The 120,448-nt window shown below is 43.5% G+C and overlaps 5 protein-coding genes across 7 annotated transcripts in view; 2 read left to right on the top strand and 3 right to left on the bottom strand.

The window, feature by feature from the left end:
- Positions 1 to 50,056: 50,056 nt before the first annotated feature.
- Positions 50,057 to 57,986, bottom strand: ppcdc (phosphopantothenoylcysteine decarboxylase). The gene is made up of 5 exons (XM_036535342.1): positions 57,778 to 57,986; positions 55,037 to 55,132; positions 54,507 to 54,635; positions 54,145 to 54,313; positions 50,057 to 50,333 (listed from the first exon to the last, which is right to left on the bottom strand). Exons 1-5 carry the CDS (start codon positions 57,922 to 57,924, stop codon positions 50,254 to 50,256), a joined length of 621 nt encoding a protein of 206 aa, XP_036391235.1. The 5' UTR covers positions 57,925 to 57,986; the 3' UTR covers positions 50,057 to 50,253.
- A 1,166-nt stretch (positions 57,987 to 59,152) lies between these two features.
- Positions 59,153 to 68,786, top strand: hacd3 (3-hydroxyacyl-CoA dehydratase 3). Its single transcript, XM_036535475.1, has 11 exons — positions 59,153 to 59,385; positions 62,646 to 62,688; positions 62,830 to 62,903; positions 63,457 to 63,621; positions 64,396 to 64,441; positions 64,712 to 64,822; positions 65,310 to 65,437; positions 66,040 to 66,152; positions 67,644 to 67,750; positions 68,200 to 68,331; positions 68,549 to 68,786. Exons 1-11 carry the CDS (start codon positions 59,305 to 59,307, stop codon positions 68,623 to 68,625), a joined length of 1,077 nt encoding a protein of 358 aa, XP_036391368.1. The 5' UTR covers positions 59,153 to 59,304; the 3' UTR covers positions 68,626 to 68,786.
- A 2,354-nt stretch (positions 68,787 to 71,140) lies between these two features.
- ints14 (integrator complex subunit 14) lies at positions 71,141 to 77,389 on the bottom strand. The gene is made up of 12 exons (XM_036535413.1): positions 77,356 to 77,389; positions 76,331 to 76,610; positions 75,983 to 76,090; positions 75,709 to 75,864; positions 75,240 to 75,358; positions 74,824 to 74,966; positions 74,633 to 74,725; positions 74,353 to 74,497; positions 73,880 to 74,013; positions 72,808 to 72,926; positions 72,620 to 72,685; positions 71,141 to 71,418 (listed from the first exon to the last, which is right to left on the bottom strand). The coding sequence occupies exons 2-12, from the start codon at positions 76,550 to 76,552 to the stop codon at positions 71,167 to 71,169; spliced, it is 1,557 nt and encodes a 518-aa protein (XP_036391306.1). The 5' UTR covers positions 76,553 to 76,610; positions 77,356 to 77,389; the 3' UTR covers positions 71,141 to 71,166.
- Positions 77,390 to 79,500: 2,111 nt separating this feature from the next.
- Positions 79,501 to 94,116, top strand: slc24a1 (solute carrier family 24 member 1). The gene is made up of 10 exons (XM_036535401.1): positions 79,501 to 80,475; positions 85,206 to 85,271; positions 86,169 to 86,277; positions 88,776 to 88,826; positions 89,323 to 89,403; positions 91,470 to 91,534; positions 91,779 to 92,033; positions 92,535 to 92,624; positions 93,322 to 93,488; positions 93,867 to 94,116. Exons 1-10 carry the CDS (start codon positions 79,501 to 79,503, stop codon positions 94,114 to 94,116), a joined length of 2,109 nt encoding a protein of 702 aa, XP_036391294.1.
- Positions 94,117 to 100,012: 5,896 nt separating this feature from the next.
- dennd4a (DENN/MADD domain containing 4A) overlaps positions 100,013 to 120,448 on the bottom strand; it is a 55,479-nt gene continuing 35,043 nt past the window's right edge. The window contains exons 14-34 of one of the 3 annotated variants that reach the window (XM_036535821.1): positions 120,118 to 120,156; positions 117,206 to 117,339; positions 116,763 to 116,895; positions 116,182 to 116,388; positions 115,597 to 115,725; positions 114,527 to 114,671; positions 113,011 to 113,139; positions 111,665 to 111,787; positions 110,443 to 110,595; positions 109,107 to 110,188; positions 108,422 to 108,632; positions 107,502 to 107,605; positions 106,930 to 107,105; positions 106,559 to 106,726; positions 105,810 to 105,987; positions 104,617 to 104,871; positions 103,270 to 103,387; positions 102,825 to 102,851; positions 101,724 to 101,886; positions 101,065 to 101,129; positions 100,013 to 100,583 (exon numbers count right to left, since the gene is read on the bottom strand). In XM_036535821.1, the coding sequence (XP_036391714.1) occupies positions 100,447 to 100,583; positions 101,065 to 101,129; positions 101,724 to 101,886; positions 102,825 to 102,851; positions 103,270 to 103,387; positions 104,617 to 104,871; positions 105,810 to 105,987; positions 106,559 to 106,726; positions 106,930 to 107,105; positions 107,502 to 107,605; positions 108,422 to 108,632; positions 109,107 to 110,188; positions 110,443 to 110,595; positions 111,665 to 111,787; positions 113,011 to 113,139; positions 114,527 to 114,671; positions 115,597 to 115,725; positions 116,182 to 116,388; positions 116,763 to 116,895; positions 117,206 to 117,339; positions 120,118 to 120,156 (3,876 nt within the window). In that variant the 3' untranslated portion in view covers positions 100,013 to 100,446. The remainder of the gene's footprint in view (positions 100,584 to 101,064; positions 101,130 to 101,723; positions 101,887 to 102,824; positions 102,852 to 103,269; positions 103,388 to 104,616; positions 104,872 to 105,809; positions 105,988 to 106,558; positions 106,727 to 106,929; positions 107,106 to 107,501; positions 107,606 to 108,421; positions 108,633 to 109,106; positions 110,189 to 110,442; positions 110,596 to 111,664; positions 111,788 to 113,010; positions 113,140 to 114,526; positions 114,672 to 115,596; positions 115,726 to 116,181; positions 116,389 to 116,762; positions 116,896 to 117,205; positions 117,340 to 120,117; positions 120,157 to 120,448) is intronic. The other 2 variants (XM_036535822.1, XM_036535823.1) reach the window with 2 other exon arrangements.

Raw genomic sequence — 120,448 nt, 5'->3', positions numbered from 1 at the left:
TCTTTCTTTCTTTCTTTTTTTTAAAGGGCACCTTGCATAGAGAGATTGTTATACATGCTCCAACGCTTCTGCATTTGATATGTGAGCTGTGTTTGCACGGGAATGTTCAAAATGACAACAACATGCCATCTACCATGTGAATGCTTTTTTCCCCCCACTACTTTTATTTGTATGGGTTCACAAAGTCTCCCTCCCCCCCCCCCACATAAGAGCCCCGCATGAAAGCAGCTGTAGTGGGCTTGTCTTTCTCAACAGGCTGGCAAACTTTACTAAATGCCCTGCAGCATGCAGCACATGCAGTGGGGGTGGGGGTGGGGGTGGGGGTGGGGCATACTGCAAAATGCTGGTGCTGCTGGCAACCAAGTTTAAAAAAAAAAAAGATTTCTTTCACCAAAGTGTGAACCATCCTCTGGTCAATTCCCCCCCTTTCTGTTTCTGATGCTGTAGGAGATGAGAATTTGGAACCAGTTGCTTTTTAATGTGTTATAACCGTTCTTACAAACAACAGACTTTTTAAGAAAAAAAAAAAACCTTGACTGTACTATTTAAATAAATGTCATGAAAAGAAAAATCTTGTAACTGGGAGTATTGTGTGAATCATTAGAATAGACTAGCTCTAAATACCATTTTCATTATTAGAAAATATATTTGCATATATTAATATCCTTTAAATGAATTTCAAAGGTGGTGTACCTCTATTCATAATGTATCAGACAAGCTAAATCTGACCGAACAGTAGAAGAACGTAGTTGTGATCTATGGCTTCTCTCATACGTTCAAAACGTTTTTACTGAAGCGGGTCAGCAAAATTAACACCCTTAACTGGGCCAAGTTACAAATGCATCATAAGTAAAGTTGACACAGCTTGACTATCTCAGCAAGGCTTGAGTTTGTGAATGCAATGAGCTGTGCGCTTCAGTCCTTTGTGACTTGTATGGTATTATGTTTTGAATACAGGTAATGTAGAATATTCCCAGTTGAAGTATCCGTCTTGAATGATAGGAGGTCAGTGGACTTTACCCAGATGTTATTTTATTCATGCTGTCTTCACACTACAGTGCTAGCTGGAGTCACTACAGTGAGGCCAGTGTGGTGTTTAGGGGTCCCTTCTGTCTGTTCTGATTGTTTGCTACTTACGTAAGAACATGTCAATTTAACGTTCACAGTAACAGACGCAGCTACATACATTTGTCTGAAACATCCAAACAGTTTGAATACTTTTTCTACATATATATATTTTTTTCTTTAAGCTATTAAATTTTGTTTTATTTCTTATTCACATAGTGTAAAAAAAAAAACTGTGGAAAAAATTGAGTTTGTCTGTTTTAGAGAAAACTAATATTAAAGTGCAAAATGTTGCAAATGTCCCTGTGGGTGTTTTTGTGTGTTGTTGGCTGGTCTCCTCACCAGTGCACGTCCACCACCTTCTTCCTGGTTAACTCCAAATGCACCAAACTCACCATATTTCTTTGGAACTTTGCTGTCAAGTAAATTACTTCATATAATATTATATTAATAATATAATATTACTAAATATAGAGAATATTGCATTACAGCCCTGCTGTTTGTACACATTGGAGTGGAGCACAAAACTATTAAGAGAGCATATGAAATAACAGAAGCCAGTCACCCACCTACCACCGTCTACATAAACCACACAACACATTACAGTGGAGCCCAATCTGATCAGTGTTTTATATTTAAGCATTAATTCATAACCAAAAGTCCATCCATCTGCAGCTGTCCACCATTCCCCAGCCTGAGGGAAGCAAAGCAGGGTGGGAGTTGGGATGGGGAGGGCGGACGAACTTTGGAAACCGTGTTGCTCCTGGAGGTGATGTTAGTAAAGCCAGTAAGGGGCAACTGTCCCTCTAGGCCAAGAAATAAAATCAATATGCAGTGAAATGGATCCTGCCGTAGGAGACAATCTTTCTGATGGGTTGACAAGCAAACCCAGCCCATGCTGCAGTGGTGATGGGTGGGATATCGCATCCCTTCACTGTAAACCTGGTATGTAAATACAAGAGATCGTGTTTATTTGGAGTTATGCAGTATACATACTCGATTCTCGGTTTGATCTGGTAGATATCCTCAGTATTCGTCAATGTTAGAAAATGCATTGCAACATTCGAACCAGTGTGTCTTTTTTACCTTTTGCCACTAGAGGGAGCCAGACACTATTGAGATATTGAGATTGAGGCAATGTCGGTAACGGGTTTTGAACGTTTTGGCAAGGCGACCTGAATAGGTGCGGTATATTCGTTTTTACGTTGTATAATTGCAATGAAGTCCACTAAGTTGCTCAAAAATAAATGTGTGAACACGCTACCTTCATTGTTATTTCTCAGAATATTTACGTACTCTTTAAAATACTTGAAAGGCACAATGTTGCAACATAGATTTGCTTGCTAATTGTCGAAGAGTTGGCACTGTAGACTGTAACGGTCGTGCTTCGTTAGGGGTTTGTGTCGTTTATTATTTCGTGTGCGGTAGTATAGAATGTTGTGGGTTTTTTTTTTTTCTTTTTAAAAAATCAAGTCCCAAAGCTGTGCTGCTCACAGTTGTGAAAAAGACAACTATTCACTCCTTAATGAACATTCAGCTATGCAGGCGTACTTGGGGAAAAACTGATGTTATTCATTTTTTCCAGTTTATATTATGCACACAGACATACACACACAACGCATTTTGCACAATCCGCCGCAGACTGAAAACTCATCTGTTCAAACAGCGTCTTGGTTCAATTAACATTGGACTCTAAACATGCGTGCAACATCCTCAAACACAGTTACTCCTCAAACTCCCTCTTCCACTTTGTCTGTAGTGCTTATTACTATGACACGTGATGTGATGTGACACTTGATTTAGCATCGGTATTGCTTTTAGCCAAACCTGCGTGTGTGCACTTTTGTGAGTTGCTCTGGGTAACAGCTTCTGCTAAATGACTAAAAAACAAATGTTGGATAAATATTTCTATTTCTATTTAAAAATTCTGCGTGAGAACAATACAACCTTTCTATATGATAGGATAAGCATAATGACGTCTACAGTAGCATAATGACGTCAACAGTAACTGTCGACAGGCCAACTCTGAAGGAAGAACGTCCAAATTACCCAAGGATGATGACAGATTAAAGAACGTCAGGAGTCAAAGACTTGAAAATCACAGCTTCACTTCCGAAAGCATTGACGGCACATTAAAGATAGACTGATATTTTGAATGACCTTCCTTGCATAGCCGACAACGAAAAATATTGTCTACGCACATAAAAACAAAAAAGGCAAATAAATATGCAGTAACGGGGATGGGCACTCACTCCCGAACAGGCTACATATTGAAGGAATATGCGCTGTGATTTGCAAATGTGATGTTGCCCATCTGAAAATTAAACATTTCAACAGGACTCAGTTACTTGTTGTAAAATCTCTGAACTGACGTGCGGATACGAGACATCCGAAATCCAAACCCTCATTTTCCATTTCACCGATTTCCGTCATGCTATCGTTGGCCAAGCTGTAGCGATGTCTGTCCTATGTAAGTCAACCCAAATATGATCATATGCTCAAGGTGTTACTTACACCTGTAGTGGTCAAAAAATTAATTTAACATTTATTATTGTTATTTTGAATATTTTTTTAAATGACCAAATAGATTTAGTCTGGTAAAAATACATTTTCATATTTCAATTGCGTTTTCAAAGCGATAATAATGGTTTTGTGCAGCACACATGTAATTAAACACCTGCAATGGAAAAAAATGTACTAAGACACCTGTCCTGATAGTAATCAATTTATAATGAAATAAAAAAAGTTTAGTAAATCAATTATCATATTGTTGATGGCTCCCATTAACTGGGAGTTTGCACACTAAGATAACAGTTTATTCTTCAATTCTTTCTTCCCACTTTATCCAGTCTACACTGTATACCCATCAGAGACTGCAGCAGGACACTTTACATCCAGGCCCGGCACTATGGGGGGTTCTTAGGATCCGACAGACCTCAGTGCACGCCCAGTTGTCTCCTTATATCCCAATATCTGCATATTATTTATGCTTTATTATTTCAGCTGCAGTCTCAACAGATGTCCCTTTCCCAGGGGGTGAAAAAAATAGTTCAGAACAGGCAAAAAAAAAAAAATCAAAAAATGTTGAGTTGTCATCTCCAGCAGAAATTGGTAGTACTCTTTTTTTCCTTCCCACAGTGACTCACTTCTTCACATCTATAACCACAATGTTTGAGACTGAGTTTATGCTATGCTTTGGAGAGGTATTTTTAAAAAGGAAGTCAAGAGACCCAAGTGTGGACGATGCCCCATGAGCAAATGCTACACTAAGAAAAAACAGAGCAGCAAGAAATTCAAACATTCCAATATAATGCTGTGAAAATGTTCAATAAAGCAAGTATGTGAAGCCAACATCAACACACAACTGGCTAATGGGGTTAATGCTATGTTATACATCCACTGTGTGTGTAAAGATTTTAATACCACCCTAATCTGGTCTAAGAGATCTGGCTCAGACATACCAAAAAATCATTAGTGCAAGTGTGTGTAACAACAGAAAAGACCAATGCAAATGAATGTACACATAAATCAGCTTATGTTCCACAAACGTTTATTGTTCTGAAACACATCATGTTGGACAACTACGAAATCAACAAAAATCCTGACACCAAACACACCGGTCCTTTTTCAGACATTTAAGTGAATCAGACATTTCTCAAAAAATAAATTACTAACCATTTTTAGAAGTAAAGGCACATTTCTTGAAAAAAAAGGGCTTCCATCTCCAGTGCTTTCTTCAGCAGCAGAATTTATTTGCACATCTACATCACTGATGACAATCTCAGGTACCCCACAAGCCAACAGTTACTTTTAGTCTCATAGTTCCGAGGCCTCTCAAACATGTGGCCCGACGACCTCCCTCCTTGTCACCCAGCATCAGCTGGCAAAGAGCCAGACGCGCGGCTCACAACGCCTACCCTTCATCCCCTGCTTACAGTTTCGGACAAATCTTTCAGATCTCACACACCGCATTCACCATGTACCCTGTCAGCCTGGTGGGAAAGAGCCACAGTAGCTGCCCTCTCCTGCTGTTCTCCTTTCCAGATCCCGCACAAATCAAGTCAGTGTCCGTTTTTGTCCATGTCACCCGTTGCACCCTGGCCGGTGGCCTACAGCCGGGAGGAGTGAATGGGTTACTGTATATGCGTGGTCTCAGAACCTGATCAGCCTACAGAACTGTGTGCATTAGGAATGAGGATGGTGCACCCCCCCCCCCCCCCCCCCCTTCTGTATGGTCACAAAAGCTCTGACATTTTCTCATGTGGCTATGACACCCAAATGTATGTGTGGTAGCAAAATGACTTTCAATGACCATCAGATTGTGTCAAAGATAAGATTATTCTCGATTCCTTTGAACACACCTTCACAGTGTTCTTCGCATTAGCATTCTTCTGCAGATTTTTTTTTTTTTTTGTACTGAATAGATTGCGGTACATCACAGAGCTACAGGTGTGCACAAAAAGAATACTCCTCCTGTCGATGAGATGTAGGAGTGAAAACTGCCCCTACACGGGACATGCTTTTCCTTCCATGCTTTCAAACGGTATGCAAGATGTCCAGTGCAAATTATTTCAGGGATGTTATTCTTAGGCCATATTCACAGTCACATCTTGGTTAACATCATTGAAGGGCCTGATTGTTTTCACTGTTTTCAGTGGAGATGACTTTATCTCCTCCCAGCTCTCTCAAGAGACAGAAGAAGACAGTCATGACTGTATTCTATGTGTTACACCAGGGTTGTATTTGCAATCAACGCCAGACTGCACTCCTAACATACTGTGAAAATACCCAGCTACACTGTTGCATTGGGCTGACTATTTTAATGAAAGGTAGGAGGCAATTCAGTCCAGCACAAAGAAAATGCAACTTTTTCCAGTAATTACACATTTTCAGCTCAATTAAGTGCAAAATGACACAAAATTGCAGAGGTCGTGCATATATAATTGCCTTACTAAAACTCAAAACACTGCACTTGGACTGTACTTAACCCTTCCATTGTTATTCTGCTGCCAAAAACATATAAGTACAGGTACTACAGTACACAGGAGATGCAAGGTGAGCAGGGTAATATAACTGGGTGCTGAGGCTTTTTGTCCATGATTTCCCCCCCATACGTCTCATGAGAAATGGCTCCACATCAAAGTTTCAAAACTGTGCCTCACAGCACAAAAGGAAACACAAAAGATCAAGAATAAACAAAGGTTCCATAGGAGGTCAAACTGACATACAACACACACACACACACACACACACACACACACACACACACACACACACACACACAGATACACACACATACACAGACCTCTCAGTCCTCTACTTTGAGCCAGCCCTTCTTGTAGTCCATCAGCAGTTCCAGGTAGTACTGCCACTCGGGTTCGCTGTCGTACTTCACCTCGAACACAGTCTTGAGGGGATTTAGGTGCGGCTCGTGCACGCGCACCACCACGCCGCGGTACCACACCTCGGACTTGTCGTTCTCCTCGTACAGGTGCCGGATCCTCTTGCCCACCAGCTCGGGGTACTGGTTCTTCATGGCCCGCCTGGCCGTCTGCATGGCAGAGCGCAGGGCCCACCTCCTGCGCTGGCTGGCATGGCAGGGCGAGAGGTGGGGACAGTATTTGAGCTGCATTAGGGGGCTGCGCAGGCGCAACACCTTGGAGGAGCTCCGGGTGGACCGCAAGGCCTCAGAGAAGCCCCCCACTCTCCTCCTCCTGCAGGCCATCCTAGGGCGCATCCTCCTGGCGGTAACTGCCTGGTCCTCCCCACCCTTCTCCTCCCCCCCCTCCCCCGCTTCTTCACTCCCCCCCGGAACCCCTAAGTGGACAGGCTGGCTGTTGTCTGGGACGGGCTGGTAACCGGACTCTCTTCTGAAGGGGCCCTTGTTGAACAGGACCTTCCTCAGCTTGAGGATCATCCCAGAGTGGCTCTTGGGAATTACCTGGGACTTTGTGACATCGGGCGGCTGGCTTTGATACAGAGGCAGGGAGGCCCGCTCCGTTTCTGTGTCGCTGTTTCCCGAGGTGAGGTCGTCTGATGTCACTGGCCCCCAGGTGCTCTCCGGCTCATCCTTACACTGGGTCACCTCGTCGCAGCTCTGCTCCTCCATCTTGATGTTCAGGGTTTCAAAGTGTTCCCTGCAGGGGCTTTGAGACCTCTCCTGGTCCTGATCAAAAGGGGTTACAATGCTCCAGCTTTCAGACTCGGCGGAATATCCCGAATTCTCCCCTTCTCTCAATTTTTCCTTCCCTAAAAACCTGCTCTTTGAGCCACTTCTTCTGCCTTTCCTCTTGTGTTTTTTGAGGCGTGATCTTTGCTGCAAGTCCTTCAGACGTCTTGGGGGATCTGTGGGGTGTGGCCTGGAGGCTGTGCTTTCTGTACACACCCCCCTGTTTGAATCTTCAGCCTCCTCGGAATATTCTGGTCTTTCTGTCTTCACTGTGGGGTTGGCCATTAAATCTGGAAGACACAACAACCATTCCCTTAAAGAAGACTTTATCAGCCCAACAACACTGAAACACACGCATGTGTTGCTTTCTAGAGTGCCGCCAGTTTGTGTACTATCCCACCAGACATTGTTGCGCAGTTCCTTTAACCTGCATGTATACCTTCTGCAACCAACTTCCACCAAACAACCACCTTCTATGTACCAACTATAGCTATATCTTCTGCAAACAGGCAAGACAGTTTGCACAGATGACATGTTCATTTAAATGAAAGCCTTACAGGGGACCAGTGTACCATAGTGGTTAAGGAACAGGACTTGTAACTGAGAGGTAATCGGTCTGATTCCCCACTGGGCCACTGCTGCTGTACCTTTGGGCAAGGTACTTAACCCGCAGTTTCCTCAGTAAATATCCTGCTGTATAAATGGCTAACATTGTAAAAAAAAAAAAAAAACTAATGATGTAAGTCACTCTGGATAAGAGCGTCTACTAAATGACAGTAATGTAATGTGTCCACAGTATGGCAATTGGTATGGGTGTAGATTGTTTTGCATCATCATAAATGTCAAATTTTACAGAAAGTGGTTCAGTCACTGGTTTAGTTTCATACTGTTGTGGCAACCTGGCCAGACTAAATGTTAACTTTGTATGTATGTTAGCCAGCCATGGTCTTATTTGTTACCAGTTGTCAGCAGTCAGCAAACTAACATCCACAATCTACAATCTAGCTGGATGATAAAATGAACAATTGTACCAGTATTTTCATAATGACACACTGTTATTACAAATTAGTCACCTGACACCGAGTAAGAAGAACCACTACCAAACTACATATCCCTTGCAACTCGTGGACAGGCACATGTTTGTGACATCACAAAAGAACAACTCACTAAATTACAGCTTGTTAGCTTTACCAGCTCACACTCGTTAGCTTTACCAGCTAGTTTGTACCTTGCCTGGCCAACCACTGAAACCTGGTTATGCAGTGCTTCTAATATTGTTGACTCCTTATGGTTTTTCACGGGTGTTGTATTGTACCTCACTTGAAAGTCGCTTTTGATAAAAGTGTCTGCCAAATGAATAAATGTAAATGCAAATGTACACCTATTATAATGACAGGACAAATTTGAGAGACCAGCTGCAGAAAAAGCATTGATCTATTTTTTCACAAGCTAACAGCAAGAATAAGAGCAGATGATTTATTTTTGCACTCAGCTAATTCATACGATCATGTATATTCAGCACAAATTAGGAGAAGAGTAAATTATGTAAACATTGCCAACCTGACGCTTGGATTCACAGTGACACATCTCTGTTTAAAGCTAATCAAATATTTCTCTGTCTGTTACAAGTTTTTCATTCACACCGGCGATGTTGTGTAACAAATAGAAAAACAAACACTTGCTGCATTTCATCACACAAAGTTGTACAAAGGGCACTGCAGCTTGACTGAATATGGGTCAGATAATCATGTGATCTGATGAGGAAAAAAAGTTATCTTTTTTAGCTTTCACTTATCTTTACTTCCCTCAGCTTACACAGTTATTGAGTCTGTTGCAGTCCTGCTCAAAGCATTAACACAGAAATCGGATCACTAGAGGTAGTACGCCCATGACTGGCTGTTGACGTAGGTTGATGTAGACTCCCTGGTCTACATCAGCCAGTGTCCACACAACCAAAACTATGAAATATGCACTTGATAACAAGAAGCAGATGATGGTGCAATGCATGGAGATAACAAGAGGCAGATGATAGAGCAGCAGAGCGACAGAGATGATTTAATAGATTTTGCGGTTTCACTTGTTAATAACTAAAAGCGCAGGATAGCCCAGACCTGAAGGCCGCACAGCCCAGACAGACACGCTACCAGCCGCTTCGAATAATGTGATCTAGCCAAGGGGAAAGGAAAATAAACAGAACAAGCAACACAAGGGAGAGAGGTTAAAGAACCCCGGCGAGAGCTGCAGGACAGGACAGGCCATCCAAGAGTTATGGACTGTGGTGACGTCAATGAAACGAAACACCAATCTGATAATGCCATGTTAGTTACCCCCAATCAGACACAGAAATACTGAGTGATATTAAATCAACTGTAGAATAAATACTCCAATGGGCTCGCTAAGTGATGGGTGTATTCAATCAGCTGTTTGAAAAGGATTGCCTTATCTAGTGAGTGAGCATGATAGATTCAACTAGTTTAACCCCCAATGACTTTTCCTAGGGTTGCTCACATGAACTGCACTGTTACATAACTGAAAAGCTGGAATTTTGGGCAGACAAATAACTGAATTCAACATTAAGTAAAAGCCTCACGTACATCTGAGAGCAGAGAGAGGCAGAGAGTTTCTCTTCCTATATATAGCTTGATCTTCACACATGAAACTACCCAGGCCTGCGGTTAGGTCAGCATACTGCAGGCCCCTTTCAGGGACCCCCTCGGAAGGGTTACACGCTTCCTGCATGTATAGGAAGTGATCTTTTATTGCTTGTATCCTCCAGAAATGTCCAAGTTGTGTCTTTGTCCTACTGCTATGAACTAAAATGCACTACACTTCTCTTTGTTAGTATGAATTTCCACTCTAAGCTACCATCTTAAAAATTAAAATTAAAAATTAAAAATTTAAAATGATGTTCAGCCAACACTAAGTCAAGAAGTTGCCCAGTTTAAACAAGAACATCATTATTACTGCATCTACACTTCACGCAAAATAGACCTAAATTCCCCAATATTAAAATTTCACGTTCACCTCCTGCCACTCAACACTTCCTCTCACTGAGTATCCTTTGGAGAAATAAAACACCTTACTGAAGGACCAGAAACAGTAGTTAGTACAAGCGACAAAACAAGAAACAGATACCTGGGCTGTCTTTTGGGCACCAGCAGGTGAAGTGGAATCTGTAAGAAATAAATGGAATTTAAAATAAAAGAACCGTTCCAGAACAGCTCTGTGATTTTGGAACAAATATAAAAGCATCAGATGTGCATTCAAGAGGAGGAAAAAAGTATATTAGACGGTTGTTTCTTGCTTTGGTGTTGCTTATTGCTTCCTCCTGCCCAAATTCAGGTTTGGCATTTTGCCAGAGTGCACGTCAGATGGGGAGAAAAGAGATCAAATTGAAGTCAGTCCACTGTAGGTTAAAATGTTGTTTACAGGGATTTCCAGGATTGACTGATTTTGTTTTGACAAAAAAGGCAGAAAACATGAATGACTAGCCCATGAGAAACAAAAGAGGGTTTTCACAATGTTGTGATTATCATGCTGACACTCAGAGGACAAAAAAATATGGGCATGCCTCCAGCACAACAAAGCTCCTATTTCTGTGGGGCCCTGATAGCATCTGTATCCAATCAGGATTTCAATGCTATCCATTTCCGATGTAAACTTAAAAGCAAATAACAGTCAACATATTGGCCAGCACACTTTTACAACAGGTCATCAAAAAGGAAAGATCCAGTCCTATCCAACCTAATCCTCTGGAACAACCTTACCAGATGGATGAGCTCATGTTTTTGTATTTCCAGAGCATCAAGATTTAAGCCTTTAATTTCATAACACAAGATCCTCTATTCAACATGTAGATCACTTACTGACAACCCATAAACTTTCATCAGAATACATATTACTGTATTTCTGAGTGTATTAAATATACCTCTGTTTAGTTTGTTCTCCACAGTTCTTGAGAGACCTTGAACTTTGCTGTCTGTGAAAACAGCTCTACAGAAAGAATGAGTAAACAGCAGCTGATCAGGAGACAGGGACACACACACACACACACACACACACACACACACACATCATCTGAAAAGTTAGCAGGCTTTTATCAGGTAATTTTTGAGATAGGAGACCAGTTTTTCTTGGTGGTTACAGAACAAGCTCATACCATGCCAAAGCGTTAATCTTGCATTTGGTCTCGATTAAAAAAAAAAAAGAATGCAAAAACCCTTTTCTTTCCCTTGACCTGTTTTTGATTATGAAATATTTGAACAGGAGCGGTGAACTACTGACCTCAGAATGCCAGAAATAACTTGATATGACAGTCCCTACATACCAGCACACAGCATCAAACCTTCCCCTTCCCTCCACAGCAAAATTTAGCCCATGGTGTACCTAGAGGGGACTCCTATAGCTCCCCAGAAACCATGCAGCCCAACATGTCTCCACCAAAGGGGGCTAGGGGGGCGGGGGGTGGGGGGCAGGGGGGGGGGTTGCCTTGCCTCATGAAAATAACCCAACACATATTCAGTTCTGCTTTCACACTTACTACCAAAATGACTAACCAGTAACCATGGAACTAAAGGTCAGCTCTGCTGCACGTCTGCTCTCTGTCCAGCCAAATATTTACGGGAACTGAACTTGCAATTTTTTTTTTTTTTTTTTTTTTACAAACAATACCATGAACCTTATGGGCTATCCAAGAAATATTTGATTCATCTTCCATCAGGACTTTTTTGTCTACACGTACAAATTCAAACACTGTGATGCAACTTATCCATTCCATTGCACACATGCTGGACTATATAGGATATGGTAATAGAGACTAAAATGGCAGTGACAAAATGTGAATGACAAAAATCTCCCAATGACAGGCATTTACAAAATGTCTGCATCTGTGATGTGTGTAGCATTTCATTTTCCTATAAAACCACTTCTGTGTAGGCCACAGACAGGTGTTATCCTGTTGTGCACCTATGTGAGCTCACCTAAACGCTTGCTGACACAGGTGTGGTAGAATAAGTTGAGCAAGTCAGGGTAAATGTTTGGCAGGTGCTTGAGGGACAGAAGTTTCCTCATTTTGGAGGAGCAGGTCCGTCTTTGCAGCTGCGTCAGGTGTCTCTCCTCGGACAGAGTGGTGGGCCGCAGCTCCAGGTGGTGCTCCTGCAGAACCTGGTCGATGAGGGAGCCAGGCACCTGCGGGAACAGGTTCTCTTTCACCACCAGCATGGGGATGAAGACCGCCCCCGCCCGGATGACATGCGGGAAGGGGCACTGGCGGCTCGAGGCGAAGTCCTCCAGCCGGCTGATGATCTGTGCAAGCATGGAGGATGTGTCCCTGCACCTCAGCCACGCCTCCCTTGCACCCGCAGCCAACAGGCCTGAAACCCGCGGCACCTTAGCAGGAGGAGAGACGGGTTCATGTGGCTGCCATTTTGCTAGCCAGGCCCTCAGCTCCTGCTCTGGGGTGCTGGAGACAGAGCCGGAGATCAGTCTGAAGAGGGACTGGTGCATCTCCATGAAGCGATGCCGGGCCAGCCTAGAAGTATCTGTACTCTTCGGCTCAGGTATGACAAGGGGAAATCGCGGGACGGAAGAAAGAGGCGGTCTAAGAACATCCGGCAGGATGACCTTGAAAGGAGACACTTTGAGACACTGGGGAGGGACCTGCTGAAAGAACACTTTGGTTTCCGGAGATCTAAGTGTTGGTGTTAGAGGTTTTGGAGGGGTTGGAACATGGGCATGGTGTTCCCGACGGATATTCAAAGGGATACCACCCACAGTCCCATGTCTGACCGAGGTGTCCGCCTGATACTCTGATGAGGTCAGGATGTTTGTGGTTGTCTGGATCTCAGAAGCCAACATGTCAAATTCGGCTTTTTTCACACTCAGGTCGAGCACGCTGTCAGATGAACTGCTCACTTCGTTAGCTTCCTCTTCCTTGACCACAGTCCCTTTGGGTGCCTGGTGTCCTGCTTCATGTTTCTTCTCATCAGGATTTAAACAACAGTGTAAATCTCTCGACGTGCTTTTCTCCAGTTTAACCTTTTGAGGCTCCACCGTGTTGACCGAATCCTTTGCATCAGACGACTGTGTACAGTCTGCAGGTGTTAACCTGTGCGAGGGCACATCATAATTTTGCTTTTGGTCCTTCACGTTACATTGGGTGTCCGGTTTTGCATGGTTATAATTACTGCACATCTCACCATTCTGAAGCCCGTTCTGCAGCGGCAGCATTCCAGACGCTTCCAAGTAGGCTTTGTAAGGAGCCAGGCTGAAAACTTTGTTGATAACTGGCATGGGAGGTGATATGGGAGAGTGCAGCCCCTCCATCTGCTGGTGGTCCAATCCCACCTTCTCTTGCTGTTTACCGGGAACCTCCATTTCGGACAGATCATGACTGCGCTCCATTTGTCTGAGAGAGGCCAGTTCTACGGCAGGCGGATTATCAGAACCGTTTGCTTGGTGTTTTCTGTTGGCTGCTACTTCCACGCACAGAGAAGAGGGACGTTCTGCACTGCTCAACCCAGTAACATGAACAGCCCCTCTCTGATGGTGGCCCACGACACCATGAGGAATCCCATCTTTCGGTGTCGTGTGCATATCTTCAGACCTGAGACCCGCCTGCATTTTGCAGCTTGCAACGGACATGTAATCTGAGCTCCTGTAGCTGGAGTGCGGCTGCACGGGGAGGAAGGCACCTGGGCTGAGCGGCCTTCCGCAGACCTCGTCGGACGGGGACGTCACCTGCGCTCCTTGCGAGGAGTAATCCACAGGCCGGTCGGCGTGGGGAGCCAGCTGTGGAGTGCCAGGCCCTTTGGCGAAAGTCCTCTTTTGCCCCGCAAGCAGGTGCGCTCTGTAAACCTGAAAGGGTGAAAGTTCACAGTGCCTGTGAAACGGATTGTTTGCCGCAGCCACGGGACCAGGGGGCGGAAAGTCTCTCAGAACAGGCTGGGGTGCCAGGCAGAGTCCGGGGGGATTTGGAGGGCTCTGCTTGTTTGCATTGGACGAGGGGTCTGGCGCAAGCTCCCTGCCAATACCTTTGTATGCTGTCGTGTTCTCAACCTCTGCGTGTCCTTGAGGGTAGTAGAACACAGGACGCTGGGGAAATTGGGTGTACCTGGGCATGGGTGGGCAGTCTGGGTACATTTTGGGTGGAATCCCAGGGTGCGGGAGGGTCATGTGCTGCATCTCCTCATAAGAGCAGGAGGGAGAGGGAGGCAGTCCCTGGTGCACTTTGGAAGGAATCTGTAAACGATGAAACAGGTCAGAGTGGGAGCTTACAGGCAAGCGGGTGGGGCTGGCGTACGGGAAACCACTATAGTTTGCGTCAGTGAAGAGAGGTAACCTCAGGGGTCCAGCTGGCCGCATGCCATGGTACCCTTCCGACCTGTTCTCTCTTAGAGGGAATCGCACGCCGTTCTGCTCCAGCTGCAGGAGTCGCTGCTGAAGCAACGCTTCACGCTCTTTCCTCTGCAGGAGAGACAGGTGACCATAGTGCAACATCCACTCCTCGTCATAGACATTCGGGTGGATCCTCGGCAGCCCGCGTTCTATGCCATAGCACGGTCCAGATGCACAGCCATGCTCAGTGCAGCAGGGGTTGTGCCCATATATAGGCCTCGGGATGGCTAAAGCAACAGAGCTCTCAGTTTGCGGGGACATCCCAGCCCCTCCCACAGCGAACTTTCTCACAGCTGGCGGAGCGTGGATCCCAGACATGCTAGGGCTTAGCTTCTCTGGAACTCTGTCGTAATGCGCTGGCTTCTGATTCGCTGTGAGGTTTTGCGCAGCCTGGGGAGAACCCCTCTCCACACAGCGGGCTGTGTTCTCTGGCTTGTGGGTGAGCTGGTTGGGCAACGACCTACCAGGGCCTGGGGGATGAGCAATGGAGTTCTTGCTACTTTGTAGACAGGTGCCGGATGGGCTCCAGTGTGGTGGGAGGTCTGACCCCTCTTTTCCGCTGAGGCAGTAGGAGAAGTAGCTGCTGCTGAAGTTCACAGGTTCTTCGTGGATGTATCTAGACAGGTCCCCTGGTTTGGAAGGCCCCACAGGAAGCGCAGTGCCCACGGTCCTCGAGTCCACAAAGCTCTGTGTTTGGTTGCTGCTCATCATCATTTCCTGACTTTGTGGGGGTCAGATCAGACAACAAATGATCTGAAACAACAAAAAGGCACATGTTAAACATAGGAAATTCAGAGCAACTGACAATAAAGAAACAGTGCTCCAATCTGACCAAGTAACATTGACATGAGAGAAGATCATAGGACCTCCTGGAGTCATAGTCTAGAATCTTATAGTTTAGAAATTATAAACTTGGAGGACACACTTTTGAAAGTGACCAAAATCCCAGACCTGTATTCGCATGTTACCTGTATTACATTAAGAACTGTCAGCTAAAGAACAAACACAACCATCTGGAAAGCAATATCCACCACTGGTGCTTTAGTACTGTAAATGATGTTATGTATTTAGGAATGTAAGAAACCAACTTAATATCCCCATACCAGGTAAATATGTGTGCAGTTTTTGAGCAATTGGAGAAAGCTCCATGAACACCAAAATTATGTCGACTACATCACTTTAATATGTCTTTTTTAGGCCGGTTATTACTTAGCTGGTGCACAGCAGAATTAAGGCTTTTTGGTATGACCCGACCCCCCCGATTAACTATCCAAACCTCCAATGACATCATCTATTTTTAAAAATCGCTTTCATACAGTGAAATGCCAGAGAAAAAAGTGGTTAGGATATCAAGTGATTATACAGCAGGCAACATGAAACCAGGTTCTGAGTAAATGATTTGCCCTTAGCGTCACATACTGTTTTTGCACGTAACAGAATTGTCTGGCAGTATTGTTTCTGTAAATTTGAGACGCCATTTTCTCTTATGGATTTTTGTTTAAAGATCCTCAAGAAACTTAAAACAATCAATAGAGAAGACTTTCTTTCTCACAGCTCCCACTCAGCCAGCTCAGACAATACACACACACACACACACACACACACACACACACACACAAGCATACACACACCAAACTATCATAAATGACAATAATCATCACACCGGAGTCCTGTGAAAGCTTGTGACTTCTCCCTTATGACTGCTTATAATGAAAACACGTCCAGGGGTTCAGCTGGTTCAAACTCAGAACACTAACACAGTTATATTTCTCTGGATTAGATCTGAATTAGCAAGTCCTACTTCATAACTACCTTTTCCAACACCACCTCATCCGTTCTTCCATTTGGTTATACACAATAAGTAAAACAGTCGTGCCATACCCATGCATACATTCAATGAATCCCTTCGCATTTGTTTGGTTGAATGAATTGTTTTCAATGTCATATAACAAAAAAAAAATCCAAGCCATAAGTAAATCCTATGACTCAATGATTCACAAAAAAGCATGTGTGGACAGTCATATTCAAACCAACCAACAAGATGGCAGGGATGGAAAAAAGACAATCCAGGTCTTACTAGAGGCAAGTAAATAAGCTATGGAAGTTTCAGGCAGGCTGCTTCTGGTAAAACCCTAAAAGGTTCAAATGCACCGAGGCTGTCATTTCCACCTCTGACATGGGGCTATTACAAGAGAGACCCACGCTGGTTGCAGTGTACATTCTTCAGTTCTTGAAAACCCACAGCATGTTACAGATAACACACATATGCTAGTGGTGTAAATAAACATAAAAAAATGATTTTGAACATCAAAGGTGAACCAGTAATATTTACAGTAATTATTACAACTTATTGAAGGGAGCAACTTTTTTCTATATATATGTTCAGTGTTATGCATAAATTTGAGGTAAGCTGGCTGCAATAATTTTGGAACCTAGCGAAAGAGGTACGGAAACAGTGCCAGTCTCAGGGATGTCTCCAACAATGCAGGAAAAAAAATGAGAAAAGGCTATTGCTAAGACTGTTCAGGGGTGTGGGCTTCGTACATTCATTTTCTGTGTATATTACACTTTGACATTGCAATTGTAATGGACCTATCTGGCCTATCTTGCAGCTGAGACAGTCTCCTCTGTACTGCACTGGTGAATATACTTTGTCTTTGAAGGAACAACCCTAGGCTGGGGGATGGTTAAAAAAAAAATCTGGCTTCAGGCTGTAACATTATTGCTGCCTGTGTAAGTACAAATGACCATTGACAGTGAAAAATAATGGTAATTGTTTAGTGATTATTCACCATAGTTAGTAAGCACTGTAGTATAATGACTAGTCTAGTATAATTACTCTAAACAGTATAATGGTAACTGTGTTTAGGTAGCTTTTAGGGTGATCACTTAATCAGGTTATGAGACACTATCCAGGGTACCAACGTGATGCTGCTATAGTGAACTAAACACACACACCCATGCACACTGTGATAGTGTGTATGTGGTGAAGGCCTACCAACTGAGAGGCCCATGATTTGATGCACTTGTTTTCATTTCAATCACTCCATGTTTAATCACTTAAGGGTGCTGAGAACACAACTGTGATCTTTGATATACTGGTTCTTTACCCCATACCTTGGGCTCAGGTTCACTCTCTGCGTGTGACCTCTGGTCTTTTACCTAGTATTTTAGGCTTTGGTCCGCTCTTTGTGTGTGACCTATGGCCTGTCCTGGGTGAAACAGGTGCACACCACTTGGTTGTACCCCACAAGCTGTTCTCCCATGTCTGCCCCACCTGTCATTGTCTGTGACAGAGAGGAGTCAGGTCAGCATGTACTCACTATCAATCCAAGGATACCTTTCAGGGAGTTTTTTTCCAATCAGCTGCCAGCGCCCATGCCACGGCAAGATCAAGCAAACCAAAACACCCTGCCAGGCTTATGTAAACACTTCTAACTACTTAGGTTGCTGTAGGATTGCCCTCGAGGGGAAACGGGACCACGAGAGGGTTGAGGAGTGTGTAAGGTGTGAGACTGTGAGCGCAAGACTTTGTGAGTGTAACATCTGAAACTCTGCCGACCATCGCCTGTGAAGCCTTGCTGTATTGAAGTCCATCAATAAACAGTCTTTTCACTCTTATTCAAGTGAGACTAAAGTTCTTTGTGTTAACAGTTTTATTAGTTAGCTTGCAAGTACATTAATTTTGAAGCAATTTCACCGAATTCCAACAACAGCAAGAAGCTTATCAGGTAGCATGTAATGACTATAAATTTCTAAACGTTACAGCTAATATTACAGTTAAAGTATAAACAGCAATCGGTCTCTGACACATATAAAACAGGAATAAAAAAAAAAGATATGGCGTGAGTTACACACAGCGTGTTGTCCATTTAGAAGTATAATTTAAGAATAAGTAATTTACTTAATAAAAAAATAAGCAAACTTATTTCTATGGCCACCATCACAAGTATAAGGACACAACCCTCTTCAGTGGACATATATCCATGTCCAGCATCCAATGAAGAGAAAAGCTGCATATTGCAAGCTGTATATTGCATATGCATGGCAATTTGAATACTTGGTAAAATTAACTTTAAATGTCTCTGGCTTGGATGCAGACATTGCTCATGTACAGATGTGTACAGATACACAGTTCGATGTACACTATGTACATATAGTTTATCTTGTTCATCATTAAGATTTATGATATTAATATCAAATATATTTGAACACAGTCCAAAGTAATATATATATATATATATATATATATATATATATATATATACACACACACTCATACATATACTATATATGTGTATATATATATATATATATATATATATATATATATATATGTGTGTGTATATATAATTGTGTGTGTGTGTGCGTGGTTTGGGAACAAAACTATTAAAATCTGAATTTCCTGTGAGAAAGTTGCATCCCCTTTGACAGAGGTCATGAGGTCTAAGTGCACACCATGGTGGTTTCACAGGCCTTGATTTTCGTTTGCCCTCGAGTTCCTTCTTGACGTTTCATTACCGCTGTGCGACATCTGTGAAAGCTCGCCTACACTGTCATCCCCCTCCAGAGGAAAAAAAAAAAATAGGCTGGGGGGCACGCACGCACACACACACACAAACACATATCCATACACAAACTTTTCTGTTCTACCAAAAATTTAATACTTTGTATCTGTGGACAGCCAACAATGCTCTGACAGATAAAAAAATATCTAACATCTACTGTGGGCCATGTTTTTACAGCACCTCTGATTAGCAGCAATGGGTGGCCTTGCATTTGGGCATCAATTCTCACACCAGCTAAAACTATCTCCAACAATATGGGTGGTGCAACTCTGCAAGGAACAAAAAGGCCTTTAGAAGGCCTTTTGTGGTTTGCTGTTGGTGCATTGGGACACCATCCTCATCCCTTCCACATAAATCCCTGCATTACTGGTCATCTGAGTGCAGTCTAGCATTCATTTCCAGCCTGCTGCTCTTCAAGTTCATATAAAGAGGCGTCTTTCAAAAATCAGACACACCCCCCACTACACATGAAAAACTCAATCTGAGACAATGCAATCACTGAGGAACCACAAGCATTCTGCTCGATTCCCTGCTAAATTTCTCCACCCAAACACCCAAAATAAAATAACAATAAACGGATACTTCTCTCTCTTGTGATATGGTGCTAGTCTGGTTAACCACATTTTGTGTCTCCCACTAAAATGTTCCATCTCATATTTGCAGTTTCGAAGTTTCATTTTCGGTGAGTTCAGTTCATGAGACAAATCCTGTGGAGACTACCCTTTGTGCAATCTTTTTGCATTGTCTGCACATCACAAAACGCACCACATCACATCTCAAAAGAACACCACATCTACATGAAGCCACGATGCCCCTTGCATTTAACATTTGTGAAAATAAACCCATGCAAAAAAAAAAGACCCAGCTGACCAGCCATACCTGGAAGGATCTGATAACACAAGGTCCAGGAGTTCTCTCCACTGCAGTGTGTTAAAGGATACAAAGTGTGCTCATGTCCGCTGCAACCTCTGCTACCTGCATACGCACATACAAATAGATCTTATTATTGAATATCCTGTTGACACTGTGTGGGGGCAAAAAAAAAAAAAAAAATACCTATAAAGCGACATGATCTGTTTTCCTGTGGGCCGGAAGACAGGGTGCAGCTTGCGAGTGGTTGCACGTGACAGTCTCAGAGCAGCTACAGTACCACAGAACAGCAAGAGACCAACATGTGACCACTCAGGTGTCTGTGGTGCTTCAACAGCGCAACGAATCATCTACATACAAGCGCTGCTTTGTTCACACTAATAAGTGCCATTTTTCACACATCCTGTGCGGTTCTCAAGAAATAGTCTGCCCATGCCAAAGGACATTTTCACATTCAGCATTCTGATAGCCTTTCGCCTTCTTCTTATGCATCACCTAGACCTGTGCAAAACAAGGCCAGAAATTAATTTGTGCACTGTCTGAAGAATTTGCGATGCAGTTTCCTTCTGCATCCCAGACATGCATAAAACATTTTTTTACGTTGTTTTATTTTAGTCTTTGTGCCAAAACTCTGATGACTCGGCCAAGTGAGGAAACTCAATATTTCACTTCGTACATAATTCTGCCCCATGTGTCTCTGCAAGGATGATACTGTCTGGTCACACTACAACTTTGCATAGTAACTTGGCAATTACTAAATAAATTATATATTGTTTCATTAATCAAACCATCCATCCCCGCCTCATCTACAGAATGTAAGCAATCAGATGCCGCCAATTCACCTAGATTTCACATTAGCCTCCATATTCATAGAGAAGCACAACCATTTTACTGTACTCACATGTTTACATGTTGAAGCGCTATGCCATTTATGCATAGGTCCCAGGAGAAAACTAAACTGGCTTGTTAATTAACCAAAAATCCATGTAAACTGTGTCCACAGACAAGCAAATTTATCATTTACAACACGTGTAAGCACTGCAGAACATGTTTTTCCAACAGCAGTACTTAAGTTACGTTATTGACATTTATTGGATCATACCATGTACTCAAGATTCAGCTCTCTTTCAGTCATTGCTTCGGGTAAACGTTTGTCTGAATGTAGCCACAATGCACAATTCTGAAATTAAACTTTGGTTTTTAGCACACCTCAGGGCTGGCCTGTTTTTCTCTCTTTTCTTCCTCTGGCCCCTCTTATTGAGAGGAGAGCGACAGCGAGGTACAAACCACAACGCTGGCTGTAATGCACCAAACACGCAGAGCTATGTGCCATTTCCTGCCGACCTTTCTGACCTTTTCGTCATCACAGGTCGGTTGGCAGTTTCCATGCAGGGCCTGTTTGTGCACCAGCTGTTGATACTGAAGTTTCTGAGATCAAGACAAAAAAAAGGAAAATAAACAATTTCAAAATGTGCCCCTTAGGACTCATTGCCCATTTAGCTAGGACTGCATAAGACTACAATATGCCATTTGGAAGAATAATAATGAAAATAAAAATAGTATATTTTGTTTGCTACAGCCATCTACTGTTATTTCATTTCAGTTTGATAGCTAATTCAAGACTACAGCTATTCAAATATGTTGTTGCATTCACATATTTACAATATATTCTATTTATATATTTACTTTAAATTATAAACGTATATACTTATCAATCCACGCATACTAGCTAATACAACATTAATCTAGCTACGTCCAGCTAACATTCAGATAACCTATTTTTGTTGAACTAAGATGCACTTGACAAGTCATTTAACTCACACACAAACACTTCTGCCTTTCCTTGGAGTGGTAATGTTGATATGTCCTCCACACCAGCATGTGCTGAATTTTAAATACAATCACACCCCATTAGAATAATTGGTACCATCAGCACTACCCTGCCCCATGCCCCACTACCCCCCCCCCCCCCCCCCCCCCCCCCCCCTGCCCCACACCAGTTAGCGAGTTTGTATCCATCTGCTCTATCGCCCATCTTGTTGCGATTTCTGTTACGCCAGAGTAAAATCCTTAAATAATCTCACAAAATATCCCGAAGATCTGCACCCTCATCACCTGCTCCAAGCAATTCTGCCACAGAAACTCAATGCAACATTCTGGCCATCATGATAACCAGTCAGTGGCCAACTCTGGTCTGAGAGACAGTTATCCAGTGAAAAATCTGAACCTGGATAGCAATCAGGTAAACAGGCACAGGTGGCTACCCCACCCAGTTTTAACACTAGAACACCCTTACAACTGATTGATAAACGATAACGGCTTAAATAAAAAGGGGTGTGGTCATAAACTGGCACGTTTTTTTAGGTTGTTTCATATGATGGGTCTGTCTACCAGCAGAAAAGAGGAATATCAAAATGGCACCATGTTGATATTGACAAAAGCTGTTGGTAGATTTCAAAACTAAACCGAAATTTTTTGACCTTACAGAGCTCGAAATATAAAAGCTAGAGGCGAGACGGTAAATTCGGATCACGATACGATTCACTAACTGGTTGACGAGACGAAATTATGACGAAACAGTATTCTCCAGAGAAACTGTGCTAATATGAAAACAACAATGCAACATGACTGAACACGTTACATGTTTTCTTTCCTTTATTCATATGACAAATCCCTAGCCGTACTAATATTGATGACACACAACGGGTCTGAAAGTCATCGCTTTTTTAAACACATTTCATAATGGAGTAGGCTACCAAGCTTAATGCGATACCGTTGCTCTAGTACCTTCCTAACGTCTAAATAGTGCTGCTGGATTCGATAGCTAGAAAGTGAGTGGACTAAATTAGCTACCGATCTGTCTTCTGAAACTCCTGGTTATTTCAAATTAACATTACACAGTACACGACAATAGTTAATGTAGGTAAACCCTCTTCAGTAACTTAACTCTTAATGCATCAATTAGCTTACAATATTTAAAAATTAAAATCCCGATTACACGTGGAATTTCACTTAATATTTTCACTTCTGGCAGGCAAACTGAGAAGTAACGACAGACGGGAACCAACCGTTTTATACATTTACTTAGGCTAAACAGTTCAATTGGTCAATTTTTTTTCTAGCCATGAAAACATTCCTTGATGTGGGCCTAGCCTAGGTTGAATATAAAATATTAATAATAGCCTATAACCTAATTATATGCAGGCTATTAGACTACTTTATAATTAATTATATTGGATAGTATTATAATTTATGGCCTACTATTATATTATAGATTAATATAGGCTACCCATATTCGACCAAGGATATACTACTGGTAAGAGAAATTTTAGTAGCCTACATTGTTTTCATTGTGTATTAAGTTCTTGCCGCTTCTATCAAACATAGCCATTGTTGGATGAACTTCATTATAGCAATTTAGCTAGTCCAACTACATAACGTAAGAGGAGAGACCGTACGTTGCATTTTAGTCCGTTTTAATCCAAGTCATCAGGTGTTTTATTTAGCGGGATGTTCTCAGGGTCAAACTTCATTTTCTCATTTTGTGAAATACGATAATATGATAGGCCTATTTCGTTTCACGCCCAATAAAAATCGTCTTCAACACTTTTAAAAACGTTTCAGTCTGTGTGATTTGAAAACGTTTCCTATTCGGAATACGTTAACAATTTCAGTGCAAGAGCAGCACTGCAATGCCTAAATATTTAAGAAGTATCAACAGAATTACATATTCACATAAGTAGTTCATCCGAAAGCCGACAACCCCGCAATGCAAGCATTTGTGTTTCATAAAGTGTAAACGAAAGTTAGATGTTACGTGCACGCTCCCGCGTTTGTATGAAGAATTGCACTACAATAGCTGTTCATCATCATGCCGTAAACTCCACAGAGGAAGAACGGTGACTCGTTTCACATGGTCACATGACCCAAGCACTGAGAAGTGACTACAATATTCTTGCCCCTCCAGCAAGTCAGTCTGCTTCACTATATCACACTATGTCTGTTCTGATGTTAAAGGACCAAACCACTTTACTGCAGAGATGAATTCTGCACACCCAGAAGTCACCTGCTCTTCACATTATACAGAGAAATTACGTTATAGCACATTTCTACTCTTACAGTTGAGTCCTACAAAAACTCAAATCTGTCAACACAAAGGCCAGCATTCCCAACCATAACTAAATACCCAGCTGAAATTCCCACACAAAATGACAGAATGAAAATGTGATTCCAATAATCTGCATGGGAAAATGTCTTTACCAGCGGATCAGTTTTTCTTGTCTTAAGTCTGTTTGCATTCCATTTCATCTGTGGTTTAAAAGACCACAGCGGCAAACAAGCTGAAACACGTGGTTTTGCCTTGATTTCCATCATTATCAAATCATCCAATCATCCATTATCCATCCACCCATGTCCAGCGACCACATTATCCTTGTAGGGGATCATGGTGAACCAGAGCCAAACACTGCTAACACACAGTGAAAGATGGGACCACACCCTGGATAGGACTCTATTCCGCCACCGCACACATGCACACAGCATGTCTTTGGATTGTGGGAGGAAACCTGAAGACCGACAGGAAACCTACGCCGATACCTGGACAATATGCAGAACACAACAGACAGAGCCAGATCCTAACCCCAAAGTCCTAGAAATTTGACCCCAAGTACTGCACCTACGATTTATTTTGTCCATGCATGTCTTACCTGTAAAGCTTATGGAAATCCTAATGTAGAGACAGCTTTCATTTTATACTTAAACTTTTATTGCACATAGGATGCCACTTTAATGTAACATTTCATTGATGAATAGTTCACAGTGTGTACCAATACATCTTAACTTTAGTATAAAATAGTATGATCTTATCCTTCTACAGGTATATGATACCATTAGTATCAAATATTAATATATTCTGAAATTGGCAGCACGCTGTTTCTGCATGACTTTTCATCATCTACTTGTTCCTCACAAAGAAGACCTGAAATCATTTTAATTGAATAAGAAATGTTTACATGAAACCATGAAAAATAGATGAGGTAGAACTTAAAGTTGGACCTTCTAAAGTAACTGTTAAGTTATGAACAAGAATTTTATTTATATTAACCTGAAGTAGCTACAAACATCATTTGTTAACTGAAAGACTGGTTGAATTAACAACTTTTATAATATTAGTTATAAAGTATAGGGAAATGTGGGTAAGAAAAAAGAAAAAAATCCTTTCAAAGCTGCCTGGGTGGTGTAATTTTGAATGCCTATTTTCAATTAAATGTCATTTAAGAGGACGCTTGTAAGTAGAAAGCTGATAAAACTTTCATTGTAATGATACAATCTACCTCAAACATATAATTTAACCGAAAGAATAGCGATTTAATTTGCTTGCAAATAAGTAGCTGGTAAACTACTTTGAACATAGACTACGTGATCATTTTTGCATGAACACTCTCTAAACAGTCGCATGCAAAGTGTAGTATGTAAACTATATGCACAGGTGTTTATCCTAGGTAATTCAGAAATATAGCAAGCAAGTTAGCCAAATAATGCAACGTCCCATTAATTTAAGGAAAATGGTTTGTCATATAGGACTCCAGTTCCAAATGAACTCAAGGAGGTAGCTGGTAGCTTTTCTAACCTCGCGAACGACCTCGCCACCACGATAAAAAGTCATAACCTTATATCTGATCGTCGTATTGCAGACAGCTACAGTCAATGCGGCTATGGAAAGGTTGAAACGCTAAACTAAATTGAGCAGATAGCAATTTAGCGTTAGTGATGCTTCTCATCACAACCGGTTTTCTTAATTACCTATAGACAACCGGCTGGCTAGCTTTGGATAAGTTCAGAAAATAACCCTCCCAAGTCTATAACTAGACAAGTGCATGCCACAATTTGGCTAATTGCCTGAACCAGTAGCCACTTCGCTAAAATTCTTCATTCATGTCTACCTTCACACGTGGTCGTAAAAAGTAAATTACAAACTTGCAAAGCTATGAGCGCATATGGCTATCTATATCATATAGTCTACACTGAAAAAAATGCATTTGCTGTCGGAAGACAGCTATGCTTTTTGTTACTGTCCTTGCTGTACAGATACGTTTGTAGCATGCAGAACACGCCAAAAAAAAGAGAGAAAACGTACCTTCGTGCTGTCGTCGATCCTGAGTCGTCCTGTCTAATGTTAATCGTATCCATCACATACATCCTCTAGTTAATTTTCCGCTGCAGTTTGCTATCTACAAACTTCGAGGGCAATGACTAGCGTCTACTGTCGACCTGTAGTTGCACATTGCACACCGCCGACATTCCACATCGGCGCGTACAACAGTGTGGTCAAACCTCTCGCTCAGGGAGTTACTTTCAACCCGTGAGAAAACCCGTACAAAGTTAATTTAAGATCAGCCAATTAGAGGAAGACTGGAGAAAAAGGAAAACCTCTTTTCATCAATCAAGAGGCGGAGACTAACTGACAATTCATAATATGAATTTTGTTTTGAAGTTTTCCCAGCGCGTGTCGGCGTGTTGTCATACCGCTGATCGCTCCGTAGTCACATATTTACAACATTTTATACATCTCATCCACTTATAGTGTATGCCACATCTTCAGAGAAGTTTCCGTTTAGACGGTACATATTGTAAATGCCAGTGTATAAGCGAATACATTTACGCGCGAGTAGCCACAATGATTTTACCTGCTGCTACAACAGAAACCGTATATAAGAGCAGGTTTACTCTCGGAGACAATAAAGTTTTGCACACGGTCTTATTTAGTTGAAGACTGTCATTTCAGTATTTAAATGAAAGCAACCGCAGAATTTGAAACAAAAATTCATTACCACGTCCATTCTTTTACCCACTTTATGGATTTTTACATTCAATGTAAAACATATTACGAAATATATGGGCGACAGTGTAGCATAGTGGTTAAGGAGGACTCGTAACTGAGAAGTTGCCGGTTCGATTCCCTGTTGGGGCATTGCGGCTGTACCCTTGGGAAAGTTACTTAACCCACAATTGCCTCAGTAAATATCCAGCTGTATCAATGGATATCATTGTAAAAAAAAAAAAAAAAGTAACTGATCTAAGTTGCTCTGGATATGAGTGTCTGCTAAATACCCACAATATTAAATGTTAAATGTTGCCAAATGGACAGCATAAAATAGCCATATACAGACTCAAAGGGCCCTTGTGCATAGGTCTATTTATCTCTTGGTCATCTGCACCGATTCTCAAGCATTTGTCTAGTTAATTCCATTTCTGTGCTTCTGTTATACACACACACACGCACACACACACTCATAAATGCGCATACACACTCACGCACGCATCTCTGGGGCACAGCATGTCTCCATCTCCATACGGGAGCAGGATGGTCACAATTTCTTCTACTTCCCTGTTTTGCCGATCTGTTGCGAATATTTCACTCCACTTATTAATTTGTCTAATTAAACTCCCCCATTTACCTGCCAAGCACGTAACCGATCTTCCTCACTAATCCTCACTAACTTCCCTGCATATCAAACATAAAACCTACCTTCTCACAAATCATACCTACAGTTCCCTATGTATACTCATTGTTTTTATGTTTTCGTCCCTTTGTGGGTGCAGATGACATGCACGGTCAAAGAGGGGTCGTGTTGTAGGTGCAGATAGGTGCAGATAGGTACAAGAGTCAAAACATCACACAGACTAACTATGTCTTATCATGAGGGCATTAGGAGTAGCTTTAACCCTAACATTGGATTTTGCATCACATTACCTGATTATGTGATCACCCTACAAACTACATAAACACAGTAATATTATACTGTGTACACTGATTATACCAGACTAACCATTATACTGCTTACCAGCTACGATAAATGATCATTAAATAATCACCATTATTCTTCAGGTGTTTGGAAGAAGCATACTAGATGTCAGATCTGTCCCTCATAAGCTAACAATAAAACCAGCATGACCTGCGTCAAACAGAGAAAATACATCTGCAGAAAGCACACACTTATGTTCCGCACACTTTAACCCTCCTATCATGTTGCATGTTAATTTGACACATTTCAGTTTTTAATGTACAAGAAAATGAGTAACTTCTCTTTTTCTCAGTGAATTTTTTTTTTTTTTTTTACTTTTACTCCTTTGTGAACTTATATGCAGTGATTTGCCCCACAGATGTGTTATGGAATGTCTCTGCAAACTTTGTGAAAAGAAATAATGTTGCAGGTCATTTTGACCCGTGGCCTTTATGTGTATAGATATTTTTACAGACACAGATAAATATGTCTCTTTGACGCATTTTATTGGTGTTACTTTATTTATATTTTGACTAATTCTGGTTGCATTTTTTTTAACTGTCTGAATATGAATAAAAGCTTTCCCACGTTATCTCCCCTGAGTGCAACCACAGCATATTTCCAGCACAGACACTCAAAATGAACCCCAGAAGAATGTTTTATCATGGGTTCCAGACTGTGATGGTGACATAGAGGAGGTAGTTTCAGAGACCAAGGTTTATTCAGAGGCAGAGGAAAATGCTGCTAATGATCCTGATTATGAAATTTAATCTGATTATGATTCAGAGGAGGAGGAACCAGCCATAGCGCTACCGTCACATGCAAACAAGGTGTGGAAGAAATTCCTGTAGACCCATTAAATACGTTCAATCTGATATAGGCTAGCCTTCTGTTGTTTTAGGCATATATCACTAATATGGCTCCTGCTCACTCCCCTTAACAGCTAATCAACTTTGCCATCAAGGATGACACCGTGTGCGCTATATTTCTAGCTTATTTATGGGGCGCTGTTATCTTATTCTTGTGATATTGGGTATCTAGTTTTTCTTCTTTTGACAGGATGTTCCCAACATATGTATCCTGTCATGATTACTTTACTCACAGTCTTTTTATTTTTTTAAACTCTAGGACAAAATATATATTCAGCCTTGTCTATGCTTGAGTTAGAGAACTGCAGCGCTCTGTACTTCTCTCCATGATATCATGCAATAAAGCTTCATCCTGACCGAAGTCTCTGGTTGTCTGAGAATTATTCACACAGCCCCAAGTCCTCAAGAGAAGAGATACAGAAATATAAAGAACATAATACAGAGTAGTCCACAACACTACATTAAAATCAAAGGAGACTGTCAGTTTACAATGTAATGTAAAAGCATCCCAGGCCCTACAACATTTGCAGCAACTCAGATCCATGACATGCAATAGAGCATTTGAACTCTGTATACCTAAGTCAATTGAGCACATTTCATTGAGAGGATAAAGGTGTGTTGGATTTCGGTGAAATTGATGTGCTTACAAGCTAACTAATAAAACTGCTACACAAAGAACTTTAGTCTGGACCGTGGTTGAAGGAGAGGTAAAAATGTTTATTGATGATCTTCAATACAGCAAGGTTTCACTGGCAATGGTCAGCTCAGCAGAGTTTCAGATGTTACACGCACAAAGTCTCATGCTTACAATCTTACACGCTCCTCAACCTCTTGTGGTCCCAGCTTTCTCCGCTTTCTGCTGTCTAGTGTCTGCTCCCGGGGGGGCAACTCTGCAGAGAAAATAGTTAGAAGAGCTTACACAAGCCTGGTAAGATGTTTAGGTTTGCTCGACCTTGTCATGGCCTGGGCACTGGCGCCCAATTGGAAAAACACTGTTTCAAAAGGCATCCTTGGATTGATAATGAGAACACATTGACGCGGCTCCTCTCTGCCGCAGACCTTGACAGGGAAGGCAGAGTGGATAGAGTCGATTGAGGGGTACAACTGAATAGTACCACCAAGCAACATGCCGTCACATCATCCAAGGCACATCATCAAGAGTGGGCTCAGAACTTTAGCTATGAGGTAGAAGACCACAGGTCACACGAAAGAGTGCGACCGAACCTGGGAGCCCAAGCCTTAGAATATACAAAGAGTAGGCCCGGGCCTGGGATAGGAGGTACAGAACTAATATATCAAAACAGAACCTGTGAGTTATCATACATAACAACTTCATGGAAATCAGGGGCCTCTCTGTCGGAGGGCGTGCAGCACATGCACACAGACTACATGTGAGCGTGATTCGTTCAATAGCAGCATCACATTGGATTTTGCATCACATTACCTGATTATGTGATCACCCTACAAACTACATAAACACAGTAATATTATACTGTGTACACTGATTATACCAGACTAACCATTATACTGCTTACCAGCTACGATAAATGATCATTAAATAATCACCATTATTCTTCAGGTGTTTGGAAGAAGCATACTAGATGTCAGATCTGTCCCTCATAAGCTAACAATAAAACCAGCATGACCTGCGTCAAACAGAGAAAATACATCTGCAGAAAGCACACACTTATGTTCCGCACATCATGTGTGGTGTAAAATCTGAAATGATGGTTTTGGCAGCAAGGAAGGGTTCAAGTCAAGGGTTCAAGTACTTTAGCGTTTTGTAGTTACCTTTACGAAGTGCAAAAATGTACACTGAAAATGGGTATTTCAAGATGACTGAACACTTTTATCAAAATCTGACTTTGTTATTAAGGGGAATATAATCAATAAATTGTTATTAAATATAGTGTTTTAATGAAAAATGTTATTGTGATAGCTCTTAGTCAATGACCAGGTCAGACAAAATAAAAAAGATTTCATTTTAATTGATGTAACTAATTTTTCAACATAATACAACGATTACGATAACCTGACTGATTTTTGTACCTACACTGCAATAAAAGTGACAGTTGGATTAAGCATCAAGGTCACAGCTGTGTCTTCCCCCAGTGGGAGAAGAGGGACAGAGGGAGAGTGTTGGGCAGTAAGTGCGCTTCAAGAATCATGTACATTAGGCAACCACTGACAGTTGCTTTGAGCGTGTTGCGGTTTCTCCATATGCTTATGTTAAATTAAGCTGCATCAATGTATTTTGAAAAATTTACACTGCATGAGTCCTTGACTTTTCTCATTCACTGACACTCCCAGAAAGTTTTATCCTATCACATATATAAATATTTCTGGAATGGATTCAATGATTGTACTATTTTAAACCGGGGGGGGGGGGGGGGGGGGTTTACTTCTCTGCAGTGTGAAAAAAACAATAAATAAAAAAAAATTGCAGATTGTATTCAAGAAGCATGGAGTCCAACACAAAGAACCAGAGATTGCAGATGAGGTAATGACATAACACATTTGTCTCTGCTGTGGATCTTACCTGAGATGAGTTTAGTGATTGTCGCATTCCTTAGACTGATTTACATTACATTACATTATTGGCATTTAACAAACATGTTTACCCAGTGCAATTGGGGGTCGCCCAAGGGCACAGCAGCAGTGGCCCAGTGGGGAAATCGAACCAGCAACCTTTTGGTAACGAGTCCCGCTCCTTAGGTGGCAACAATCACAGCAAAGACCCCTTACATGGATGAGTTTCTATGTCAGTGTTGATCATGCTGACCAGGTGCATGATTTTTTTTCACACAGCAGGGTTCCCACATCCATAGAGACAATCCACAACCAAAGAGATTACCAAAACCTTGGAAAAACAGCACAAAAAGCAAGACCAGAAAATTGCAGTAAATATGCAGGAGAGGGTTAACATGAGTAACAATCTGCACCTCCATCATGTCCCAGCTTCAGTATAACCTGAAAGATAACCAGAGAGGGAACAAAGACTAAAAAGAGAAATATTATTCTCGATCTACCCTGTGAAGAATTCTAGAAATGCTGTCAGAGCGTATTTAAGGTAATTCATTAAGCACCTGGTCTGGGAGTGGTAAACCAGGAAATCTGATAATAAACTGCTGATCTGGAATGTAAACTGTTAGGGAGTCTGCAAAGGACACCATGAGTCACAATAAAGTAATAAAAGTAACATCAGGTTCCAGTATCCAGAGAAGGAGAAAACAGCAGGGTTTGTGTGTGTATGTGGAAATGGTTTAAGACACCGACATCACCGTGACCCAAAATCCCTTCCAGCCACACAAAAACCCTAGACCACAGATATGAACAAAAATAGGCAAAACATTTCAAATTGTTTTGAAGTGATTAATTTCATATTCTGACTATTGTGACAAAAGGCATTTTTCAGTTGTGTGTTGTAAAAAAAGAAGCAGGACATAACAAAAAACAGTTTCCATACACTGTATATAGTTTAAAAAAAAAAGCCAAAGCACAAGATGTCCTAACAAAATATCCCGAGGTAACAAAACATCCAATTACCACAGTGGAACAAGGCAGAGATAAACAGCTTTTCCTCACTGATCCAGGGGCCCAGGTTCAGATAGAAACACGTAATGAAGGTAAATAACTAACTCAGTTCCCTGATCACACATGCTTGAATGAAACCTATCATTTTACGGTGTACTAAGCGGGTTGATACTCCGTATACCATGAATGGATTCTTAACATGGATAATCTAGCTGAAGTCTATAGCATCACTGGGAAAATGATTCACAGATGATGCACTTTGTCTGCTTTGGCTATATGGAATAAACAAGCTGAGGCGCGCCTGTGATAACACTGCAAACCACTGAGTGTGTTTAGAAGACCAGACCCGCCATTGTGTCTTTATATTAACCCTAACAATAAAAACCCCTTGTCTAATGACCTTCTTCTCTTGTTTTGGGGACACAGCAGTTTTTAATGAAGTAAATCGAAGATTTTTAAAAAAATTAATTTTGTTGATAGCTCCGGGACTTGGTGGTCATTGTCCATTATTATTTTGATGTATGAACAGACAGCAGTTTTCAATACAGTAGTAGACAGTTTGTGGATTAGAGACTGCCCTGACAAGTTGGAGTGCCTTTCATGTGGTGTGTAATAATAGTGATAATAAAAGTGATAATGGCTAGGCCTGGTCCTTAATAGTTAGCCACTGAACCCTGGTGTTACAAGAGGTTCAGCAGTAGCATCATATATGAGGCCTATCCTCTTTACATCAGTTCTGATCGAGGCTGGTTTTCCATTTACGAGAATCACTGGTGTTTTGAACAAGGTGTCAGGCCTGTTGGAGGACGATGTGGTCCATGGCAGGTTGGTTGCCGTGGATTTGCATCCCAGACTAACATCTAATGATGATGGGTGATTACTTAAAACAAGTGACAGGGACAGGAAGTGTGTCAGGAACAGAAGCACCCCTTCAGAGGCTCCTCAGGCCCCTTTTCCACCAAGGCAGCTCGAGGGCCGGTTTGGAGTGCCTAATCTCGAACCAGTTATTTGCATTTCGGCTTCAGATGTTACATGCATTAAGTCTCACTTAGAGTCTCACGCCTTACACACTCATCCTCACACTCCAGTCTGTCTCTGCTGTGGCTAGGTGACTCTTGCACCCGCAACTGAATACACGTACACGACTCTGCTCCGCGCTGCGTTGTGCTGTGCCGTGCAGAACAAAGAACATCTTATACCATCCCTGAGCTGTCAAGAGTGGTTAATTATAACTGTCCTTGCATCGCCTAGAGTCTGGCGCCTAATTGGAAAAACATTGCTTCAAAAGGTATCTCTAGATTGATAAGGAGTACACACTGACCCAACTCCCCTTTGTCACAGACACTGACAAGGGAGGCAGAGTGGGAGAAAGTTCAGCCGGGTAGAGAACCCCTATATCACCTAAGAACAAAACCTTTATTATAAAAGAAGCTTCTAAGAACTGAGGTACCTTGGTTGTGCTGATCATCCCAAATGGTTAAATATGGCGTGACTAACCTAATACTGAACTACAGCTAAATGAGTGCTCGAAATCATAGGCCTCACCGTTGGGACGGCCTTGTGCCACGTACACACTTTCAGTATGCCTGTGTGCATGATTAGTTCAACATAGGAGCATCTCTTGGAATGTAGGCCACAGGTCACAACTCTGTGAGCAGCCTAAAAACTACACAGTCACATTATACACTGTGCATACTACTTCTATCAAACTACTCAGTCTACTGATATAATGAGCACTAAATAATCACCACTATTCTTCAATGGTTAGCTAGTTAGCTGTTGGTCAGCTAACATTACCCAAGCAAGCATAGCTACTAATTTCTGACATCAATGTTACGTTCAACGTTCGTAACATCGATGTGAGAAATTACTAGGTATGCTTGCTTGGGTAATGTTAGCTGACAGACAGCTAGCTAGCCAGCTGCTGTAACCTTGGTAACAGTAGCTAATGTTAGCAGGCTACTTTCTAACATTGCCATTGACTCACCTACCAACGTCACTTAACATTTGGATTCACAAAAGGCTAACATTGTATAAAGTGTAGTGGAAAAGTTTGTTTTTTAAAGCACTGTTCTCTTGTTTTTGTTGTTGTTGTTTGTTCCTGCTAGCTTGGTGCTAGCGGGAAAGTGGAGACATATACAGAGTCTGTACACAGATTGTTTACAGGTGTATACAGTACGTGACGTAATGACGTGGCTCTATGGTGTCTCTCTATCCCATGGAAAAGCAAACCGGTTCTTAGGCGTTCGCAAGTTGAACCAACTCCAAACCGGCACTAGTACCAGCCCAGAACTAGCACCTAGTTCGCGTTGGTGGAAAGGGGGCACCAGCGAACCTCCAGAGCCACTAACTCCTGCAGGTCTTGTTAGTGGAGCGCGATTCAGATAACCCAATGGAGGATGGTGGGGAGATGGAATGCCGACCCCCCACCACCCCCAAGGATAAATTACAACCTCTAGACAAACAATGAAAAGATGTAAATGTGCCTACAAGGCCATTAGAGCCATGGGTTGGGACTGAACACTTAACAACAAACAAGATGTCCGCATTTACGAGGACTCATATATCTTTCTTATCGCTCATGATAGGGAAGATGTCCTGTTTTCCGTCTCTGCTGCCGCTGTGTCCTCCATCTCAGATACAATAAGAGAACTTCAACATTTCTCTGTAGCATTGGTAATTATTATGAGTTCCATGTATTCTTTTCCATAGGAGAGGCACAAACAAGGGGACAAACTTGGGGTATGACTGAGAGAAGACAGTTTTTAGGACTTTGGGGCCAAGGACATGCCATGCTCACTGTGTGTTTTTGTTTTACAGAGGTAGAGACAGAAAAGTTTGTAACATATTGTAAGTAATCTAAATTGGATATATATCTGGGTGCCAAGTTAGTTTGCGTGTTTTTAACAGAATACGTCAATTCGTAATAAATCTTTTCATGACACTTCTTTTCAGCTTTCTGGTGGTTAGTTTGCTTAGATTTTACACATCTGTTGGTGCTTGTTGCTTGCAAAGTAATTAACCGATTGCTAAGGATAAGTGCTTTTCACACTGGGGCATGGCCTTAGTGTTTTACATGCCACGTAGGTTGAACAGAATGTAAGCACACAAAGTAAACTCAGGTGGATGTTAAATCGTGATCATAAGCCCTCTGATGAGGCACCAGGGTACTATTTCCTCACTCCCTTCGACAACACCAGGCTGCTAGGAAACATCAAATCAATTTCTACCACGGGCATGTGGCTCAGGATGAGAGGGCCACAAACACTACCTAATATGTGAATGTCTTATAATATTACAGATAATCAAGTATATATGTATATATAATTATGAAATAAATAGGCATTAAACAAAAATGAATGAGTCTGAGACATTAAACAAACACCATCTGTTGGGCTAACTACTACATAACTGTCCCCACAAGCACTATATTCTGGGTTTCAGTGACAATAAGGGCAGAGATTAGAGGTGAATGAGGAAATCCCCATAGCTTGTGAAATTGTGAAAGCCATTACCCACAACCTCAGAGTAAAGCAGATGAAGTTCTACCGCTGTGATGTTTGTCCACAGTAACCAAAAGGGTGTGTTATTGCAGTAGAAAGATTCAGTGTGATTCAGATTTCCCTGTGGCTCATGTATTACAAAATCTTTCATATATGAGCAGCCCATGTTAAATCTACAGTCTTTGGAGATTTATGCTGGTCCCTGGGGCAGTATCTGTCACTAATACATGGTAGCTGGGGAGAACAGAAGGTTGGATCTGATGTGTCTCACATAAGCTTAGCCTGGGAGAGCAGCCCTGTAGAGAAATGGTATTCCTTTTCAAGGCCATTGAACAACAGATCACCAATGGCCTCACCTATTGATCCTGTAGCAGCTGTTACTCTATTACTTACTATTTATGCTGTGACAGGTGTTACTCACCTCATGGGCTGTGTAACTTCTGACACTTCCAAAGTCAGGTTTTCATACATTTTCATTACCCCTTCAATAACATGTCGCTTCTGTATTATACCCCCAAACCAGAGTTTAACTTGCTTCTTTCCTGATTTGCGGTGGAAGTGTTGTTGATACTTTGACGCAATCTGTTTTCTCACTGCTAAACAAAGAAGCATAACTGGCATAATTACCAACTGGCTCCCCACATTGACAGTGACAGTGATATAAGTAAAATTTTAGACCCTTTAATAGACTTTGAGCGAAAAATCCATGACACAAACTATATAATGATCTAAACTTTTTATATATATATATGTATATATATATATATATATATATATATATATATATATATATATATGTATGTATGTATGTATAAAAAATCATATGCGTTTAGGCAATTTTTTTATTTTATGGACCTGAACTGAAGTGAAGGTTTATGGAAAGAAAGTTTTGTAAAAACAGGCAAGCACTCAGCTGGAGCTTCTTGTTTTTTGCTGAGAGGAGTCAAACAAGGTACAATGAGTTGTGCGTTATGATATGCCTCTTTTGGCATGATTACTGTACTCAGCTGTTACTTAGCTGTGACTGTAGTCTGTCTGTCGCTCTGCACAAATTGTGTCGGCCTCTTTCAGCCTCTTTCATCAACGGTCTGTTTCTGACCACAGGTGGGGGGGGACGATTCTCAATACACCCATGACACTGTCACATATGAAAACCCCAGCAAGGAGGATGTTTCTGACGTACTTACACAGGTACATCTGGCACCCACTACCATGCCACAATTAAAGACAAATCTTTTGTTTTGCCCATCTGCTGAACTGTATGCACACACAGTTTGTAGGTACCTGCCCACCCGCCGAGGCATAGACTCTACAAGACCCCTGAACCTGGCACCAAAACATTAGCAGCGGATGGAGCCGCTGTGGATCGGACTTGTCGATCCAGCACATCCCACAGATACTCAATTGGATTGAGATCTGGAGAATTTGGAGGCCAGGGCAACACTTTGAACACTTCATCATGTTCCTCAAACTATTCCTGAACAATGTGTGCAGTGTGGCAGGGTGCATTATCCTGCTGAAAGCGAAAAGTTACAACGAAAGTTACAACGTGAGATTGTTTAATTAACAAGGATGGCATTTATTGATTTAAATTACATTAAATTCTCATGACACATCACAGCTTTTGTGAGGTCTGTGTTCTAAACGTTATTGTTCATTGCACTCAACCTAACCTAAAAGTTTATTCTCAGTAATTTAAATTGATCTAACTAAATTTAGCTCGTTTTGTAATCTGAATTTTGTAAGACAAGAAAACTATAATGTGAAACATTTAAGAGAAAGCTTTGGGATTACTTGCCATTTAATTGTTCAAATTGCCATCCTTGTTAATTAAACAACCTCATGCTGTAGCTTTCGTAATAGTGTACAAACTACAGACAATCTGCGCTGTTTCATGAGCATAATCATTTACTCTATTTACACATTGATGTCAATTATTCTGTGAATTATTTTTTTTTATCATGACCATAATGACAACCCCTGAACCCAGTCAGTCAGGGCTGCATGTAGTCCTGACCTACAACAATTCTTTTCCATACTACAAGTCCCATGATACACCAGCAGTCCCACAATGCACATCCTCCTGATGCTATCTGACCCTGGCTGACCTACATAGCCCTATGCCCAGTGGAACAATGCCAATTTGTTCCACTAATGAAGGCTTCCAGTTCATGTCAACAAATGACAAAGCCAGTTTCAAACCCAGGCCATAGGGCTCAGCCTTCCCTTGGAATAAACACTTTTATCATTTGGGAGTCTGCAAACACATCCTAAAGTACTGGGGTGTATAGTAGACTTTGTTTAAATGTTCATCAAAGCAAACAGGCTTAGTTGTTTTTGGTGTGCCTTTCAGAAATGCATGGCTAATTTAATACTGTAATACTTCTGTACTTTATTGACATTATCCACACAATGCATCAAGGAACAAGGAGTTCAAATATTTGAAGGTTTAGAGGCCACGCCATGGCTAATCTTTTATATATGTCAGGAGAAATTCATGCTATACTTTTGTCCTTGTGTTTTTTTTTTTCTCCTGTAGATGCTTTCATTGTAAATTATATACTTCACAAACAGTCAGAAACGTCATGAAAAGACAGAAGATCATATATATGTGTACATAAAAGTCTGTATTATAGCCTGTATTATAACCAGACAGTACTGCATCATGAACAGCTCTGTCTCTGGGAATACACGCAACAGCAACACTGATCCCCTAAAAGTCTCTTCAGACACATTTACATTTTTGTCATCTAGCAGACGCTCTTATCTAGAGGAACTTACAGACACGCCATCAGCATGTGTAAAGATCTAAATGCAGAAAAACAGACGCAAGGCCATAAGCTCAGATATATCATCCTTTACTCGTGCTTTAATTGGTTTAATATGAGTTATACTGTTTCTTTGTTAATTAATATCCGCAAGTTTTGCAGAGAAAATTTTGACTTTTCTGAACTCACACACACAACTACGCTCTTAAAAGATCAGAATGCATTTGCCCACTGCATACAAGGAGAAGGAAAGGCTATATACGAATGCCTTCATTTCTAGCAGTTGTTGCATCATGACAGCCTCTTTGCACCTGTACGCAGTGGCTAATTGTCCAACCCAGGGGAGTGTAGTGGCATAGTCTAGACAAGCTGTTGGCTTTGGCAGTCCAGGCAGGCCTCTTGGGTCACGATCTGTTCCTGTGTGGCTTAGACTGTGGAGCTGTGTTCTGAAGAGCGCTCCCCAAAGCCTCTTCCATTTCCAGATACCATGGCAACAAAGCTTGAGGTCTACTCACCAGAGGAGCTGAGAGACTCACAATACAAGCCCTACAATTAAAACACTGTCCCAAGTCGCCTTCAGGATAAAGAAAAAAAAAACAATGTTAGCATTTATTTGGGCATCCTCAAAATAGTCCTAACATTGTAATTGCTGCCATGATAGGCTATGAACTTTATTGACAAATAAAATACTTTCATTGCAATTTGCAGAACTATATGATGATAATGAATGTTCCATGCATTATCCTTGCATGTAACCACAATGTATGGATTTTAATCAAATAAATCTGAGAGACGTTTTCTGCTTCAAAACTTTGTTATGTGCCACATTAATATTCAGATGTTTCCACACAGACAAAGACACTGCAGCTCAGATGATACACAGCATATGAGGAAGTAGTACTGGCTTTGCTGAAAGCAGGAGACCATGTTTGCTATGCAAAATGTGGTTATGTGTTTAGAGACATTAGCCCTTGTGGATAGTCCAGAGTACACCTGTCTGTGGCACAATCACCTCTCTGAATAAAGCTGCTCTGTAAATGTGCAATCAACAGCAAAGGCTTTCCACCCGTCTCTTTTACAATTTAACATGTTGGTCTTTGAAAACCTTATGGAGAGAAAATCTATGAGAACATAAAAGAGTCCACAGAGGTGGAGATCCAGGTGAGTCCATAAAAAAGGCTAAATAGAGGGCATCATGTCTCTCTTGAAGTAGCAGATAGGTGAGTGCTCATTGACTGAGTACAGACTGAACAAGGAGACCCAGAATGCCCCCCCCCCCCCCCCCCCAACACAATTCAAGAAAATAACACTGTCCTCAGACAAGTTTACATTTCCTAGGAAGGTGAGTCACCCACTTATCTGTCATTCTTCAAACGAACAAAAGAATTCAGAGATACCGTTACAAAGTTTCACTGAGCAGCGGACTTAACTTATCAGTGGTTTTCAACACTGTTGGTGCATGTTTCTGCCCCCAAATCTGGATTACAAATTCCTGAACATTTGCTAAGAACATTAACATTTGTGATATAAACTAATGTTTGTGATATAACGCATCTGCTATATAAGGTTTGAAGGTTATACAAAGCCCACTTTTATCTACATCATATAGCCAAGTAATTAAACAAAAGTCAATCACACACCTAAAGTGGTAGTATAAACACTTATATTTCACTGAAAAATGGAACACACAGCTATGTGATGATAAAATGAAAATCTTTCAAATTATTTTGTTTGCAGGATTATATGACTGAACTTCATATTTAATGACATTATTACAAAATAATTAATTTAGAAAGACTATTTGCATTTGCTTCTAAGGAACAATACACCCTCTGATATAAAGTGTTTATTCACAAGACTTGGGTGTGGGGAGGGATAATACAGTGATACCCCACATCATCTCTAATGCATTCAGCATTAATTTATTGATGATAACAGTGGAACATAAACAGTTAAAGTAGTTTAAGGAGGACATGTATATGGTCTTTTCCAGAGGCCACAAACAGTGAACACTGAAGAAGCTACTTGATGTGAACATGATTGTCTCCTTGACGCCAGAAACACTGTCTCACTAGGTCATGACGGGCCCACTAGCTGGCCAAACACCCACAACCTGTCCTCAATACCACGTTGATTTATTTCTTCATGTGAAAATTAAAACAGACAAGCTTCTGTCCAATCAAGGTACATTCTAATCAAGTTACCACATGTTGCAGATAATGAAAATGTTTCAAAATGATCGTGCACCACAGAAAGAGAAGAAAAGAATAAGACAGAGATGAAGGCCAGTGAGACTTTTCCAGAGTGAGACGAGTGTCCTGAAACTGCTGTGTCAAAGATCGGCAGATATTGGTCACACATCTCTAAAAGGCACCAAATGCAGTGGACACTATGCCCACCACATGCACCACATTGACTTGTGACTTTTGTCACAAGTGCACAAGTTAACTTGTTGCAGGGCTTGAATAGCATTATTCTCACACTCACTGCTCTGGCAGTGTTGTTAGCCCGGTCTGACACTGTTGCTCATTTAAATTGAATGGTTACACTTGTGTCCTATTGTGACGGAAGTTGCTCTGGATAAGAGCATCTGCTAAATGCTTTTGTAACGTAATGAAATGAATAGCCTTTGTGAGTCTGAAAGTTAACGCTGAAAGTTCTGTTCTGCTCACTTTTACTGTGATCAAAGATCCATCACAGTAAAAGTAGATTAAAAGTAGATTCCACAGTGTGGAATAATGACAAAATCTCCTTAGCGGTGCCAGGAAGCAAAACCTGCGGCATTGTCCCCCACAATAATAAATGGTCTCCTGCTCATTTTAATGCATTTATCTTTAATTAAACCATTAAACAGGCCGTGTGTGGACAGGCAGCCAAACAGAGCATCCATTCAAATCTTGTTGACCATTAGTGAAATAAATTAACACATGGAAACATATGACATGACAATAATCACCAGAAAAAGACACCATTAATGTGTTGCTCAATGTGAAAAACTCCCATCACACTGTTCTTAGTTGTTGATACCAGGGCCAGCTTGAACTGGTATTACAACAGGGACAGCATTATGGAGTCAACAGCTCCCAATTCTTTTGGTCTCCACAGAGAAAGAAAAGTAACGGTTTCCTGCTCCCTGATCTATGCACTAACAATAAGTGTCCCCTCTATGTAGATTAAGTGCAAAAGGCAACTATGTTGATTCAGATTTTACTTCTTTATGTATCACGGTATTGGAAGCGTACTTTAACACATTACATTCAAACTCTATCTTCTTGGTCCAAAATAAACAGCATGGGAGACCAACTGCATGCATCTTTGTTTTAACAGGATAACTTTGTTTGTTCTTCCCAGTACTGATCAGGATAGTTCTCAGAGGTGGAAAAGACAAATACATCTGCACACATTTCCTAGTACTCTCCCGTGAAGGCAAACACAGGCTCTCTTCTACTATATCACTTGGGCCTGTCAGGTTAGTGATGTACAGCAACTGACTGTATCTTTGTTTATTTTTTTTATAGTTCCACCTTGATATATCTCTCACCATGGGAGCACACATCTCTCCAGGCTACCAGGTGTCTAATGAATCCTTTCCTTCCCTGTGTTTTGTTTGATTAATCTGCACTACCTACAGCTGGTGAGCTCTTAGTGAGGGAAGCTAGAGGATGTTTTTGACAGAGCACAGATGTGACAGAGGGATCAAGTAAGAAAAAAAAATGTTTTCCATTTTAAAATACTCCCTCATTGAACACTTTTGCTTTTAGAACTTGAAAATACCAGCTGTAAGAATTACTCTTCCAGAAAACTTTTGAGGTCGCTTCTCGAGAGAAGAAGTATGCTAAACGTCCCCATTTTCATGCATAACGCTATATTAAATTCAATTCAATTCAATTCAATTCATTTTTATTTGTATAGCACTTTTTACAACACAAGTTGTCACAAAGCAGCTTTACATTGTTCCCAGGCCTGAGACCCCCTGAGAGCAAGCCAACAAGGCAACAGTGGCAAGGAAAAACTCCCTATCAGGAAGAAATCTTGAGCAGAACCGGGCTCATGGGGGGGCCCATCTGCTTCTGGCCGGCACTGGGCAGATAGAGTTAGACACAAAATAAATTGAAGCATGTTTGTGTTTACAGGTTTTTTTTTTTTAAATGTCACAGCAATACTTCACAGACACCCCATGAAAGGGCAACCTGTTCTGATGCTCATGTAACAAGGTGCAAAATGATGCTTAATTAGATGACTCACAGCCAGAGTCAGGGGAATGGGGAAAGAGAGTTTCAGTTATTAGCGGCACCAAGTCCTTTCTGATTCCTTGGCCATGGCAACACCGCATTACCATGGCGTTAGTTATAAAAACTGACGCAACCGAAATTATTTCTGTTTATTTTGCTTTACCTCCAGTCAAAGACTATAACTCCACTGAGCTGTGAAAGTGTCAGAGGCTGAAATTCCTTGTCTCTACCTAGTTTCACAAAGATTATACCATGATTTAGAAATGCTGCAACATACTTTTATGCAACAGCTACATATTAAATGTTGCCAAGCACCATGAACATTATTTTCCAGGGGACCTATGCCACTGGCACTGTACACTCTACAGCTGAATTACATTGCCAAGGAGATATTCTTCTGTCATGTCCAATTGGGTCACCGTAGCTCTGTGAAAGGCCAACTAAGGTAAACTCACAGGCCACACTGGAACAGAAACAAAATGCATTAAAGTGTGTCATCTTAGGCCACAACCTTGAAATCCAGATAACTTCCAACGGTCTTTGTACTCTGTTAATGGAGCGGGCAGGAAGTGTCCAGTACGAAAGCACATCTTTTCAGACACTGCAATAAATACTCTGATTACAACTGCAAAGGAGAAAAATTGTGATTGAGACAAAACTTCAATTGGGCTGTTAACAATTACGACTAGAGTAAAAACACACCTTCTTAGTGCTATAACGACATGCAGTTCTATTTTATTGCCCTGAGAGATTGAGTTTTAGTTAGGATTTAGTTACGCTCACGAACGGAGGGATGTTCTTCTCACCGAGCTGTGCAAACACAGACCTTTTGGTTCTGTTTTGGTGCGTTCGAAGAATAACAACACTTGTTAAGAAAAGCCCTTATCACTTTCCCATGACTTTAAAAATCAGCTTGTGCTGAATTTCCAAAGGGGAGTTAAACATTGCTTCTCTTCGCGATAAACTCTATCATCAACGCTCACTGCATTCCATTTGTCAGCACATTTGCTGTCTTGATTGTGTGAAAGGTGCATATGTCTTCTGAAATACTGTGGATTAAAGAACGAGCAAAGAGATAGCCCTTGTTTTTGAAACTAAAGAGGGATTCAAGAAGCAATCTGCGTAGTTTAGACGTTATCTCCACCAAGACGAGGTGGGAAAAATTCACAGACCTGCACCTGACTAAGGCACAGTCTTGAAAACAAAGCGAAAATAATACCCTCCCAACTAGCAAGCTGAAGCCACTGTGGTTTCATTTGCACCTTCCTTGTTTAATTAAAGGTTTGATGGCATTTGATTACAGAATCACAAGGATAAGACTGACAGGAGTGTAAATAAGAACATAAAAATGTGTTATTAAGAGGTATTTGTTTTTACAAATCAAATATTTACTCAGCTTTTCCTAACACGGTGCTCTAGGGGTTTCCTCAGGGAGTTCTGCTTGGTGAGAACTAAAAACCTAAAAACCCAGGGAAAGTGATTGCTTAGACATAGATTGCATCAGTTTAGTAGGGCCATGGGCTTGGTATGTCCGACTAAACACATTCCGTTTTCTAAACACATTCAAGTAATACATACTGGGTTTTTTTTTTTCCAGAATCCTTCAAATTTATTTCAAGATCCAATTACACATGTACATGAAACATGAGTGTGAGCATGCATGAGTATGTGCATATAATCTCTTTTCATGCACCATAAATGAAAAATGGAGGGTAAACTAGTGATCTTTTTTTTTCCAGTGTGCGTCCCCAGGCGCCCTTCAAAGGTGTGCACAAGGGTTGTGAGATAAGAGCAGAGATAACCCTCATGTTGATTGTATGAGCAGAGCAGGGGCTCTCTTGGCAGGGCAGGGATATGATGAAACCCATCCTCAGCTTTCCCCCTGGTGCCAGTGTGATCCTCCATGAGTTCACTCCGCCGCGGTGTTACATCAGCAGCCGCCTCTGCCTGCCCTCCACCCGCCACCTGAGACAGGCGGCTGGGGACTAGGGACAGGCCCAACCTTGTGGGGGGAGGTGGTGGGGGGGGGGGGGGGGTGAAGGGTTGGGGGGATAAGATGAGGCAGAGGAAGTGAATCAAACATGAACGCTTCATTTTCTGCAGGGCTCTCAGACGAGACGTGCCTCCTCAGACTCCATGTTGTTTATGCCCCTCCGTTCAATGTCGTTTATTTTATGTGGGTTCATGCATTGCTTTTGTATGTTGTGTCCTCCTCTACATGATCATTAACAACCCCCCCCCCCCATCCCCGCGCTCCCCCCCCCGTCCGTGGATGCCAAGCCCTTCCACAGAACAGCTGGCTATGGCAGTATTTCCCAAACAGCCACACCTTCCGTGCAGGGAACACCTTCGCTGTATTATTTGACCGCTGATGTCATTACTTTCCACTGTCTCCCTGATGTAATACTCCTCTCTCCTTACAGCATGAGCAGCCAATAGCAAGAGGACAAGGCAGCAGACAGCAGCCAACTGTGCAACAGCAGATCCAAACAGAGGATGCCACACAGAGCAACCACCTCTGCAGTAACACCTGAGGAGCTTTGCAAACCAAATTCGATATTATACAGCAGTGGCTACTGCAAGCCACGTAAAGCAAATGACTAGATATCTGTGTCGAGACAAAAGGCACAGAATTTATTTATTGTGGTTGTTGTTAATATTGTTGCTGCTATTACCAACAACCACTTTTTTTGTTGTGTACTCTTCATGAGAAAATACTGAAAATTCTCTGTGAGAAATGCAGGATACTGCATATTAAGCTCCATGTTGTTTAATTTTCAGCTCAGCTGTAGAAAGAAATATTCGATCCATTTCAAAAGGCAATTCAATACATTTTACAACATAAAGCAATCCCTTCTGTATCTGTTTATCTGAAAATGTCTCCATTCATATGCCATTTTACATGTATTCAAAGAAACAGGAAAGTATGTCTTTTGTGTTGGCTTTCGGTGAATTGATGCTCTCGCAGGCTAACTAATAAACTGTTACACAAAGAACTTCAGTCTGGACCGTGGTTGAAGGAGAGGTAGAAACAGGTTTATTGATGGTCTTCAATAGAGCAAGGCTTCACACGCGATGGTCGGTACACGCACTAAGTCTCACTTAGAGTCTTACGCCTTACACACTCATCCTCACGATCCAGTCTGCTGCAGGTGGATGACGCAGACACACGAACACACGCACTCGACTCGGACACGCACTGGAACTCTGCTGCACAAAGAATATCTTATACCATCCTAAAGAGAGGGAAACTGATGACCTAAGCTGATTATACCTGACCTTGTATCATCTAGAGTCTGGCGCCTAATTGGAAAAACATTGCTTCAAAGGGTGTCCTCGATGGATAAGGGAGTACACACTGACCCAACTCCTCTTTGTCACAAACATTGACATGGGAGCCAGAGTGGGAGAAAGTCCCACCGGGTAGAGAATCCCTATATCACCCAAGAATAAAACTTTTAATATAAGAAGCTTCAAGATCTAAGATATCTTGGTTGTGTTGTAACATATGCATTCCCACATGGTTAAATATGGAGTGACTAACCTAGTACTGAACTACAGTTATATGAGTGCTCAAAATCATAGGCCTTTCCGTTGGGACGGCCTTGTGCCACGTACTCACTGTCTGTATGCCTGTGTGCATGATTAGTTCAACATAGCAGCATCTCTTGGAATGTTGGCCACAGGTCACAACTCTGTGAGCAGCCTAAAAACTACACAGTCACATTATACACTGTGCATACTACTTCTACCAAACTAATCAGTCTATTAATATAATGATCACTAAATAATCACCACTATTCTTCATTTGTATTTAAGACTCAGACTTTGACAGATAAAATATCCATCAGTCAGAGCGCATGCAGGTTTCTGAAGCTTCAGCACAGCGATAACAGGCCAAGGTATCTGGGCAGCCATGACAGGGCAGTCATAACCAGGAAAGCGCGTGAGTGTGGGGGTAAAAAAAACAAATATTTTTGCTATTCAGAGGTTTTTGCACCAGGGGCTTCTACAGCCTGTTAACCTGTCACTTGACCTGTTCAATCTTAGCAGCTGTGTGAAGGCTGTGGGGAGGTGTAAAAAGAGCCCATTTGTGCTCTTTTTGTCCCCCTGGAAAGCTCTATGGAGATTATTTTGTTAGGCAACGCTGATATCAATATCAAAATATGTGAAAGCAAAAAAAAACACAATGCATTATTAAACTGACGTCATTCTTTGGTCAGGAGACTCTGCATAGCTTTAAGGCATCCTCGACAATAAAAAACACACCACAGACAGTTCAGCTCTCATGATTGTCACCATACCCCCGTGGTACTTTGAGGTACTTGATCATGCGGAAAAGTTTTGTGTTATTTTTAAGCAAATTAGGTTTGAGGAGATCTCTCTGACAGTAGTTCTGTCCGTTTTGATGAAGGGGGGGGGGGGGGGGGGGGGGGGATAAAATCTTAAGGTTTTGAACTATCAGATTTAAAATCAGCCACAACAAATAAACTTAACCTTACATCCATACAGAAACACCAGGAAGCCCCAGGAAACACCCTAGTTCCCAGTAGAAATGCTGCTCCTGCTGTAACAGATGGCTTGCACCCAGGGGCCTCCCCTTCTTGCTGGGTTTATCTGTGTTGCCCCTGCTGCTGCCTGTTGATAAACACCGACAGAGAGGCTGTGCTTCACTCCCTGTCGCACCATTCACAGGCTTCTGACCCTAAGCCACACAATGCAGCAGATTCCAAGATAAACTGAAAACAGAAAAGAGAAATCCACAGCAAACAAAACAGGCTGTGGGTTTTCAGCAGCATGGGTGGCTCATGCGGTCACGATCAGCTTGGCTTTATTTTAACTCGGTCACACTGGACCGTTTTCCCTTAGCACTAACCGCATACAAGCCTATTCGTGACAAGCTTGACATTTTCACAGTGTGTTGCCCAATAAATACAATATATTGGCAACCCTGTAACTTGATGTCACCTTTATTATCATGTCCCCCTGATTTCCTGTCTGAGAGGGAACAGCACAGCTTCCATGATAACTAAAACTTGTGGTAAAAACATAGGTCAGCAAGTAATAGAAGTTTGTTATTACTTCTCTGCATGACTTTGGAAAGCAGCTGATGCATCTTTGAAGCCACAGGCATAATTTCTGACAGCCTCATCTGACAGCCGGACCATCAAACATTTGCAACACCAATCAAAAGGTTTACATACTTCCACCGTAAGTTGTGTGACATGATATCCCAAAATATGTAATTGTAAACTACTCTGATGGTTTTGCCAGGTTCTTGTGGTTTAGGGATACCATGCACCACGCACTCTGAATCTGATACCCGACAAAAGCACCGACTGTATTAGCATTATTTCCTCCTCTCATTTAGGAAATTCTGCTCAACAATGACACGAGGCAGAGTCCCGTCACACAACATTTATTTCTCTGATTGGAAGGAGCACTCCAAGCACACACCGTGCAGCTGCAAGCAATAACATGCAGTCAGCCGTGAGCTTATATGTGCTGCGTATCTATCCTATGCAGCTTTCACACGGCAACACTATCCGGTCCTGTTTTACATGACATTGTCCTAATGACCCACTTAATGACACTGTGACTAAACATAAGTTCATGCCTCAAAGGGTGTGAGCACTTTATGGGTGGGCACTCACACATGGACTCACCCCAAAGGTCACAAACACTTCATAAGTAAACTAAGGACACTCTTCAAGAAAACATTATTATTATAAGCACACTTATATTATGAAATTCATCCAGGCCTAGCATCTCAAATCATTCGTAGTTTTGGTTTCTAATCAGACTAGTGGAAAGTGTAGCATAGTGGCATAGAGCAGGACTAGTAACTGAAAGACTGCCAGTTCAATTCCCTACTGGGGCACTACTGCTATACCCTTGGGTAAGGTATTTAACCCAGAATTGCCTCAGTAAATATACATATTGTATAAAAGGATAACATGTTAAAAAACTGTAACCTATGAAAATGCCCCGGATAAGAGCATCTCCTAAATGACAGTAATTTAAATTCTACAGACTGCCACTTGATTCTAAAACCGCCACCGTTTAAGTGGCAGGCTGTAGAATTTAGATTGAAGACAAAACACCTAAGTGCATTTCCCTTCAAAGGAAATGTGTACATGTGAACATGACCTAATTGAGTGAATAATCAAGTTAAGAGAGCTGGGATATTAAGTATGACTATCCATTGCTCATGCATGTAATATCCAATAATGAAACCTGATGTGCAATGTAATATTTGACGTGCGTTAATGCACTAGTATAAATTTGGTTTTTGGAGGTTCCCTCTGAAGTTTAATGCTCATGGTATGCCAAAGTTCAAATGTTTCAGCGATTTGGGCAATAAAAATGTTTTATAATTTAACCTTGACTCTCTTATTCATTTGACCATTAAAAGTGCAATTAGCATAGTGTCATTCTGATTAATTTGGTAACTACATTTTTGCTTTACCGGGATGCATCAGATGCTCTGTGCGCTCTTTTGTAGTTGGGCAGTGTGGCATAGTGGTTACTTACTATCAAAATGTATGACGGACGTCAGTATGAGATAGAATACACATTTGAGAATGTGACTTTAAGTCGACGCATATTCCCTACTGTGCATTTTCAAAAATATTTCATTTTCATGTATATGTCGTATTTCCCTACAGCTCTTTCTGCTCGTAGACCATTTGTGCTCTCATGAGGAAGTGCGTGCAGGACACGTACACGCATCCTTAGACGTTAGAGCTGCACCAGAGAGAATGTATTTTTTTTTTAACATGCTCTAAAAGGTGCGCAGGTGAGGGTGGAGACCGTACTTGGAAGAAGGCGCGACAGATACGCCAGTTACGACAGTAAAAGTGGAATCTTTGAGCGGTACCCGACAGAGTTGAAGAGCCCTACACGTGACGGGCTTGAACGCCGCTGTGGGGCACTGCTGTAGACTTCAGCAAGACACTTAACCTGAAATCATTTAGTAAATGTGTGTGTTTGAATGTATAGCAAGTCGCTAACGTTGAGGGAGCTGGTAAGCAAACAATGTAATGTAGCTTCATTAGATCCCTTAACTATTGTACATGAAAACAATGCATCAAACGAAACGTGTTGTGCAGTAAAGCAAATCGTGAAGCTGTTTGTTACTGATAAAATTATTTATAAACAATAATACTCATTATAATAATCACCACCACAGTAACTAATATTTAGATCAAATTAATTAGATCAAATAGTGCGCAAAACATCACTTTGAGCCACAACACAATGAAAACAGATCAGCACAACTGCTGTAAAAATCGTGGGTTGAATAGGTTTAATTGAACAACTGACAAAAGACATTTCTGAAAACATCAACCAGGAAATCCAGCACAACAGATCACCCGAAGGACAAAGTCTGCCATTACAACCACTTCCTCAAACACAGTTACTTGCTGAAAAGGTCAATGTCCTCCCACACCAGGTCATGCAGTCCACAGCCCACTTTCCTTCATGCCTTTATTCTATGATGTCACAGAGGGCTTTGGAAGGTATTCTCTCACAATGTCTACAATTGTCGAGACCTCTGCCATGGCACCTTTACCTGTGAGGAGACAAAGGGCCGAGTTGAGACGCACCTTTATGGCAAGGAGACAGGCAGGAGACATCAACTGACCTTTCACACCCGTGAAATTCTGAACAAGGACCGGTGCTGGTTTTGAATAAACTGAACACAGTCAAATCTGGAAGTTAACACACAGTGTTTCCAGACATTTGCCTGGATTTAACGAACTTGTCCTCAATTTTAAATCAACAGTTTCAGCAGCTGACACATTTCATTGCACTTCACACATTTTTAAATTAAGCAACAGGACCACTAAACCCTTTGTAAGGATTTTAAAAAATAACACTTCTTTTAACACTCTTACTCATTCTGGGCCTTGTTCATATTAGAAGACCAAAAAATTAAGGCTGGTTTGCCTTGCTGTACTTTAGCAAACACCTGAAGGAGCTTTTACCTTAAGATAAACAAAATGTGGACATTCAATCAATAAATACAAAAATCCAAATTTCACCATTAAATAATGTTTTTGGTTTCCAAGCGCGCCCCTTCTAAAATATAACAGGCTGATAATTAATTGATAACCGCTTACATGGAGGAATCAACCTACATGCACCTTGTTGTTAAGGCTTGACGTCATCTGCTATGGCCACTCACTTCACTGAGCAATTAAATGATAAGATTTCCCCCGGTATCATTTTACCAGATGGAACAGGGAGGAACGAGACTCTACAAGTCAAACATCACTCTTAAAGCCCTTGGGTTTTCCGTAGACTCCCTCAGGAGAGTGGGCGCTTACTTCCCCGATAAGACCATCTCTTCATCAACCAATTAAACATGCACTGAAATATGGTTCATATTACACGGTACTGGCATTAAGTCTTGCAATATCGATGACTAGGACTAGGCTGTGTGGACCTAACTTAATTAATGAAATGTAACATTATTGCTGCGTCTGAACACCTGCTCACACTTGACAGAGTGGCCCTTATCAGATGAAAGCCTGTAACAGGAAGGGTTAAACAATTTTAAAAATGACTAAGATGTCAAAAGTGACAAATACATTAAAAAGGAATAGATAGTTTACGTCTTGGGTGATATGCCAGAAATTATCTTAACGTCCTTGCCATAACATGTCCTGGGTCTATTAAACGTCAAGCGTACTCCTCCTTTTTCACACTTTTGAGATTTCCGTTTATGAATTTACAGCATACTAAGGAAGTACATTTCGAATGAAGAGAAACAAATACATCATAACACCAAAGTTACACCAAAAACATATTTACTGATAATTCTGACAGACAAACAGTAAAGGGAGGGTCTACTATAGGATTTAAAAAGCTATTAATTTCTACTGTGAAGGAGGTCAATGAAGCCTTTCTTCCCACCTGGCGGGACAAGGTTTTTAATTTTCATACTCCTAATAAATTCAGGACCGTATCTGTGACATAGTAAAATTTCCACCCCCCCCTACATAGCACCAGTTCTACTTTTAGACATTGCAATGAAGAGCAGGAGGGAGAGCACCAGTATATGCGACATAGGAAGTGATTTGTTTTCAATAGTGAGTTAAAATATTAGCACATTTTAAATGCTCACGTGCAAACACTTTTATCTCAACTATCTGAAGGGTAACCACGACAGTTTCACAAGATTACCACAATACAGTCCATCTCCTGACTGGGACACCATTATAAAACTAAACAAAAAAAAAAAAAAAAAACAGCACCTGTCATCAAAGGAAGGACTCTGGAACACATTTTATGAAATATATGTACCATTTATTAGAATAAAACTACAATCTAAAAATGCATAAAATTTATTTTGACCTTTCAACACCCACCTACCCATTGTTTGGATTCTATTGGAATTCTATTGGAATGTTGTAAAAACGAACCAAATCAGCTGATAGGAAGAACAATATTGTGCTTGGAGGAAAAAATGTCCTAATGCTGGAATTGGCTGATGGAAGTGAAGAGGATGTGTGGGGGCTAGGTGAGGCCAGCGTGCCCGACCCGTGCCTGGGACACGTTGGAATGAACCTGGGCCTCGACCATCCACAGCAGGGGCAGAGCTGAATGCATGGCATGCTCCTGTACCAGCTGCCTCAGCTGTGCCACCATCTGCACCTGCTTTGGGAGAGTGAGCGGCTCCGGGGCCACGTCATCCTCGCTGTCCTCGTCCGACGCTTCGACTTTGACCACCTGGAGCCCACGTACGCTCTCCGCCTGCCTCTGCTGGCTGACGGAGCCAACGGCGTCCAACGCCACGTCCACGTCAACGTACCGCTCAAATTCTTCGGCAGTCAGCCCTTCAGGAACCGGCACCCCTGCCAGCGACTCGGTGTCCTCGGACACCTCCGCCGCCTCGTCTCTGCAGAACACGCCCTGGTGGAAGCAGTCGGCGACAGTCACAGAGCCGACCGAGTTCCACGCCTCGTCGGCCAGGTAAAGGGCATCGAGCAGCGACACGTTCCTGGCTACGTCCTCGGCTGTCCGCCCCGGTTCCACCTGCAGGGCGGCGGCGACGCGACTGTACAGCCGGCTGCGATAGTGCGCCTTCCAGATCCTGGACACGCCCATCGCCATGGGCTGCATCACGGTGGACGAGCTGGAGGGCAGGAAGCGGATCTGAATGTTCGACAGCGGAATGCCGGACTGGTGGGCGGGGGAGTGGCTAACGAGAAGACACACCCGCCGCTCGCTGCAGCGGAGAGACCTGTCCCACCTCTGCAGCCACTGCTGGAAGATCTGGGAGGTCATCGCTGACGAGGTGTCGCTGGCGTACCTGACGGGAAGATGCTCGTGGTTCCTGGGGAAGCAGCGAGGGTGCCTGTTGTTGCCGACGATTAACAGCGGCTGTCTCTCGGTGCCTGCCATGTTGGCGCACAGCAGAGCGGTGATTCTGTTGCTGGGGGTCCGGCTGGTCGGCTCCTGGCCTGTACAGTGCTTCTCGGGGACTGCCCTAAACCACAGCCCGCATTCGTGCGCGCTGAAGATGTCCCTCGGAGCAAAGGACTCGAGGATGTGCCGCAGGACGGTGCCCTTCCAGTCCACGGGCGCCGGGGAATTCGCGCGCCCGGGGTCCTTGGCCTTCCTCCTTCTGTTGGTGATGTTGTGCCGGTCCCGCCACCGAGTGATCCAGCTGTCGGAGGGTGTGAAGGCGGTTCCCTCCGCCTCCGCCAGCTCTGTAGCCCTCTGCTTCAGCGTAGCGCACGAGACACGGATACCCTCGGCTAGCTGCTGCCGTGCCCACAGGAGGAGCTTGTGGTCGATGTGCTTCTCTTTGGCGAATCTCTGACGCTTTCGATGCTGGTTGTAGTTCCTCTCTCTCTGCAGCAGGAGTCTGGCTTTGTCCCTCATGATACGCGACACCTGCGAGGTCGACACGCCGAACTTCTTGGCCACGATAGTCTGAGAGACGCCGGTGGATTCCAGCTCCTCCACAATCTGAACTTTCTCCCCGAGGGGCAACGACACCCGTTTTACCTTCTCTGTCATGACTCAGGAATTGACTGGAGAAGGACAAAACACTAAAAAGCTGAGATAAATCAGTCAACTGATCCCAGTTTTGTCCCTTCCAGTTTCAACTGACATAAAGTACTCTGCCCTTCCTCATGTGTTCCTCTGTTTTTAACAACGCTCCTCACCAAACAAATAAAAACCACTTGAGAAAGCTGTCTCCAACTGGAGGTCAATTTATTGCTATGGGTGTCCCAGTTAGGTGGTGGCTGCTGTAAAAATATCTTCCTCTTTTTTTTTTTTTTTTTTACAAAAAAAAAAAAATTGTGCTCATTCAGAGAGCACTAAGCAATACTTTCTGACTACAGTGGCTGTAGGCCGTCACCACACACCTTCATCTCCACAGACTAACTTCTTGGCGATGCAGGGGACCTCGATGTAGCCAAACTCCTTGAGGATGGCCACTTGCTTGGCAGTGATAGGGTGTTGCCACATGGCCGTGTTCATTGCGGGACAGAAGAGCAGGGGGCGATTCTGTTCCCAGGCGCGCACCACGCAAGTCTGTTGACAGCAGACAGGGGAAAGGCAAGAAACGCCAGTGCAGGACATGCTAATATACAAAAAGCACACCGCAGTACGAGAACCAATAAATAACTGCCAATGAATGAAAGACTGAGTATTCAGAGTTGTGGCCAGCAATGTTCCTCTAAGCCAGGACACAAAACATAAGCCTGTGGTTGCAAAGGATTCTTACTAGGAGATTGTCACAAATTCCGCTGGCAATTTTGCCCAGGGTGTTGGCGTCCAAGGGAGCAATGAGCAGCAGGTCGGCCCAGCGTCTCAGCTCGATGTGCAACACAGGGTCAGAGCGTTGCTTCCAAAACTGCAGGAGAGGCACAGTGTTAACATTACCATCTGGGGGGGGGGGGTCATTTTCCATCTGTGGGTGAAACACTGACCTCACAGCTTTGTTACTGTCCTTATCGTACAGGGACAAGAAGACTTTCGTCAAGTGAAAGAAGAAGCAAGCTCGTGTTTCTAAAATGCCATCTTTATATAATCTGTTATTTGACATGCCCCTGGAATGAGGAATCAATCTATCAAGTCATACAAAGACTGCTCCAAATACTACTGTAGGTCTCAGTGACCGAAGCTGCAGCTTCATGTAATTTTGTGTGGCCCTTACGGACTGGGTGGCCCTTACGGAGGGTCATGTACTACCACTTAGTTCTCCGTGACTGAATCTAGTGAACAGACTGCACATATTTCTTGTTACTCACGCACCTCCCACTCATCTTTGTCACTGTAGATTCTGACTGGTACCTCTGCAGGGTTGTAGAAGTGGGTGGCATGCTCAGTGGTAACCACTCTGACCTCCACCTGGAACAGACAACTCACCCACATTAGCCATAGGTCATATGAAATTTAAGATCACCCTCTCTACTCATGTAAACATTACATTACTGGGATTTAGCAGACACTTTTATCCAGAGCGACTTACATCAATTAAAGGTTTTTACAATGTTACCCCTGTATATTGAAGCAATTGTGGGTTAAGTACCTTTCCCAAGGGTACAACAGCTGTGCCCCCGTGGGGAATCAAACTGGCAACCTTTCGGGTCCAAGTCCTGCTATTTAACCACTATGCTATACTGCCACCCCCGAAAGTTTATTTTCCCTATAATAACACAACAGACAATGCACATCAGTGCGCTCACAGCTCACTTTTAAATTGAACTTCACACTCTTAACAGCCACAGTAACCTCTGTTTTTTTTTTTTATTGATGCCATTGCCAACGTTTCTGCCCTACCACACATTCATCAAGGTGATATGTTACCATGGTTTCACTCAACCGTTTTTAAATCAAAACAGAATGTTTATCTTCTGTGCACTGAAATCACATACAATAATTTGGAATACCTGATCCCCAGCACAGAATTCACCAGCTATTACAAATTAATACAATTTGAACACATTTACATTGACAATTAATCTGTTTTAGAGGAAAAGTAATTGCTTGTGCACAACCTGTGTTAATACATTACTATATAGCAAAATACTACAATATTTTTGCTGGAAATACATGGCGTGTCCCAATATTCCATCATAAGGCAAAAATTCAGGAAGCAGCATTTGATTTCATATTAAATCCCTTCAAAAGGATGCCACTGTCTGCAGCAAGGAAAATGCAGGAATTTGTCACATCTAAAAAAATTAGCAAAGAAGGCCAAGAGTCAAAAACGCATGAACCTGTGCAGTTAGCCAAATAAAACTATTTTAACGACAGGAAGTTCAGATCACTCTTCCGTGTTCTGATCTTAGCGCACTTTGCCTACGTAACCAGCTTTGGTGATTATCTCTCAGCTCTCTGCATGTCACTTTTCATACATGGAAATCCAAGCACAATTAATCTGTCATCCACTATAAACTGGCTAACCTGCACTCCGTCAAACAAATTCAAAAAGCAAATGCAAGCAAAGCAGGCAAGACGATCACGGCTGTGATCGTGCGGCAGACATTGCAATGAATGAAAGATTCCTTATCACAGTAAACAAACAACTACAGATCATACCTTCAACCTTTCCACATCTGCAAACGTATATGAAAACCTTTTTTCATATTTTAATAGAAAAAGAGTCTGTGTGGGGGGAAAAAAAAAACTAACAAAAACCAGCAACTGGCATTTTTTTAACTGGAGGAAATTTTAAATGTTTATGTGGTGTTCCAGTTTAGAGATCAATGAGAACAAGCTTCATCTTATATTAGACACGTCAACTAGAACAAGACTCTTGTATATTCATTTGTTTCTACTAGTTAACCCACACTGCTTGCTCTTCCTGCAACAGTTCACTCATTCAGCTTTCCTTTCTGGTGAGAGGCAAACTATGTGGCAGTAAGCCATGCAGGTGTAGGCCCAGAGTAGTCACAATGTGTCCTTAACTTGGCATTAGAAATTTGCGCAAGTTCCTTTTTTTTATTATTCCACATACCCTCAGAACCCCAGCAGTTGCCGAAATGAGGGGAGGAAATGCCTAAAACAGTAAGCATAGGATTGAGTTAAATCATTGACTAGGACCTGTTGAAAATCTCTAAAAATTCACTATTATTACGTTACAGCTCTTGGGACAGTACATACTAGTCTAAATCCTTACTGTACTCTTATTTTTAAAATTCATTTTAGCAAAACTTGTTTCACTAAAAAAAATCTGAATCTCGTTTTATGTATTTAATTATATTAGGAGGTGAATTCAAACGACGGTGCCAGACCACATTCATGTTTCCGCCTGGTTCAACAAGTGTATAGGTTTTAATTCAACAATTCATTTGCAACACAGACGTCTTTCCGCCCCCCCCCCCCATAAATAAAAATAATCCATTACATGTACGATAGCACTAACTTTATTCACTATTATCTGAAGACAGTGACACACTGCTAATTATGTGAACCACAGGGAAACTTACTACGCATAACATTCTCGCTTACGTTATTTGCAGAGGAGGAATAAATTGCCATTGTTTGCCAACAACATTATGCACGACTCTGCGTTAAGGTGGTATTTGCCTCCCTCTTGTGGTACATTAGAGGAACTACAAAAACAGTCTCCTGCATCGTCTCTTAGGCAGCTAAAAAACTTAAACGTCACTGTTTAACGGCTTGTAGGCAACGGGAGGTCGCACACTGCACACATTCTTGCGCACGTTTTCAAACGAATGATGCACCGATAAAATAACACCAGCTACACTGCGCCATGCGACCTCGGCTACACAGTACAGCTCCGCAAGCTTGCTAGCAAGCAAAATGTGTCATCGGACAATCCGGTCATTAATCATAACACAGTTAGCTAATTACCCATGCCAATGTGTTTCCTGCTGACGCCAACGTTACTCGAGAAGGGATCTCTTGTTAGTCTCTCGACTATTAGCATATAAATACCATTAGTTTGAAAGCTAGCTGACTAGCCAGCCAGATTATCGCAATGGTAACGAAAGGAAAATCACACTGTTAGCTAGCTAGTTACTCACCCCGGGTAATTCAAGGAGTCGGGTGGTCAACAAAGGCAATTTTAATGCTGCTACACTACCAGTTACACCAACAAGAATCCGAAAATGTGAATTGGAAGAAGCCGCGGAATCAAATGTAGAGCAAGTTGCTTCTGCATCTTGCTGCATGCCTGGCTAACTGCATAGCTAGCTATAGTTTGGTTGCACGGCAGGAGACAAGGAAGCATCCACGCTAGCTGAAGGAGACGATTATCAAATCACAATGAAGGAAATTTTAGTTTGCGAGTTGTGTTTGGTAGGTTGATTTCTTAAGCGGTACGCGGCTTTGCGCGGCCGCAAATTCAGCGCTGATTAACTGATCTTTACGTCTTTAAGATGTCTCATCACATTCACGGTGCCCATAATACAGGGCGTTTTCCAAATTCCCAGACATCAATGAACCAGCGTGCGTCCAGGTGGGCTGATTAACACGTGTAATGGAAAATATGGCTAAAATTAATGGCTATGTGCATTGCATTGAGACTTCATGGATTTTTTCGGCAATAACACGTTAACGGAAAAAGCAAGGGCAATAGATTCACATGACATGGATTGAATATGAGGTGAATAAGTACTCGATTAGCAAATCATATTAGTTTTTAATCGTAGCTTTGTACCGTATACTAACATAATAAATATAGCTACACCAAATCCCCTATAAACGTCCAGAATCTTTAGCTAGTCTTAACCAAAACTGTAGAAAATTAAACCAGCTCCTTCCCCGGTCAGACGCTGCAATTGAAAGCCTTCAATGACAGCGGAGAAAAAATGCATGCTCCATTCTCTGGCTATAGCAACCAGGGTGCTTCAGAGTTTGTAACATCATGACATAGCGAACCTTTTAAATTACAAGAGAATGTCTCCTTGACCAGAAGAAACTAGAAGATTATTGTACAAAAACCCAGTTGGACTGAAGAATGTTTACACCAACGACAAAAATGCTTGCTAGCGGTGTGCGAAGTTCATTGAAAGAATTCGCTTGAAATGTGCACTGTTATTAAAATAATAACACGAGACCTTAACTGTTCAGCTATTAAATAACTAAATTGCTGCTATACAGAGGACATTATGGTTGAATTAGATATATTTTATGGTGTGGGAATTTCAAAAACCGCTGGAATTATATCTTTTAATAAAGGGGTATGCGGTAAGGTTATTTAATTTCCAAGTGATCTACCCAAAAAGGCCTGAATGATCACCCAAAGTCGTCTACCTAGAAAGATCTAATACCTGTCAATAATTTCATATACCGAGCAGAACCGCTGCTCGGCGGCTCTCACCAGGATCGGCTCGCGCATGCCACTGACAAACGTTCCGACGTGCACGAGCGCGTCATTGAGTCGAGGGCTGGCGGGAGCGCGCACGCTGGCCCTGCGGAATGTTCTGGGCAATTGACAGCGAATCCTTGGAATACCGCTTCCGCCTCGCGGTGCGCTATTTAAACCCGGGATCGCATTCATTCCTGATTTTGACTAAAGAAACTGTCGGTGGTCGTGTAGGTCGGCGATAATGCAGACCCTAACGCCTCACGTGTACTGGGCACAGCGGCATGCGGAAATTTACCTGCGAGTGGAGCTAAGTGACGCTCAGGTAAGTGATGAAGACCTGTCAGAAGCCGGGTGCTAAATAGCTTACTGTCTTGCTGTAAGCCAGAGCGAGGAATCATGATTGCTAGATAGCAAGCTTGTTTAATTTATGTATGCGATCCGATCATGTTAAAATAGCTAGCTACTTGCCAAGCTAATGTCGTGATGATGTTGTTGTTATTTGTGAATAATGTTTTAAATATCGAGCGACAGCAGAAAGTTAGGTAGGTAGGTAGCTAGCAGATATGAAATTCAGGAGTTTGCCCCTTTGCTAGCTTCCTTGCTCGACAGCAGAGTGAATGGGCTCGACAGCAGAGTAGTGGAGCATACTGTAACTCACCTCTTATAAGTTAGTGTAGCTAGCTAAGCAGCTAGCTATCCATTCATCTTGCACCATAACAAGTGTGGCAAAATGCAATAATTTACAAATGTAATGGGACAAATGTTACGGTTGTTGGCAGGTTAATTTATCCTACTGTAACAAGATAGTGTAGCGAAAAAGACATGCAGAATTCAGCTCACTCATAAACTCATAAAGTGTGCCTCTTCAAATACGCTCCGGGGGTCGCATATGAAGTTGCCAGTGGATTTGAGGACAGAGTTCTCCTCGATAAGGTTAAAGATGCCACTGGGTCAGTCGCAGCCCTATAAATTACACAGGTGCCCGCTTTTTAATGAAAACCTGTTGGATTAAAGTAAAAAGACCATTAAATATCCGTTAAATTGTATGGACTATTCTACAACAACCTTGCGACCAAACTTCTGTTTTCTCTTTTTCCGAAAACAAACGGGTCATTTGTACGTCGAATATACATTACAGAAAGTTAATTAAGCTTACGTGGTCACAGTTTGGAAACTGGAACCCTGCCGAACAATGGGGGGTATTTGTTCGCTACAGAACAGATGCAGCACCTGCGCTTATGCAAGTTTTATGCAAATACATGCATGCGAGACAATATGGTACAGACACGAGTGTTTTGTAACAAACAGATCGCATATTTGTTTTAGAGTACCCTCCACAAGCTGGATTGAACGATCAGATCCCTAATTAGTGTGGAACCGGCAGTGTTCCACTTTATTCACAGCCCTATAGAATGGCATGAGGATCCCATTTTCCTATTGTATTTGTATGACCGTTGTGGTGGGGTGCCTTGACAGCATTGGTAATTTTAGACTCTTCCTAGGGGTGCTCAAGCGCACTTAAATTTCATGTCAGCACCCCTAATTAATTAATTAATTAATTAATTGGTTCAGTAATTAATTAACTACCATTTCAATGTCAAATTTTACAATAAATGGAAATGTTCAATTTAATTTCAATACATGAGTACGATTTAGCCTATAGTCACCATTTCCACATACGTACCTTTAAGATGACTGACACAAATGTAACGTTATCCATGTCACCAGCCCAGCGGACACTGTGTAGCTGGCTATATCAGAACTTTCTCGTTAGTGGGCAAAGTTACTATAGTTTCAATATTCAAAGCCTAGATGTGTAACGTATAGTATTTTTTAAATGTAGGCTAATATAGTACATTTTAAAATAATTAAATTTTAGTTGTGTTTGTGTCAAGCTAGCTGTATGAATGGACTATATTCTGCGGATGTACACATATTGTAATATATATTTTTGTTCAAAAATAATAAAATAGTAGCCTAATTTAATATGAGCGCTGAATTATTTCTTTGGTAAGTAGCCGTGGTATAAGTAACGAATAAACCACGACTGGCCGTGCAGTTCCATGGAAATAAACCACTTCAGGGTCGTTAACGGCCCCTCGACTTCGCCGCGGGGCCACATCACACCACCCTGTGGTGGTTTATTCCTTACTTAGAATGTGTCTGGTTATAGTTCCATGGTGTGAATAGTGTCAAAGAACATTAGCTGACGTAGTTCGCTAAAGATGATCGGCTAATGTTAGCTTTCTGAGCTAGTCTGCTTGCACAGTTGCCAGCTAAGAAGCTAATTGATGGACTTCAAGTAGTTAAAGTAGTCACCATGTTTCTTATTCTGATAGAATTGGGCTTTATGGCATATTTACAGTACATTTATGGACAGTGAACCATAAATGTTACCTCACTGCATTGCTCACAGCAACCCAATATTCAATTAGAATAATGTTATAAATTGATATAGATAAATTTATACCTTTTATTAGATTATAAATTCTCTGTTTGGTTCTTACGTCTCCCTCACAAAGAGGGAGAGAGGAGGATAGAGAGGGAGAAAAGGAGAGAGAGCAGGATGGAGTATTATTGTTGTAAATTAAAATATCATATATAGAAAAATATTAATGTATTAATTTTTATCCAGTGAAATGAGTGATTTAGCAGGGGGTTTGAACACTTTTGCAAGGCACTGTATGCATATCACATTCTCATTAGGGGCTGAGCCCCCCTAAAGGTCTGATTCTAGAATCGTCCCTGCTTGGGATGGGTGTTATATTGATCTCTCTGTATAGGGAGGGAGGTGGGAGGTCTGAGTTAGACTGCACAGGATGAAATCCTGTGTTTTTTCACTTGAAATGTAAACTGAGTTTGAGTCTTAAGAGTAAACTGTGGATTTAGAACCTGCCATGCCCATCAGCAAATATAGAGATTATTATTCTTATTAGCATTATTTTTGTAAACATTCCCCTAAAAGATGGGAAGGTGGCTGGTAGTTCCTGTAAATATTAGAAAAGAGGAGAATTAAGTATCTTTTTTTTTGCACATTAGGCTTAGTATCTTGATAGGTGTGTTCCAGTTTTCATTATTCTTCTGAATTGTGAGACTCACAAGTCTTGGCGGTGGATTTAAAAAAACAAAAAAATAAAAGCACCGTCAACTTTTGGTTTCCACGGCAACTGTGGCAGCACACATTACAGAGAAAACTGGTGTGTGTGAAGATCATGCATGAGATTATCGATGCAGGAGAAGATGCTTCCTCTTTGTGAGAAGGCACCGATTGTGATATTAAACTTAGTGCTGTCTAATTGCCGTCCAACAGCAATTACATGGATACAGTATTGCTGCCTAGGGTTCAGCATATTGGCTAAACATCTTATGTAGTTGTCATATAAATGAATGGAATATGCACTATGCAGTCATGTACTCTTTCTTGCCTGTAGAATGGGGGTGGTAGATCTAGATAAGGGAAGTAACTGTAGAAAAGAGGGGGGGGGGGGGGGGGGGCGTGGCTGACAGATGCTTTTTGCTGAGGTATGCTGCGTTGTTTCTGGTTGTTTATGTTGGGTTTTATTTCTCTCATATCTCTGGCAGAATCTCGACATTAGCATACAGGAGAATGTCCTCCACTTCAAGGGTACGTTATGACTAATACTTGGTTGGGGGGGCGGGGGGGGGGAGGGGGGTCGAATTATCTTTTTGGGTCTTCAGCTTCTGCTTCAGCATCTCGTCCTAACACTAACAAATGACATGTAAACTTCTGGTTTTTGTTTCTTAGCCCAAGGACACGGAGCGAAAGGAGATAATGAGTATGAGTTCAGCCTGGAGTTTCTGGCACCAGTAAAGTCAGAGGTACAAGCCCTTTAGTGAACCTCCTTTCATAATTAATGATCAGCAGCTACAATATTACACAGAAGATTTCCTGTCACGGTGCAGCTGTGTCGCTGAATGCAGTTTGTCTTTGTGTGACACTATACGTGGGTGACTGCTTTTCGCTTTGACTTCTGGTGACTGCGCATTTCACCTCGTAGCTCTGGGTGATTTTGTGTCTGACTGTGTGTGTTCGTGCGATGATGCCTTTTTGAGTTTACGTTTGACTGTGCATGTAGGGTGGGCTGTGTTGTATGGGGCTTTGGGTGGCCGTGGATCAGACTCGGTGAGTGCGAGTGGACGTGAGTGTCTGTGCGCCTTGTTGACTGAATTTCACTCTGTGTGTGGTGTGTATTACGCCCTTGGTGACTGTCTGTGGTTCTGTGTGTGTGCATGTCTATCTGCCTGAATAACTGTCTGCATGGGTGTATGGATTTGACTGTTTGTGATGGTGTGTGTATGTATATTCTTAACTCAAATTTTGTGTCTTAATGCGTGTGTGTCTGTGTGTGCGCCTGTGTGTGTATGCGCACAGGTGACCCACAGGTCTACACAGCGTCAGGTGAACATCACGGTCCAGAAGAAGGAGCACTGCTGGTGGGACAGGCTGACCATGCAAGAGCGCAAACCGCTCTTCCTGGCCCCCGACTTCGACCGTTGGTTGGACGAGTCTGACGCCGAGCTGGAGCAGCGCGCTAAAGTGAGCCCACGTCTGTTTTTCTTTCTGCAGACGGCAGGAAGAGCTGAGACCAGGCTTATCAGGCTGGCACATACTGCTACACTGATACTAGGGCTGTGCGATATGACGATATATATTGCGTGACGATAGAAAAACGTCTATTGTTTCATATTATGCTCTATCGTTTATTTCGTTGTGTCCCAAATCACACACTTTACGGCAATATTTTTCGTCATTTCGTCAATAATCAAATATGAGTAAGTACCTTTTATTTGTCATGTATATAATTCAAAATGCAATAAGAAATAGGCCTTTCCGTGTGGTTATTTTATATAATCTATTTATTCATTGAATTTATAGAAAATGTGCTATATCGTGAGTGATACACATCGTTATCAGGATATGAAATGACCTATATTGGGATATGAGATTTTGGTCATGTCGCACAGCCCTAACTGATACTACGCCAGTGTGAACTTTGCAATTACTTCTTCACAAATCTTGGTTATAAGAGAAGTATGACCATAAACATGATGGAAATATTGTTGCTTTGATTTGTCCACTCATTTTGGTTCAATAGTAGGACCAGCCTTTATTTTCCTATTTTGCTCAAGTGTTTTTAACTGATTTATTTAGTGGTTTTTCACCAGTGGTTCATTCACTGACTTTGTGGAATTATGTTTGATGACTTAGTGTTGGTCATTTGGAGAGTCAACTGGATAGCTCTCTGAAAATCTTTAGTATTGCACTTACAGTTGCGTAGCACTAACAGTTGTGTCTGTGTTTGTCTGAAAGGAGCAAATAAACAAGATATGCCTGGAGTCAAGGGTTCCAAAGGACCGTAAGTACTCTGCTGTTTTTGATTAAATACCTGATGAATGACAGCGGCATGAACATTAAAAGGAGGAAGTGTTTACACTCTGTCTGAGGCTTGTGTGAACACCATGGGGAGGAAGGCTGTAGTCCTCTGCTCTGGTTGTGTCTGGGTTATGATCGGGCGGGAGGGTGTGAAGCACGTGTGAAGTTTTGCAGAGCCACAGCTTCCCTTTCATTGGGCGGGTAACGTTCTGGGGGTGTGTTGGAAACTTGCGGTATTTGCTTCTCTTGTCAGCATTCCTGGGGCTGAAAAAGGGGTACCTGTTCATGTACAACTTGGTCCAGTTCCTGGGCTTCTCCTGGATCTTCGTCAACATGACTGTGCGTCTCTTCATATTGCAAGAAGGTGAGGGGTCAAAGTTCACCCACAGCTGAAAAGTGCTAGAGCTTACCAGCATACACTCCCCTATCCTTAACTGTAAAAGTGAGGAAAATGGTCTTCTGATTATAATTTCAGAAATGGTCAATAACTTACCAAGATTTGATAGTAACCAAATTTTATCCCCCCCCCCAACGGGAAATATTCAGCATATTTCAGTATTATGATGATATAATTTATACTTTGCTGATATTGAAGATGGCTGTTGTTTATTATTGTGGTAGTGAAGAAACACAGAGATGCCATTGATGTAGTGTACAAACACATGCAAATATTTTCCACCAGTAAGTTCTGCTGCAGCTATTTATAGGTGCGAGCTTGCCTTGGCTGAACACACTTATGAGTAATGGGTGGAGCCTTGTGTGTGTAGCAGGCTAAGAGCATACAGTATGGTCTCAAATAGAAATAGAAATGACCATCTTGCCGCCACTCTCCTGTTGTCCCCCTCTCTCAGATTCCTTCTACGATACATTCCACACCATTGCTGACATGATGTACTTCTGCCAGATGTTGGCGGTGGCAGAGGTGATAAACCCTGCCCTGGGCCTGGTCAAGACCGGGGTGATGCCAGCCCTGATCCAGGTATTACAATATATTTTGTTACATTACATTCATTTAGCAGACACTCTTGTCCAGAGAGACTTCATGCACAAGGGAACAGAAGTGTGTCCGTCCAGGTTAAATGAGCAACAGTGTCAGACCAGGCTACCAACACTCCCAAACCAGCGAGCATGTAGCACAACGCTGTTCAAGCCCTAACACAAGTTAACTTGTGCTAACCTGACTAGACAGGTACAGGTAAAATCCTCTTGAACAAACAGAGTACAGATGCTGTAGCCATTAACACCACCCTCTGCCTCTGCTAAAAGTGTGGGCTTGAGAAGTTGTCCATTAAATAAAGATAGAAGACTGGCCAAAATGTGTTTAATGCATTGGCCAGGATTCTGCAACTCAGGAAATCATTACTGATGCCACTTCGCCCTTTTTTGACTTGCTGTTACTGTCATATTACTGTGCAACAATAATAAAAAGCATGTTTCTCACTCGCACACATCGTCATTTTGTTTTGAAGGGTAGATACACTTTTTCTGTGATTGGGTATATTGAACATAAGATGGTGTGCAAAGATGCTGATGTTGGGAGAAGTAAAGGTGAACACTGTCTCTCGTTCACCATCTGGAAAGGTGGTGGGGCGGAATGTCATCCTCTTCGTGATCTTTGGAAGCCTGGAGGAGATGCAGAACAAGGCAGTGGTCTTCTTCGTTTTCTACCTGTGGAGCATCATCGAGATCTTTAGGTGTGTCTTCCTACTTCTCCTCCTCGTCGGCGTCCTTGCACCTCTTCTACTGAGTGTGTAAAGGAACTTTGCCTGGGCTGGAAACTTAAGCATTTGGCAGGTTACATTACGGGACCAGAGTTAAGATTTATCCTACACTTAGCTCCTGGTACCTCATCACTGCATGTTTCTGGTGAAATGCACTGTTATAGGTCAGTGTTGTGCAGTTTATGTTATGTCACACTAACATAAACAACGTCATCCATATGCATTGCTACTTGATACTGCATCTAGTCTTTAATTAAGTGATGTTTTAATCATATTTTCTGGCATTGCAAAGTCTGCCTGATGCTAAAACTCATCACACACTTGCTCCTCTGCATCTATGAGCTTGCTCTTACTGCTCTTATGACCTGTTCTGTATGTTGCCGTAACAACCTCATAAACTGCTCTGGAAAAGGGCTGCGGATTAATACACAATACTATTCAGCAATATTGCTGCTTGCCTGAAGGAAATGCTGACGGCTGGATGGGGTGATGTGGAGATAGAGAACTGTCAGCTTTACCGCCTTATCTGTGCTGATCAGCGCACAGGATATCCCTCTCTGTCACAGCTGTGCCTCACAGACTCGTGATTGTGGGGCTGTGTGGTTGCCAGTGCAGCTGTTAACAAGTCAGATCATGCAGGGGACTGATTATCTAGACCTGGTTTGTAGATAACCTCAGAGGGCTTGGCAGATGGAGCAGCCTGTAATGCACATGCACTTTAGTATGCAAGAGGGTAAATGGGCTGAGTGGGTGTCATTTAAGCAGGCGGAGAGCTAATTTGTTGTAAAAAAAAAAAAAACTGCATTGCCAAGCAATTGTGATTGACAGATAATGAACTCGGAGCAATCATGATAATGCAGCCACCCGTGATGTCTGTAGCACCAAGGAACACCAGGGAAGTGTTACACGGCATCTGTACCAATGGGGGAATTTTGCCCAGCTGTAGGAAGAGGCGAATTGCACTATAGACGATCGCTCCTACTACTACTCGGTTGTCATACAGACCTTCCCCTGAAGCGTGATTGAGTGGCTTTGTGATTTGTTTTGCTGCTTGCTGATTTCCACCCAACTCATTTCCATTGCCCTTTACAAAAAAGAGCCAAATTTAATTTGTCTGACTGAAAACAAGACTAAAAGATTTCCCCACACTGCTGTCATCAGCCCTGGAATGTTACATTTACATTTGCATTTATTCAGTTGGCAGATGCTTCCATCCAAAAACTGACTTACAAGTGAGGTAGAGTACAACACAAGCAAAAAACTCATAAGCAGTTACCCCACTGTGATCCAAATCTGACAGTAGCCTTGCAGACCAACTCAAAGGCCCGCTCCAGAATCGCTCCCAAAATCCCAAAATGCCGAAACCCCTGCTACCGCAATAAGAACCAATACAGACTCACATTGATTTGAGAAACTTTAGAGGAACGTTTGCAAAATTAGTGCCTTTGTCTCCTCGTGGCCCAGGTACCCGTTCTACATGCTGGCCTGCGTTGACACCGAGTGGAAGATGCTCACCTGGCTGCGTTACACCATCTGGATGCCGCTGTACCCACTGGGGGTGCTGGCAGAGGGTGAGTACTGCAGTTCCACAGTCGCTGTTACACGTGTGCTCCAGTGTGCTGATGATATACAGGCTTCCTACAGTTCTTCGATTTTCCTATTGGAAAGTCGTTGAATAAAAAGAAGTTGGATGTCCCACTGTTCTTTAAAACTCACGGATCTTTTTTTTTAAAATACATCTTTTTTTTTCTGGAAAGCAGAATAAATTCAGCTTGATGTCATTTACAGTCATATATATACAAAATTAATCGTGCTGACATTGCTAAAAAAAAAATGGTTAGCTCCCTAGCTTGTATGATAAGCACATAATAGCGAAAGTCACTGTGTACTGTGACAAATGAATCTTCGTGTAGAATAATTTCACATTAATATGACCGTTCTAGCAAATAAATAAATAAATACTGGACTGGGAACCAGGATGACACAATGGCACATATGCATCTTTCTCCTTGTTGTGCAGCGGTGGCTGTGATCCAGTCCCTGCCCATTTTTGACGAGACACGCCTGTACAGCATCCCTCTCCCCCAGGCCCTGGGTCAGTCCCTCAGCTTCTCCTACGTGTTGCAGATCTACCTGGTGCTCATGTTCCTGGGTAAGTCTGAGGGAGGGACCCCCCCCCCCCCCCCACCCCACTGTTGACACCACAGTGTCACGGTCACTGCACACTCATTCCGTCCCAGTACTCACAAACTACAGACTCTGCTGTGAATTACAGACTCTACTGTGAATTACGAACTCTACTGTGAATCGTAAAGACCGACCTTTCACCCAGCAAGCGGGCTGATGGTTGTTCCTGCCTCTCTGTGCAGGCCTCTTTGTCAATTTCCGCCACCTCTTCAAGCAAAGGCGACGGCGGTTCCGCACCAAGAAGAGGAAGGCCAACTGAGAAGCCCAGAACCCATCAAATCAGCAGGATGGAGGCTCCATTGCCACTGCTGACTGCCTTCCTCCATCCCAACACAGCAGTTATCGTTCTCTCTCTCTCTCTCTGTCCATGCTGTAGAGCAGTCATTTCAAATGCTACCTTTGCTCCTCTAATGCAGCTGACACAAGTGCATTCATTTTTTTTTTTTTTAACAAATCTCTGTGCATGAGCCATTCAGATCGAATACTTTAAAATAGACAAAAAAACATATTTTTATTGAACACACAGGTAAGAGGAGGCGTTAAAACACTGCAGGCTTCTCTCACTTGAGCGCAACATGCTGTTCCGTTCTTAACTTGCCTTAGCAGGCCAATCTCGTCCTGTTACTCTAGGTGCTGCCTGTACCTGCTGTCATGTTCAATCGTACATGTGAGTTCCGTCCTTTATGACGTCACAGAACGCGCACACCATCTAGCATCACATGACTTCTTTGGTGCAAACAAGCCTGCTGTAGTAACTGCACAACTCAGAGCAGCGCTAGCCATCAAGCACCAAATGCATACTGTACCTGCAAAATGTATTCAGCTGTCACACTGACAGACACTGTAAGGACAGTTGTTCTCCTTTCTGCCAGAATGGCTCTCACGGTTGTTGACTAGGCCAGTATCTGAGACTAAACGCTTCTGTGCTAATGTTGTGGCCAAGGTGAAGCAGACACTAGAAGCTGCCTGGCGAGCTGAGAACACCAGGTGCTTTAAAGGAGATGCTTTCTATCACAAGGCTGATTCATTTTGCTATTTTGGCAGTCACATTCAATCACTTACATAAATTGGCCAAGTTCCCAATACCTTTGGGTGTGCTGTAAATTAGGATTGTGTAAAATCAGCTTTAAAAAAAATTGCATCATGTTACCTTATTTAATATCATTCCACCTTAGCAGGAATGTATCTATCTGATTTAGTCATGAATTCATTCCCAGTATTTTAGATTGTCCAGAAGTGAATCTTATTACCTACTGAGGCTTTACAGTGGGAAGAGGTAGGGGAAGGACAGGTTGAGGTGCACTGTGAGATTTGGCCGAGGGCTTGTCGACGAGTCCAGTGTTCCAAGGTTCTGAAGGGAAGGCCACGTAGCAACCAATAAAGTTATAATGGTTATAAACGTATAATAATACGTTATTTGTTTAGAGTATGTTGTTATTTGGTTTATCATTGTGCTAGCCTATTGTCATTACATTATTAGTTGCTACAGGTCACCTTCCTTATGTCTCCTTGTAGGCTAACCAGACTGTGCGGGAAAAGCATACAGTACTGACTAATCAACCAAACAGGCAGTTCTGAAGGAAGTTTCTCAGCTGCTTTCTAATGAAGCAGGACCAAGTACTCAGACTGCACATTTCAGGCCATCATTTCTGTGCAACTGACTTCAGACCCCCCCCCCCTCCCACCATCCCACAAGTCGGAGGATTTCCTCTGTCATCCACACAATCCCTACGCTGGTTTCATGCCGAATGTATACCATTAATAGTGAGAGAGCAGGAGACCCAAGAACCTCAGGGAGAGCAGACACTTCACACAAGGGGAAGAACAAAGAAATCCTGTTTTATGAGACCCAATACATGAAGCCTGGCATTACCGAATGGCACAAGTGATCTAAGATTATTGTATTGAAGACAAAAAAAAATAAAGTTTTATGATTAACTTGTCATGCTATTGTTATTGATAATTTAAGAGAGAAACAACTTGAGAAACAAATTCAACAAATGATTTTTTAAACCTGTACTGCTTGAGTGGTTTACATATAGGCATTCCAAAGGCAGAGCAGTTTAGAACTGTACATATAAGTATGTTTTCTTAATTTGCTTCATGAATAAGGGGGAAATGCTTCTTTTTGATTTTCTACTGTTTTTATCCAAACTTGTTCAAATTCTAAATTCAGCTGGGTGACTTATGTATTATACCAGTTTCATTAGTGTGTCTTTAAAAAATGTATTAAAACAATAATCACCAAAATGGAAAGAGTGGATTTAATCAGAAACATCATTTCATTATAACATTATATACAAAACTTTCTACGATACAAAAAAAGACTTCAATTCGGCTGTTTCAAGGCATGACTCCCAAAAGGAATGCAGACACAGTTTGGAGCAGGAACTGAGCCTGCTGTCATATTGGCTGTATGTGAAGTCTGTATGAAAGAAGGTGCATATCTCAACCCTCACAGCTCGTCTACATGTTCTCTGTATGAACTCAAAGGCAAGATTCTTCTGTGCTGCAGTTCTCAAGCGAAGCAGCTCAACAACCAAATTGTCAGTCAGCAGCCACAATGGAGATACCCGAGACCCTGTGAGGGGGGGACATGGGCACGCACGCGCCCTGTGAAATTATCGAACACAAACCCCTTTCACGGAGCACTGGCATATAGGCTGAAACGGTGATAGCTTGCTTGTTCTGGCCGATTCCCCATCCCAAGGGTGTTTTTTCTGGGAGCACTTCAGGTATAAGATGGGGGGGGGACTTTTCACATGAGCTGATGGTGTGCCACCCCCCCCTTTCTTTCCCCTTACATTCTGTCCCGGTCTCCCCCAGAGAAGTCTGTCACCATTGGGGTAATGTTAATGTCGAAGGTGGCGTACTGGGAGTCCCCGGTGCTGGCTAGCTTCAGCTGCTGGGCAGCGTGGGACAGTTGGAAAGCTGCATCTGGGTGGGCGGAGTCTGGCAGCAGGGTACACTCCCTCTCCAGCAGCTCGGCCACGCCCTTCAGAAGCTCCCAAAAACCGAAGGCCAGGGCCGCCTTCCGCAGACGGTTTAGCTCCTGAAAGAGAGGGAGACACACACACACACACAAAAACAGTATGTTATTTTTCTATAACTAAGGGTGAGTTCCTCTGCAATGCATCGTGAAGACTTATCAAAACTCACTTTTTAAAGAACACAGCGTACACTAGGCTTGGGCGGTATCTATTTTTTCATACCGGCATACCTTCCCGACATTTCACCGGGGTATACGGTATATGACAGTATTTGTGTAAAAAAAAAAAAAAAAAACCTAAAAAAACGTAAAAACTGAGCTGCTGGTGATAGAAGTCATTGTAGCATGTATGACATTGTCTAGCTAGCCTACAATGCTGTGTGTCTAATATGCAATTAGCCAATGCAATAATGATTAGATAGGAAATAAGTGCCCTTCTTCCATAGATTCAGCACACCTTGCTAAAGGACCCGATGACACTGCCATGGCGGATACCGACACATCAGTGGGCTGAACCGAGATGACGTGCGGGCAATGGTGGCAGACTGGCAGTTAAATAAAATTATGTGGCTAATAAACTGCTTTTGTAGTTGGAAGAAGTCATCTCAAGAAAAAGTTACATGTGGCAATATTTTATTGATTCCATATCTAGTCATATTTAATTGATTAGCTAGGAGACCTATAGAGCAGAAATGACCTAATTTGAGCGAAACTGCGTTAGCCGTCATGCACTGTAAACTGTAAACGGAATCGTCCAAGAGTAAACGGGGTCACCAGTGTGGAAGTTGAGCGCTAGGGAAACACGGAGACAACTCCTTGTTGAAGACTTAAAAAGATCACCCTTTGTTTGTTTCAACAACACCACTCCACTTCCTCGTAGCTCTTAAACGTAGCTACTAACAGTAGCGTGAATGTAAACAAAGAACTAAAGAACATGGGCAAGACCGCCGTGAATTATATTAAATATTAGTCCTGCGTGCAAGTGGTCACCACAAGCCAATTATTTCTTTTCTACCTCCAAATAATTCTTCTGTTGGCTAAGTTCCCTATTGTAATAAATTCACTGAGGAGCATCTGTATTTTTGACGGTATTGAAAATCATACCTTTGGGATTTCGAAATACCGTGGTATACCGTAATACATTGATACCGCCCAAGCCTAGCATACACTGTGAACCAGGAAATCTGTGCGACTGTCATTTTAATGCAGCGGCTTGTCAAGTCCAAACACACAGTGCCATCCTCCGGCCGTCTGTCTGTCTCACCTTGTAGAAGGTCTGCGTTTTCTCCGGCAGCTTCCGGGCATTTCTCAGGATCTTCTGCACGTCGGTCTGTGAATGAGCACAAAGGGAGTCAGTGCTCAGTCCTTTCAATGTTTTACTGAACCCACAGTGAGGTCAGTGACCACTGCTGTCCTGGTCAGCAGCGCTTCCTCCACGCGGTCTGACCTCACCTGTAGCCCGCTGGGTTTGATCCACACAGTGACGTTCTGAGCGTAGCTGCGCTTGTTCTTGGGCTGCAAGGGGAATGGGCTTTTGGTGTCATCTTCTCCATAAGGATTCTCCTTGGCATCTAAGACACAAAGACACATGAAATGAATATGAGACTGTCATTGTTGTGATGTCATCAACAAAGCACAGTTCTTAATCAGATCCAATATGTACTGTACGTAACCATGAGTAATACACCTAGTGTGTACATAATGTGTACAATAATTTCAAATTTATGAGTTTATTTTTTTCAGTACATCCAGATAATTGTTGTTGTTGGCAGACTTTTGCTCACAGCCATGTATGAATGCATTTCCCTTCCATGTTAGGGTGGTAATACAGGACTGTTGTTAAGGACCCCCCCCCCCCCCCCCCCCCCTCCCGCAACACACACACCTGTAGCTAAGAAATACATTTTTAATTTGAACACTGGGACCACCGCAGTTGCACAATAGGTCTTTTTGTTCATGTTAACTTGCAGTGGATCTTCAGTTTCACTTTTCACTTGAGCTGCACACATGCGATTAGCCAGTCTCGCAAACCGCTGGTGATGAAACACTTTGGTTGTTACCAAGATATAGCCTGACCTTCACTAACAGGACTCAGAGGAGCAGACTGGCTGTCTGTGCATCAGTCTGAACGGGACAGAAAGCAGCAAGCAGAAACACTACGCTGAAACTCTGGCACTGCCAACAAGCCACTCCAAATTCCAAATTCCAAATTCCATTCTCTGAACCCCCTGGACCTGTGAGACCCGTGTTCCTCTTGAGTGTGTCTGTCAATACGAAGGAGAAGCCTCCAGTCTTCGTGGGAGAGTCGGGTTTCCTGAGCCCTACACTAGCCGGCACTATTAGCTGGAATGAATCGCTAACTTGTATGAACCAATCGAATGACTTTGTCACCCATTAAAAACCCTCCGGTTCAGATTAGCAAGTCACAGAACACCATAAACCCATGATGAACATGTAATGGCTCCGCCCACTCTGCAGTTCATGAAACCCCACTCTCCCGTCGCAGTCCTCCACTGCTTTGTACCTGATGTAGGCCCCAGCTGAGAGATCTTCCCCAGCCAGGGCAGTGGCTCTGGGCTGGGCTCGAACAGTGACATCATCAGGTTGGACTTCTTTTTGCTGTCTGCCTGTGAGTACAACATGCCGTACCAGTCGGGTCTGTGAAGGAAAATAAAGGTCCACAAACTGCCACCACCTTTGTGTGTAACCCAGCAAGATGTATCCCCTTAGCCACAAGAAGGAAGCAGACAGAGGCTGTAAGACCTTAAGTGAAATGCATAAGAGCAGAAAAGGTTAAAGCTATTTTTTTTTCCCTTCGGTTAAGTAATCGGTGGGGGAGTAGAAATTATTCATTTACAAAACAAGCTCTACCCCCCACAAAAAAGGGGAAACTGAGAACATGATTGTGTAACGTGAAATAAACAAAACAGAAATGACAAGCACAGACATTATGGAAGAAGTGAACCTAATCTGTATACATGCTCTTCGCACTCTTACCCCAGCTGCACGAGTGCCACCATGCCCTCCACTTTGAGACTGCCATGCAGAAGGACACAAAAATTTGGGCTCTTTCCCGCCATCTGATTGGCTGAGCTTTCCTCTTCAGTGTCATCTGTGGTCCCTGCACCTACTTCGTCCACCTCTGTAACCAATAAGAGAGGGATGCATTTAACAAGCAAAGCCCAAGTTATCTTTCTGAACTCTCACTGGATGATTATATGTGCTTTGGCAAATTTTTAGATGAAGCCCAAAAACAACTCTGCTGAGGGCGACCCACCTTTATTTACAGCGATGGGCAGCACCAAGTGTCTGGATAAAACTGGGGGACTTGAGATGTCACCTATCTCAATGAAGCCCACGATCTCCAATTCTGTATTAGAAAAAAAAAAAGAGTGTTCAAACTGTAAACACTAAAAGGCGAGTTCTACACCTTTTCCACAGACAGGCGAATGCAGGCTTGGTCCGCACCTGTGAGGATGGTCCGGGGAATGGGCTCCACCTCCTCGTCGATGACGACGGGCTCTGGCCGTGGGAACACCTGAACGTCTGATGACAGGTTCCCACAGCGCAGCACAGCGTGGAAAGGTGTGTATGCCTGATCGATCAGCTTCCTGGCAGGACACAAACAGACAAGCCACAGAGTCACATTGCCATCCTGTTCTGCTGGCAGGATACACATAACCACAAGCCACTGTCTCTCCTCTCCCAGCCCACACACCCACACACCTAAACACACACACACACTCAAGCACGCACACACACACACGCGCGCACACACACACACGCGCGCGCGCGCACAGACACACACACACACACGCACAGACTTTCAGTCACAATGCCGTCTTGTGTTGCCAGGTCCCGGCCGCAGTCACACAAACACTCACCCAAACATGGACTGCACACTCTTCAGGCACAGCGGCCCCTCCATGGTGAAGATCTGGCCCCCTCCTGTGTTCAGACTCAGCAGCTGTTCCAGGTACTCAAGCGTGTCGCTGGTCTGGAGCTGCCCGAACACAGTCAGCCATCATCCAATGACACAGAGCACAATTAAAGGAGAGGCTAATCACTCCTGCCTTCAAACAATGACACAAACTTAATAAAGTGGTTAAAGAGCGGGATTCGTAAACGAAAGGCTCTGGTGCGATTCCCCGCTGGGACACTGCTGCTGTACCCTTGGGCAAGGCACTTAACCCACAATTGCCTCAGTAAATATACAGCTGTATAACCGGAGTGTCTCCTAAATGCCAATAATGTAATATAATGTAATAAAGCCCAGAATTATATAAGGACACACGTGTTGTGCAGGTCAGGTGAATGCTGTGGTTCGGGCACAGGGAAGTGGGGTGACAGTACCTCCTCTGCGTTGGCGATGCACATGATGTACAGCTTAGCTGGGAAGGGGAAGGGCAGAGGGAACTTCTTATCGTCCCCGCGATGCTTCAGGGTGAGCAGGGAGTGACGCAGAGATCCTCTCCCAATCCCAAGAGCTCCATCTGTTACCAGAACCACCTGTAACCCATAAACAGTTACATGGTACCTGCTTTAAATCATATGCCCTGGCGCTTCAGTCCACTGCGTAACACACTGCAAAAGTGCCCCCTCACTCTGCAGTGAAGGAGTACAGTACCTGGCAGGGGCAAGAACTGCCCCACTCTTGCTGTACTACGTTGCTGACCCCCTGCAGGGCCGACTCCAGGCATGTCTTGTCATAATCCTCCAAATTGCTCAGGGCCTCCTACAATCGCACAGGGGGGAGATTGCAATGATTATGACTAAGGGGTAAACAGAAGATTACAGGCCTCTAAATATGGAGACATGCTGCAGGCAGGGGTTTACAAAGCAGTAAATTAATCAAAGACGTACATCTACTTTTCCCCCGAGAAGGGTCTTCCGGGAAAACATGATCTATTCTTCTTCTGTAGTTTTTGATTTTGATAACTCTTGTGAGTGTGTTTTTCAGACCTGCAGTCAGTACCTGCAACGTGTTGTAGTCCCTGGTGAACGGTACCATGAGCTCCCAGAGAGAGGAGAAGGCCACCAGCGCGGTGAACTCCAGTCGGTAGTTGGTGGCCATGTGCTCGAACAGCATTGTCAGACCGTGGATAGCGAGGTTCTTCCTCTGAAATTCCTCGCTACCCTCCAGCGCCACAGGCCGGGTCATGGACAGAGAAACGTCCATCAGCACTACCGTCGGCATGGCTGCAAAATGACCGGAGTTCCCCAAGCAGCAACCGTTTAAAACCTGGGAAACGCGCCTTAAAAGAAAAAGACCTACTGTCAGATGAAATACACATCTTCCACAAAAACATACCTTCTGATAGGTTTCACTAATGACGTAATCTGATTCTGGGTGGTTACATTTAGCCGGTGTTTGGGTTATTTCTTGCCAGTTGATGCTGTATTTAGATTACTGTCCCAATAATGTTGTCGGGAAAACTTGACATTTGTAATGCATAATTATTAATACAACGAAAGAATATAATGAGCGGACAAAACAGTATGCCATCGTCTTTAAAATTGTGAAGCTTGCACATCCTACCCTAAATTCTTTAGGTTCATCATAGCTGAAAAATGTATCTAACGTCAGATAGCCATTCTGGCTGAACTCCCGCTAATTCGGTGGACTAATTAAGGGGCTATAGCTGGATCAGGTACCGAAGAACAGATACAGCGACAGTTTTGTGTAGTGTAGCATTATGTTCATATGGAGCAAAGAAAGCAGTTAGCTAACTGTTAAACTGTTACCGTGGATTACGTCAATGTAGCCTCTCATTCATAACAATAGGTTGGCTAACGTTCGCTAGACTAACAACCCATCAAGCTACCACTCGAAGACAACAGTAAACGGACTACCCAGTGTCCCTTGCCCAGTGAATAAGATCCTCATCCGATTAAGTAAACGGAGCAAAACAAAAATCCAGTTTCCGTACACTGTTAGAGAACAATCAAAGACTAACGCCTATATACATTCGTGTAAAATGAGAAAACATTAGCTCTCACCCCACAGAGAACTCCCTCTTAGGCGTACGTTCCTCAAATTTGTACGTAGAAAAACGTTAACTGTACAACATTGGTTCCTACTTGCAATGCAATGAGGACCTCGGATTCATAGACAATAACTGTAACGGTGAGCGGATACTGTTCATTGACTTTTTTGACATTTTATTAGATAAAATACTGTATTGCAGTTATTGAATAATTATTTTAAATAATTATCACCAGCTCTTGGTGACATAAAATACTACAGCCACAGTAAAGCTGAAGTGTCTATGTACTGTTCTATGCGACCATAAATTTGTAAACTGAGATTGTAATGGTAGAGATTTCTAATGGTGTGATTTAATGCCAGTATAATGAAAACCTGCATTTGCTGCACCATAGTATATATTTCAGTCATATTTTCATATACAGTCGATTGAGTCGAAGTAAATTATGCTAACAATGAAGGAGTACGCGCAGTATTTGTGCGTTCAGGTTTTTATGAGCTTGCAGCTACAAATGTGGTTAATTTCAAAGTTGATTCATCCGGTTCTGTGCGACTCAACACAATATTTATTATTAATAATATTAATGTTCCAAGCTGGGCAATACAAAAATCATAATTTTAGTTCTGTCGAGGGTCAAAGTCAAAATCTAGAGGGTATGCAATATTTAAACATTTTGCATTTTGTAAAAAAAAATAAATACTTTAATAATATCTTTTAAGGGTCCGTGAAGCAAACGAGTTGGCGATAATTCTTTTCTTCAAACTTTTCGATACGAAATGCTGTGTCAGTTTATGGACCTTTAAAACATTTTCTATGATGGGCCGCTATTCCATCAAAACACTTGTCTGTCTGAAAATACCAAAATCAGTTTTGTGCAAAATTTACTTGACAACCGGTCAGCCAAATGCACGCCATTAATACCGACCCGTTTTAAACCAGTAATCTAGTTTGGATCGAAGCAATACCGTCCATAAGCAGACAAAAGTGGCTAAATTTAATGAAAGTTGTCCAAGAGATAATGAGAGCAAGATAGATAGTACCCATAAGCTTCTTAAAAGGCTGCAGGTATTAAGTATTATGCTGATCCACGGAGAATACCTGTCCTGCGGCGCGTCCTAGCTGACCTGGACTGAGATCCTGTAAATCTCCCCATTGTTTTGCCGTCTGTAAACCCTGCTGTGTTACACTGTAACGGGAGACGCCGCTTCCCAGCAGCAGCGCGGGAACAGCCACAGGTAAGATCTCATTTCATCTACGAACAACACATGCTGTCTTGGTAGGTATTATATATATATATATATACAAGGGAAAAAAAGAGAGAACACCATTTAAAGTGTATTAAATCCAGAAATAATATTGAATGCAGAGGAAGGCGTTATATATATATATATATATATATATATATATATATATATATATATATATATATATATATATATATATAACACCATTGAAAGTGTATTAAATCCAGAAATAATATTGAATGCAGAAATTTGTGTAGTGGATGAAAATGAAGCTAATTGGGCTATAATTATTCTGGTAAAGTTGTATATCGGGCCTGTTCTTGCACGTTTTCATGGTGTATAGCAAAAAAAAAAAACAACATAAATATACCCAACTCTCCCACTTGAGCTGCTGTCGTTTGGCAGATCGCATGGTGTACGCTCTTGTACAGTATGTGTTGCCGTAGGATTTCTCGGGTGCGTGCATGCATTTCTTTGATTACATGTTTTAACATACAAGCTTTGAAATGTGTATCTGTAACGCAGAAAAAAAGATAACCCGTACTTCTGCAGCCACAGTAACAGGTGCTGTGCGCCTTCACCTCGAGCTTTTGTAGGATACAGTCTTTAATTGCGCCGTGCTTTCAACAAATAGACGCTTCGCGTTTCTGTAGCTTGTTGCTGAATCCACGATGTTCTTACTCCTGATCGACAGCTACCATGTTGGAGAGGAAGAATAACGTTGTGAAGATGAGATGAAACGCAAAGTGTCCGGGGGCACTATACCCTTACCCCAGCTACTTTTGTCCCTCACCTTACCATAAAAGAAGCTACCCAAGTCGAATGGGGAAAACGTCGGATTATTTGAACTGATAGAAAATTAATGCATTTAGCCTAAGTTTACATAGAAATTACTGGCATCCTTTTAGGTGAAAATGTATTTGTCACGGAGAAAAAGACTTAAGTGTAGCAGGATTCTGTTCTTTCTCTCGGGGGTCCTGTTGTGTTGTATCTACCAACTGAGCCTCAGGGCAAGACTGACAGACCCCTGGGCAGAGCCACAGATTGGGGAGGACAATGGGGAGGATCCGGAAAATGGAACTGATTCCACCAACATTGAGGTGACATTATCTAACCACACAGTGGCAGAGAGTTTAACAGAAGCTTCAGCAATGACCACTGAAATCCTCCCGTCTACGACCACGAACCGGACTAACCTCAGGCACTGCATCTATGTAGACCCAGAGCCTCCCGTATCCACGCCAACTCCTGCCCCCAGTGTTCCCAAAACCACCCCCTCCACCCCTGGGGATGCCCCGCACATGAAGGGCGAGTACCCCCAGGACATCTTTTCAATAGAGCAGCGACGCCAGGGCTGGGTGATCCTGCACATCTTCGGCATGATCTACATGTTCGTGGCCTTGGCCATCGTCTGCGACGAGTTTTTCGTGCCCACTCTGGGGGTCATCACAGACAAGCTTCAGATCTCAGACGACGTGGCGGGGGCCACCTTCATGGCGGCGGGGGGGTCCGCCCCAGAGCTCTTCACCTCCCTCATTGGGGTGTTCATCTCGCACAGCAACGTGGGCATCGGCACCATCGTGGGCTCGGCCGTCTTCAACATCCTGTTCGTCATCGGGATGTGCGCCCTCTTCTCGCGGGAGATGCTCCACCTCACCTGGTGGCCCCTCTTCAGGGACGTGTCCTTCTACATCCTGGACCTCATCATGCTCATCATCTTCTTCCTGGACAACATCATCGCGTGGTGGGAGAGCATGCTGCTGGTGGCGGGGTACGCCTCCTACGTAATGTTCATGAAAAACAACGTGGAGTTCGAGCAGGCCTTCAAGGACGAGATCAGAAAACACAAGAATATTGTCAAGATCATCGCTGTGGAGGAGCCAGATGAGGTCTGTGCCAGTTAACTTTCACTTTTTTTTTTGACTCACTTAACTCTTTTACCGGTGGCATTACATCATATCCAAAGCATCTTAACACCTCACAACAATAATCTCATTCAGTCAAACTAGCTGAAATATACATTTTCACAAGACTGCCAAAGGGCAGTGCATCTGCTTAATGTCACTTGGAGTAATGGTTTCCAAGGGTTAGTGGTCTCTGCGATGCTTTGCCAGATTTGATTCATGAGACATAGAGCTGAAAACACAGAATCCCATCAGAATGTGAAATTAATACACTTGTCCTTACCCAAAAGTTTTTAGTTCAAAGCCTGCTTTCAATGCAAGGGCAAGGTTTCTTTGTTTATTTGTGAAAATATCTACACAACATGCACCTTGATGTTAAAAAAGTGAAAGTAATAGTATGCATTCAGCAACAGCTGTATTTTATTTCACATTTCTGTGATGGAACCAATAACACTGTAATTTTGAAAACTCACATACCTAGGCTATCACTGACAAGCAGTACAGTTAATCAGATGTGGTGGAAATTAGAAGGGGATTTGTGGTTCAAACTTCAGTGTAAATTCAATAAAATTTTTGGATAAAAAAACATGGAGGAATTTGGCTGGAGAGAGATACAGTAGGTTAACCATCTGTAAGTAAGCTCCATTTGTTAGTCATTCATCATTTATCCCTAATCTAGTTTTAGCTGACCTTCCTTCATCACTAACATATCCACCTGGTTTAGCCAATGAGAGAAGATCAGGCAAGCATTATGGGGGTGTCTTTGGGAAATTATCTACCAATCTGCAATCTGGGAAGATGGTAGTGTGTAGAATTGTGGCTTATATGAGACTGTATCCATATTCTCTGTGTTTAAACTAGTTTAGATGGTAAAGAGTAAAATGCATACTTTGAATGACATCTCAGAGTCATTGTGGCTATTTCTGTAGGAACCTCTCAAAATTGCTTAACCTTTTGTGCTGTATAAATATAAGGTATGCCCCACCAACCTGTAACTGGGCTGAAAGAATTCCTGCCATTCTAATAGTTGTATCATTCATAATCAAAGCAAGCTTCAGTGTAATAATAGCTGTGGACCATGTCCTGTACATGTACTGTACTGAACATGCACATTGTCTTTTATCTAGCCATGCTATGTGACACGATTTTAGTATTCTTTGATGTCTCAGGACATGATTCACGTATGTTATCAAATAAACAAAAACGTGTATGGGTATATCAACAAATAGATAATATGGCATGATAGATATATGACATCTCTATGACAGTGACCCCATCTTTTACATTAAACTGTAATAATGTGTTGTATGGATTAGGTTCTGAATGATTTGCCTTCAGAGAAAAAGTAGGATGTGAAGAGTTGGATTTTACTGACTGAGGAATCTTTCCTCGGGTTGTGACCACTGGTGCCTTTTCCAGCTTGGACACAGACACAGGTTTCATGTGATTTGAGCTGGTGTTTATTCATCAGAGCCTCTGAGCGGAGAGTCACACGGAGTGTGGGTTTGAGCATCAGATTTTGACGCAGGTTACTGAAAGAGGAGCAGGTGTCCATGGGAACTAGACGGTGATGTGTTCTAAAATTATGTAAGTGAGTCCTGTACAGAATGTTCAATGGTCCTAAATGCACAGGCTCTAATCAGCCTCTGAGCATATAAAATCATCTGAAAATTGTCCTGCTCTTTTTAAGATCTCAGGACCAGGTAATTTTCTGCAATTTTTTTAATGCAAGCTTTTTTTCATTCTTCTGGTTTTACCTTCATTAAAGACTTGTGGCATGCAACAGGTTTTGGGCTTCTTTCTTCTGGAGCAGTGCTGGGCTGGAATCTCTCACTCACTCCAGAATGGACAGCAAATGGCATTATTTATGTATTTGTAACACAGCTTTTTAAATTTATATCTTACATGTTTAATTGCTCGTGCGTAGAAAATCACAGAGCTCCAGCCTGATTTTAGTCAAATATAGTCTGCTGTCAGACTCCCTCTGTGTCACAAGGGGCAGCACTGTGTTTAATGATGGGAACATACAGTACTTTACATTTCAGTCTGTTTTCTAATTTCAATTTTTCTTGTCTGAGAACTCCGGTGAGACCATGTGCACGAACAGCCTTTTGATGTAATTGTAGCAAATGAAAAATAGACATCTGAATACGTGTTTGGACATTGTTTGATATTTTGTAAAGTTTTCCACTGAATGGAAAGGAAAGGAAAATGAAGAAGGAAATCACTTTTTTATGTAAGGTCACTCCTGCTGTCTAGAAACAGTGTTGTCACAGAGGTCTGATTCAAGCCATTCAGTCACTGTAGTCCATAATCCTTTGAGGGGCTGAATAACCACATATGCCATTAAAAAGGAGAAGAGCAACAACAGAAAAGGCAGAGCACTTAAGTGTAATTGAAAGGCAAGCTGATATTGTCTCTAGATGGACCCTCCCTTAATGTTGCTAATGCAGGCTTACTTGTCCTTGGTCAGGGGCTTTCGTTTAGTCAATTACCCAGGTCTGGGACAAACAGTTCTAGCAGCTGAAAGCATGGTAGCAAAGGGTATTGCAGTCCCCCATTCTCCAGAAGAAGGCACCTGCTGCCCATGTGATCAAGCTGACAGGTGCTGTCTGATGGCTCATGATAAGACATGTCATTACTCTGGGGCTGACTTGCACCGCAATGGCTTAAAAAAAGCACACAGTGCCTTCAGGAAGTATTCACCCCCCCCTAAATTTTTTCACATTTTCCAACGATTACACATCTAGAGCTTATCCCAGTGCAATGTTTTTTCTTCCCTTGACAAACATATTAAAATCAAAACACTTACCAACCGAAATAAAAATAAAAATCAAGAACCAATTTGGAATGGCCAATTCCCCAAATTCTGGAATGTCCAATTTGTTATCATTCGGTCATTATATGCAGCTTTGGCACATGGACCACAGGCGCCCAATCGGCCAACAGGGGTCGCTGTTGCTAATGGGACCAAAGCCCCTGCTGATGTACCCACCCCTATCCCCGGCGGAACAAAGCCAATGTGTTCTGCCTGTGAGCTCCCGGTCACTGTCAGCTAGTGACACGGTCGGGTTCGAACCTGGGCCATAGTGTTCAGTCTACACTCAGAAGGAGTGCTTAAGAACACTGTTTTTTCAAGAACGAAAGACTTTTATTGACCAGTCACAAAAGTATTAACCCCCCAGAGTCAATACTTAGTGCATTTTCCTTTAGGAGCAATTACAGCTTAGAGTCGTCTCGGATATGCCTCCGTGAGCTTTGCACATTTTGATTTTGGAATTTTCTTCCATTCCTCAATGCAAATTTTCTCCAAATCTGCCAAATTAGATGGAGAACATTGGTGGACAGCAATTTTTAGGTCACGCCACAGATTTTCAGTTGGATTTAATTCTCGGCTTTATCTTGGCCATTCCAGAACAAAAACCTTCTTTTTTCAAGCCATTCCTTTGTAGTTTGTGCCCTGTGCTGTTTGTGCCCTTGTGTCCTGTTGGAACATAAATCTTCGCCCTAAATTGAGATCTCTGGCCGACTGGAACAGGTTCTCCTCAAGAATTTGCTTGTATTGGGCTCCATCCATGTTGCCCTTGATACCAACAAGCTTTCCAGTTCCTCCTGCTGAAAAGCAGTCCCAGAGCATGATGCTACCACCACCATGCTTGATGGTAGGAATTGTGTTACTTGGGTGTCGGGCTGTATTTGGTTTGTGCCAAATGTAGCACTTTTCCTTTAGACCAAAGAGCTCAGTTTTAGTCTCATCAGACCACCAAATCCTCTTCCAAAAGCTCTTAGGTTTTGTCACATGTCTTCTAGCAAACTCCAGGCATGCCTTTATGTTGGCTTTTCTCAGAAATGGCTTTCTTCGGGCCACTCTCCCATAGAGGCCAGAGCTGTGAAGAGCTGATGATATTGTTTCTCCCATTTCAGCTAGTGAGCTCTGTAAATCCTTCAGTGTTGTAGCTGGTCTCTTGGACACCTCTCTGACAATTTCCCTTCTTGCCCAAATGCTCAATTTGGAAGGACAGCCTGATCTTGGTAGTGTCTGGGTTATGCCATATTTTATCCACTTTGTTATAATGGATCTCACAGTGCTCCTAGGAAGATTCAAAGTTTTGCTGATCTTTTTGTAACCTTCTCCAGCTTTTTTCCTCCTAACAACTTCATCACAAAGTATCACGGGCAGTTCCTTGGTCCTCATGACAGCAGGACTGATCTGATCTGGCGTTCAGCTGTGAGACCTCCCAAAATCAGTGATATTTATAGTGCAAGCTTACAATTCGGCACAGGTGGATTTGAAATGAACACTGGTGTACCTTGTTTACTATATTTAGTGTGAGCTCTCAAGAAACTGATATACTTCTCCTGATTTTGTTTGTTTAGAAAGGGGAGTGAATACTTATCAATTTAACATTTTTATTTTTAAATAATTCTGAAGATGTCTAAATACTTTCATTTCTTTCTGTAGAGAGTCACCTCAAAAGGATCAGAAAAAGTCTCATTTTAATATACTTAAATTTGATGTTGCAACACAGCAAAAAGAGAAATGTATATGAGGGCTCTGTATATGTAACTTGAAAATGGCAAGATTCAGAGAAAAACATTTTAAACTAGATCAGTTTCAGCCATGTGGCTGGGATCAGAAGTAGCTGCTCTTTGAGACGGCCTAAAATTTTCTGGCCTCAGATATCTCTTATAAAACATCTTATTGTTGCACACAGGATGAAGAATCACATGGAGAGGACAATAAACCTCCTGAAAATCAAGATGGAAAGAATCGATTAATGGTAGGTAAACACACCAGCTGGGTCTTTAGTACACACACATACGCATACATACACACACACAAACAGGTACATACACATACATAATGCAGGCATGCACATACACAACCACACACACACACACACACACATGCATGTATGCACATATACAAACACACACACATGCACACTTGCAGGTGTAGATTATGAAAACATTTCCAAGACACCTTTCACCTTTCAGCTATGTTTGTCCAAGTGTTAGTTTCTCCTCCAAATAATGTTGAATTCTCTTCTTTTGAAATGCTTTTGACCACCTCACTTGAATAACTTGTTGATTGTGTTAAATATCCACGGCAGGGGTTGACAACATCAGTATTGTGGTCACAGTTCTTGCTGGATATCAGTCTGCCTCATCTCTTAACTGCTCACTCTGAGTGGTTTGGTGCCTGTGGCTCTCTCAGATGGCATCCTCTTGTGTAATGTATAGTGTGAAAAATAGCCATTGGGCTGAGTGTGAGTGCATCAGAGAATTGCATTAATCTTGTTTCAGTGCTCAAGTATGAGTGCCAAGCTTGTCACAGGGAGACTCTGATTTAACTACTTTTCATAATAACTTAACAAACTTAACCTTAACCTTAAAAATTAATGTAATGGCACAGTCATTCTAAGTCATTATTTGGACAGGAAGTGAAATATCTTTTTCCTGTGGGGAACAGCCTGTTATTTGCACTTCTAGGGTGCTGATGACTGAAATCCCCTTCTGATGCACCCTGTTAATGTGAACCAGGTCTGGGTTTCATTCTTTGTAATGAGCCACAGAAATAAGGTGATTTTAAGGATGGTGTACTGCGTGTTCTGATGGTTACCCTGCGCCTCTCTCTGTGCCCCTCTCTCTCCCCCTTCCATCACCACCCCCCCCAGCCGAAGCCTGCTCTGCAGCGAGGGGGTAGCTCTGCCTCCTTACACAACAGCACCATGAGGAGCACCATCTTCCAGCTGATGATCCACACATTGGACCCGCTGGGGGAAGGTAAGAGAAGGTCCCGCATCGCTGTTCCAGTCTCTACCATCATCCACCCTCTTGCAGAGCCTACTGTATAATCATACTATACATGTATTCAATACAGCGCTCACTGATCCAGTCGCAGGAACACCTTTGAAAAGACTTATAGAAGACTTATAACAAACAAAGCCCCATCCTGCTGTCTGAGAAGAGTAATGAAAAATTGCAAATGCTTCCAACTTTTCCGGCAAATTCAATATCTTGGTGTCATTAAATAAATAAATTGTAAATATGATACAGGCCAATGATGAGTCACGGCAAATATTTATTTATTATTTTCACAGCATATTCATTCCAATTCATTCCAATTTTAAAAGCATACTGTATATGTGCATATAACTGTCCCTACAGAATAACTCGTGCTGCGTTATGAATCCAAAGACAAAGGAAATTCAAAGCACAGCAGAACATGAGGAGAAAACCTGGGGCAAAAGCATAAACACCCAATTGGAACAGTATAATTGCACAATTTAGTAACATGACTAATTACTAGTCTCATCTGATTTAATATTGTGTTCTTTGCTAAATCTGGCTATATTCTGTGTCATTTTGTGTCACAGTCCAACAAAATTTACATGTCAGCGTATACCATCAGGGAGGAGTTGTGTAGTTTTTTTCATCCAGTGGATCAGCATGGGCTCGGAGTGAATTCCAGTCGAAGTGATGACCTCTGTTGCTTACTGAAAGTAAAATCTCAAAATGCGAGCTGTCACTTCACATGTAATGTAACACATGTGCATGAAAAAAACAGTGGTGTATGCAGGCCCCAGTGTCTCAGTCTGCAAGGTGCTCATCTTGAATTCAGGAAGATCCCTATGGCCTGAATTTCAATCCAGAGGTCTCAAATGATAGGGAACCCACACCAGTTGAACAAATTGGCTTCATTCTGCTGGGATAAGTGTGGGCAGGTCGGTCCGGGTTTTCTTGTCAGTCCGCTCACAGGCACCCTTGCAATTCATCGAGGTGCCTGTGGCTGCCTCAGACGACGCCCCCTGTGTCATGTATAGTGTGAAAAATAGCCATTGGGCTGTATGTCAGTGCATCAGAGGATTGCATTAATCTTGTTTCAGTGCTCAAGCATGAGTGCCGAGTTTGTTGCAGGGAGATTCCAAACAGGGGTGTGTAAAGGGGAAAACGTGTAAAAAAAATATGGTGTGAAAAACTTAACATTACTTAACAAACTTAACATTAACGTTACAAATTAATGTAATGGCACAGTCTCTTTGTCCCTTCCCCCCCCTGTAAAATGGATTAGCGCAGTACCATGTGAAGTTGGCTGTAAGCAGAGATTGATACTAAGCAGATAAACCCCTCTATGTATATCAGCTTCTATCAGGGCTGGGAGGTCTCAGCTTCAATGCAGCACATGTGACAATGAACTGGGGCACATCTGTCATGTTACACCACTGAATAATAGCCCTAATGATTCACCATATATACTGCGGTTTTTGGACTGTGACAGCAAACATCAAATATTTGAAATCATACTTGTGTTTATGAAATCAGCATGTCAGCTGAGTTCAGCAATTTTAACTTTGAACCCTTACTTAAAGTGCAAAAAGGTAGTTGTTTTAAATGATTGGTTAAGAGATATTATATTATTATATATTCCAATATTTAATATTTGTAATATTTAAAAAAAAAACTAAGTCTTAATGAAATCATAGTAAAGTACAATCAAAGCATCTGATTTTCCTCTGGTGTTCTACTACAGTATTTGCGCTGGTCAGTTCATTGAGATGATATTATATTCATTCATTGAATCACATGCCTGTATTAGTCTGTCAGGGTAGTCAGACAGGACCGAGCAGTCAGTGCAGGTTGCATTCTCGAGATCTGATTGGTTGGGAGGGGTAATCAGGAGTGGGGGGGGGGGCAGGAGGTGGGGATCAGTGATGGGATATGATTATGTATGATGAGAGAGGAGGATTCCCCCTTTTAGATTTATGTATGAGCACATGGTGATCGCAGCTTCTAGTCTCCACGCATAAACGCACGGTAAGAACTGCCCTGGTGGGGGTATTCCAGTGACCTTCACTCTGTCCTCAGTCTGTCAGCCCGATGCCCCAGGGCCCAGGGCCAGCCCCACAACGCGCGGCAGCTTGGCTTAATCAGCTTTTAACACAGATAATAAAAACTGGATGAGGGCCAACCCCTTTGAGCCCAATCCCTTTATCTCAATAGGCCTCTCTTGTGTCTTTCAACTTTGCAGCAGACCACTGAACACAGCATAACAAAAATGGAAGAGGGTAACAGGTATCTTATAACTCGCTCACCTCTAAAATCACCCATTGTTTGGAAATAATATCCTGTGTTTAGCCTTTATATTCATTCCCCACTGAGAAGCACTCATCAGTTTAATTAGCCCTCATCAGAAGTTGTGTTCACACAAAACTGCAATAAAAACACGGTCGCACAGCGTGGAAGTTGTAACACCTCTCTTGTGAACAATTTCTGTCCATCAGAAATGGTCTTTAATGGGGATTTAAAAGCTGGGAGGTCAGAACAGGGGAACGGTAAGGTGGACACGGTGCTGTCAGGCAGTGTGTGTTTACTGTGCTTTATTACTTTTCTGTATGTGCGGTGTGCAGTGAACATTCACCATCATTGTCCTTAGCTGTCCAGCTACTGTAAAGACCCAAGGTGTGGCTCACAGTGTGTCCCTCTGCTGTAAGATTTGACTCAGTTAGCTCCCAGTTTTGTCCGTTAGTCAGTCAGGTTTCAGCAAGTTTGGTTCTTGAATTGGGCAAATGCGTAGAAATTGGGTACTTAAAATCATTTGCGTGCGCTTGCATATCGCGATCTTTCCTCCAGTGTGATGTGACATCATCTGCCCGGATGTAGACATGGAATGGATATTTTCAGCAAGCCCCATGAACATTACATTTACATTTACATTTATTCATTTGGCAGACGCTTTTATCCAAAGCGACTTACATAGGTCACAGTTCTTTACAATGTTATCCATTTATACAGCTGAATATTTACATCTGTGCTCTCTTTGCTCTGCAGTGAAGTTTAAGGACAAGGCTGAGATCCTCAACAACATGGTGAAGGGGAAGGGCGAAGGCAAGGCTGAAGAGAAAACTGGAGGTGAGCCGGACACAGGCCTCTACGGGGAGACACCCCCTCCCTTCCCTGTTTTGTAGAAGTGTAGAAAACATGCAGGAAAACAGGCCACTGGCAATCAGAAAAACACAGCAGGACAGAACTTAATTGAATAAATCAGCTCAATTCAAATGATGCAGTCTAACCACCTACTGTAGGCTTGCAAACTAGATTATTACATTATATTATTGTCATTTTATCAGGCACTGTTATCTAGAGTGACTTACATGCAGCAGGTTACAGTTTTATCCCTTTATGTACACTACACGGCCAAAAGTATGTGGACACCCCTCCTAATTATTGAGTTCAGGTGTTTCAGCCACACCGATTGTTAACAGGTGCATAAAATCAAGCACATAGCCATGCAATCTCCATAGGCAAACCTTGGAAGTAGAATGGGTTGTACTGGAGAGCTCACTGACTTTAAACGTGACACTGTCATAGGATGCCATCTTTGCCACAAGTCAGTTCGCAAAATTTCTGCCCTGCTAGATTTGCCCAGGTCAACTGTACATGCTATTATTGTCAAGTGGAAGCGTCTAGGAGCAACAACAGCTCAGCCACGAAGCGGTAGACTATGGTAGACCATCAAATTTAGTAGTCTAAATGCCTGGTACAGAGGAAAAGCAATCGTAACTACTGAAAAAATACATTTTAGATATGTTCTGCAACTCCACAGGAAAAAAAGGAACTGGAATTGTGTTTCTGCTCTTTGCCATTTTCTGATGGCTGATTTTAGGCATCCTTCCCCTTCAACACTATTTACTGAAACCCCTTTTTGTTCGGAAAGGTGTGTAACTCAAAGCTCCTCACATCTAGTCCAGTCTTTCACCACATAAATGAACTCATATATTATAATACCCATATATTATATAAATGAACTCATAGTGTATATTAATGAAGTAGCTAAACAGGAGGGTAAAATAGTTTCAATGGTTTTACTGTATAGTCAGACACAGTGCAGGTTCATGCATGCTTAGGCCAACATATCAGTCCCTTCACAGTAATGTCTCTGCTTGATGTAGCATGGACTGTGCCAAGGCAATGGCACACCAGGTGAATCAGTGGTCTGGTCAGGATGAAAGAAAGTGGTTTGCCTGCAAGCTGAGCTGTGGTCTGTGCTTTTTCTTTGTGTCAGCAGGAGAGATCTTTGACTCATGAGCAGATTTAATGATTATTTCAGGCTTCTGAATCACATGTGAGTGACAGAGAGAGATCCAGTATCATCAAAGACAGCTGAAAAATCAATAAGTATAAGTGCTTTTCAAATGGTTATCGACTCTCTGAGGTATCTACAGCTAAAAGTCACTATCAGAATTCTGAAAATACAGCAGACAGTCTCTGGCGGACAGTCTTCTGGCAGAGAAGTTTTATTCATTTTAATGAAACCTTTAAGTTTTTAAGTAAGCTGTGCTCCTGTGTGAAAGACCCAAGAACTTCATTGGGTAAATTCATAATTATGGATCACCATGACTCACCTCAAACATGTGATCCCAAACTTGTGGCACCACTGCTGATGTGTGGTGTGCACTTTTAGGCAAAGTACTGAACCCACAATTGCCTCAGAAAATATCCTGCTGTATAAATGGATGACATTGTAAAAATTATAACCTATGTAAGTTGATCTGGATAAGAGTGTCTGCTAAATGATGGTAATGTAATATATATAACAGTGTTTCTCAATCCTACTCCTGGAGGCCCACTGTCCTGCATATCTTCTATCTATCCTTGCTGCTTGATTAAATCAGGTGTGCTCAGCTAATCAAAAGCGCCACTGATGAGTTCAGTCAGGTAGGTAGAGCAAGGATAGTTAGAAGACATGCATGATAGTGGGCCTCCAGGTGTAGGATTAAGAAAACACTGATATGTAACACGACACCTATTATAAACCACAATACACGATAGAATATTTTGACATCATGAGATGTAACATGAGAATGGTATATATCTGTGCGTTATCTGTAGAATAATATGGAAACATCCTTCTCAGAGCTAAGCCTCCATATGGTTCTCACCTGTTGATGTATCCTTCCTTCCCTGTCCACTCACAGACAAAAAAAGTGAGCCTCCCCCAGCCAAGGAGGAGGAGAAAAAGGGGCAGAAAGACGAAGAGAAGGTATGGGAGGACCACGCATTTCTCTCAGCGCAAACTCACAACCGCTCACATCAATGGGAAAAAACTAAACATTGACTGCCAACCGGCTCAAGAGAGAACCACTCAGAGTCAATAGTAATTAGTAACCGAGTTTATCCCCTCGGGTTGTGTGTCTCAGAAAACACACTGCTCGTGTTCCTCCCCCCATCTGTCCTCTGTGTGGTTTCGAGCTGTTGGTGGTGACTGTTGTCTCGCTTTCCCCCAGGAAAAGGCAGGATCTGGCTCAGGGGGTTCAGATGGGTCGGACGACTCGGATGACAGCGACGACTCGGATGACAGCGACGAAGACGACAGTGACAGCGACAGCGACGACGACAGCGACGATGATGACAAAGAGGAAGATATCGAGGAGCCGCTGTCTCTGGAGTGGCCGGACACCAGGCGCAAACAGGCCACCTTCCTCTTCCTGCTGCCCATTGTCTTCCCACTGTGGCTGACTGTCCCTGACGTTCGCAACCCGGTAATGACCACACAGCAGACTCACACAACTGTGTATCCCTGACTCCATAACCACCATGACTTTCTACCACTAGAAGCAGATTACATTTGGAGCAGACTTTACATTTGGCCTTAATCTTGGTCTGAACATTTGAATTTTCTTCTATCTGGACCAGCCTGTTTAGAACACTGAAATCAGTATGTTATTTTCCTATAACCTGCTATTTTCCATATAACTATACAGCCCTCAAATTACAGCCCTCTCTGTGCAATAATGCTGCCATCATGATGTCTTTTTACTCCCTCTGTCAGCAAAAAGTTGGATCAAGCGTGCATTAAGCGCACCCTCCTGTGGTGTAGGACTTTACACAAGCTAGCAGATATAGGCCTCCCCCTAGTGGTGATAGCCAGGCAATGCAGGCTCCAAGTACATAGTACACTGTGTACACTGTGAGGTCAAAACTGAAGTAACCGTAAGTGGGATACTTGCCATTGTTTTCTTAACGCTCTCTTTGTTTGGCAGGCCTCCAAGAAGTTCTTTGCAATCACTTTCCTGGGTTCCATTATCTGGATTGCAGTGTTCTCGTACCTGATGGTGTGGTGGGCACATCAGGTATGGAGAGGGGTCAACATACTCATCACACATCATCCACTGCCCAATGCATGTTCCTGTGGCTGCTGTTCATTTCTCTACTGGTAGCCATTAGAATGAGCAGACATTGCGGTGTTGTTATGAATGTCGAACATCGTGCCATGTTTTTCTTTTGGTTTCCCTTTCAATTTTTTATTCTCTTTCTTACTTCTTTGTTTCTTCATCTGTGCTTACTGTGTGTGTTTGTTACTTTATATTACATTACTGGCATGTAGCAGACGATCTTATCCAGAGGGGAATACATAGTTACAGTTTTATACATTTATACAGCTGGATATTTACTGGGGCAATTGTGGGCTAAGTACCTTGCCCAGGGGTACAGCAGCAGTGCCCCAGTGTGGAATTGAACCAGCAACCTTTTGGGTACAAGCTCTGCTCCTTACCACTATGCTACAATGCCACACATCCTTTCTGTTCCAAGCAGAGAAAGTGCAGTAGATTGATCACTTTAAGTAAACCTAAAATAAGGTGGGCAGATACTCCCCCGAGTTTCCCTGGTTGACATGGAAACAGACACTCACTTACTATTCCTGTTCAAGCTTTACATATACACTCCTCTGTGTGTATACTTTTCATTATGCCTGTATATTAACTTCTTGTCTATTATACACTTGTGCCTGAAGCCAGCTCATTACCTTACCTGAGTGTGTTTGCCAAGGTGGGTGAGACGATTGGCATCTCGGAGGAGATCATGGGCCTGACCATCCTGGCAGCTGGCACCTCCATCCCCGACCTCATCACCAGCGTAATCGTGGCCCGCAAAGGCCTGGGAGACATGGCCGTGTCCAGCTCGGTGGGCAGCAACATATTCGACATCACCATGGGGTGAGCTTCTGTCCCTCCATCTGCCTCTTGCTTTGATGATGTCACAGTCATAATCAGCAGCTACAGAAAGCAATGGTGGAAGCTGTCTGCCGTGCATGCAGCTCAGTCTGCATTGCTTGTGACCCTGGGAATCCCTGTTCTTCAAAATGAGTGAATGGCCTGTGACCAGGGGTGCACCCCCAGTTGTCTCCTTATATCCCAATGTCTACCTACCCCCACCCTCCATGTGGATTGCAAGTACACCCCTCTGTATTTTCTCCATGAGCCGAGCCTGCTTGTGACTAACTACTTTGGCAGATTTGTCTGTGTAGAGGATATTTTTTTAGAGAATATAGAGTCTGACACTGCCCTCTCTCTTTGCCCCATGCTTCTCCCCAGGCTGCCTGTGCCCTGGCTCCTGTACTCCACCTTCAATGACTTTAAGCCCGTGCCGGTGAGCAGTAATGGGCTCTTCTGCGCCATCGTGCTGCTCTTCCTCATGCTCCTCTTCGTCATCCTCTCCATCGCCGCCTGTAAGTGGAAGATGAACAAGATGCTGGGCTTCACCATGTTCTTGCTGTACTTCATCTTCCTGGTTCTCAGCGTCATGCTGGAGGACCGCATCATCGTCTGTCCCGTGTCCATCTGACGGACGGGGACGTCGGTCTGCCCAGGCGGTGTCCGTTCACGTCGGCCCTGCTCTGACCTGTGCTCTCAGCATGCAACACTCACACACAACCCCTTTTCACAGGCGCAGCCTGTCGGAGTAAACCACACGCACAGCTGTGCTGTTAAATGACCGTGAGTCAGACATGCACGCATCTGGGAAATGGACTCTGGTACGAAAAAAAATTGCTGATGTATAGGCTGGCAGGTCTGTAATACACACATAATGTTAGTTCAAGTGAATCCATCTGTGCATTCATCCTGTCCACTCTCTGTGTACATCTAAGCTCAGTATACTGTGCCCAAGACACAGAAGGGCTGCCAGTCTAAATCCGTGTAATCTACCGCCACCTGACCTGTCTGAAGCCACGAGACCATGTTGGTCACACACAACACTGTTGTGTCTCCTTTCGCTCATAGATAGTCAGAATACAACTACATCTGCCAATCATTTAACCAGGATCAGGGATCAGAAGGTCCTCTTTCATTGGCCAAATTATAGTGAGAAAAGGAACATGCTGATGACTGAATGTAAATATAAAATCATTGTTTGAAAGATCTACTCGGATCAAACGGTTTCCTATACAGACATTACCAGGTTGCTGAAAGGTACAGCAGTACTTTTATTAGATTGTTTATTATGAACTACACACACATAGAACCTTGTATTGATTTTCAAGTGGAAACTTGTTGCGAGGAGGTCCTAAAATATGCATTTTGCTTGTTATAAAATAGTTTGTGAAAATGGGCCAATCTTATTGAACCGCTTAGATATTTGTAAATTACAAACGCAGTGCGCAAAGTGGTTTATGTTTGTAGGACACCAACAGCCATGTGAGAAATTCTGTAAAAACATCATATTGGTATGAAATTTTAAATTGTGAACTACTGTGATTGTAGCTGTTAGATAGAGTTTATCAGTATTGTACTCAGAAATTAAACTACACATAGCTGGTGCAGATGCAACTTAAACCAAGTATAACCTCTGAGCTTTAACATGGAATAATAGCTTTTGGATAAAACAAAACAAAACCAATGACTGTTAGTATTTTAAATTGTGTTTGTATTCCAACTGAATGGTCAGATTTAGCAACAATAAAACTGATGACTTTGGCATTTCAAAGCAATATACATCTTCACACTGACATCCTGCCTGAGAGATGAATTCCACTAACACAATGCAAAATGCACAATGGATTCACTAAGATCAGAAGACAAGTGAGTTGCTAATGGTTTAAAAACTGTAAATGCTGTAATTTAATCTCATACTGCATTTGAATTATTTTTATAATATCTGGTAACTGGTTTATAGGTAGAACTAAAGGGAAATCCCTTCCACTTTCTTACCCTTTTACTGACCTGAAGAAAAGTAGATTTTTGTTTGGTTGACTTTTTGAGCTTTCTTTTAAAGCCACATTAAACGTATTTGAGTTTTCAACACAGTGTTGCATTCTGTTTTGAACAGAAATAAAATTTAAAAGCATATGGTACTTAACCTTATCTTTCTTTCCTTGTAAAGAAGATTTTTAACTCAGTCAGCAGTGGGATGCATTTGTGGTTAAACATGCAATTCTTTCAGACCTATTATTCAGCCAGTCAGAAAATCGTAGAATTGTTAAATACCAGTAAATCCCCTTCGAATATCAGTTCCATCAGTAGCAGTCAACAATTAGCAGTAGTAATCCCAGTAGCAATGCCAAATTCATATTCTTAGGTCTGATGTTTAGAGCATTACCTCATTGGCACATTATCTCATTTAGCACATTTCCTCAAATGCAAGGAAGTGTTTTTTTTCCCCCAGAATATCACCTCATTACGTTGTTGCGATTTAGCCGATGCTCTTACCCAGTTAAGTACCTTGCCCAAAGGTACCACAGTAGTGTCCTGATGGGGAATTGAACCAGAAACCTTTCAACCTTTACAAGCCCTACTCCTTAGCGCTGCACCATACTGCTAAAAATGCCACTTGCCCTGTATTTGCAGACGTGTCAAAATTGCTAATGCTAAGCAGTCGGCACCATTGGTGAAAACATATCAGCGGATAGTGTTGTGATATGCAGCTAGCAATGTACCAATATGTAGCTAGAAAAAACCTACCTGCTCTGTCCATGTGAAAAGGGACTAAGAAGTTTTGATGCCACTTGAACTGCAATTTCATAAACATTATTATTTTTTACATTATTGGCATTTAGCCAATGAACAATACAGCATGTGTTGTTCCTTGCCTTTATTAAGACAGTAATCTATAAAAAGTAATTCATTTTAAAACAGCAACAAAATCGGCAAAAATTAAACTCATATTTTAGTAATGAACTCCTCAGTACTTAAGTTCTGCAAAAATTCCAAAATGCATTTTGCCAGCTCTCCCTAGTGGTAGACAGAGCAACCCCATGACGGAGGATCATTACTTACTTGATTGGAGATCATCATAATTCATGAAACTGAGACCGCTAAAAATAGTGTCTTACTTTTTACACAGAAAGTGACATTTTAGTTTGTTCAAAACATGTCAACTGTTTTGGTAATAAACTAAATATCATACCTTGTTAATGGATTATGAACAAGCTCTACCAGACTACTGACACCTATTCTAAGTGAGAAAATGTTCACTTTTTCCAGTATTGATTTCTTAAGTTTTTTGGTGTAAATGAATTGTTTTCATTTTGTTTTTACGTTACTGTATCGTCTTTGAGTAATATGGCAGCCTGCCTTATATATGGGCCCATATGATATGTTCTTACTATTTATATTAATTTAATAAATTAGACATAATATATGGCCCTGGTTCAAACTGATGAAATTATTAAAGATGACTGTCACCTTTGGTCACATGTTTTAAGAAACCAGAAATCTGGGATTTTAGCACAGGTATATTTCTGTTTCTGTGTGCAAAAGAGAAAAAAAACAACCACTAAAGAGACTATCCACAGTATGAGCAAGTTTATTTACAGTTAAGAAGACGACCCTGTAGATCCAGTCATAGACACATGTTCATCACCAGACTCCAAACACACTGTCTGTACAGTTCTGTAAACACTATGCAGACAAAAAACTTTTTTTAGACAAAGGCTGATCAACTGTTTACAAAGGCATTGGCTGATACAATTTTATTGGCCTAAAACCCCTGAATTATTTGTACAACTTTCCGTAACACAGATCAAAACTCATATTAATCATTTCTGAAGTGAGTGTTTCTTTTTTTCTGGTTGGTTCTATATGCCATGTGGTCTACCAGTTGGGCTGGAAAAAAAAACTTTCAAGTGGTAAAATATTAAGAATTTCTTCACATTTTTAAAAATCCCATCTCCTACTCAACTGCATAGCACTTCTCAGTTCACAGATTGGTGACCTCGGCTGTCCATCAAGGATGCGGCCAGCTTTCATTGGACACCTCATACCTGACAGCCTATGACAGCAGCTGACAATGAAATAATTCACTGAAGTTAAGCCCGACAACTGTATTGTGCCCCGTTTCACAATTCATTAACCAAATACAGGGAAATGTCATTTATGATTTATAACCCCGATGGTTCCATGTCTGTGTATCCGTACCCATTAAGATATCAAAATACATGTGGTAAGACCCAAAATGTTAAACATAGAGTTGACAAATACAAATGTATTAAATTTCCTTAGAAATAACTGCTTTACCTACTTGAAAGCATTTTCTGTCAAGCGACAGCTGATGCTTGGTAAAATAGTGTAAACAGACAAGTTGAGCGCCACACAAAACGAATAGCAGCAACAACCGTGAACTCAAATGGTTGATTTCTCCTACCCAACTCAAATACCTCAAGGAACCGCTTCAGGTGAGTGTCCCACCTGCAAGATGACAACCTTTCCAGCACCTATGTACACTGAAAATCAGTTTTATTTGTACTCCAAGTCAAGTCATAAATAATATCTCTTTTAGTCCATTGCTTATTACTGCACTGAAATTTAAGGTGCAGTTTTACAAATGAGAATATACCTTCTTCATTGACACTAAAGGTAATATATAAAAAGATTCTGAACACGTAATCACTTGTACACTGTGTGTGGGTGTGCGTGTGTGTTCATCTATAGAGAAAATACATAAAGCATTAGAAGGTGCCAAGTAATGTACATAAAGAAAGGAAGTGGTTTTGTTCCCAAGGACATCAGTTGTGTGACATGGAAATTTCCCAGAAAGAGAGAGGAACGCTGAGTCACAGGGAACACCTAGCTCTGGGTGAAGATGCTCATTGACTGGGCTGAGCATACAGACAGGTGGGTCACCTGCTCTAACACATTACTGTACTGGTAAAGCCTCACATAAAGTGTGTGCGGTTTATCACGGTGCCAAAAGACACTCAGGGTGTGCTCCTTAATATTTCTGTTAAGTGTGGTTAAAGTATTTCACAGTCAAAGCAGTGAACAGCTTCAGTCATGTATTTTTACACTGTCTGATAAGCCCTAGATTTTTCCAGTTATACAGTCTCACATTTTTTTTTACACCTTGACAGAAAATGTCTTCTTTACATGTAACAATCCATATGTTTTGTTCTTAAATCACGTAGCAAATGTGTGAAGACAGAGTAATAACAAAGACCATACAAACTGACATAGAAACTATTGCTATACAGGACCACACTGTCAACATTGCTTTTTATGAGTTGTATTTCAAACAGTAAAATCATTATCACCAGCCTGTCATAAAAGTGCTGACAAAATATACATTTAATACATACATTTCATTGTACCATTTTTGGATGATTGATTTTTGGTTTTCTAATCAGGTTGAGTTGAACGAAGAAACAAGAGCGGAAAGAACGATATGCAGCTAAAAATATAAGTGAAGGTTCTTAAAAGTAAGAGCATTCAATAATAAAAAAAATCTATTTGATCACATTTCACAAGCATATGTTTTGTTTTTTTTTTTTTCCTTTCAAAAGGAATGGTCAGATCATACACCACCCTAAGAACGTCCGAAATGAGGACGCAGTGAGGATGCCGTAGATATGTGAACTGATACAGCCAGGCTGAGCGTAGGGACAGAGCTGATGAGCTGCTGAGTTACAGCAGGCTGTATGTACTGCCTGTTCTTTCACAGCTGTCATTTCAGGGAGACAGACAGCATCACGACCGTGTTCACGGAGAGCTAACATAAATACACTGATGAGGAGAATGAGACCCACACTGAGGAGCCGTACATGCAGAATGCCAATATTCAGCTGTATGTAAATACTGAACTCCTGTACCAGAACAAAAACTGCAAGTTACCTAAAATTACATTATATGGCCACATAGACAAACTGATCTCAAAATGTAATATATCTGATCTATTTTTAACCTATGGTTTAAACATACTAAGTAATAACAGAAGTCAGGTATTATACCTAAAAGGCATTCTGTGTGTGGATCTTTGATAATGAGAATTTTTGTTCATGCAAGCTAGACTGCTTAGGGCGGGTTCAGGGAAGGAACTGAGCAGGAATGCCACGTTAAACTTGCGTCACGTCAGACACAGCTCTCCTAAATATCTACTGGAGATTGTCACCTGGAAACGAGGTGTCAGTCAACATCAATGTGCGTACACTATGAAGCTGAGGCTTAATGAATGCTTTTCCCTCTAAGCAGCCCTGGATCCACTTCCCACAGTTCAGTTCAGCAAACAACTGGCATCCGTACGGCTCTCACTGCAAAGACACTTCCACAACAGTCAACACAAACACAGGTATTATATGGGAAACAGTCATTATGACAGCCGGCTCAAAAACTAAACAAATCCTACTGAAATAAATAGTGGTAGGTTTTGTATAAATAGATTCCATGTTAAGTAAAATATTGCCAATATTAGTTTTAATATTTGAATATATGATACAAATGCTTTATAAAAGTTTCTAATATTGTATATACAGTACATTTGCATTGTATTCAACATAATCTATACACAGGACTTTTATAACACAGGTCTCCTGTAGTACCACAGATATAGTTTGTTCTCTTTCTTTTTTGTACAGAATAGTGTTTAGCAAATGTAAGAGGCTGCTTTCGCAAGAAGCATCTGCACTTCTTGACGAAATGCCATGTAAATCCCTTTTAGAGGGTCCTCCTTATCCTCTCTCTGAGGTCAAGGGTTAGAGGTGGGCGTGGTCATAGGTGAAGTTGAAGTGGGTGTGGTCACCTCGCAAAGGCTGGTGCGATAGATGTGAAGAAATCGTGCCACAGCAGGGGCCTGTTCTTCCCACCAAACATATCACTGCATGTAGGACATTTCATGGAAGTGGTTTTTTTTGTTTGCTAAATGATGCGTAGTTGTAGATGTAAGACAAGAGGAGGGAGGCCGAGAAGCTCAGAGGTGGGGCTCCCCGAAAGTCCTACGGCACTCCATGACCCCGGCGCTGGGGGGACGGTCACAGTTGTGCGTCAGCTTGACCTGGTTAGGGGTCAGGCGGTCGTATGCCATCTTGTACTCACGGTCAAAGGCATCTGAGGGGATTGAGGCAAGGTGAAGATCATCAATAACTGATCGCCAACCATCAAGCCCATACATCCTCTAGTTCCCCAATGGCCATAAAGCCACCCTCACATTCACACACCTGTCCTACCTGCCTCTTCTCCCTGCCACACCTACCGTGTCTCTCTCTAACCCACTCTACCTGGTTGCCCCATTCCCTGGAACATTCCGGACTCATCGCAGCATACCGAACATCCCAGACTACACCCATGGCTCACTCAACTCCTGGCTTTCAGATCTAACAACACTGCAACCTAGAGAATACACACTATCACAGGTACCTCCTTAATTCTGCTGGATCTGCGACATTGACATTGCTTGCTATTATCTATGGACAGAACTGCTGGAGATGCAGTGGAGGAGAGGGACTTCACTTTCTGAAAGTCAGTACTCATAGAGTCAGTTGGTGAGACTGTCAGGAAAAATAACGAGGCCAGAGGGGACCTTACTCACCGATGTCAATGTTGTCCTTGCCTAAGGCCACCAAAGACAGGAACAGGATGTCTCTGTATAAACTCCTGCATAGATTCATAAGGGAATAAGAAGAGGGGGGAAAGAGGATGCAGAGAGAGGCTTCAGTACTGGACCTGTCTGCTGTATATTTCATGTTTTATAGCAGAGTCGAAGACCCTTTCATTCAGATCAAAGCAACAAAGTGACGGTTTCACTGTGTTGCATCTTCATTCATTTTTATAGCTCTTACACAACATCAGTCTAAAGCATCCGAATACTTTTTTTTTATTCAGTCATTTTTTCAGGGTGTATAGTTATTACAGTTTTCATTGTTTTACTGAATGAGAGGGACCATGCAAATAAAATGTATGTACAGTCACTATTGTAGATTACATTAATTACATTGTTGTCATTTAGCAGACAACTTATAACATTATAAGTAACCTAACATATAGGTTACAATTCTCACATGTTATCCATTTATACAGCTGTTTATTTAGTGAGGCAATTCTGGGATAAGTACCTTGCCCAAGGGTACAGCAGCAGTGCCCCGCTGGGGAATCAAACCGTCAACCTTTTGGTTACGAGCCCTGCTCCTTACCACTACACTACACTGCTGCTCCACTATATTGAGAAGGAGTGGCCCAGAAACTCCTCACCTCTGCCTCCTGACTCCAAGGGTGGTGCCCAGAAGCTGCAGCACCTGGCTCATGGGCCGGTACACATCATTCTTCTGGATGCTCTTCACCACGCTCCGCAGAAACTCCTCCTCAAACGGACCCTCATCCTCCTGTGTTCGCCGGGGCCCTGGGGAGCTCTGACCTGCAGAGGGAGACGACAGGTCAGAGACAGGTATCACACGCACACACACACGTAGACACAGACATACACACACATACAAACACACACACACACACAGTGTGACATACACACAGTACAACACACACTGTACAGAACATGCACACACACTTATTACACAGGGTACACACAGTGTATAGCACACACACACACAAACACGTAGACACAGACATACACACACATACAAACACACACACACACACACACTCACACACACACACACACACACTCACACAGCATGCAGCACATACACTGTATGTAACATACACGCATTGCACAGGCCACACATACAGTGTGACGTACGCACAGTACAACACACACTGTACAGAACATGCACACACACTTATTACACAGGGTACACACAGTGTATAGCACACACACACACACACACACTGTAAAACAAAATGAAGCACACCCAAAAACAAAGAAGAAACAATAATGCATCTTTAAATGATATCAGCATGTTTAACATCCAGTAATGCAAAGACATATGTTGGACAATTAAGGCTGAAATATGGGAAACTCTTTTGAAAAGTCAGGAGCTTTCAACTAACAAAAAAAAAAAAAATCCTCTGAGTGCTTTTTTTCTAAAACTTGAAGCGGGGGGGGGCCGACAGTGAGGTTGAGTAAGCGGATGCACCGTAGAGTTAAACCGACATGCTACAACAAGGGGAAATGATAGATCTGTAGCCCTATTTCCTCCTGTCACCCGGTTTAGTAAAGGCCCTGCCTCTGCAACCACAGACAGCCAACAGAATCAGATGTGAAACAGACGCATACAGACAGATACGTTTACTGTGAAGCAAATCAAAAAACACACTTGTCAAACACTACAGAGAGTGAAAACAGAACTGTAGAAGGTGAGGAAAGGAGCTCTGCTGACAAGTACTGTTAACACTCACTCTCTGTTATAAGAGTACAATTAAGACCTGCAAGACAGAGAACAGAGTCCTGTTAGGTCCTGACATCAGGACGTCTGCACAGACAGACACCATGCCGTAAGTTGTAACACCCAAATTCTGCTGGATCGGCATATAAATCTGACTGCGTCTGTGCCAAAAAAAACTGCATCTCAAAAAAAAAAAAAGACATATAACAAAAAAATCACATTTCTATGTCCACCCAGAAGAGGTCAGGACGAGGTCAGCCTCAAATCTAAAAACTATTATTTTAATAGCATGCAACAATCGGACTTAATAGTCACACCCTCCCTCTTTCTTGCAGACAAATAAACTGCCTGTAAATCCAAAGAGTTTGTGGTGGGTGGGGCCTTTTGGTGCTGGTCTCTGCAGAGAGGGAGGCTGTGGCTGCTGTTGCACAGCTCACCCTCCGGGGGGCAGCACTTACTTCGCGTGTTCCACAGGATGTAGAGGGGCTGGATGGGGTCCTGCTGCAGTTTCAGGTTGTCCCAGAGCCTCTGGATCAGCACGTGTTTACTGTCCTCTGACATCCAGTGGCGAGGAATCTGCAGGGCAAGGAGGCAGGAAAGTGTGAGGGGTGGATGCACACATATTCTGGTCATCATTATGTTACATTACATGCATTTAGCAGACACTCTTATGCAGAACGATGTCCAGCACAAATAGTACATAAGTTTATCCATTCAAGTTGAATGAGCAACAGTGTCAGACCAGGCTAACTACCCTCCCAGACCTTAGAGTGTGAGTATAATACTATTCAGGCCCTACCACAAGTCATCATACCCACCTTTTGAAGAAGAACCTATTGAATCCTAAATACAGGACACAGGCTGCCCAAACACAGTCAAAAAAGCAGCGAAGTCTTTGACTTCTAAGCGACACAGTTCTTTTACGTCTGAGCAGCGATTTGCGCTACATGACGCTATGCAAAGTTAAAAGACAGGAAGCAGAAGAGGGTGAAATGGGTTCAGTGCTCAACTTGGAAGCGTAAGCTTCACTTTGGGATGAAAGGGTGCGCTGCTGTCCTGTAGTTTTCTTCTAAGGTTTTAAGTCTTTCCTAAAAGGATAAGCATCAGACAGTGCCTCAGAGAGAGGTTCCGCATTAGCATGAGGTTCACTGCGGGCTCGCTTCCGACGCCCATGACAGCGAGCTGTCACTTCTCAGAGGACAAGACCGGGGAACGCGTCGTCTCAAAAGCGGGCCCGCCTCACCGAGCTGACGTTTGTTGTACCCACACGCTGAAGTGGCTCTTCAAGTTACACAGAGGACGAGCCCACATCTGCAGAGATCAGCAGACTAAGAACTTTCGAGGGAACTGAAGCAGAAGGCCAGATGCATTATTTAACAGATTTGTTTCTTGCCGACAGGTTTAAATGGTCTTGTTTTACCCCCTGACAGGAACAGTGAATGTAACAGCCTTATATGAGGCGTGTATGGAAATAAAAGTCTGTGCAAAGTAACACACCTTTGTCCTTTTTGTGTGTGCTGTGTGTGTTGTGTCTGTTTGGGTGTCCTGTTTAGTAGCATGACTGAGTCCAGCATTGGGTTCTGTAGTAGCGTTGTTATATTGTCTTAGGTGGTGGATATGCTCTGTGTTAAGTGTGTGGTCAATGTGTTGAGTGGTGTGTCTTGTGTATTTTGCGAAAAAACTCTGTTCTGTGTGATGTGTGATTGATTTAGTGGTGTGTGTGTGTGTGCGTGTACGTTAGAGAGAGAAAGGTGTGTGTGTGTATTTGTGAGTGTGTGATTGTATGTGTTGTTTTTAGCACCAACCTGGGAGTGGCGATTGCAGTGCTTGGAGCTGAGGATGAGACCTGGCAGGTTGCTGGGCAGGTCCAGCCGGCGGAAGTACCACACCAGGTTCCAGAAGACGATGGGGTGCTGGTCCACGATGTCGGAGGCGGTGATGGCCAGGTCGCCCTCATTCTCCAGCAGGCTCTCCAGCTCCTTCCACAGGACCAGCGGACTCAGGTAGGGCACCGTCACCGGGTCGGGGTTGTGCAGGCGCCACTCCATGCTGAGAGGGTCCTGAAGAACACACAGACAGGCTCTCACACCAGCCTCATGCTCCTACTACACTGGACGCACCGTCACATCTCTACAGTGAGATAATGCAAGCTCAAAGGTCGACCAATCAAAAGGAGCGGTTGTTTTTGCCCGCTCAATCAGAGGCCATTTCTCATAACGCAAGAATCGCATGGGTAACAAGCAATCCTCCTCTCTGTGGTCTGTCCATACTTATCTCAGTCGTGCGCAGTTGCCACAAGATATATGTAACTGGCTAAATGACAAGGTCCTGATACACTGCTGGCAAACAAGACTAGATTACCTTACACACACTACCCATTTTTGTTTGTTATGTAATTTATTTCAAACACAAAACAATTCAGTTTCAAAGGCTCCAATGCTAGTAAGTCATATTTTTCACATTAAAATTTCAAAACTACTTTCAGTTGTTCACTCTCAAGCAGTCACTGTGACTTGTTGATGATAACATCATGTAACATAGCTTTGCAATGACCCTGACTGTATTGTGTATAGTATTATGTATTGTATGCAGTCACCATGATTGTATTATATTTTATTTAAATATGGATATCAGGTTTCAAGTATCAGGTTTGTTTGCCGTTACTGCTCATAAGGGTGTACAAATCTGTGCAAATACTTTGTAAAATACTTTGTAAAATGCTGCGTATCAAATACTTAGAAAATTATTTTTACGTATTTGAATGCATTCTCAAATATACTGCATTATTTTCTAATTGTCTTTTGAAATACATTCCTGAATTCAAATTCAAACAGTCTGCATAGTGTATCTGACAGTATTTTGGTATAGGTATGCTGCGTTTATGTGATTGTTAGTGCAACGTAAATGTGACCAAAAATAGCAATCTGGTAGATGTTCATTCGTAAAGACGAGGGCTGATCCGCGGTTGCGGTATGGCACTGGCGGCGTGGTCTCTCACCGTGGGCTCGTTGAGCCGGCTCGGCAGGCTGCCTGTGGAGACGTGGTGGGGGGGTCTGGGCGGCTCCTCCAGGGGTCCGCAGGCGCTGGCGCTGCGGGCGATGGGGGCCGCCGGGGACAGGCCTCCCTGCCGACGCTCTGCGGGGATCTCAATGCTGCGGGCCGGGGGGCTGCTGCTCCTGGTGGTGGGGGGGGGGGGGGGGGTAGGACAGCGTGAGTGAGATAGACAGGGGGTGGAATGGGAGATCAGGCACCAAGCGGCTGGTTGGAGCTCCCGATTACAATGCGGATCAATGCCAACTGGGAACAGGGTGCAAAGGTCGAATCCACGGGGGAGGTGCTTCAAAGGCAAGGGGAGGGAGCGTAGCACTGTGTGGCTGTATTGAGGCTGAGTGAACGCCAGTCACGGTGAGTAACAGGTTCAGAAGCTCTATGATTCAGAAGCTGCTGAACTAAAGATGAAGTCTTAATAGTTGCACAGTAACGCAACGTGAAATGATAAGAGAACCTGTGCACCACTAAATTCGGCATTAGTGCAAAGCATTAGGCTGGTATCAAAACCTGACCATTGGTGTGGAAACAGACAGAGGAGGCCTGGTGAGACAGCCCGACGTTAACCTTCTTACAGCGACAGGCTGATGAACTTAGGGAGACAGCACTCACACTAATGACTGTTTTCTTGGCAGTGAAGGAGGCAAAGCTTTGGCAACACTGAATGGATTTAAAGAGGAAAAGAGGGCTAAAGTGTACCTGTTGCTGTTGAGATGCTCCTGAACAGTGATTTTGGGGGAGGGGGGAGAGAGAGCCATAGTGGGACAGGGCATGGACAGTGAGGACGTTCTGGTTCCCAAACCGGTGGAAACTGGGTAGGATGATGACCCCACCTCCTCTGAAGTTGGGCTGCTCTTTAAGAAGTGCCTGGCAGGAAGCAAGGAAGAAGAAGTTAAAATGAGAATGGGGTAGACATAAAATCATTTTATCAACTGAAATTCTGCAGATATTTAGTCAGGTTATGGTGCGAGACCATGGGTCCAAGGGATGGAAAAAAGCCAGTCCAGGGACAGTGTCTGTCTGTTTTGCTGTTTGTCTGTCTGTCTCTATGCAGTGCCGTGGTCTTGTACCTGCCAGGACCTCTCAGGTCTCGGATCTCCACGTTGAGGAAGGGCAGGAAGGGGTTCCCACAGAAGGGGCAGGTGGTGTTCAGGTTGGAGTCGTCAGCAGTCCAGCCAGCCATGATCTCCTCGTCATACACCAGGCAGTCACAGGTCTTACACTTCGAGCAGCTGGAGATCAGCACCTGCATACCAGCATTGTTTTTAAGTCTTTTTGATTACAGCAGGTTACGGTAAAAACCATAACCAAACCAAAGCCCAATGCTGTTACTTTAAGGCCATAATCCTGGAGGTTTCCCTTCAACCCCAACTAATTACCTCTCAGCTGAAGCACTCTGCCCAGTTCTGAGACAGACAGTCATTCAAAGGGACCTGGAGGACCTTCTGGATTATAACCCTACCAGACTATATTTGGGTACCACTAATAATAGATAAATAAGACAGCTGGGTCCACTGTCTGTGTCTTTCTGGACTTGATTCCAGCTCATGTCTTTATTAATTAACTGAAGCCACCGATAGGAGCGGAACCCATTGCTCCAGGTACGTAAGCCTCCAGACAGATCTCTGTGCTCCGCACTTACCTCCATGGCATAGTTCTGGAAGACGCTTGAGCTGCTGGTGTAGCGGGCGTAGCCTAGCTCTGCCTTTTCTGGCAGGGGGGATCGTGAGGGAGATGGCACGCTGCCTAAGATGGGAGGACAGCGCTCATCAGAAATCACCAGCACGCTGAAAATGACCTCACCGGGGCGTTTTCAAGTGTCCGTTGGAAGGTTCAGTACTTTTCAAGCCATTTCAGCCCCACCTAACACTGAATTTCGCATCACTCTGTGCCAGTACTGAGAGGATTATAACATTGGCTCGTAAAATAAAAGAACATTCCCATCTGCTTGTCATCAGTGGCATCAGAGTGTCTGCGTGGCACCTGGCTTTAGGCAAGAGCTCTGACTGAGAGACGCTACCAGCCTGAGATGCTGATGCAGCCCTGAGCACCCAGCACAGTGCTCACTGTGTCTGCTGACCCAGCTCTGAGTACACTGCCACTAATACAACACTGATGCCAACCCCTAAAGGCTAACAGCATCCTGCTTACAGCGTTTCCACAATGGAGTATTTCACACACACTACTGTTCAGATTCTGCCATGTATCACATATCCAATAGGAGCCAGAGGCCTACAGAGGCAGCTGTGTGTGTGGTAATGTGTGGATCCCTGTCTGCTTCTACATTACACTACATTACTGGCATTTAGCAGACACATTTATCCAGACCGACTTACATTAATTATAGGTTTTTTTTTTTTTACAATGTTATCCATTTATATAGCTGGATATTTACTGATGCAACTGTGGGTTAAGGTACAGTAGCAGTGCCCCAGCAGGGAATCGAACTGGCAACCTTTCGGTTAGTCTGAAAGTGTTTAAGGAGTCCTGCTCCTTAACCACTGTGGTACACTGCTGCCCCCTATGCTCTGTTGTACGCTCGGTGGGACAGGAGTGGGGTACCTGGGTGGAGGGGTGGGCGTCCTGAGCTGGGCTGCAGGGTGGGGCTGTCCTGCTTGGTCCGGTGAGGGCTTCTCTTAGGGCCCGTAATGCCGTTGCGCAGAGGTGAGGTGGGCACCTCAGGCTCTGGGCAGGGCTCCTCGTCCAGCAGAGAGGCGCTGTCGGGGTCAGCCATGCCCAGAGACGACACACTGGTCCGGTCATAGTTGGCATCCTAGAGGTGAGGGACAGGCAGCGGGAAAATGAGACAAACTGCTACACCAACACAGCAGTATGAAGAACGTACAGTACCAGTCAAAAGTTTGGACAAACCTACACATAGAAGGATTTTTCTTTAACTGTTTTCACATTTTAGTATAATACTAAAGACATCAAAACTACGAAATAACACAAATGGAATTATGCAGTGATCACAAACGTGTTAAACAAGTCAAAATTCCTATATTTTACGTTCTTCAAAGTAGCCACAAATATTTTTTTTAAAGTTAATATATACTTGTTTTAATTATACATAGACATCAACTTTACAATTTATATTTGTCTAAGAAACAAATTTCAAGCATTTAAGCATATCTTTAGATCAAAATGTCTTTGAATGCATGGTTCGTATTATCTTAACCAGACTGGTACTGTAGGCCTGCAGCCCTTGCCTCCAGCTGCCCTGGTCTGAACCAACAATGAGCCCTACCTTGGTGGGTGTGGTGTAGGTGGCGAATCGGGAGTACCAGCGGCTGGCCTTCTCCGCCACGCCCTTCCCCGCTGAGACCATGCTGCTCTTGAAGACGTCCAGGGTGGGGGTGAGCAGTGAGTCCAGGGCAAAGGAGGAGGGAGAGGGCGACGCCAGAGACGTGGAGGCCTCCCTCTCCCGGCGGGGGCTGCCCTGGGAAAAGGTGGGCGAGGACCAGAGGCGGTCGCGGGGGCGGGAGTGGTAGGTACGGGAGCGGGGCATGCCGGCGGCCCGTGGGGAGCTGTGCGGGAGGCTGGATCGGCGGGAGGCGGGGTCGCCGTGGAGCTGGGGGCTGGCGGGGTCCTGCAGGTCCATGCTGGGAGCGCGGCTGCTCAGGGGGCTGCCCATGTTGTTCATGTACATCTCGATCTCCTCCGCCAGGTCACGGCGGGGAGTCAGCACGCCCTCCCTCTCCGGGTCCTGCTCCTCCAGCCGCTGCTGCTGCTCCGTCTCTGCTGCCAGCAGGGAGAGGGGGTCGAAGCCCGTCTCTATGCCCGTCCGCTTCGCCGCCTGGCCACCGAAGCTACCGCTGCTCACGCTCCGCTGCACGCACCTCCTGCGCTGCTCCGCCCCCCGCCCCGCCTGGCCCTCCCCCACCTCCCCGTCCAGGTCCTCCAGGTCGAAGATGGCAGTGGTGTCGGCCTTGTCTTCATCGCTGGAGTCCCTCTCCTGCACGGCCCTGCGGCGGTGCCGCTGTGTGCTGATGTCCAGCGAGCTGGGCCTGACCACGCCTTCCCCTCCACCCCCGCCGATGTCCAGAGAGTCGGGCCTCTTGCTCTTCTCCAAGGTGGCCGACAGGATCTTGGCATCGGCGCCCAGCCTCTCTGCGATCCTGGCTGGGTCTGTCTCTCCCTGAGTCATCCCCAGCCCCAGCACCCTGCGCCCACCCGTGTCCCCGCTCAGACTGCGACCTCTGACCCCAGGCCAGTCCGACGATCCCCGGCCCTCCTCCACTGCGCTCTTGTGCCTTCTGCGCAGGCTGCTGCCCTGCACCTCCCCAATCTCCTCCAGGGAGGAGGTGAAGAGCAGGCCAGCTGAGTGCTCTACACACAGGGCGAGAGACGCAGAGAGAGGGTCTCATTGGAAGAGAGAATCACCATCGAACATTAAATAGCGTAACGAGCGTACAGATGAAAATGTACAGTTGCACACACTTCATCAGTCCTCACATATGGTAGCTTTCGTGTTATTTATGTTATGTGACCTTCACTGACTACTGTCTCAAGGTCACTTGTGATAGCCTGCTGTTGGCTTGGTGAGCGTGGTACATGGGAATGTTTCATTGGTAAATACTGACCTGCGTTTGCGTCATTAGCCTCATTGGCTGCGTTGTCATAGGGACAGTTGCTGCGGACGATTCCCGCACGGGGCTGGAACGGTCCTTGGACTGCTGGGAAGTCTAGGTGAGGAATACAATCCCCGCTGCCCTTGGCACTCTCAGTTTCTGACACTGCGAAAATACACACAAACTGGCACTCAGGGCACATCTCAAACCAACAGGGAAAAAGCACCTTAAAACTAGCTTCCAACATGCAGCTTGTTTCTGTTCTAATCACAAGCTAAAACACAAGTGTACTGAGCCCAAAAGACCTACACATTAAGTAGTTGACAGTTCAGTCCATAATGTTAGGGCAGAGTCAAGCACAATGTTTTGTGAGAACAAAATATATTTGCAAAAAGTCACTGCGAATATGCCACTGTGAATTGGAGTTTGAGCTCAAAGCTCAAGGCAGCACAAAAGACAAACAGAACCTTTGAGAGAACAGCGAGACCAGCAAACACTGAGAATTTCAGTGAAGATGTGCAATACCTACAACAGACACTAGGTGGCAGAAGAACTTTTTAGGACAGCAACATTCCCGCCAACATCCCAACTTCAGTGCACACAGTTCTGCTCTAACTCCACATCATAATGCAGATTTGTGACTCAAAATCAGAGATCCGTTGCTGCATTTAAAAGTCAACCAAGGCAAAGGCAGTGTGTGTGTTCAGCTCTGGCTCACTACCCCTCCTTTGCTCACTGTCAATCACTGATCCTGTAACCTGCACTCTGAAGCTCACTGTGGAATCTGCGCTGGGATCTGCATTTTCACAGTGCTCATTAGACCTCAAATCCCAACACCCTGCAATCATCACATCATCGCATCTTGCACATCTCAGCCTCAAAAGCTGCTCTGTGCAGCCAACCCTAAACCATGAGGCCTCTATACTGCAGCGTGCAAGTTGTCCTAAGGAAAAGATATCACTCTCTGCATTCAGTGGGCAAGGAACCTGAGCTCGACTCTGAAAGAACTGATTAGAGATGACTGAGGTGGCTATCGGGATTGTATCTGCCAGGTGCAATCAGGCTGGCACTGATGGTGCGAGTGTTGTGGACAATGCTGTGTGTGCTTGCTTGTGTGTGTGCGTGTGTGTATGCGCGTGTGTGTGTGTGTGTGCGCGCGTGTGTGTGTGTGTGTGTGTGCATGTGTGTGCATGTGTGTGTATGTGTGTGTATGTGTGTGTGTGTGTGAACTCACGGGAGCTGGAGTCACTCTCTTTCTTGTCCTCCTCCTGGTCCTGGTTGCCATCCTGCTGACTACTGTCACCTCTTCGCACCTCCTCTTTGGACAAGGAGTTGTAGCCCAGGTCAGACTGACCTCCTGGGACAGAGACAGACAGTCAGCCACTGTACACACTTAAAAAGACACTGGACAGTCCTCTTAAACAGTATTTCACTGCCAGGGAGGCTGAAACTGCCACTACACTATTGGGACACTGCTGCATTTTACTGTGTGGTATCTGATATATCAGCAATGCTACGTGTCCAGGATCAATGCAGCTAAGGCTGGGGATATACCACATATTTCTTGGTCTGCAGTTGAGACTGCAGTTGGGCATTAACTATAAGGGAGAGCAAGGGAGAGAGAGCGAGAGAGAGATTTTTTATTCATGAAGAAGCTTCTGAAGGCACACGTCAGCAATCAGGGAGCAACTAAACTACCAGGTGCAGGAGATCCTGACAGCCTCAAACCTAACTGTCTCTATCTCTCTCTCCCTCTCACACAACAGGGCAAAAGAGAGAACTTTGGGTCTCCTGGCAACCAGCTGCCAGATCAGTCCTTTTTCATCTCCTTCAGAGGTGTTCGCCTGCAGCTTTATGTCTTCTTAAAAAAAACCCTTCAGCTTAATGTCTCTTTATTCCTTTTTTTTTTTTTTACAGTTACATTATATAGCGGTGCTGACACCTCTAGCTATTTAATGCAGAAATTCAGAAGAAATCCTCTGTTTTTTTTTTTTCACTACACTACCAACACTGTGAGAAAATCTTCTTTCAATTCAATTTCAAAACACTCATAGTGGTTCTCATGCTAATCTTCCATTACCGTGATCATCAGTGTCGTGGTATTCCTGCTCTACATTAATGGGCTTCCATGTAAGCAGTCCACAACCATTAAAAAAATAATAACTATATCAATGAAAAGGAAGAGAGGGAGAGATTCAGAGGAAGAGCTTGTGCAAAGGGTGGGTGGGGGTGGGGGGGCAGTGATGAGATGAATGAGTGGAGAGACAGTTACCTGAGAAGAGGAGAGCAGGGTCTCTGGGCTCAGAGCATGCCCAGTGTAAACGGGATGAGGGTTTCTCCGAGCCCGCGCTGCTGTGCCCGCAGCTGGCTGCATGCAGGGTGCAGACGGGTGGGTGGGGTGCGGGGGGGGTGAGGGGGGAGACAGTGACAGTCACGAAAAAAGACAACAGGAAAGAAGAAAGGAGCAGGCCGGAGAGGTGAGGAAGGGAGGGGGAGAGAGGGAGGGAGGACGGAGGAGTGGAGCGATGAGAGAGCAAGACAAAGACAGTGTCAGAGGAGGGTAGCCGGGCTGGAGTGTACCTGTGCTAGATCTATCGTCAGTGGAATCTACTTTGATTAAGTCAGTGCCGAAGGGGCCCTGCTCCGCGGGGTTAGTGTCGTTAGAGCTATCCAGGCTGCCGTGGCTGACTGCGTCCAGGTCGCTGCCATCTGCTCGGAGACAACCAGACGTTAGCAGAGAGCCAGCCCTGTCGTCTGCAGGCAAGCTGCAAAGTTCTGGCTCCCACTCCGGGTTTGTCCAGACAGGGAAGGCTTCACCAACAGACAAAGAGCAACATCCCCCCCCCACCCCCCCCAACCCCTTCCACCCCCTCCTCTGACTCAGCCACCAAACACACAGCCATTACGCTCTCGACCCCCTGAGAGAGAAAAAAAAACAAGTTTGAACATTGATTTTTCTAAATGTCAGCAAATGTTGTAATATAAAGGAAGAAAGAGAGCTAACAGAGGAGAGGAGGGCTCGTGAGAATAATGTCGAGGGGGAGAGAGGAGCCTGCTCTGCGCTCGGACGGCCATGTGCCCCCCACCAATCGATCAGCAGCAGGGAAAAATGACTTTCATCCAAATGGCACTGAGGGGGGAGCTCGGGGCCATGTGGTCAAGGGTTGTCTGCTGTCCCGGAGGGCGTCTGGATCCAGATGGCAGCAGCTCCTTTCTGGCTCTCAGGCCCTGAGGAGCTTCTCTCAGCCATGGAGGCAAAATCTGCTGGACCCAGAAGCCTTGGCCAGGCCTGGGGTGGGGAGGGCCAATCACAGTTCAGCCTTATCAGAACTCCACAGTCCTCAACGCCGCTTCCCCAATCAAAGAAAGAAAAAAAAACTTACAAGGCAGGCTTTCATAAGCAATCACGCTCTGGGCTTCAGAGTTTGAGTAATTTCAAAGTGAAATTGTTTGATTTTTAGTGCTGAATGCTTTGGCAAGCTCGCTGGCAGTGGAGCTGAATGATTCTGTTTGAATTGGTGCAGTCTATCATAAGTTTATCTTAATGAGCCCTTCACAGAGCCCTCAGAGGGAGTAGGCAGGGGCGCATAAATCAGCCGAGGGACGCCTGAGAGCTGGGAGGGCCAGGGAGGCACCGATCTCAAGCAATGTTAATTGGCTCCATTAATTACCATGTGAGCGTGGTGGGAGTGTGCGGTCGCAGCAGGGGGCTTCAGGGGGGCCATCCGTGCCCTGCGGTGGGGGGTCGCAGACTCACCCAGGGACTCAGCCGCTGCCTGACAACTCCGCAGCGCCGCATGAAATTCAGGGAAAATTGCTAACAGCAGGCAGAGAGTCTGGGTTTGTTTTCAGAGCCAGGGGAAAAAAAAAAAGCCCCACCGTGAAAAGTGAGTTTCTCACACAACCGTGCCTCTGGTGCTGCTGATGTTGTCTGGGTGCACCTTTGGGAACTGCACACACGAGTGTCCAAGCTGTGCAGAATTGCAGTTCAGGCTTCTCTGCCGAAACAATCACTAACTCTTCTTTCAGCGGCGCTCCCCCGCTCAGGCACTGAACACAGTTTCTCAGTTTTGAAGAGGCAGACCCAGAAACATACCTGACAGCGGTGTCAACACCACGCTCGACTGCTGCTTCTTCAGCGTGCGTCTGAACTGGGCAACGCCCACCACCACGTTCCTCAGTTTCATCCACAGGAAGTAGCCCCCTCTGGTGCTGGAGGGCCAGGTGCTTTCCAACACAGCCTGGGGGGGGGGGGGGGGGGGGGGACCAAGGGAACAGTGAGTAATACAGAAACACCGCATTACAAAGCAGATGGACGAGCGTGACAGAGTTCGTCTTTTTAATTTGTCTGTGTTCCCAGCTGACAGCTCTCGAGATTTCGCACGCGCGAAATTGGGTTTGTTCCTTGGGCAGTCGGTAACGGACGTGGCTGTGGCTTAGGGAGGGAGGAGATGCTGGGCAGAGGCGGAGGCGTGCCTGGAACACGGAAGACTGAGCTGCTCAAAACGGACGGCTCCCCACAGGGGTGTGGGTCTGATAGCCCCACTGCATGTCTGATTTCTCGGCCTCCCTCTCCACCAGCTCCACCCTAATTATGCCAGATCCACCGCATGTCTGATAGCACAGCCCCATGTGTGAAAGCCAGTGTGAGCCCGATAGCACCTCCTCTCTGTGTTTATCAGACAGCTCTGATATTATCGCACACTGAGCTGGCGGTGATCTCATTGTACAAATGAGAGTATTAAGTGTTCTGTTCATGAATCGGGCGTACTCTCCCCCTCTGATCCGCATGGCACACTGTTGGAAAGGCAAACACACAGGCAGAGGGGGCTTTTATCCAAAAGCTTGATTTCGAGAAGTTAAAAAAAAATCTCGGAACAACAGTCGTGCATCAAAGCCACTGATAGCAGCACTCTGATGACTCCCGCAGCAGGATTTTGGAACGGCAGTGCAACCTGCATCCTGCAAGTCCGTGTTTTCTGACTGACCCAGAAAAAACAGCACTTTGCCTTTCTGCTCAGCTCCACTGTGGAACTTTGCCAGTTCTATCTGGAGGCTGCAATCCATTCTCAGGCCTCCCACCATTACAGTGGCTGCCACCAGTCTGCGTTATAAAAAGCCCGATTCCATCTGTGCGTGCCCCAGAAACCTGGCCCCTGTCCTCACCTTATTGTAGTAGCCATAGGTGATGGCGTTGGGGTGAATGCCTGCCTTCTTCATCTCGAACAGAACCCGCACGGCCAGGACGGGCTGTCCGTACTGCCCACAGAGCTGCATCAGAACCCGGTAACACACCTGCAGGGCCACGGGGATGAGCTCAGTAACGTACATGTTTTGTACACAGTAGTAGTATTAATAGTAGTATTAGTAGTATTGGGAGTATCAGTAGTAATAGTACTATTAGGAGTATTAGTATTAATCACAGTTCACATGTGTAGGAAATCAAGCAATGTTGAGATGCATGTTTCAAATGTTTCTCATAAAGAAAAAATATATGTATATATAAATACAAATCTGTGTTTTTAAAAACAGTAAGCCAATTTCAACCCTTGAGATGAGCTCTTGGGCAGCTTGCTGGACCATTTTACTTTCCATTTGTTGAGTCAAGTTTAGAGTTTTACTCTGTGTGAGAAGTCAACACCTCCAATTTAATGAACACCTTAATCTCTAGGTAGGCGCCAGCGTTTTGCCAGGAACATTCTGAAAGAGAACAGGTGAGCTGGTCGGTGCACGCGGCCTGCGGTCTGGTACCTCGTCAGGGGGCTGCAGCTTCTTGACCTGCATCTTCCTCAGCACGTCGTAGGCGGTACGCAGCGCCCGCACCTTGGAGTGGCACACTTTGACGTAGGCGGGCAGGCAGATGAACCACAGGCCGTAGCAGTGGCGCAGCAGGCACTTGGACCACATCTGCGGGATGGACGAGTACTTCTTCGCCATCTTCTGCGCTGACTTGATCTCCTGGAAAAAGCACACAGCACGGAGAGACGGCCAATGCAGTGCAGTCCGCTTACACCAGAGAGAATGAGAGACAGGGGCCCGGGAGAGAGCTGGGGGGTGAGTGTAAACTTTGGGAAGATGAGAAATGTGCTTGTTCAGGCCGAGAACATTGCCTCGAGGTTAATGACAACCCTCCAAATTGACTAACCTAGACTCTCAAATCTTGCCCCAGAGCAAAGACATTCTGCTGCGTGCAGTGTATTTGTGATACTCCCTGTGGCACTGAAATGTTTTGCGCACGTGTGATTCTGTCACAAATCGTGATGGAATATATCGCTGTCAGAAAGACACTGTGACATCATCTCAGTGGGACGGGCCAGGTGGTGAAGACTGACCTGCTTGGTCCGGCGGAACATAGGGGCGGGGCTGGTGGGGCTATTGTGTCGTGTGGCCAGGCGAGAGGAGGGGGTCCGGAGCCCCTCCAAGGGATCGAACAGCTCCCGCCTCAGCACAGGGAAGCCACTGTAGCTGTGGAAAACATGACAGTCTGATAAGCACACTGACACGCTCTCAGAAACCCACACGAACATACACCAAATACTACATGTACCTGCATAACATGAACGGAGGCACACAGGAAACACCTCACATAAAAAGCTTGTAGGGTTTGTACCCCAAAACAGTCACTGGTACAAGTACAAACACAACAAAAATCACACATTATTAAGATCGCATAAACAAAATAACAGGCAAAATTCCCAATGGAAAGGATGCACTTAATTGGGAGGAATTATGTCCTAGGAGATTTGCTGGGGGGGGGGGGGGGGGGTGAGGGTACCTGTAATGCAGTGGATACTCCTCTCCCTCAGGCAAGGGGGGCAGTTCCGGGGGGGTGATGAAGACTGTGTGCTCGCTGCGATGCGATTCGTCCAGCTCAATCAGCCTGGTCTCCTCTGGCCGGTCACTGTCCACCTATAGGAAAAGACAAATGACATTACCACTGGGGACGTCCTCTGTAGCACATCCATTCTCCACTGAAACAGCTCAGTGCAACTCTCACCCTGGCAATAACCATCTGTATGCAGACTGAGGAGGCTAAGGAGTGCGACACAGGCCAAAAAGGCCTTAGATGACTTCAGATTAGAAGTCAATGTCAATTCAGGCCAACAGTTGGCAAGAATCTTAAAATACTCAGTAATACCAGCAGCATATACTGCTCAACAATTAGTGCTAGAGGCTTGACAGCATCTCCAGAGAAACTTCCTGTCAAAACAAAAAAGAACAATCCATTCAGTTTTCAGCGTGAACCCACAGAAAGAGCTCAAAGAGAATCCCTTCAGGAAAAATCCTAACATGTCCTTTTTCAGCCCTTCTGTGATGAACAGTCTTATAGGTTCCCTTCTAAACCCTTTAAGAGTAACAAGAATCATCCTCTTAGCTCCTATCTCTAACCCATGCGAAAGCTACCCGATATTTTCAGAGATACATGTAGGGTGCAAGTCAGACATGGTTTGACGCTGAGCTGTGACTGCCAGCCACCACAACGCTGAGCTGGTCAACAGCACAATGCCGAAACGAAGCTCTCACTCACAATAAAAGCCAACCACATCTTGGCACTGGACGTGCCTGTTATTCACACACCCAACACGTCATTACAAAATGAGCCCCCATTAACAGTCTGGAATGCCATTTTACTGCACAGCAATTATGTCTGACAGCAACACATTACTTTGACGAAAATTGCTCTAACACTGCCGTTATTTACTGTACAGGGGAAAAAAAACAGGTCAGTTTTTTCCCCAAAATCCATAAACCTATTTAAAATAGAGGAATGAAACTCCACTGCAGTGACCTGACAATGATTATGGGATGGCAAGTCGCTGCAGGGAGAGGAGACCAATAGAGTACATTACAATAGCAGCCAGTTAGCCTGTGTTCCGAAGTGCCACGTTCTATTTGCTAAAACTAGACACTCATGCGTACCAGTCAATATCTTGAGAGGGACCAACGGGCTATGTGTTCAGCACAGTGGAAAGATAAAGCAGGTGACCTAGTTTTCAGTGAGAACACCGCATTTTCCCATGATTCCTTCTTGAGAGATACAGTTAACATCCCAGTAATGAGATGCAGGGTTTCTCCTAGTGCCTGTTAATGAGCACAAGTATAAAGCTGACTCATCTTACTGCCTCACCCATTTTTGCCAAGGCCAACGGACACAACCCACTCTCCCTCAGCCAACTGATCGCTCAAAACTGCCCCAGCCTGAACCGGGGGGTGGGGGGGGTGGGGGTGCTCTCACACAAGTCTCTCTGCCGGCACCGTGGCATGCTCTGCCACTCTGAACTCCTCAACATGACAAATCCCCCAGCAGAACTCAAAATCAGCTCCTAAAAATAAGACCAAAGCGGCGCGGAGTGAAAGCCAGTTTGACTCCACCGGAAAACAAGGGGATGGTAGGTGATGTGAGAGCTGGGTGGGGTGGGGGGGGGTGCGCAGAGGGCTTTGTTCTGGTTGTTTAAGCGCAGGCCCGGGCAGCACTGGAACATCCTGGCCGAGTGGAGCTGTGAAATCTACAAAGCCTCAGACATGCTTCCCTCTGTGGGAATTAGCAGTCACGCCACTCAGGGAGGGCCCGGAGCGAGTCCGGAGCGTGCTCCGTGTCTCCCAAGGAGGGCAGGGTCAGGCCCCTGCTGAGGGCGGCATGGTGGAGCTGAGCTCGGGCTCACTCTCACCGCCCGGCCCGCCTTTCCACAGATCAGCTACCGGTTACACAAGACCGGCCATGCCCTACCCTCTCCCGCACGCCCTCATGAGAACGAAAGGCCGTAATAAGACGGGACTAGTGAGAAATGCCCGCGGTATTAAGTGTGCTGCATGAAATTCAATAGCAGCTCTCCCGAACCAGGAGTCAGAGCCTTACCTACCATACTGATGACTCATACTAGCACAAATCAACACCGCTCCCAGTAAAACCAGTGTAGTATCAGGAGACTCTAACAGCTGTCATCTCCTCTAATCACACTTTTACAGCATTGACAAGGGAGGCTTATTCAAGCACAGCAAGGGACATCAACACTGGCTCTTCCTAACAACAGCTTTATCTCAGGCAGCGATGCTGGAAGACACAGTATTCTGCGCATCCCTTGTTCGTGCGTACTTATCGTGCGTACACACAGTCACATTGTAAGCCCCGGTACAGACTGTCCCGGCAGGAGCTCTCTGACGTTCCCAGCCACCTCCCTTCCCTCTGAGCCACACCAATCAATTAACAGGTCCGATGCTCTCACACAGTAAATCTGATCTGCAGAACACCATAGGAAACTTTTAAAAGAGATAACTCCTACTTTACTTGGATCAATATCAAGGCCGTTAAGCCAATGGTGCGCTGACACTCCCCCTTGAAAAAAGAAAAGAAAAAAAAAAAACAACAAAAAACAAAACTTTTTTTTTTTTCTGAGAAAAATTCACACTCTTGTGGAGTAAAGCGCAGCAGGTTAGTTTCGGAGAGTCTCATAAGCTCTCTCTTCCTAATAAAACTTAACCCTTTTAATCAGCACAGTCCAGCATCAACCCATAACCCACACCGGTATGTTTCTGTTCGGCACTTTCTGTACGGCACTGTTCATTAACGCACGCGAGCCCCAATGCAAGGATACAACGACAGCAGCACTAAGCCGAGAGAGGGTGTTAACAGGGTCGGGAGTACTGGGGACCCACAGAGTGTAGGCGTGCCTCTCCTGCGTGGCTTACCTTCCCTCCTTTGTCTGCACTGCGCTCTGTGCTGTACAGCTTCTCAGACAGGGAGCCAGAGCAGAGGAAGAGAGGCAGGAGTGTGAGAGAGAAAGGCAGACTGGATTAGAGGCAGAGATTCGGCAGACCGTGACAAAGAGTCGGGCGAGCACACCGTCGCTTGAGGCCGGTCAACTTGCACAAGTCGGTTAGAGGGTCGGGGGAATGTCTCAAATGTAAAATTGTGTATGAAATCAAGTGTTGTCAGTGTTGTACGCTTAAATGAATCATTTGTACATTTAAATATCTACTGTGAAAAGTCTACAAAATTATTTGCCTTACAACCTTCAGA

The sequence above is a fragment of the Megalops cyprinoides genome, chromosome 8 (genome assembly GCF_013368585.1).
Source record: "Megalops cyprinoides isolate fMegCyp1 chromosome 8, fMegCyp1.pri, whole genome shotgun sequence".
NCBI classification, from domain to species: Eukaryota; Metazoa; Chordata; class Actinopteri; order Elopiformes; family Megalopidae; genus Megalops; species Megalops cyprinoides.
This window is presented reverse-complemented; position numbering and strand designations above follow the sequence as displayed.

Coding starts and splice junctions, on each gene's coding strand:
- slc24a1 (XM_036535401.1), top strand. CDS start 79,501: ATGTATTTGTCACGGAGAAAAAGACTTAAGTGTAGCAGGATTCTGTTC. Junction 86,278..88,775: donor ATTGGACCCGCTGGGGGAAG/GTAAGAGAAGGT, acceptor TCTGTCCATCAG/AAATGGTCTTTAATGGGGAT. Junction 93,489..93,866: donor ATATTCGACATCACCATGGG/GTGAGCTTCTGT, acceptor GCTTCTCCCCAG/GCTGCCTGTGCCCTGGCTCC.
- hacd3 (XM_036535475.1), top strand. CDS start 59,305: ATGCAGACCCTAACGCCTCACGTGTACTGGGCACAGCGGCATGCGGAA. Junction 62,689..62,829: donor GAATGTCCTCCACTTCAAGG/GTACGTTATGAC, acceptor TTTGTTTCTTAG/CCCAAGGACACGGAGCGAAA. Junction 63,622..64,395: donor AGCTGGAGCAGCGCGCTAAA/GTGAGCCCACGT, acceptor TTTGTCTGAAAG/GAGCAAATAAACAAGATATG.
- ppcdc (XM_036535342.1), bottom strand. CDS start 57,924: ATGCAGCAAGATGCAGAAGCAACTTGCTCTACATTTGATTCCGCGGCT. Junction 55,133..57,777: donor GACTCCTTGAATTACCCGGG/GTGAGTAACTAG, acceptor TGTCTGTTCCAG/GTGGAGGTCAGAGTGGTTAC. Junction 54,636..55,036: donor GTGACAAAGATGAGTGGGAG/GTGCGTGAGTAA, acceptor CCTCTCCTGCAG/TTTTGGAAGCAACGCTCTGA.
- ints14 (XM_036535413.1), bottom strand. CDS start 76,552: ATGCCGACGGTAGTGCTGATGGACGTTTCTCTGTCCATGACCCGGCCT. Junction 74,014..74,352: donor GTGGCACTCGTGCAGCTGGG/GTAAGAGTGCGA, acceptor TTTCCTTCACAG/ACCCGACTGGTACGGCATGT. Junction 72,927..73,879: donor TCAGCTGGGGCCTACATCAG/GTACAAAGCAGT, acceptor TTTGTGTCTTAG/ATGCCAAGGAGAATCCTTAT.